Below are 144,179 nucleotides of genomic sequence, written 5' to 3'. Positions count from 1 at the left end.
GATGAAATTTGATTTTTAACATTTTTTCACTGGATATGGTAATACCAAAAAGTCAAAAATATAGTTTTTCTCAAAATTTTAAGTCTTTTTTATTTATAGTGCAAAAAATAAAAAACGTATAGGCAATCTGTTTCCTGGTACAGGACTACATCTCCCATCATGCAATGTGATCTCCCATCCAGAGGTGAACTGGTGACCTTCTTCCTCTGATCCCAGGTACTGATTCTGCTCCATGATCCTGACACACCAATCAGGATGGAAGACAAGTTCTCCTTCTCAGGTTCTATAGTATGGAGTATTAATGGAGTGGATACTTGAACAACCCTGGCATTTGTTCATTGAGTGAGCTAATTCTGGAGGAACTCCCACTATACACCAGATGAAGCCCCCTTCTTTACTCTGTATAATAAAGGCAAAATTAGTGAGTGCACACCCGAGTGGGGGGCACACTGTGAGCACTGGGTATGGTTGTTAACTCCATATGATTTTCGGGACTTTTTTCATCACTGGACGGACTTTATTTATTTATTTATTTTTGTACCACTGGACTTTATTTTGTGTTATCACTGTCTTTGTTTTGTCCACTATAGTGGGTTAATTTGAGCACTTATTTTTTGGTCACTGTTATATACTATTATACAGGAATTTCATATGTATTTTATATACTATTATACAGGAATTTCATATGTATTTTGAGGATATATAATGAATTAGTGGGGATAGGAGATTAATATATATTTCAATATTTATATATATACAATTTTTTAGTATTTAGTTTAGGCACTGTGGAGTCCATGTGCCACTTTTTTCACTAGTTGACTGTGAATTACATTTATTTAGGCAATCAAATACCACCAAAAAAAAGCTCCAATTGTGGGAAAAATTACATACATTTCATTTGGGTGCAGCGTTGCATGACTGCGCAATTGTTCAGTTAAAGTAACGCAGTGCCTTATTGCAAAAAAGGCCTGGTCAGGAAGGGGGGTAAATCCTCTAGAGGGCAAGTGCTTAAATACTAGTGGTTCCTGAATGACAATCTAGGCATACATTTTTACAATATGAAGCTCAGTTCTTGATAAGTCACAGGTTCTGATTCAATGCAATCAACCTATCAACTACCCTGTAAGTGGCCACTGTTCTTTTTAGCTGGTGTAGTTTGTCAATGCTTGCCATACTCTCTGTTTTAAGGTTGTTTTATGGATATACATGCTATTTGAACACCAATGACTTTGTCTTTGCAGGACTATGTTAATTGAGTAATGACGGTTTAATAAATCACATTCTGAAGTCCAAATTGACAAATCCTTTTTTATAGCTATAGCATGTATCTAATTGGCCACCAACCTAATATGACTCTTCTTTACCGTGGTGCCTGTATTTGTACTTTTGCTATTACTAAGTCAAAATATGTACAGTTTATTTTGTTCACCCCATATCTATCTATCTATCTATCTATCTATCTATCTATCTATCCACTAAAAGTCCAAAATATACAAAAAAAGATTAACCTTCGTCTTGTGTTAGGGTCGGCACCGACCCGTTTGTAGGTTTTAAATGCATAAAATAACCATATACATTTTTTTATTGCATCAAGGCTTTATGACTTTGTCAGGAACCTGTATTTCAACAAAATAAAAAATTAAAAATAATTTTCACTAAATTATAAAATGCTCAAGTTGAAATTATGACCTTTGTGTTGTTTGGGTCGGTTTCGACCCAGTTATAAAAATAAGATTATAAAGCAATAATTAGAGCCAAAACTGAAATCATAAGTTCACTGTCAACCAGCACACTGACAGCCAGCTCCTCTCCCAATCATGTGAGCTTTAGGGGATTCTCATTTTGCCTTGTTTTCCAGTATACCTGCACAAAAACAAAACAAACAAAGACGGGATGTCCAGATATGTGAGGCCAATTCAGTATAGAATTGGTGACTTGCAGAGTGCACATCTCCAATTTGTAGCATGCAAAAATGAGAAGATTTTCATTGAGACAAGTTCTGGATAATATTTTTGGTGAAAATGAGGGAGAGGACACAGAGGAGCATAGTGATTTGGATGAGCAGGTTTCTGAGGAGGAAGACAATGTGGAGTATCATCCAGAAGACACAGACACATCTGATTTGGAGGCCACCGGTGCTGAAGCTGCTCTTGCTGAAATATTCAAGTCCAAAAATGGTAAGATCTGTTGGAGCTCAGTACCTCCAGATGTACATGGCAGGGCAGCTGCTGCAAATGTCATCAAAATGACCCCTGGAATCACAAGGTTTGCTGTGATGAGAGTCGGTGACATCAATACATGTTTTGAGCTATTTATGCCATTGTCTCTAAAAAGAGTCATCATTGCTATGACAAACCTTGAAGGAAAAAAAGTCCATGGCAGCATGTGGAAAGACATTGATGAGGAATACCTGGATGCCTATATTGGGGTTCTTCTTCTTGCTAGAGTGTACAGATCCTGCAATGAGGCCACTGATAATCTGTGGGACGCATCGACAGGCAGAAAAATTTTCCGGGCAACAATGTCACTTCAGACCTTTCAAATGATATCAAGAGTCCTCAGCTTTGACAACAGAGATACCAGAGCAAGATCTGACAAGCTTGCTCCCATCAGGGATGTCTGGGAGAGATGGGTGCAGCTCCTTCCACTGATGTTCAACCCTGGGCCAGAGGTGACAGTGGATGAACGTCTTGTTCCTTTCCGAGGAAAATGCCCCTTCCGGCAATACATACCCAGTAAGCCAGGGAAGTACGGCATAAAAATCAGAGATGTGTTCTAAATCCCCTCAGTAATAGTCAGGTGACATAACAACCTTTTATTTATTTATATGATTCTCTTGAGGTTCATTTTACATTGTTATTTAATTGAAATCGAGGGGTATACTGACAAAAAAAAGGCCCAGTGGCCCACACCAAAAATATTAAAACCAATATTTTAATGGAAAAGGAAGCCTAACAAGGTAACCAAGAGATGAGAAACAAATTGGATGATAGATAATTGTTTTTAGTGTATTTTACAGCTGATTTAAGACATGGGTCAAAACCGACCCGTTAACATAAGAGATGGTAACAGGAAACTAACACAAGAGGAAGGTTAAACCAGCTACAGCCTAGCTATAAACAGTTTCTGACATCTAGATGAAAAACTGCAGTGTTTGTTGCATATATTCTTTATGTGAAGCCACATCAAGGCATATTCATAAAGAGTGGTTCTCCTCTAATTTATATGAGCATCCAAACTGGGAAATTCATACCCTCTGTAATCGGCCGATTTCATTAAAAAAAGTATGCAGAGCATTAGGCACCATGTGCTCCAAGAATTTTGTAAAAAAATGACTATATATGAAACAGAAGAAATGACTGATTCACCCCAGAATTAAATATAAACTATATTCTTTAGGTAAAGAGAACTTGCCACAAGTTGCATTATTTTTATATAGGTTGTTCATGTGTTTAACCTCTGCAAAATAAAAAATACATTCTGTTTCCCCAAAGAGAACATGGTGAACTATTAAAAAAAATATGTTTGGGGCATATGCAATATACAGAAATTTTTTTTAAATACATTACACATAATAACTAAATTAATACTATTGCTTAACTATTAATATTCTATATTATAGACACTATTAAATTTGCATAGTAAATACTCACTGAGCTTTGTAAATAAGCCATGTTCATTTTAAACATCCAATTATGTGCAGGAAAAAAAATGTTTTTCTAGATATGTTGAATAAAGCTGAAAACAATTTGAGATAGCTTACCAAGTAAGAAAAAAAAATAAATTTTTGAATAATATTTTTTGTACTTGGTAAGTGCAGTTTTGATCCTTTCTTCTTCAGAAAGTCAAACACAAATCATACACAAACTGACAAAAATATGCACTGACATACATAATACTGAACAGCTAAATTGCATTGTTTCCAGTTATTGGCTGTTTTGATGAAAGTTTAAGTCTAGATCTATTCTTAGTGAAACAATTAAATGTAAATGTCTTTCTACTAGTCATCAATTATTTCCACTCTGTTTATTAATAACAATACCACCTACCCTATAGTACTGCATTCCATTAGGATTTTTACAACAAACACTATATTCAGTTACTTGAAATAATGGACATAAAATAGGAAAAAAAGGTTGACATGATTTAAACAACTGACTTTAGACAAGTACCATTTGTATTCTTTTCAAGTTTACAAGTGTGAGGTCACAGGTTTTAATTATTCATTTGAGTAATGTACACTGTAAAATCTGTTAAAAATTTCTTCTCCAATTTTTCTTTAAATTTTTTTTAATTGTTGTTATTGTATTAAAATTGAATTAACTCAATACATGTAAAAAAAATAATACATTGCTTCACATAAAACATTTGTTAAAACTACATTAAAAGTCTACAAAAGTTATTTTATGAAGAGTATCTGTAAATTTTACAGTTATAACCCTGAAACCTTTTTGACACATCTGCACTATTCTAAATACAGAATATTGTATTGATTCGGGGATTATTTGCAGTTAAGGTAGACTCAAATGTTAGCATCAGACACACACAGATTAAAACATTATCCACTTTGAATGTACTTGAGATTGTCATGCCCAATAAATATGCAAGTGAAAGAACAGTTAAGAAGTGTAAGCAGGACAAGAAGGAATTATGCTTCCATGGAGTTACTTATATAACTTTGTCTCTATTCGGTCTCTGTTTGAAATGAAAACACACAAGCCTAACAGTGCATACTATAAGCATCTTGAATACCTCAAAGGAGGATAAACTACACTTGGCAAGTTCTTAAAATAAATACTTGGTTGTCAGCTAATCCCTGTAACTGAGTTTGGAAAATTTATTGTAAACCTTGAATCGCTTTAGCCTCGATTTCTGCTATGGACTATTTTTTACATAAGGATTTTACAAGGTAAAAAAAAATATGTACATTTTTTACATTACTGACACGGCATTGTTATCAGTGTTTTGGCTTTGAAATTAAGACACATTTATATTCTTTTATAGTGGGTGGTCTCGCTGCCTTGTGTCATAGTAGACATAAAGATAAAGAAATGTATGCTGCTTAAACCCATAAAGGACATCTATGTAAAAAAAAGTGGATTTTTAAGTACATTTTATTTGGTTACATTTAAAAGAAAAAATGTATTTACATTTTAAGATTTTTTACTGTTATGAAAATTATTTGCTGGTATTTTGTATTACCAACAGCCAACGGTGGATGGTACTGTTCATCAGAAAGATGTCTGTGCATTCACAAAGCACAGCTCAGATCTTCTCCTGCCTTCACACACTGACTGACCTGGCTATCTTTTATCAGTGCTAGCAGTGACAAGCGTACAGGCACTGCTGCACTCTATGTATAGAAAGTACAAGCTCAGTAATGGAGGCCTGCTGTGTGACTTTTTTAATAGATAAAAACAAATTAAGAACTACTTATAACATGGGAAAAGCAAATAGATCTGAAAGAGAAAATGTTACCCAATGTAACTATTAGAATTCCTGGTTTTCTTTTCCCAGAGAGTAAAGGAATTTGATTGGCCACTACAAGATCATTTTAATCTGTTTCAACACATTACTGACTAAGAGAACAACTCGAATATGAGTTAAAGAGATGGACAGCACAGTGACTCAGTCAGCACAGTGGTTAAGTGGTTAGCACTTCCACCTAGCAGTACTGGAGTTCTTTGGTTTGAATCCCTGCACTACCTATGTAGAGATTGCATGTCCACCCTGTGTCTGTGTGGGCTTCCTCCAACACTCCAAAGACATGATGGTAGGTTAATTGGATCCTGTCTGAATTGGCCATAGTATGTGAACTGTATGTATGAATGTGAGTTAGGGACCTTAGACTGTAAGCTCCTTGAAGGCAGGGACTGATGTGAATATACAATATATACAGTATGTGTAAAGCACTGTGTAAACTGACAGTGCTATATACTGTAAGCACCTGTAATAAATGAAATAAACAAAGGGGTATGCATTCAAAATAAAAGACTGAAAATTGAGTAGTTCCACAATGACAAACCAGTTGTTGTTCACAAACAAAGATGGAGTAATTCCAGTACAAACTGTTTCACTGGCCAACTTAAATTGACTCCAAAAACATTTTTAACCATGTGATCAGGAAACTTTATTGCATTACTATGTATTTTGTGCTGTAGTTTCTTACTGCAGCATGCTCTGGGGGTGAGGGCAAACTCAGAAGACACCCTAGCTAATTTTGTCAATAGCAAAGTTAGTGTAAGGTTTCCTAATGTCAATGGGGCTTTAACTCTTCAAACCCTGTATTCAATAAGCCTGACTAGGCAAAACTACCTGTTCATTAGCTAGTAGTTCATTAGCTAGTAGTAGTTAGTCATATCCAACTATAGTTGTTCTGTCATGTTGAAGACATTTTGCAGCTCATTCATTGCCCAATTTGTTGCCTAATGCAAGTATGCTACTGCAATTTCCTGTTCAGCATATTATGAGATGAAAAAAGTAGAAAAAATAAACGTTAACAGGTAGTACTTCTCATGGCAGTGAAGTCTAAACTATAATTATGTAGTGTACAGTATATCATAAAACCCACAGTGCAAAATAGTCATTATGTTGACCAAAGTCACTGAATTGTGGTAAGATGCCAGAAGGGAATCCAGCATTAAAAGATCTTCTACCTGGCTGTTTAATCACATAAATATATTTCTACATTTTTAACATGCATACTTGTACACTCATTCTGATGCTTTAAAGCTATTATGTATAGCTATTTGAATGTATTTTAGAATTGCCATTTGATTTCTCAAAATCACCACCTTTTTCTCCTACTGCTACAATTGTATTTGTGTCCTTAATATTCAATAAATGTTATATCATAATAAATTAGCAACATGTAAAGTCTAAAGTTGAATTTTGTTCAGCTATTAAATGTATTTGCATCTAAACAATATGGTTCTTGAACAGAATAGCAGGCAGCAGTTTGAGCAATCCCCTCTTGTCTTTCATGCATTGCTATTGACCCATTGATGTTATAGGCAGCATGATGACTTCAAAGCAAGTCTCAGAAGATGGGTGGGGGCTCAAACCTTCCACTTTGGGCTGAAGTAAATACTGTATGTGTATAGTAGAGTGACTCCAGATTTGGGGCTCCCAGGGCAATCTGAAATGTAGCTCACCTTGCCAGAAGATGCCTGCTATTCCATTCAGGAGTTTTTTTTTTAAAGTAAATCAATCAGAGTTTACTTTAAGCGATATTGTAAACAATATACTGTACATATACTGTAGAAATATATACAGGACTGCAGAGAAAATATATTTACAATGATGTTGTGAATCTTGGAAATATGTGCATGTATGAATGTAAGTTAGGAAATTTAGATTGTACGCTCCTTGAAGGTTATGGACTGATGTAAATGTACAATATATATGTAAATTGCTGCGTAAATAAATAAATTATTTTTTATGTAATAAATAAAAAATAAAAGGTGGAATGGTGACTTGGTAACAACGTTTTCAAGCCAGGCATGCAACTCATGTTGATGACCTATGGTCATCTGTTGTAATAATTACATAGATTTTAACATTTTGAGAAGAAAAAAATGTTTTCACTACTAAAAAAATATTGAATATCGAGAGTTGCATTTAAGGAGATTTGTGGCTTCAATAAACATTTCCTATGTGTTTGTGCTATTCTACTCCCACTTTTTTTGAGAAACTACAGTTTACCCTGACTTAGGGTGGATCACTTACTGTCCCTGTAATGTCAAATTACAAAGATTTTATCTTTGAGGCACTTAAAAGGAATGCAGATTTTCTAAATTTTGACTCTGTTCTGAGGGTTTGGAAGGACATAGGTTAAAAGAAAATTATAATTTTTTTAATACTACCATGAGTATTTGAAGAAAATAAATACAAGAGTTTAACTTTCCCTATTAGTAAATCAGCTGTTATATTGTATTGATGTTACAGTATATGTACACTTCAAATATATTCAAATTTAAGTTAAACCTCAAAGTTAAACTCCAGACAATGAAGTAAATGCATAATTAAAATACATTTACATAAACTGTTTTACTTGGCAAAAGATGTGCTAATGTTTTTACCCTAGTAAGGTAGGTGACCAATATTTCATTTAGTGCAGTTAAGCTGCACAGTTTAGTTCTCAATCAACTCCAATGCATGACTGGGCAAAAAAGCAGAAGCAGGAGGCTGTTAAGGTCATCACTCTGCTCTCCCCTTCTATAAGCATAGTGTGAATGTTAACTGACAGCAAGGTCAAAGCAATAGAGCTTTGGTTAGCTATAAAGGTTGACACTCTCTACCCCATTCGGAGCACTGCTATATAGGGGGTTGCAGGAGGCTAATATCAGGTCAAATTTAAGTGTATAGGCTATTTCTGTGTAAAATGCATTTCATGGTTTTTTCTGTTGTTTTTTTTTAATGAACCCATTTTTGGATTAAGTGGGAATTTTAATAGTAATTCATATAGTCCCACTTTATTTATAAAAATAGTTGTGTGTGTTACACGTGTTTATTTCAAGAATTGTCTTATTTTAGCTCTCTTCCATACTGATTCTAAAACTAATGACTGTCTTTGTTACCCCAGATTTCATCTTCTCTTGTCATATCCATTATTTTAACATTGTAAATATTACCTTTTTGTATTACATCACCATAAATCCCCTCACTAATCTTCTAATAGAACAATAAACATCCTTGCAGTGAATGTCGTGTTTTTCAGCCCTTCACAGATCAGTTTCATCCCTGTGGCTTTGTCACTTTAAATCCCTCTGTTCACCAGCTCCTTGTCTGCAAGTGATTTCCAACTCTATCGTAAAAGTGGAACAGACAGACTTAATTTAAGTCCCAGACTTGAGGAAACTCATCTTAAATATTAGCATAATTTCACAGAAGACAGAGGAAATTGCTAAAATATGTGATTTAGTGAGTGTCTGTATTCCAATCGTACATAGCCAGCTCTTGTCTGCCACCCAGTGATTGACTCAATATTCCAAACAGGTTTAAATATGATGCACAACAATCGGGAATTTTGTCAACATTTGCATTTCCAGGCTGCAAATCGTCATTTTGAGAAATTGATTTAAATAATAAGCCAAGGGTAAAGAATGGTATTACATTTGTGCACAATCACAAAATACACTACTAAAGATACTATGAGCTGGATTCTTCCAAAGACACATTCAAGAAGTTCACATTAACCAGAAGCAAAGTTTATGCAAATGTGTTTACTGCATTAGGTACAACTGCCAGGACATATGTATTTCCCCAAGGGTCAGTTGGTAGTGGAAGATGGCAATAATACTTTAACCGTGTACTGAACACATATACTTCTCCATTCAAAGATGCCCAATTTTTTATTCAATAGCTTGCCCAACTCTTTAAAAAATTAATTTGCAGCTTTTACTGCTATACTTCCCTTGTCTCCAACACTGTCCCCCACTGAAACCAGCTACATCATAGAATTATTCTGTGCAGTGTTCAAGATGTCCACCACTGCCATGAAGAGAAGAGAAAAAGGACCCCAGGATGTCATGTAGCCAGGGGTGTATTTACCACAAGGCAAACAAGGCATTTGCCTAGGGTGGCATTTTTCAGGGGGGCAGCACTGCCCCTTGGAAGAAGGAGCGGAAGAAGGGACACACGTGGCATGGGGACCTGGTGGGTTCTGAGAGATGCTGTGGGTTTCATGATGGTGTATTCACAGCCCGACTCTCGTTCCTGGGGATGTCCAGAGCTGTGAAGGTGAGTGTCTTTCTCTCTCTTGCCATGGGGGATGGTGGCTGTTGTATGGGGGGCAGTGGTAGTGGAAGGCTTAGGTGGAGGGCAGGGGTGCTCTTGGTCAATGTCAGGCTTTTTCTGGGGGGGGGGCACCAATTTTTGTGTTGCCTAGGGCAGCACAAAACCTAAATACACCACTGCATGTAGCTGCAAGAAGACCCCAGGAAAAAAGGTATGTATAGAGGGAATTAAAAAAAAAACAGGTGCAAAAATACAGAGAGGAGGGAGCAGGGTGGGATCAATGATTGGGTAGAATGTGGGGGACATTTTGGTTTTAATAAATCATGAGTAATTCACTTGGCAATAGTGACTTAAAGCAGGTTTCCAGTGAAAATGTAAAAAAATAAAAGTCAGCAGCTACAAAAAACCGTAGCTGCTGACTTTTAAAAAACAACCACTCACCTGTCCTCAATCCCATGGTGTCCTCCCGTTTCACTGGCCACCCTGTGTTCCTGGTGCCGGCATCTTCAGTGTGGACACCTGGTTGTGACAGCTTGTGGCTGCACAGCTGGGTGACCACTGCGCATGTGCAAGTAGCGCTGTGCTTTGTGAATGGCCCTGTAGTCTTCTGGGACCTTTCATGTATCACAGAAGAGTGGGATGGACAAGTTCCGTTTCCGATTGTCTAGGCGATCACAACGGAAGTGGGAGCGGGTAGTTGTCAATTTCAGGTACCCACTCCCCCCTGCTCCCCAAAGGTGCCAATTCTTAATGGAGAGCGGGGGACCAGTCTTTAAAGTGGAACTTCCCCTTTTGGGTGGAGCTACGCTTTAAGCACAATTAATATTTCTAGATCTTCCCTGCGACATAGACAATCTTAACTTTTTGAGTTCTGGCCCAATTTAAGTATGGGCTGGGTCATAAAGACTAAAGGAAATAGAACGAAAACCTAATTAGCAAAAATATGAGTGGATTCTATGTGGCAGGAAGAGTGTTGTTCTGCTTATATACATATCTTTTTGTTCATTTGTAGAAATGCCCACTGGTGCGTGAGATTCCATTTTCCCATGTGCACATGGAGATTCAAAAGATAAATACCCATACATATGCTGAATCTTTTGCTACAACAGCATAGTGTAATTTTTTTAATTAAATAACACATTTCATCCCTTTGAGAACAAGCATTGTGCATGTCTTATTGCAATACTTTTTTATTTATGTTTTTGTTTATGTTTTTGTTAATGTTTTTGTTTATGTTTTTGCTGACAAAAACACTACTGCACTTCAGGGAGCACAAAGCTAGTATTATTGATGTTTTGATGCACCCTACATTGCAAACATTAACTCTTTTATTATGTTCAGGTACACCCCAAAATGCATTCAAACCCATGATTTAAGTGTACCAGTAGTTTATCTCTATTTGGTTCCTTTTTATTTAGTAAATCAGGCCGTCTGGGTCAGCCAATTCAATGAAAATAATGCAATTCCCATTTAGATAATATTTTATCTCAATAGCTGTTAAGCAGTGATAAACATTGATTGTAATTCCAAAGGAACCCTACATCTGGTGGCTAATCCTGAAATGTTTACTAACACAGTAACAAAAATATGTAAGTGCAAGCATATAGAATGTAAAAGTCACATCAAAAATGACTTAATGGTAAACAATGCAAAAAAATCACTAATGCTAAAACTGTTTTCTTCCCTATGTATTTTATTTCTGATCAGTTACAGACAACAATTTGAATCCAATTTGCTCACATTCATTGTTAACTTTGAACTGGTTAAAGGAATTTTGTTATTAAACATATTCCAAATCATGGAAAATTATAAGGAACAGTATTACATTTGATAAGATATTAATCTTACCAATAATTTATATTGAAATGCATTTGTTGGAGTTCAACCATTGTGGTGGTGGTCCCTACCCACTGCAGCAGTTAAACATGGAGTTGAGGTGAAATCTAGTTCAGCCAAGTTACTGGGATCTGGTAATGAAATATCTTCACTGGAATTGAGGGGTGGGTTTGAGTTATATCCACTCTGCGGTAAAAGAACCATGTACAATTAATAAATGCTTTTCAATGGGAGTCTTTTTCATCTGAGAGTCAAGTGGTTTTCTACTGTTATAGGATTCATAGGTGGCTTTCATATTTTTCATGTTCAGACTACACAGAATGAAGCATGAAGCCAAACATCAATGGTTTATCCAATTTATTGAAGCAGCAATAGCACAATTCCAAGTGCTTTATCTGTCAGCTTTCTTCTGGTATATAACTAGTCTAATAAAGTGCAACAGCCCTGGAGCACGGTCATATTTTCTTGCATGTACTACCTAAGGGTGGAATAATATCTTTTATATGAAGCTTCTGGTGTTCTGCTACATTATGTTCAAGAGATAATAAAGTAACGATAAGATTTGCAAAACATTTGACCATCTACAGAGATACAATAATTGTAACCAGGGATGTTCATACATAAGACAAAGACATGATTAATAAGGGACATGCAAAAAAACCATACACACACTATAAGTTTTTCCAACTGAATGATATGCAGTTAGTGGTTAACCATGTTTTTTTTCCTATAAAACTCTTTTTTACGTCTTGGTGCTGCTGATCTCATCCAACCTCCTACAGCTACTTTCTATCTACATTAACTAGCTTTAGTGTCAGCTCCAAATCATTGCTTTGAACCGGCTTCCTGGGCCCATTCACACCTGAGAGTTTTGTAGCTTGTAGCTCAAAGCTTAAAAACGCACTACAAGCAAAAACTCATTGTATTCAATAGTCCCTGTTCACATCTGAGCATCCTGTCACTTGTACCTAAACGCCTGTTGCTCCAAAAAGTACATGAGCTACTTTTTAAACAGAGCTGATTGCTTTTGGCTCCTCAGACTTTAATGAGAACACCTGAAAATGCTTGATTCAAGAGTTTTTCCTGGTGTTTTTAAGTCTATATTAATTGATCTCCCACCCCCTAGTGATTCCTACTGACTGAAACAAAAAGCCTGAAGCACATGTAAATGCCTGCAATACATTTCTAAAAATTATTGGATACACCTACAAAAACACTCAAAAAAGCTCAAATAAAAACTCCTGATAATCGCTCTGCTCAGGTGTGAATGCATCCTAATAGTGGCTGTGGTGGACTATACCTGTGCAATGTCAGAACTCTCACCTGTAGTCTCCATTAGAGGCACATATTATAGGGTGAGCACAGTTGGGAGACAGTTGTCAACATATAACAGAAAATGCTTGTACAGGGACTTTAATGATAGAATCACCAAGTATTATTTCAATAAAAGCTGCAATTTTAAAATTAAAACACGTTAAAGCTTATATGAGCTTTTATTGATTCTTTAAGTTTTAATATAGCTTTATATTGTGAATATATTGTATCTTGCTGTTGCCTTGATGTTACTTGTCTGACATGGGGTCTTTAATTTGAAAAGCCAACCTGAGCCTGAGAAAAGTCCAATTCCCACCTCCAAATATCAGCAGCTATTTCTCTCAGCTGTCAGTAAACTGGTTATTTGTCTATTTCCATGTGGTTTAATCACAAAGCATCTTACTGACTGCTCCCAGAGATAATATCAGGCACACAAATGGGGCTTCTTTTGATCTACGTGGTCCTTTAAAGGTCATAAGCCTGTCTTTTCCTGTAGGTAATTCCTAATGACTCATGTCATTGACAGTGAAAGGAAGATTTTTCAGACAAAAGAAAGACAAATACCAGCATTCAGCGTTACTTTCTTGATCATTTTTTACTTTACTTCTTTGTAAAATTGAGATGTTTTCCTTTTACATTAGCATACTTATTATTTTAAAATAACTCCTATTTCAGTGAGAAAAAGTATCCATAATCATGTTTTCACTGCTTTTGATATAGTTTCTATTTGAGTCTATCTATCCTATCCTATGTGGTTTCATTGTCTTGATGTTTCTGTTGCAGATAGCAATGTTTATCAGGACATTTATAACTGAATAATATATATGTAGATGTGGCAGCTGCTGTAGATCTACAGTACTTGCAGCAACAATCATTGATTAAAGCATAGTGTTAGCTTTGTTAGTATTCCTGAATACTCAAAAATGAATGCCAGGATACGGTCCACCATAGTGCACTATCTCTGACTGGGGATGGTTTCAGCTGTGGGTCAATAAAAAGATGCCAGATTAGCACTGTGAATCCTTGATAAATGTTTACCTTTTTGAAGAAAATAATATATTAATATATTTTTGCAGGAAAAAATGTACAAGTATTATTATTTTCACAGGAGCCTGCAGAGCATTGGATCACAAGTGCAATGTCAGGCTCCTGCACACACTGCCTAAAGCTCTGTTGCCCATACCTCTGTACGGCCTTTCAGTTACAAAGATGTAGACAGTGTGAATGGATGATAAGCATGCTGATCAGTATGCTTGTTGTCCATTGCAGTTCATTTAGTCTCAGACTGCTGTAAATGAATTACACATATGTGTGGGCAGAGCCCCTCACAGCCACGCTATTTTCAAATGTGATCGCGGGGAGAGGAAACTTCACCCACTGTTACAGGGAGGGGGGCTCTAGCGAAGGGAGACAGGTGAATAGGAGCATGTTACACCCTGCATAGCGGTGTAACATGTAAACATTCTCCTAAAGGCGAACTTAGCTTTTGAAAAGGATACTTATGGCTTTGGGTAAAATGCATCTATTTATTTATTTTTACGTTATTCTGTATGATTACCATGATTATTTTACAAATAAACATTTAATACATAATATAGGATCCCCAGAGCGCTATGGATTTTCTAAATAGATAGCACAGATTAATTCCTTTCATACGCAGCTGTATCCAGCTTTGGTATGCTTCAATAGTACAAGATAACCTTGGAGATATATAAGCATATCTGATACATAACTGTATCTCTGAAGCAGAAGTGAAAATGGAGGGATAGAAAGAAATGTGCCCATAACAACCACATAGGAGAAAAATAGATGCATGTATTAATAAATGTATACATGTAGTCGTAATAAAGTGAAGCATCCTATTCAAAATTAAGACCAGATGACATTTTTGTTTGTAATATAAGAAAAGTCAAAACACCAAGAAGGCCAAAGAACCAAACAGACTTGTCTTTAATATAAAAACAAATCCAAATTCTGCATAATCTAGAGAGCACTCTGACACCAGATGGTATCTTATCTATCTACTGATGTATTAGAATTAAATATATTCATACAATGCTTCACTACATTTGTATCTTTACCTTTATTAACATCACACAGATCGCCAGCTAATTTATCTCTTAAAACCTACAAAGCTTTCAATAAAAACTATTTGATGAAAAAAAAATCTATCCTTTAAAGCCTAACTTAAAAAAGATCCCACAGCAGGTTTTTAAACAAAAAAGCAGCCATGGTTGTAATACTCACCTCCTCTCTGATGCTGCTCTGCCATTAAATGTTCTTGGCTCAGCATTGTTTATCCCAGAAAACTGAGCACATCCTGTGAGTGCAGAGTGTCCTAGACCTACCATCACTACAGATCCAAAATACCCTGGAGAAGGTATGTAGGCAGGTGCATACCGGGGTGTTATATAAAAATAAAGTTCACTTCATTTTTTGCACTTTTGTTCACTGCTGATTATGTGAACTGTGATAAAGTTCTATCTTACTCTGCTTTGTAGTACAATGTATAGCGAGTCAGCAGGCTGCCCAGGGGTTTAGTCTGCCCACTCCCAGGTGTTCATGGCTCTGTCCCCTCTTGGTGAGCCATAAATACAAGGGGAGGGCTCAGAGCCTCTCTCTCTTTCAGATAGGAACACAGAGGAAGGACTGCTGCACCATGTAGTCTTGCTGGAGCACATGGTTCCCTATTGGGTCACTCTTTTGGGATTCTACCTGGAAAAGGACTATTACTAAAGGTAATGGGTCTATGCTGAAAGGACTCTGATTTTCTGGAAGGTATGATATGGGCAGCCTGAGTTAGCTAGTGTTAGGACAATGTATGAAGAATTTATATAAAAGAGTATGCAGCGCTACTAATAATAATAATATCAAATGAAAAAAACCAAATACATAAGTTGCACAATAGCATATGTAAAGATAGCTCAGTCCATATTACGTGGTGAGATAAAGTGATTATGTGCAATAGTCCAAACAATCCATGATCAGGGATAACCGTGAGTCTTGTGTTCTTGTGAATGTACAAATAATGCACTAACCAGATAGCGCATAAACTGCGCGTGGAGCAATTAAGACCCGCTCCTGGTGCTCTGGACTTGTGATACCAGGAAGATGTCATCTGCAGGTTAGCCACTAGATGTCATCAATCCAGGTGTATTCCTAAGCCATCCACCAGGAAAATCATCAGCGGGGGAGGGGGGAGTCACACATCACTCCAAACCAACAGGAACCTTCAAAAGCAGGCTCCCATGGAAATGATGAGCCCCAAAAAATGCTACTGATAGTGTAGTATTTCTTTAATTAGCAAAATTTCAGCATGTACAGAAAAGGGATAAAACTTACATCCGGATAAGATCTGGCCACCAGGGTGTCAGTCAGGATAGCCTTGTGGTATAAGTACACAGGTCAGGGGCACCTCCCTAACGCATTTCGTGTAAATAACACTTCCTCAGAGGCATGAAGAATTGTGAGTGGCTGTTCTGTATTAACTTGTACTGGCAAAGAAGCTTCAGTAAAGTTCTGTTAACCGTTAGATGCCTGGTCTGAAGTTTTTTCAATGTGGTCCTAAAGAACAGGACTGTAACACACAAGGGATGAAAAGTTAGAGAGCCACCATGAAGAGGTTGACCACACAGCGGAGTTGGAAGGAAGTCATGTCTAACACGTGGTTGCTATGGGTAACCAGGACTGGTGGGAAGGTTATAGGATTCAGCCAGCAGGAGAGTGGTACAAAGTATGGGTGATGGTGTCCTGTGGTTAGCAAGGGGGTTGGGGCCCTTAGAACATTTGGGACCAAATCTGCAGCGCAATAAACCTAAAGACCTAGCTGGAGGTAGAGGTCTGCACTACGTACATGGTGGGAGTGAGGTGGCAATTAAAGCTGAGCTGGTGGAGTCGGACACAGGCTTCACGGTGTCCTCTTCTAAATACTGCATTGAGGAAGACAAGGTGTACAGTGTCATGGGAAAGAATATCTCACAGAAACAGAGCCTCAAGTCTAATGTGGTCGGAGTGCCACCTTAATGCTGATTCTTGCATGACCGTGGCATTAAGGAGTGTGTTCATGAAAGGACCCCAACTCTTCTACTCGGCAAGTAGGCCCTGCCAACAGCCACCCCATGAATCCCATAAACAGCCTGAAGACATTAAAAAAATAAGCATAAAAAGCAACAATTGCATTCATAGAAGGGGTTCCCAGGGTGTTGGAAGGAGGAGCCCATAATTTAACTTTAACCTTCTAGTTGTACTTCCAACATATTTTAAAAGAACGCTATTTTTGATAACGCACTCTTTCACAGAACAATTTGCGCAACTTCTGTATGGCTGAATCTTGTTCTTTCTGTAATACATCTGTCAGCCCAATGCTTCCCTATCCCAATCTTATTTTCCCTGTCTCCAACCATATTGTCCACCCCTTCCTCTCCAATATTATTATGTAGTGGTGGATGGTGGTCCCAGGGCGGCTATTAAAAACCATGGGGCCCCATACAGCCAACCTGACAAGCCCCCCCCCCCCCCAAGAGTTTACTATGCTTCAGTTATAAATGAATGCAGTGAGTGATCAGTACTGAGCACTCCTTGTATTCATCTAGGAAAGAAAGGGACTGGTAAAATGTGACATATTTACTGGACCCTTCAACCACTTACCATTCTGAAGGATCCTATTGTGTGCTTGTAGCTGCTGGTAGGAAGAAGGGGAGGAGAGCTGGCAGCACTGCAGGGGTGGAGGACACACAGGGGGCCTGAGCAGCATGGGGAAACATATGGTGCACAGGGAGGGTGATAAGTTGCGACAAGGGGGCAATTACTGGAACCAATCCCCTATATGGCTCTCTCTGCAGCAGCTGAAAGTCAATGGGAGGGAACAAGCCAGCTTACAGCTGCTGCAGAGAGAGATATTCAGGGGATCGGTTACAGTAGTTGCACTCCCACCATGCCAATCACAGTCCCTTCCCACATCCGATTCACCCAGCTGCCTGGGCCCCCTTGCTGGCCTGGGCCCCATACAGAAGGATTGGTGATACCCCCTTATCCAAGGACCTGGGTGGTCCACTACCATCTAATGTGTCCTCTTCCCCTTCCTGATACCTTCCCTTAGCCTTTGCTCTTTTCTACCCCTAACTACCTTCCTGTAGGCACCCTCCTTCCCACTAAAAAGAAAAATTCCCCCTCTCTAGTCCCTACTTTATGATCGCACTTTACAGAGGAGCCTTGATGAGACAGTGTGGCTTCCAAATATACTAGCAAATGTGTGTGACTAAAACCTCTGATATTAATGCAAATTGTTAGGCAGTGCTAGTTTTTTTTACGGCTCACAGGATACTTGTGTTTAGCAATCTTCCTTCTAGATTATTTTTCTATATCACAGTTTTGTCGCACTCATCTACCTAATATAAGTTGTATGGTATTTATGCTTGGTCACTATGCTAATGTTGCAAAGTACCTTGGTTTCTGATATTCTTTGTATTGGAAAGGAAATTGACCAAAAGATGATAAATAAACAATGCATACATAAAGAACACCAACTACACGTACTGCAATATCGCTGTGCCTCTCAATGTGTCTTACTATATGATAATAAATTCACTACACAGTTAAATAAGAATGTGCTATATAAATATGATTAAAAAGTATTACGGTAAAATTATATCAAACAAAACATGTCACACTATTGCATATATGAATCCCGGCAGCACTTCCTGGTTTGTGCAGTGATGTGTCAACCAGGAAGTGTTTCTGGGATTGCTACTACTAGGTAATGCTGAGGTTTAGCCTTAGTTCCAGTCATTGTTGTGTTTATTAAAATTTAGAAGCTACAAAAATTGTAGCTGCTGACTTTTAACCACTTCCAGACCGGACACTTTTACCCCCTTCCTGACCAGGGCAATTTTCAGCTTTCAGCGCTATCACACTTTGAATGAGAATTGCGCAGTCATGCAACACTGTACCCAAATTAATTTTTTACCATTTTTTTGAGACAGATAAAGCTTTATTTTGGTGGTATTTATTCACTGCTGGGATTTTTATTTTTTTTGCTATGTAAATGAAAAAGTCCAAAAATTTTGAACAAAAGTGTTTTTTTAATAAAATTTTGCAAATAAATAATATTTCATCATAAATCTTTGCCAAAATGTATTTCGTTATCTTTTTAGTAAAAAAAAAACCAAAAACAAATTAGTTTATAACCAAAAAATATAATTTTTAAACATTTTTTTTTACATTTTTATTTTATTTTTTTATAGTATTATTTTTTATTTTTTTTATTTTTTTTTACATACTGTCACCCTAGCAGTACAGTGTCACCATGGTGACACTTTACTACTTGTGGAGGGGATAGACTAAAACATTTAATGTGAAAATGGCTTAATGTAGCTTAACGTGCAATAAACTGTCTAAATCTTAATCAATTGACTTGAAACTTTGCACAGCCCAAGTTCTTAATGTCCCAAACAGGTCCTAGAAGTTTCATAGATTTCAGCCTTCCACAAAGAAAATGGGGGACATTAAGCTTGTTTTTTGGGGAGCTTAATGTAGCTTAACGTACAAAAAAGAGCTTAGATGTTGACCAATCTCCCCCAAACTTCACACATTAGAAGACTCTATCTATGTCAACATATTCTGAAAATTGCAGGTCATTTGGTAAATCACACCAAAAGTTATTCACATTAAGCTATATTTTACAGTGCTAAAACATTTAATGTGAAGAGCTTAATGTAAAAAGAGCTTAATGTACCATAATGTGCCTGAACCTCAGTCAATTGACTTAAAACTTTGCACAGCCCAAGTTCTCAATGTCCCAAACATGTCCTAGAAGTGTCATAGATTTCAGCCTTCCAGAAAGAAAATGGGGGACATTAAGCTTGTTTTTTGGGGAGCTTAATGTAGCTTAACATACAAAAAAGAGCTTAGATGTTGATCAATCTCCCCCCAAACTTCACACATTAGAAGACCCTATCTATGGCAACATATTCTGAAAATTTCAGGTCATTTGGTAAATCACACCAAAAGTTATTCACATTAAGCTATATTTTACAGTGCTAAAACGTTTAATGTGAAGAGCTTAATGTAAAAAGAGCTTAACGTACCATAATGTGCCTAAACCTCAATCAATTGACTTAAAACTTTGCACAGCCCAAGTTCTCAGCGTCCCAAACATGTCCTAGAAGTTTCATAGATTTCTGCCTTCCACAAAGAAAATGGGGGACATTAAGCTTGTTTTTTGGGGAGCTTAATGTAGCTTAACATACAAAAAACAGCTTAGATGTTTACCAATCTCCCCCAAACTTTACACAGTAGAAGACTCTATCTATGGCAACATATTCTGAAAATTTCAGATCATTTGGTAAATCACTCCAAACGTTATTCACATTAAGCTATATTTTACAGTGCTAAAACATTTAATGTGAACAGCTTAATGTAAAAAGAGCTTAACGTGTAATAAACTGTCTAAATCTTAATCAATTGACTTGAAACTTTGCACAGCCCAAGTTCTCAACGTTCCAAACATGTCCTAGAAGTGTCATAGATTTCAGCCTTCCACAAAGAAAATGGGGGACATTAAGCTTGTTTTTTGGGGAGCCTAATGTAGCTTAACGTACAAAAAAGAGCTTAGATGTTGACCAATCTCCCCCAAACTTCACACATTGGAAGACCCTCTCTATGGCAACATATTCTGAAAATTTCAGGTCATTTGGTAAATCACACCAAAAGTTATTCACATTAAGCTATATTTTACAGTGCTAAAACGTTTAATGTGAAGAGCTTAATGTAAAAAGAGCTTAACGTACCATAATGTGCCTGAACCTCAGTCAATTGACTTAAAACTTTGCACAGCCCAAGTTCTCAGCGTCCCAAACAGGTCCTAGAAGTTTCATAGATTTTGGACTTCCACAAAGAAAATGGGGGACATTAAGCTTGTTTTTTGGGGGGCTTAATGTGGCTTAACGTCCAACAAAGAGCTTAGATGTTTACCAATCTCCCCCAAACTTTACAAAATACAAGAATCTACATCATGGGTACTGAATTAAAATTCATGGAGGTCCAGTTTTTAATCCTTTTTTTCTGCAGAGTTCCGAATCTCATTTTTATTCTATGACTCAGGTCATTAACGTCACAGCCCCTTTTCAATTAATTGCCTCAGTCCCCCTTTTCCAATCACACCCCTCTATATATCACAACTCCCTTTCACATCAGAGCCCCCAACATTACAGCCACACTTACATCACATCCCCTTGCAATCATAGACCCCTCCCTCACATCACAGTCACCTTTGCAATCACAACCCCCCACATAACAGCTCACCCCCTCTTGACATCACAGCCCTCCTCCTCACATCACAAACCCTTCATATCACAGCCCCCCTTTCACATTACAGCCACCCACATCACATCACAGCCCACCCATAATACAGCTCCCCCATCTTACATCACAGCCCGGCTTATCACAGCTCCCCCTCCCACATCACAGCTTCCCCTTCTCACATCACAGCCCCCCATACCACAGCTTCTCCCTCTCACATTATTGCCCCACTCTCACAAAACTTTATATTACAGCACTCCCCCCATTCTCATCACAGCCCCTTATATCACAGCTCCCCATTCTCACATCACAGTCCCCTATATAACATCACAGCCCCCATATCACAGATTCTCCTTATCACATCACAGCTCCCCAAGTATTACAATTCCCCTCTCTCACAGCCACTCATATCAGAGCTCACCCCTCACAGCTTCCTCCTCTCACTTCCCAGCCCCCCATATCACAGACCCCCCCCCCATAATCTCCCCCTAGCTTAACTCAGTGTTGTGGAGGGCTGGGAGAGTGGCAAGTTAGACTCCTCTTCTGGGTGCGCACACCTGCTCCTGCCACTAGGCTCCATGCCTCCTGCCCTCCTCCTTACTGTGGGTTCAGTGGTGGATGAGTGCATTGGGGGGAAGAGGTTGGGCATACTCCTGTAGACCTTACTTTCCTCCAACCCACTCTGCTGTGACTTTAACAGAGGTGGCAGGTGAGTGAATGTGGGGGGAGGGGATTCAGGTTCTCCTTGCTGTGGGTTTAGTGGCGACAAGTGTATTCAGGGGGAGGGGTCGGGCAACTGCTGCTCCCCCTGTAGACCTTCCATTCCTCCCACCCGCTCTGCTGCGGTGGGCGGGTGCATGGGGGGTCCAGGTCCCCGTCCACCTTGCCATTTCTCCCACCCTCTGCAGGACAGTAATCCTTAACATCTGCAGTGGTGGGAGTAAATGAGTCCGCTCAGGCTGCTGGGTGGTACAGCTGAGGTCCAGACTGAACTATCACTTTTGAAACCTGCTCTACATGTACCAACAAATTGTGAAAATTTCAGGTTGTTTCATAAAACATGCCAAAAGTTATTCATAGAGGGAGGAAGAGGGAGAGGGAGAGAGAAAGGCTACCAGAACCAGAAAGCTGGTCTTCCGAAAGCTGGTCTTTGGATGGTACAGCAAACAGAGGATTTTGAGCCAGCTGTGATGCTGCCCCAATGTGCAGGCAGCATGGGTTACAGACTCCTTTGGATGCAGCCTTCAGAGCAGCCCAGGGGGGCTGTCATTCCTAGGACACCACCTCCATGGACGGTACATACCGGCGGTCTGTGTATCCTGGTCCGCCCACTGCAATAAGCAGGGATGGAAATACATCCCTGCTTGCTGGAGAACAGAACTACAGATGGGATGTACCAAGACCGGTGTCTGTGGGAATAGGTGGCATAGCAGTGATCGGTCTTACTAGAACAACTACTCAGATAACAAGAATATGGATTACATATTCAGGGAAGGCAGGAGATAAGCAACAAGAACATGTAAAAAAAGATTTTGCCCAGGTTCTCCTTTAAGTGTTAATAATCTTTAGTCTGTTTTACCAAACAACCTGAGATTTTTATAATATGTTGGCATAGATAGAGTCTTCTATTGTATACATTTTGAGGAAATTGGATAACATCCAAGCTCTCTTTTGTACTTTAAGCCACAATTAGTTCCCCTAAAAATAAGTACAGCACCCCCCTGACCCCCAGAGGCGTAGCGTGGACCCTCAAAGGCAGGGAAGGAGGACATCTTGTTTTCGTGCAGATCCTAGGCCTGTGAAGGGATGTGCAATCAAAGAAAAGTTAGGCGCCAGTCAGTTTAAGTACATCTTTGAATTCTTTATTGGGGAACTCCATAACTGGGAGAGAGGACATAGGGTTTAGAACATTCTTGTCAAAACTATATTAGAAAAGAACTTCAGACTCACCAGACCCTTTCAGTATTTCACAGTGCAGAATCAATAGGAGCACAAGCCGGCACTGGTTATTAGAGGAACAGCTAAATATGGATAGTCATGTGATCTTCAATAGGTCAGACAGACTTGCTTCTTAGGTACATTCTAGTACCAGGTACCTCCAGTAGCCATCCAACTTCTCTCATTCTCCTCCTCAATCAGCATGTGAGGCCCCTTCTAGGCTTGAGGCCTAGTCAAACCTTTCCCGCACATAAGCATTACCTCCCCAGGCCAAGCCTGGAGGTAGACTGTACTAGGATTGAGCACATAGCAATTCTCATGAATATATACAGTGGATATAAAAAGTCGACATACCACTATTAAAAAAAGAATTTCAGAAAAATTTCTACCTTTAATGTGACCTATAAACTGTACAACTCAGTTGAAAAACATATTGAAATCTTTTTGGAGGAGGGAAGTAAAAATAAAAGACTAAAATAATATGGTTGCATAAGTGTGCACCCCCTTAAACTAATACTTTGTTGAAGCACCTTTTCATGTTATTACATCACTCTGTCTTTTTGGGTATGAGTCTATCAGCATGACACATCTTGACTTTGCAATATTTGTCCGCTCTTCCTTGCAAAAACTCTTAAACTCTGTCAGATTGTGAAGGCATCTCCTGTGCACAGCCCTCTTCAGATCACCCCACAGATTTTCAATCAGATTCAGGTCTGGGCTCTGGCTGGGCCATTCTAAAACTTTAATCATCTTCTGGTGAAGCCATTCATTTGTTGATTTGGATGTATGCTTGGGTCGTTGTCATGCTGAAAGATGAAGTTCCTCTTCATGTTCAGCTTTCTAGCAGAAGCCTAAAGGTTTTGTGCCAATATTGACTGGTATTTGGAACTTGGAAGAATGCACTTCCCAAGCATGCACCACAAGCCAGAAATCCCCAGTGATTGGCTGGTGAGCTACATACACACACTCATAATATTCCCCCATTGGCTGTCCCACGCTACGGCCACTACACAAGGTGGTAGGGTCTACACAAGTTTAATGTCACTCACTTGCTTTGTGGAAGTTCAAAATCTATGAAACTTCTATGAAAAGTTTGGGAAGTTGAGAACTTGGGATGTGCAAAGTTTCAAGTCAATTGATTGAGGTCAATTTTCAGAATTTGTTGCCATAGATAGGGTCTTCTAATGTGTGAAGTTTGGGGGGAGATTGATCAACATCTAAGCTCTTTTTTGTATGTTAAGCTACATTAAGCTCCCCAAAAAACAAGCTTAATGTCCCCCATTTTCTTTCTGGAAGGCTGAAATCTATGACACTTCTAGGACATGTTTGGGACATTGAGAACTTGGGCTGTGCTAAGTGTCAAGTCAATTGATTGAGGTTCAGGCACATTATGGTACGTTAAGCTCTTTTTACATTAAGCGGTTCACATTAAATGTTTTAGCCCTGTAAAATATAGCTTAATGTGAATAACTTTTGGTGTGATTTACCAAATGACCTGCCATTTTCAGAATATGTTGACATAGATAGAGTCTTGTATTGTTGGAAGTTTGGGGGAAATTGGTCAACATCTAAGCTCTTTTTTGTACGTTAAGCTACATTAAGCTCCCAAAAAAACAAGCTTAATGTCCCCCATTTTCTTTGTGGAAGTCCAAAATCTATGACACTTCTAGGACCTGTTTGGGATGTTGAGAACTTGGGCTGTGCAAAGTTTCAAGTCAATTGACTGAGGTTCAGGCACATCATGGTACGTTAAGCTCTTTTTACATTAAGCTCTTCACTAGAGATGAGCGAATTTCTCAAAAATTCGATTCGGCTGATTCGGCGAATTCCAGTGTGAAATTCGATTCGATGCGAATTTCTTCGCTACGAAGATGACTTATAAAAAGGGTTTCTAGGCTTCAGAGAGCCTTTAAATTAGTGCAGAACACTGTACCTTTAATTTAAATGCCCTTGGAGATGAGGAAAGAGAAGGAGAAGGAGAAGGAGAAGGATGAGAAGAAGGAGAAGGAGAAGGATGAGAAGAAGGAGAAGGAGAAGGATGAGAAGAAGGAGAAAGAGAAGGATGAGAAGAAGGAGAAGGAGAAGGATGAGAAGAAGGAGAAGGAGAAGGATGAGGAGAAGGAGAAGGATGAGAAGAAGGAGAAGGATGAGAAGAAGGAGAAGGAGAAGGATGAGGAGAAGGAGAAGGATGAGAAGAAGGAGAAGGATGAGAAGAAGGAGAAGGAGAAGGATGAGAAGAAGAAGAAGGATGAGAAGAAGGAGAAGGATGAGAAGATGGAGAAGGAGAAGGATGAGGAGAAGGAGAAGGATGAGAAGAAGGAGAAGGATGAGAAGAAGGAGAAGGAGAAGGATGAGAAGAAGGAGAAGGAGAAGGATGAGAAGAAGGAGAAGGAGAAGGATGAGAAGAAGGAGAAGGAGAAGGATGAGAAGAAGGAGTAGGATGAGGAGAAGGAGAAGGATGAGAAGAAGGAGAAGGATGAGAAGAAGGAGAAGGATGAGAAGAAGGAGAAGGAGAAGGATGAGAAGAAGGAGAAGGAGAAGGATGAGAAGAAGGAGAAGGAGAAGGATGAGAAGAAGGAGAAGGAGAAGGATGAGGAGAAGGAGAAGGATGAGAAGAAGGAGAAGGATGAGAAGAAGGAGAAGGAGAAGGATGAGGAGAAGGAGAAGGATGAGAAGAAGGAGAAGGATGAGAAGAAGGAGAAGGAGAAGGATGAGAAGAAGGAGAAGGATGAGAAGAAGGAGAAGGATGAGAAGATGGAGAAGGAGAAGGATGAGAAGAAGGAGAAGGATGAGAAGAAGGAGAAGGAGAAGGATGAGAAGAAGGAGAAGGAGAAGGATGAGAAGAAGGAGAAGGAGAAGGATGAGAAGAAGGAGAAGGAGAAGGATGAGAAGAAGGAGTAGGATGAGGAGAAGGAGAAGGATGAGAAGAAGGAGAAGGATGAGAAGAAGGAGAAGGATGAGAAGAAGGAGAAGGAGAAGGATGAGAAGAAGAAGGATGAGAAGAAGGAGAAGGAGAAGCAGAAGGAGAAGGATGAGAAGATGGAGAAGGAGAAGGATGAGAAGATGGAGAAGGAGAAGGATGAGAAGAAGGAGAAGGATAAGGATGAGAAGGAGAAGGAGAAGGATGAGAAGATGGAGAAGGAGAAGGATGAGAAGAAGGAGAAGGATGAGAAGAAGGAGAAGGAGAAGTATGAGAAGAAGGAGAAGGATGAGAAGAAGGAGAAGGATGAAAAGAAGGAGAAGGATGAGAAGAAGGATGAGAAGAAGGAGAAGGATGAGAAGAAGGAGAAGGAGAAGGATGAGAAGAAGGAGAAGGATGAGAAGAAGGAGAAGGATGAGAAGAAGGATGAGAAGAAGGAGAAGGATGAGAAGGACAGTTCTGTGACAGTTTCTGTCTATTTCTGACAGTTCTGGGACATTCACTCCATACAGCTGTTTCAACCGCTGTATGGAGGGAATGTCATGGAACTGTCAGAAATAGACTATTAATGACAGTTCTGGGACTGTTCTTCCATGCAGCGGTTGAAACATTGTATGTATTTGTTTCCATAAATGGATCCATTTATGGAAACAAATACATACAATGTTTCAACCGCTGTATGGAAGGACAGTCCCAGAACTGTCATTAATAGTCTATTTCTGACAGTTCTATGACATTCCCTCCATACAGCGGTTGAAACAGCTGTATGGAGTGAATGTCCCAGAACTGTCAGAAATAGACTATTTATGACAGTTCTGGGACTGTCCTTCCATACAGCGGTTGAAACATTGTATCTATTTTTTTCCATAAATGACATTCTGCAAATACACTTAGAGGAGCGCTGCAGATACACTTTTTGCCGGCTTGGAATTAATCTTATTTTCATCCTACTTCTTCTTCTTCATCCTCATCCTCATAAGAAGAAAAAGAAAAAGTAGGATGAAAATAAGAATAATTCCAAGCCGGCAAAAAGTGTATCTGCAGCGCTCCTCTAAGTGTATCTGCAGAATGTCATTTATGGAAAAAAATAGATACAATGTTTCAACCGCTGTATGGAGTGAATGTCCCAGAACTGTCATAAATAGTCTATTTCTGACAGTTCTGGGACATTCACTCCATACAGCTGTTTCAACCGCTGTATGGAGGGAATGTCATAGAACTGTCAGAAATAGACTATTAATGACAGTTCTGGGACTGTCCTTCCATACAGCGGTTGAAACATTGTATCTATTTGTTTCCATAAATGGATCCATTTATGGAAACAAATAGATACAATGTTTCAACCGCTGTATGGAAGGACAGTCCCAGAACTGTCATTAATAGTCTATTTCTGACAGTTCTATGACATTCCCTCCATACAGCGGTTGAAACAGCTGTATGGAGTGAATGTCCCAGAACTGTCAGAAATAGACTATTTATGACAGTTCTGGGACTGTCCTTCCATACAGCGGTTGAAACATTGTATCTATTTTTTTCCATAAATGACATTCTGCAAATACACTTAGAGGAGCGCTGCAGATACACTTTTTGCCGGCTTGTAATTAATCTTATTTTCATCCTACTTCTTCTTCTTCATCCTCATCCTCATAAGAAGAAAAAGAAGAAGTAGGATGAAAATAAGAATAATTCCAAGCCGGCAAAAAGTGTATCTGCAGCGCTCCTCTAAGTGTATCTGCAGAATGTCATTTATGGAAAAAAATAGATACAATGTTTCAACCGCTGTATGGAGTGAATGTCCCAGAACTGTCATAAATAGTCTATTTCTGACAGTTCTGGGACATTCACTCCATACAGCTGTTTCAACCGCTGTATGGAGGGAATGTCATAGAACTGTCAGAAATAGACTATTAATGACAGTTCTGGGACTGTCCTTCCATACAGCGGTTGAAACATTGTATCTATTTGTTTCCATAAATGACATTCTGCAAATACACTTAGAGGAGCGCTGCAGATACACTTTTTGCCGGCTTGTAATTAATCTTATTTTCATCCTACTTCTTCTTCTTCATCCTCATCCTCATAAGAAGAAAAAGAAGAAGTAGGATGAAAATAAGAATAATTCCAAGCCGGCAAAAAGTGTATCTGCAGCGCTCCTCTAAGTGTATCTGCAGAATGTCATTTATGGAAAAAAATAGATACAATGTTTCAACCGCTGTATGGAGTGAATGTCCCAGAACTGTCATAAATAGTCTATTTCTGACAGTTCTGGGACATTCACTCCATACAGCTGTTTCAACCGCTGTATGGAGGGAATGTCATAGAACTGTCAGAAATAGACTATTAATGACAGTTCTGGGACTGTCCTTCCATACAGCGGTTGAAACATTGTATCTATTTGTTTCCATAAATGGATCCATTTATGGAAACAAATAGATACAATGTTTCAACCGCTGTATGGAAGGACAGTCCCAGAACTGTCATTAATAGTCTATTTCTGACAGTTCTATGACATTCCCTCCATACAGCGGTTGAAACAGCTGTATGGAGTGAATGTCCCAGAACTATCAGAAATAGACTATTTATGACAGTTCTGGGACTGTCCTTCCATACAGCGGTTGAAACATTGTATCTATTTTTTTCCATAAATGACATTCTGCAAATACACTTAGAGGAGCGCTGCAGATACACTTTTTGCCGGCTTGGAATTAATCTTATTTTCATCCTACTTCTTCTTCTTCATCCTCATCCTCATAAGAAGAAAAAGAAGAAGTAGGATGAAAATAAGAATAATTCCAAGCCGGCAAAAAGTGTATCTGCAGCGCTCCTCTAAGTGTATCTGCAGAATGTCATTTATGGAAAAAAATAGATACAATGTTTCAACCGCTGTATGGAGTGAATGTCCCAGAACTGTCATAAATAGTCTATTTCTGACAGTTCTGGGACATTCACTCCATACAGCTGTTTCAACCGCTGTATGGAGGGAATGTCATAGAACTGTCAGAAATAGACTATTAATGACAGTTCTGGGACTGTCCTTCCATACAGCGGTTGAAACATTGTATCTATTTGTTTCCATAAATGGATCCATTTATGGAAACAAATAGATACAATGTTTCAACCGCTGTATGGAAGGACAGTCCCAGAACTGTCATTAATAGTCTATTTCTGACAGTTCTATGACATTCCCTCCATACAGCGGTTGAAACAGCTGTATGGAGTGAATGTCCCAGAACTGTCAGAAATAGACTATTTATGACAGTTCTGGGACATTCCCTCCATACAGCGGTTTCCGGCAAAAAGTGTATGTGCAGAGTTCCTCTATTCTGCAGATACACTTAGAGGAGCTCTGCAGATACACTTAGAGGAGCTCTGCACATACACTTTTTGCCGGCTTGGAATTATTCTTATTTTCATCCTACTTCTTCTTCTTCTTCTTCTTCATCCTCATCCTCATCCTCTTCTTCTTCTTCTGAGGATGAGGATGAAGAAGAAGAAGAAGAAGTAGGATGAAAATAAGATTAATTCCAAGCCGGCAAAAAGTGTATGTGCAGAGCTCCTCTAAGTGTATCTGCAGAGCTCCTCTAAGTGTATCTGCAGAATAGAGGAACTCTGCACATACACTTTTTGCCGGCTTGCAATTATTCTTATTTTCATCCTACTTCTTCTTCTTCTTCTTCATCCTCTTCTTCTTCTTCTGAGGATGAGGATAAAGAAGAAGAAGAAGAAGAAGAAGTAGGATGAAAATAAGATTAATTCCAAACAGGCAAAAAGTGTATGTGCAGAGCTCCTCTAAGTGTATCTGCAGAATAGAGGAACTCTGCACATACACTTTTTGCCGGCTTGGAATTATTCTTATTTTCATCCTACTGCTTCTTCTTCTTCTTCATCCTCATCCTCATCCTCAGAAGAAGAGGATGAGGATGAGGATGAAGAAGAAGAAGAAGAAGAAGTAGGATGAAAAGAAGAATAATTCCAAGCCGGCAAAAAGTGTATGTGCAGAGTTCCTCTATTTCTGACAGTTCTCTCACAGCTTCTTCACATGAACAGTGGTTGAAACATCTGTATCCTAAATGTAAACTAATAGATACAGTTGTGTCCAAAATTATTCAACCCCCACTGAAATTGAGTGTTTTGGCCAGTTTGACATTGCTTTTGATCATTCAGTCATCTTGCTTACATTTACATTAAAGAGGCACTTGTAGGTCAGACAAATATAACATAACAGTTATAATGAAATAACCACAAATGTCTTTTCTGTGCTCACAGCATTATCAGTTTTATTCAACCCCCAAGTGACATTCAATCTTAGTACTTAGTACAGCATCCTTTTACAGTTATAACAGCTTTTAAACGTGAAGCATAGCTTGACACAAGTGTCTTGCAGCGATCTACGGGTATCTTCGCCCATTCTTCATGGGCAAAGGCCTCCAGTTCAGTCACATTCTTAGGCTTGCGCACTGCAACTGCTTTCTTTAAGTCCCACCAGAGGTTCTCAATCGGATTTAAGTCTGGTGACTGCGATGGCCACTCCAAAATGTTCCAGCCTTTCCTCTGCAACCATGCTCTAGTGGACTTGGAGGTATGCTTGGGATCATTGTCCTGTTGAAAGGTCCAACGTCTCCCAAGCCTCAGGTGTGTGACGGACTGCATCACGTTTCCATCCAATATCTCCTGGTACTGAAGAGAATTCATGGTACCTTGCACACGCTGAAGCTTCCCTGTACCTGCAGAAGCAAAACAGCCCCAAAGCATGATTGACCCTCCACCATGCTTCACAGTAGGCAAGGTGTTCTTTTCATCATAGGCCTTGTTCTTCCTCCTCCAAACATAGCGTTGATCCATGGGCCCAAACAGTTCTAATTTTGTTTCATCAGTCCACAGAACACTATCCCACAACTTTTGTGGTTTGTCCACATGGCTTTTGGCATACTGCAGTCGACTCTTCTTATTCTTTGGAGACAGCAAGGGGGTACGCCTGGGAGTTCTGGCACGGAGGCCTTCATTACGCAGTGTGCGTCTTATTGTCTGGGCTGAAACTTCTGTACCCACATCTGACAAATCTTTTCTCAGTTCCTCAGCAGTCACACGGGGACTTCTCTCCACTCTACGCTTCAGGTAGCGCACAGCAGTCGAAGTCAGCATCTTCTTTCTGCCACGACCAGGTAGCGTTTCAACAGTGCCCTTTGCCTTGAATTTGCGAATGATGCTTCCTAAGGTGTCTCTTGGTATGTTTAACATCTTTGCAATCTTCTTATAGCCATTGCCCTTCCTGTGAAGAGAAATCACCTCTTCTCTTGTCTTCCTGGACCATTCTCTTGCCTTCACCATGTTTGTAACCACACCAGTAAATGTCTAGAAGGAGCTGAGTATCACAGTCATTTTAAAGCTGCCTAATTGGTGCTTATTATGCTTGATTGCTGCTCGGTGACATCCACAGGTGTTTTCAATACCTGATGGAAAGCACCTGTATGAACCTCTGTTCTTCAGAGTGGTAGTCTTTAAGGGGTTGAATAATTGTGGCAATGAAGAAACCACATAAGAACCATTTACTACTGTATTACATAAACAATTGATGTCATTTTAGTTGCATTTGGGTAGTTACAACGTCCTTGTAGGATTTGATTCTGAATACAATTCCAAATGTACACTATAGTCCCTAAACCCCTTTACAGCATTGGGGGTTGAATAATTTTGGACACAACTGTACAATGTTTCAACCGCTAAACATGTGTTCCTTCTGTCAGAGAACTGTCAGAAATAGCGGAGCTCACTGCAGGGACACTTTTGCCGGCTGATCGGGAAATGTTCGATTCGCGCACCTGAAGTAGGCAAAATTTCGGTTTCGCCGCGAATCGAATATTTCCTGAAATTCGACTCGAATTCCGGTTCGCCTGGTTCGATTCGCTCATCTCTACTCTTCACATTAAATGTTTTAGCACTGTAGAATATAGCTTAATGTGAATAACTTTTGGTGTGATTTACCAAATGACCTGCAATTTTCAGAATATGTTGCCATAGATAGGGTCTTCTAATGTGTGAAGTTTGGGGGAGATTGGTCAACATCTAAGCTCTTTTTTGTACATTAAGCTACATTAAGCTCCCCAAAAAACAAGCTTAATGTCCCCCATTTTCTTTGTGGAAGGCTGAAATCTATGAAACTTCTAGGACATGTTTGGGACGTTGAGAACTTGGGCTGTGCAAATTTTCAAGTCAATTGATTAAGATTTAGACAGTTTATTGCACATTAAGCTACATTAAGCCATTTTCACATTAAATGTTTTAGTCTGTCCCCTTGTGGAGGGAGATGAAGATTTTTTTTTTTTTTTTTTTACAATGATTGCTTTTACACCCATATAGGATGTAAAAGCAATCATTTCTCTTTCTCTCTGTGTGCATTCCTGCACTCACTGAGAAATACAGAGTGAGCTGTGATTGGTCACAGCTTGTCACATGGTACAAGGCTGTTGTGAATAGCCTTGTACCATGTGACCTCTGTGATCATTCACAGATTTCACACGTAGTAAGCAATGATGTCACAAGTGACATCTTGCTTACTACTTTGCATGTGATCACTGATTGGCCAATCAGTGATCACATGATCGGGACCTCGTACAGAGGTCCCGTCCGATGATTGGTGTTTCACTGTGTCCGGAGGACACAGCGGGCACCGGATCGCGGTGCTGCGCGCTCCCAGGGAGCGCGCACAAGCAGGGTGTGGGGAGGCCGTTCATAAACGGCCACCCGACCCTGTACTGCCACCGTCCGGCCGTTTATATGCAACGGCCGGTCGGGAAGTGGTTAATAAACACACACTCACCTGTTCCAGGATCCCACGCCATCCCTTCTCTCCCTCTTCTCTCCCCAGTGGCGGCATCTCAACTGTGGGCACCAGGCTGTGACAGATTGCGGCTTTGCAGCCCATTGCTCACTGCGCATGTGTGAGTTTCACTGCACATCCTGATTGGTCCTGTGGCAGCACCCAAATATTGTAGAGTTCCCCTTAAAGAGGAGTTCCAATCAACCTATCAAAAAATAAAAGTCAGCAGCTACAAAAACTGTAGCTGCTGACTTTTAAAAAACAGCCACTTACCTGTCCCTCGGTCCCTTGGTGTGTCCCCCGCAGCTCGTTTCACCAGCCGTCCTGTATTCCAGGAGGCCGGCATCTTCAGTGTGGGCACCTGGTTGTGATAGCTTGCGGCTTCACAGCCGGGTACCCACTGCACATGTGCGAGTAGTGCTGCGCTTCGTGAATGGTCCTGTAGTTTTCTGGGACCTGTCACGTGTTCCAAAAGACTACAGGGAGGAAGGGAGGGAGGACACCTTTCGTTTCTGATCGCCGTGGCGATTGGACCGGAAGTGGGAGCAGGTACCTGTCAAATTCGGGTACTCACTCCCACCCCGCTCCACAAAGGTGCCAATCCTTAATGGGGAGCGGGGGAACAGTCCTTAAAGCAAAACTTCCTCTTTTGAGTGGTGCTCCGCTTTAAGTTTTAACATTTCTAACAGCATCTGTTTGCAAGCAAGGTCACTCAGTTCACTTCCCCCTCCCTTATTTTCTGTGGAATAATGTGTTCCAGTCTGTAGCTGGCACCCTTATTTTCAGCTGAAGATATTTTATCTAGCAAGGCCATATCCTGCACTGCTTAGAAAGTCTTTTAAATGTACAGAAAGTGAAAGAGGAAATCTATGCATTGTGAAGTAATTGCTGATATGTATACCCTGTGAGATGCTTTTGAAGGCACTTAGTTTTCAGACACGTGTCCTTGCTAAGTCAACCAGCGCTGGTAAATAAAAGGTTTGTTTTCCTCAAGTTCGTGTCCGGAGTTTTGCCTGGAATTCCTAAATTTGCCATTATAGTCCGGCAGTCTTCTGGGACCTGTGAAGTGTCCCAGAAGACTGTGGGAGGAAGGAGAGGGCCGAACTTCTGGCTCACTTCACTTCATTTGAGCCAGAAATGGGAGCAGGTATCTGTCAAGACCAGGTATCCACTCCCCCCAAAAAAGCACCAAATATGGCAGTGGAGGGGGGAGGCAAACAAGTGGGGCTTCCACTTTTGGGTGGAACTCTGCTTTAACGGGACACCATACCAAGATATCCTGGAAAGCTTTTAAAGTGGTGCACTACTGTTTTGAGTGCACTTATTGTGGGAGCGTCCATTTTTATTACTTCTAATAAAGGGATTTGTGTTATTCAGTAAAACACCATGCCAGTTCTTGTTTTTTGAGTTGAAGAGTTAGTGGAGATTGGCATTGGTGGTGATTCATACAGAAACCACTGTTGAGATGTCCAGGAGGGAGAAGATCCCTGGAAGTAGATCCCTTAAAGAGGAAGCTGCAGTTGACCTATTGTTTGCAGTAATAGGTCCATATGTTGATGTGGAGTGCACATTATGATGGGTTGTGGGACTCACTTGTGAACTGATTTATGCGAAAGACTAAAGAAGACATTTTTTGGAGAAGGCACTTTTGAAGTGATCCAACTGACGGACATTTTTGCATGATTTATACTCACTGATGTGGTGTTATGGACAATACCTTTTCTTTGTGGTTTATAATTATTTGAGAGTGCACGATACTAGCATTTCATATATGCAATAGTGTGGTATGTTTTATTTGATATCATTTTGCAGTAATAATTTATAATGAAATAGGGAGAACAACAGTGAGCGCTAGTCCTGAAAGCGGCTAAGCACTCTAAGCAACCAATATGTACTTACAATAGAATAACATAAAAATAGTGCAGCGCTAAAGGTAGTGATAGTAAGACAGGTATGAGTCCACTAAAAGTCTTGGTCATAAGAACGTGTCCAGTGACAAGTGAGGATTCAAAATTGGTGATCCGTGTGGAAACGGCTGAAAAACGCACTCACCAGAAGCAAGACACATAAACGCAGTGTGCATCTAGAGCTCATGGATCCTCAATCCAGAAGGGGATAAAGCTGGTCCAGTTACAGGAATGGTTGATCCCTCCTCTGTGGATGCAGCAACAGATCCTCCTCTTCCCAATTAGGTGTAGGATTCCAAGATCAGGATTCTGAAACCAGCAGGATTGGTACACCAGCGGCCCACCCTGGGAATGACGCAGGCTCAATAATCTGATTATGATCTCTGTTTCATAAAAGGACACCTAAATGCACAATTCCAGATCCAATGCAGCTGTGGACAAAACATCTAGGGGGCAGCAAACTCACACATGTGATTTAGAGTTTGCAGGTATGGAAATCTAAATTATTCAGATGCTCACTGATAATCATCCATCGCCACCTCCAAAATTAATGACATTTTGCATCCATGTGTGCTTTAATTGCTGACAGTTTCTCCTATAATCCCAAGCATCCCGTTTGCCCCAGCAAATAGCAATAAACAAACATTAAATGGGAATCCCACCATATAATTGGCTCAATAAGCAAGAGTGGATTTCATTGCTAAGAATTGGATAGCATAGTGACTTCTGTTAAGTTTAGCACCAGAATCACGTGAGAAAACACATTGGTGGTATCCTGTAGTAATATCTGACACTTTCAGGCCACACGGAAAAAAACCCTCAAAAGCGTCTTTTTTTACTTGGTTGCAAAAGTCACAGATGCTAAATTTTGCCATTTTTTTGTAAGCCAGCAGTGAAGTACAGATCTAAAGCAATAATTAATGGTGGTAAAGAGCCAAACAAACAGCATTATTTTTTAAGATAGCTGAGTGACGATAACATCTGAAAATTGAACAATGTGCGCAGTGCCATTTGTTTGTAAAATTATAAATCATTGGGATGATCCTGATGACTCTCTTTGAAAGTGTGTACTTCAAGCACACCTGCACAGCACCTTAGCTCTGGGCTATTTGAATTCAGACAGATAGATCACAGACAGGAATGACAGCTATCTGTGAAGTCAGTGCATCAATAATGCAAGCTGAGTGGACTGATGAAGCTGCTGCCCTAAAATGACCTATTCAACTTTACCTTGAAGAACTTTTGACAATTTCAGCACCATGACCTAATGACAATAAAAAAATGTATGGCTGCAACAAAGACAAAATGTATAGTTCACAAAGTCTACCCTAAAAGAGAGGAGGTTTAAAAAATAAAGAACTCGGTAAAAATAGGAAACAATTGCTTTTCAGATATCTACATCTAAGATTTTAAGATAAAACAAAATCTAGACCCTATACTCAACTTTTGTAACTTTTTGTAAATCAGGAGTTATCTTATGAAGATGGCACATGGCAAACATTTACATTTAAGCATTAACTAGTTAAACAGTCAAGTACAACCTAATAAGCAACTGAGGAAGTCTAAAACATACTGGAAATGAACATCAATGACAAAGCATAAACTGCCTTTACCCCATTCATTTTTTTTCTTCTTTTACTTTTAACCTTTTTCTTAATGAGGTCAGGTATGCAGGCTACACCATATAGGTTCTCTGACCCCTTTTTGTTCAGCCTCCATTCTTAACTACCTGAATGAAGACAGATTATTCAGTCCATATTAACCACAGATTGGATGTGATTTAGACTGTGACACCAATACATTTACACATTGATGCATAATTGTGATAGACCATAAGAGTCTACTGGAAAACATCCATGTTTATCATTAGGTCTTATTGTAGCCAACTCAGTGACCTTTGCTATGCTACCTGTTGTGTAGGTGTGTAGCAGAACTGGTTCATTTTGCAAAATAGTTTAATGTCACTAGAGGGCACCCTGTTACTAACAGCTTACCAGCAACAAATTTCAGACTATCCCAAAATGGCTGCTGCACTTTATCTTTATGGGATGGCTACTAAGATGAGAGACACATGTGCCAGCCTTTATAAAATGTGACAACAAAGGGTGGGGTGTTCTGCAACACTGGGAAGAACAAGATCAGGGAATTATAATTTGGAAAGAAGGTAGCTGAGAGAGGCATCTTGTGGAACCTTTAGCCAGACTTCTATTTGTTCTATACCTAGAAGGCAGTGCAGGAAATCTAGATTGGGTTCTGTGTGTTTCTTCTGTCTGCCAATAGAGGTCTGGGAATTGCTGACTGATGCAGTGTAAGTGTCTTCACAAGCTTGTTTCTTGTATTACAGTGACCATACTACGTTGCTGCCATTACAGTACTGCCATATCTTTAGCTACCTATTCATCTCTTCACGACATAGAGTGATATTCAAGAAAAGCCTGCTCAGCTACAGAGAGCTGTTGAACAGCACACTACAGTAGCATAATGGTTAACACCTCTGCCTAGTAGCAGTTTGAATCCCAACCGTTACTACTTGCATGGAGTTTGCACGTTCTGCCTGTGCCTAAATGGGTTTCCTCCCACACACAAAAGACATGCTGGTTAGGGACCTTAGATTGTAACTCCTTGAGGGTAGGTACTGATGTGAATGTACAATATGTAACTTGTTGGTTCTGTATCTCTAAAAAAATAAGTATAAACAGTTTCTTTTTAGTAATGTTTGTTGGATAAATTGTCTGGGAAGAGACTTTTTTTTCAAGGTGGATCATCACATTTGTATTTTTCAGAGTGTAGTATTCTGTGAAAGGTGATCAGATTTTCAACCAACCATGCCCACTTTTAACCACATCCAAAAAACACATGCCTTCATTTGTAGCCACGCCCACAAAATTACAACACCATTTTTAACACTTCATCAAACAATTGGTTTCAGACTTTTAGAACAAGGTTTATAAAAAAAATGAACAGGTTTCAAATAAAAGGCACCAAGATATACATACATAGTTAGGAGATGTGCCTTGAAGGTATCAAGAAGAAAACCATTGAACATACGGAGGCATGGTTAACAGTGGGTGGCTTTTAGTGTGTGAGTAAAATAACCTTGCATTGTTTTTACAGACTGCAACACATTCTGTAAGTGGTTGTTTGCTTTAGCCATTTCTCCAAATAATAGCATGTCGCAGCCGCTGAATAAAGTTGCCTAAAAACTAAAGTCATGAACAAATATGAAAAATATCGCAGCTTACTGGTCCTTAGATTTGGTGGCTACAATTGTTCTTTTTCTAGCTATGTAAATTTTCTGGAAGTACAAAAAATGTTCTGTTTATTCCCAGAATCCCAATGCCCATGTAATATCTCAAACAATGTTATCAGCTTTCCCATTTACTGCATGTTCTCTGAACTTTAAAACACTTTGTCCTTAGGTGATGGAAATGAAGAGAGGAGGAGGTGTTTGTAGCTCAAATGAGGAGAACAGCCTAGGGCAGCAATGGGCAAACTACGGCCCGGCGGACCTTTTAATCCGGCCCGCGGAGCTAGGCTCCCGCTAGGCTCCTCTCACAGTCCGCCCTGAAGACCGGTGTAGCATGAAAATCTGTCTCCTATGAGGATCTGTCCCCCTCGACGTATCTGCGCATGTACCGGAGATCGCCGATCGGCTGCTAATGCCTGAAACTGGCACATGCGCAGATACGTCGAGGGGGACAGATCCTCATAGGAGACAGATTTTCATGCTACACCGGAACGGCGCGGGAACACGGCGAGAGGAACGCGCAGAGCAAAGGTAAGTGAATTGACACAGGGGGGACTTGGGGGCTTAATATGGGGGATGAATTAATATGGGGAATGAATTACTATAGGGGGGATAAATTACTATATGGGGGATGAATTACTATGGGGGATGAATTACTATAGGGGGGATGAATTACTATATGGGGGATGAATTACTATATGGGGGATGCATTACTATATGGGGGATGAATTACTATATGGGGGATGAATTACTATATGGGGGATGAATTACTATATGGGGGATGCATTACTATATGGGGGATGAATTACTATAGGGGGGATGAATTACTATATGGGGGATGAATTACTATATGGGGGATGCATTACTATATGGGGGATGAATTACTATATGGGGGATGAATTACTATGGGGGATGAATTACTATATGGGGGATGAATTACTATGAGGGATGAATTACTATATGAGGGATTAATTACTATGCTTACTATGGGGGAATATTACTATACTTACTATGGATGACACATACACATCTACTCTTGGTCCGGCCCCCGGGTCCAATATATGAACCCACTGCGGCCCTCAAGTCAAAAAGTTTGCCCACCCCTGGCCTAGGGTGACAACACTGTTTCTTCATAGATATAGTAAAGGGTGTGAGCAGTCTCACTCTAGGACAGGAAGTGCATTACTGGCAGGATCAACGGGCAAATTAACCCCTATTAACCTATGTCTGTTGTACCAGAGTTAATTATTTAGGATGGTGGGATGTCAGCAATAAGTTAGCATGGTAGAAGCCTGGTAGTCAAGGCAAAAATGAACTAGATATGCAACTTTAGTAACAAAGACGGGATGCAGTTGTCAAAAAAGTTAAGTTACATGAAGTCTGATTTTCAGTAGTTCAGGTATAGCACTTGCCAAAAAAAAATATTTTTTTTGTGTTACATGAAATATCTGCTTTTAATGCTAAGAGCACAGTATTATTTCATGGCATGCTTTCTTTAGAACTAAATTCATTATGGAAGTAGGGATTTGGGCTATGGTAACCACTCACCTATCTTCTTGGCAATCATTTCCTAAAATATCATTTTGATTGAAACTTCTGGATACCGTCAAATATATTTTTAGATGAAAAATATTCCTAAAATGTCCTCTGATGGGGTGTATAAATCAGGAATTAATACAACCTTAAAGAGAGTGGCTGTGCCAGCATTCTGCTTCATATTAGTGGTTAGTTATCAATACTGGCCATCTCTACAACAGATTAATGCTGACTTTCAAAATATCATAATATCCAACATGCAGATTAATGTATATGATGTGGTTGAAGCTCTCAGAAATAGCTTATCCATATGGGAAACTTGACTCTTGTGATATAAAGGATGTAGAAACTCTGTCTTGGTTGGCCAAGTATGATGTGCAAATGGGAAAGGCAGTAACAGATATATATATATATATATATATATATATATATATATATATAATTAAAAATGTATGTGCATTGTTCAATAAGAATCATCATTTCGGAATGAGAATTGTTAAACTGTTAATCAACATTGTCAATGTCACCACTGCTGCATCACTGCTGTAATCTACCAAAAGTAATCTGCTTTCTTTACACAGGCAATTACATGCATACACTAGATTCCAGCAGCAAGAATCAGTGGTTTAATGGGGCAGACGAGCAACCCTTAAGGCAGAGAGTTGTGTCCAGGCTCAGGCATTTGTCCCTAATCACAGGCTTGTCAATCAGCAGTGACTATTCTGATAGCCACACCCCCTGCAACATTTTTTCATCTCATTGTAGTGCAAGCAGACACAGCCCACATGAGATTGGCAACTCTGCTTTATTGCTCATGAATTCAGAGCAGTGTTCCACACCATCACAGAAAGCTGCATTAAGTGGTCTACACTGGTAGGATCAACAGGTATTTGTTCAACTTTGCAAAGACAGTAAGAGACAACATAAGTTCAGATGCACTTATAATTAGTTGCTGCTGCATATATATATGTTGACCAATGTGGCAGTCCAGAATCATATTGGGTCAATAGTAATTGGGGAGGGAGCATGAGGGAGTGCTCCAGCTATGACACTACCTAGAAGTACAGAATGGATAGCATTGCAGAAGAGGTGAATGAAACAACTTGAGTTACTTTGTACCTCCAGGCAAGAGATTGGGTCTTAGAATCAAGACTAATTATCTAAATTCTTCAGTATGTAGAATAATTTCAATGTAGCACACTTGCTCTTAGATTGAGCCACCAGAACTCCCAGCAAGGCCCTCTGGGCATAATGTCTACTTAGCTTTCCAGAACACACTTCAGCAGCAAAACCTTCACCCCTGGTGCTCCAATTCAGAAACTTTCTACACCTCTTGGATACAACCCCTGGATACAACATCCAGCAGAACAGTAGAAATTTCAGACCCCAGGCTTTGAGCCTATCTATAGTACAGTGTACTTCCTCCCAGGCAGCAGGCCTGAAAGGCTAGAGAGCAGTCATACATACATCCTCACCAGGCAGAGTCAGGGAGGGAAGAAGAACTATCTAAGTTCACTTCCAAAAATGTATATTCTCTTCCAGTTTGCACAAATGGCAATAAATCTCCTATTGGTCAGCCAGAGAAATGTAAATATTCATAACTCAGGTTATTGGATCTTCTTACACCATTGTCAGCGACATTCCAACAGCAGGCAGAAGCAAACAATACCACTAAGCTTAGGGAAGAACTGAGGGAAACAGAGCTAGCAATTAAAGCACAAGCTGACTACAGTCTAGCAAAACCTATTTTAAAATATGGGCACGCGTGTTTAGGGTAAGATCCCTACAACTGTTAGTAGTTGTCTTTTGTTTAAAGTGATGCATAGCTTAATGGTTCATTTTGAGGGGTTAGGTTAGGGTTCAGTGAAAAGAGAAGTTAGTTGTTAGGGGAAAATAAGTGCTAGAGATAAATAATTCCTGAGGTCATTGGCCTCTAGTGTGAAATTTTCTTTTGTTGTTGCCAATGAAGCAACCTCCAATGTCTTCCTTTGGCCTCATGGTACTAAATGTTTGCATCTCTTTATAATAGTGCAGAGGGTCAGACAAATTATTTCTTGGCTTTCAACATTAAATCCAATCATAGATTTAGATACCACAAAATTATACATATATTTATTTTATTCACTCATTAAGCTCTTCTGTGATTTCTAAGATTCACTTTGAGATGAAAATATATCTTATCCTAAGATAAATATTTGCAGTTTTATCCTGTTCCTCCCCCTTAATATGGTCCTTATTACCACTATTATCAGCAATTACTTGCTGTCAAAATGAAAGCTAGGTGTTTGTTGAATATAGTATACACACCTATGCTCTATGGTCAACAACTAATACCCAGCTGCTGCCTATAGATGTCCACCCTAATACATCCAACTATAAAAATTATTTCATAAAAGTGCAGCACTCACTAATGAATAGAACTACAAATCCTCAACAATACTACCTAAAGTCACCTTTTGCATAAAAGCATATGAATATAAACATACAGTATATGACACTTAATCTAATAAATACAAAGATCAAATATGTGATAAGGTGCCTTAAAGTGATTGTAAAGGTTCTTTTTTGTTTTTATTGTTAAAAATTACAAACATGTCATACTTACCTGTTCTGTGCAATGGAGAGCAGCCTCAATCCTCCTCTTCTCTGGTCCCCCACTGGTGCTCCAGAACCCCCCCTGCTGAGTTCCCCCAGTGGAAGCTGCTTGCTCTAGGAGCACTTGTGCCTGCTCGCTCTGGACTGCCTCTGTGTGCCTATGAGACACACAGAGCACGGCTCGTCTCCACCCCCCCACCCCCTCCTCACTAGCTGTGATTGACAACAGTGGGAGCCAATGGTTCCTGCTGCTGTGCCTCAGCCAATGAGGAGGCAGAGATCCAGGAGAGCTTCTGCTCTTGTTCACATCACTGGACCAGGATCAGGCTCAGGTGAGTATAGGGGTGGGGGAGCTGAAGGGGAAGCTGCACACTGAAGGTTTTTTACTTTCATGCATAGAATGCATGAAGGTAAAAAAACCCTGCAGGCTTTAGAACCACTTTAACCGCTTCCTGACCGCCCTAAATAGAAATATTGCTACAGGGCAGCATGGGTGCACAAAATCAAGTTTATACACGTAATTTTGCATTTCCAGGTAAGGCCCCCACCCTGTAATTACCCACCAGCACCCAGTGATTACTGAGCATCTCCAACAGGGAGGAAGACTATTTTGTTTACAAACAGTCTTCCTCCCTATCAGCTCGGGCACACTGCTCGGGATGGCTGTGCACAGCACAGCCATCCTGATCAGTGTGCTTACAGTGAAGCACACACCCCCCGCCCCCTAGTAAAACACTCCCTACATATAGTTAACCCTTTTAACCCCTTCCTGCCCAGTGTCATTAGTACAGTGTCAGTGCTTTTTTTAGCACTGATCACTGTATTGGTGTCACTGGTGATGTCATTGATACCAAGTTAGTTCCCGCCCCAGTGTCAAAATGTCTGCCACAGTCCCGCTAAAAGGTGCTGATTGCCACCATTACTAGTAAAAAAATCCCAGTATCTATGCAGCCATTTGTAAATGCTATAACTTTCACCAAACCAAATTAAACCAATTAATTTACAGGTATTGGGATTTTTTTTTTTAGCAGACATGTAGCAGAATACATTTTGGCCTAAAATGTATGATGAAATTTGATTTTTTTTACTGGACATGTTTTTTCTCAAAATTGCTGGTGTTTTTTTTTTATAGCGCAAAAAAAAAAATTGTACAGGTGATCAAATACCACTGAAAGAAAGCTCAATTTGTGGGGAAAAAAGGATGCAAATTTCATTTTGGTGCAGCGTTGCATGATTGCGCAATTGTCAGTTAAAGTAACGCAGCGCGTTGGCCTGGTCAGGAAGGGGGGGAAATCCTCAGGGTAAGTGGTTAATAAAAAACATTGATCAAAATATATTTTGGTCCCTATTTTATATTAAATCCAGGACTTGCAATGTTTCACTGGCTGTCCAAATGCAGCTGTTTCTATGTAAAATAACATCTGCAGATAGTTTGCAAATGTCATTGAGTAATACAGTGTGATAATGTATTGTTACATTGTATATAATATGCCGATCAAAATAAAATGTATTTCTACTTTACCCCTTAGCAACTCTTAGTTAACCCAAATCAGTCCTAATTTACTCCTTCATCCCCATCCATATGCAGCAATAAAATCTAAGAATTGGTAAACTGCAAAATAATAAAAGTTGCTTTTGGGTTTAATACTGCTTTAAGTTATGACAAAGTTAGCAAGGAAAACACAGACTGATTTCAGAGATGTCAAAATTGATTATGTAAGTGGCATGTGCAGGTATTTACTGTGTTTAATACCTAGTTATGCACTACTTGAAGCTGAAAATTTAAAGAATTAATTGTACTGGCCACAAGGCATGGAGACCACAAGTGGTGTCAGGGATATTGGCCGCTCGTGGTTGTGCACGTGCGCAGATCGCCGACGCGCACTGGGACTTAGGCGATGTCACCAATGAGAGCACAGGGCGCCCTATTTAAACCAGCCCTGTGCATCTCCAAATCATCTTATGGTCTTGTTCCTGATTGCCTGTACTTCTGACTGCCTTGTTGCCGACCCAACCTGATCCTGATACTGTTGTCCTCTCCTGCTCTGACCCTTGGCTCGTCCTGACCATTCTCTGCCTGATCCTATTGCCTGACCTCCTGTTGTTGAACCCGGCCTTTGACCTGATTATTCTTTGCCTGCCGCTCTGTACTGTCTGCTCCGCTGTTACCAACCCGGCCTGTCTGACCACGTTATACCTCTTCACATCTGGCTCTTACCTGCTTTACGCCATTGGCGGCTGCCTTTACCACAGCTGGTGTTACTCAGGAGTCGCAACCTGGTCTCAGGTTGCTTCAAGTCCATCCCCACCATCAGGGGCTCTGGTGAACCAGCAGACTGAGGCTTAGACTCCGCGCCCTGAGGGACTCCAGCCTGTGGGTCACTAGAGGCTACCGTCAGTCGGCTCGTGACAGAACCATAAGGCCATGACTGAGCCAGGAAGAGGCCCCTCACCGCTGGACGAGATATGCCAACACCTGGCGGCACTTACCCAGGCGGTGAAAACACTTCAAGAGGGGTACACACATCTGGAGGGGCGTATTCAGACCCTAACCGCACCAACAGCCACCCTGGCCCGGGACTCCGCAGAACCCTCCTCCGGAGTGGTGCTCACTATTCCTCCACCGGAACCTCGGGTACCAACACCCAAGCGTTTTAATGGGGATCGGAAGAAGTTTAGGGCCTTCCAGAAGTCCTGCCTGCTATATTTTGACCTCCAACCCCGAACCTTTTCTTCGGAATATGTACGAGTGGGGTTCATTATATCTTTATTGCAGGGGGAACCTCAAGGCTGGGCTCATCGTTTGATGGAGGATCATCATTCAAATTTAGACTCTGTGTCGTCTTTCTTAAAAGCGATGGCACAACTTTATGACGACCCGCAGTGAGCCGCTTCGGCCGAGGCGACTCTGCATATCCTGCAACAAGGCCGCTGGGCAGCGGAAGATTATGTGACCGAATTCAGGCACTGGAGTGGGGGGACACAGTGGAACGATACAGCTCTGCGTCACCATTTCGCTTGGGCCTGTCTGACCCACTTAAGGACGAGCTGGCCAGAGTAGGCATCCCCGACACACTGGAGGATTTGATTCGCGTGGCCATTCTAATCAACCGCAGGCTGCGGGAACGCCGACAAGAAAGGGACAATCTGAGTTCCAGGCCAACATGGGTGTTGCCCCAGGTGCCGCTCCAATCTACTCACCCAATTGGGAATCAAGGTCAGGAAGTGGCTGAGGGGCCTGAACCGATGCAGATCGGATTGATGCGGCCCTCTCTGACTTTTAAAGAATGCCAGAGGCACCGGCTGAATAATTTATGTCTGTATTGCAGAGCAGCTGGCCATATAGTCCATACTTGTCCTGAGAAGATGAGTAAGTGTGCATCTGTTGCGTCTGCTGTATCTCCTACCTGCCTAAACAACGTAACTCACCTAGCGATGCCTATTTCGTTCCAGCTCCCCGGAAGAATCGTACCAGTGACGGCCATTATTGATTCGGGAACCTGTAGCTGCTTTATCGACCTTGGCTTTGCAGCTCATCAGCAGATTCCATTGCAGACCAAAGAGCGGGGCCTTAATATATTTTTGGCGGATGGGTCTCAGATAAAGTCCGGGTTGGTAGATCGAGAGACCCCCCGGATCCACACTACGATAGCTGGACACCATCAGGAGTTCCTCCGCTTGGACGCCATCGCGTCTCCCCTGTTTCCAGTGATCCTGGGACTTCCTTGGCTACGAGCCCATGACCCTCACATTGACTGGAAAACAGGCGCAATTCAGTTTATGTCTCCTTATTGCCAAGAACACTGTTGCCTCAAGACACCCGGAGCCACTCAGTCCCTGTGCTGTGTGACCACGGATGAAGAATTAGTCCAAGCTATTCCTTCAGCCTACCACTCCTATCTTGATGTTTTTAGCCCACGGGGAGCAGACATCCTTCCCCTGCATTGGGCATATGATTGCCCAATAGATCTTCTTCCAGGGTCGGAGATTCCTTTTGGCTGAATTTTCCCCCTATCAGAGCGGGAGTTGGGGCATTGAAAGAGTACATCGAGGAGAGCCTCAAGAAAGGATTTATCTGCCCGTCCACATCACCAGCGGGTGCCGGAATCTTTTTTGTAGAAAAGAAAGATCAGTCGCTGAGACCCTGTGTGGACTACCGGGAATTGAATAAAATTTCAGTGAAGAATCTCTCCCCTCTCCCCTTAGTCCCCGAATTATTCCAGAGACTAAAGGCGGCTTCTATCTTTACCAAGCTGGATCTCAGGGGTGCCTATAACTTGGTCCGTATCGGTGAAGGGGATGAGTGGAAGACAGCTTTCGCACCTGATTTGGGCACTTTGAGTACCGGGTTATGCCATTCGGGTTGTGCAATGCCCCAGCCACCTTTCATTACTTTGTAAATTATATCTTCAAGGATTATTTGGATATCTTCATGATAGTTTATCTTGATGATATTCCAATTTTTTCCCCATCCTTGGAAGCACATCGAGGTCACGTCAAGAGCGTGCTGGAGCCACTCCGCCAGCACGGACTATATGCCAAGGCGGAGAAATGCAGCTTTGAGCAAGACAGTATCCAGTTTCTGGGGTTAATCATCTCCACCTCGGGAATTGCCATGGATCCGCAGAAGATCTCCGCAATTCTGGAGTGGCCAGTTCCCACAGATAAAAGAGGTGCTAAGCGGTTTATTGCCTTCGCAAATTTTTACAGAAAATTCATTAAGAATTTCTCAGGCCTGGTCTCTCCTATCACCCAACTTACTAAATCGGGGATACGCTTTCATTGGACACCAGAAGCGCAGGTGGCCTTCGGGACCCTGAAAAAGTTATTCACGGCAGCTCCCATCTTAAGTCACCCGGATGCATCCCTGCCATACATTCTGGAGGTAGACAAATCCGAAAATGCAGTGGGAGCTATCCTGTCGCAAAGAAGAGGCGTAAAAGAACTCATGCATCCAGTAGCCTTCTTCTCCAGGAATCTCACTCTGGCAGAAAGAAACTACGACATTGGGGATTGGGAACTCCTGGCAATCAACGCCGCGCTAGAAGAGTGGACATACTTATTGAAAGGAGCCCTGCACCCAGTCTTGGTCTACACAGACCACAAAAACTTGGAGTACTTAAGGACGGCCAAGTGCCTTAGACCACGGCAAGCCAGATGGGCGCTGTTTTTCTTGAGGTTCTCCTTCCACATAACCTACCGGCCTGGCTCCAAGAACACAAAACCCGACGCCCTGTCACAAATGTTCGAAGACCCCAAAGAAATTACTAAACCCGATACCATTTTGCCAGCGGGTAACTTCCTGCTATTACAGTCAGAGCTCCTGTCCAAGTTACAAGCTGCATCTATGGGGGCTCCCAATCCATCCAGAGTCTCAGTGCAAAACAGAGAAGGATTGTTATGGAAGGGGGAACAGATTGTGGTTCCTGAGGAAGCTCGAACCCTGGTCTTGGGCTACTGTCACGACCATCCATTGGCAGGGCACTTTGGAATAGGCAAAACGTTAAAGCTGACCCAAAACACATTTTGGTGGCCAAGTATGGCCAAGGACTGTGAAATTTATGTCAAAACCTGTGCCATTTGTAACAGGAATAAGCTTACATGGAGTAAAGCCTGGGGGCTACTACGACCCTTACCGGTACAGAGCAGACCATGGAGTATAGTGTCTATAGATTTTATTGTGGAATTTCCACCTACTCAAAGCCACCTCGCAATATTCGTGGTGGTTGACCGCTTATCCAAGATGGCTCACTTTCTGCTGCTCAGGAACACACCCTCTGTTCCCGAGACCACTCAGCTCTTCATCAAAGAGGTAGTAAGGCTTCATGGAGTTCCTAGAAACATAGTATGAGATTGGGGAGTTCAATTTACTTTGAAATTCTGGAGAGCCCTGTGTGAAATGCTAGAGATCAAGCTGTCATTCTCCTCGGCATACCACCCGCAGACGGAGCAGACCAACCAGACGTTGGAGCAGTACCTCAGGTGCTATACCTCTTTCCTTCAGGACGATTGGTTGGCACTCCTGCCTCTAGCTGAATTTGCCTATAATAATGCAAACCACTCTGCCACCAAGCAGTCGCCATTCTACGCCAACAATGGGTTCCACCCCACTTTCCTTCCGGTTCTGATTCCAGAAAACTCAGTACGGGCAGCTCAAGATACCGCAAACGTTTTCACATCTAACAACAAATTACTACAGGAAGCAGTAACAAAGGCCCAGGAGGATAACAAGAAAGCATTTGATAAAAGGAGAAAGGGGAAATTGGTCATACACCCAGGAGATCAGGTTTGGTTAGCAACGACCAATCTGAAGATGGCTTGCCCATCAAAGAAGTTGGCACCCAAGTTCATAGGCCCTTTTCCGGTAAAACGACAGATCAACAAAGTAGCTTTTGAATTGGCACTGCCTGAATCTTTCCGGATACATCCAGTGTTCCACGTATCCCTGTTGAAACCTGTAACTCCAGATCCTTTCCCAAATCGCAGATCAAGACCTCTGGTAGCTTTGGACATTGATGGAGAAGAGGAGTTAGAGGTGGAGGCAATCTTGGATTGCAGGAGGAGAGGAGGTCGGGTACAATACCTAATTAAATGGAAAGGCTATGGCCCGGAGGAAAATTCAAGGGAACCAGCCCAAAACGTCCACGCTCCCAGATTGATCCGAGAGTTTCATCGCAACCATCCACAAAGGAGAGGTCAGTTGGGCATCCGGAGGCTGCCCGTAGGGGGAGGCAATGTCAGGGATCTCGGCCGCTCGTGGGTGCGCGCATGCACAGATCGCCGACACGCACTAGCCGGCGGCAATGGTGGCAGCTGTGCATGCGCACTCGTGTTCGTGGACGCACACCTGTCACCAATGAGAGCACAGGGCGCCCTATTTAAACCAGCCCTGTGCATTTCCAAATCGCCTTTTGTTCTTGTTCCTGTGTTCCTGATTGCCCTGTACTTCTGACTGCCTTGTTGCCGACCCAGCCTGATCCTGATACTGTTGTCCTCTCCTGCTCTGACTCTTGGCTCGTCCTGACCATTCTCTGCCTGATCCTATTACCTGACCTCCTGTTTCTCAACCCGGCCTGTGACCTGATTATTCTTTGCTTGCCGTTCTGTACTGTCTGCTCCGCTGTTACTAACCCGGCCTGTCTGACTACGTTATACCTCTTCACATCTGGCTCTTACCTGCTTTATGCCATTGGCGGCTGCCTTTACCACAGCTGGTGTTACTCAGGGGTCGTGACCTGGTCTCAGGCTGCTTCAAGTCTATCCCCACCATCAGGGGCTCTGGTGAACCAGCAGACTGAGGCTTAGACTCCGCACCCTGAGGGACTCTGGCCTGTGGGTCGCTAGAGGCTACCGTCAGTCGGCTCGTGACAAGTGGTCATTTTTTGCATATTATGTAGACAAACCCACATGCAACCATTGCTAGAAAAATGCGAATAGTAGACAGGAATTGGCTGCCAAGAGGCTTCGGGAGATCAGCAACAATGAGATACAACAAAGGATAAAAAGAGGTAAAAACAGTAGTTAGGGTTTATACCTACTTTAAATCTACTCTACAACACTGTCATTTGGCTTCACTTTGACAAATTTACTTTAATCTGTTCTTTTTTTTTTGTGTTCTGACTACTACATAAACATAAACAAAACAACAGTAAAGAAATGGCAAGAGTGGAATTTCTAGCTGAATATATAGCATATGCTTGTGGTTAGATTATTATACTTTCTGTGATTTAACTGAGGGATGAATTTGTCACAATGACAAAGTTTCAATACGTATATGGAACTGATACCTAAAATGTTCAGTCTTGCTGAGCCACTAATGGAAATCCCAGATTTAGTGAATTATTAAATGCCTCTGGGACCAACCTCTATTGATCCTGAGAACAGAATATAGTACACTTGTTGCTAGCCAGGAAAATAGGGCTGTTATTGGGAAAAGGACACAGAAGGATAATTATCTATGTGCCTGTGCATTTAGTTATTTCCTTTGATGTTTTTTTCTGCAAGTTCCTAATACCCCTTGATTTTTTTTTAACAAGTTTATTAATTTTAATTTAATTTTAGTTTTTTTAATAAGATCATTTTATTGGTCATTTATTAAGGACTAATAGTTTAATGCTATTTAAATCTGATTGAGTAAAAGAAAATTAATTACTCTTAACATAACTTTGATGTGTTTGTTACAAAATATATTTATTTTAAAGGTTAAAAGATTCTACAATTATATTTGGGATATAAATAATTTTAAGCTACAGTACACTAAAATCTGTGTTGGTACAGAGAAAATTCCCCTCCACTGAATTATCCTAAAATAGTACAGCTTAACCCTTTCAGGCCTTGACACAGCAGGATGCAAGTGTTTTCTACCTTAAAAAATGTATAGGGGTTAATTTAGGCCCCGTTCACACTTGAGTGCTTTGTAGCATGAAGCTCAAAAATGTCCAGCAACCAAAAACCTTTTGTTTTCATAAGCCCTTGTTCACATCTGAGCATTTTGTTGCTTGTAGCAAAACACCTGTCACTCAAAAAAGTACATGAGCTACTTTTCAGGCAGAATTGAACATTTTGGGCACCATAGACTTCAAGGGGGAATGCCTGCAAACACATAATTGGGTGTTTTTTTAGGCATTGTTTAGCCTATATTAACTGATCTCCTCCCCCTAGTGATTTCCATTGGCTAAACAAAAAACCTGAAGCTTGAATACACATGTAACACACCTGTAATACTCTTCTAAAAACACCCGTATACACTGGCAGAAATGCTCAAAAAAGCTCATATAGATAAACTCCTGAAAATCATTTTGCTTAGTTGTGAATGCAGCCTTACTAAAACTGGAAATTGCTAAATCTAATGGAGCTGGGCATAGAAATCAATCAACTTAAAATTTATTTATGTCAAAGCTTATTCGAACAAGCTGAAGTTAGAAGCTGATGGCTGCCATGCACAGCTGCACCAGATTTTGCACTCTCCAGTTTTAGTAAATCTTCATAGTCTTTTAAAAATATTTTAGGTACAGTACATAATCAGCTTAAAAACAATCTCCATTCAAAAACATTTACCTTCTGGGCAGTGTAAGTTAGAACCACATGGCTCGCCTTGTAGTTGAGAAACAAAGAACCTAAAAAAGAAACAAAACAAAATAAAAAAATGCATTATAAGTTTTTCCCATGCTGCCATAAAAATGCTACATTAGCTCTAAATGCTGCAAGTTTTGGGCTTTGCATTTTGTGCGCCTAGAACACAAGTACATTTCATAATTCACCTAGGTGTTCATATTTTGCCCTGACACTAAAGCATCCTCTAACACTTAATCACCCCTCACCGCCTTCTGCCTCAACATTTAATTTTACCTGTAATAAATCACTTAGCTCTTAGCCATAAAAAGTAACCCTCACTCTATCCTAACACCTTGCAAGAGCCCTAAATGCTTCAAATTTATGTAACAGAAATCAGTAAAATCCAGCATAAGCTTTACCATGTTAACGTTATTTCAAAAGTGATGTTTAATATATATATATATATATTTAAATCTGTACTTTTCTGTAAATTAAAAGCTGGTTATTTTACCATTAACATTTTTTAACCCTTTTGCTGCCAGGTGCATGTAGTGTACTCACCTACAGCACTGCATCCAGCTGGCCAGGTCTGTACGCTGTATCTGACCATGAATGCATATCAGAAATCAGAACTGTTCAGAAGACTCTGCTGAACAAACCAATAGCTCTGATTAGTGGCTAACAAGCTGCTGATCAGAGCTATTATCCTAACATGTGACCCCCACCTGCTGCTCCTCTCAATCTCTGCAATTACCGGCTTCCCTGCTCTGCCTCTCCTGCCAAAAATTGCAGATCCTCCTTGCCACTGTGACCCCTGCCCCCTTCCTGCACCCCCCCAACACCGATCCCCCTCAGTACAGGCTAATTACCCACCCCGCCCCCTACCAGCACCAATCCCCTGTGGCTCTGCAATTACCAGCTTCCCTCTTCTGCCTCTCCCACTGGTAATTGCTGAGCCTACCTGTCACTGTGACCCGCCCCGCACCCTTCCTGCACTCCCCAGCACCAATCCCCCCCCCAGTACCAGCTGATTACCCCCCTGCCCCCGAATTAAAAACTGATCCAGACTCATTCACCTTTCCAATCGCTCCGTTTCCGCCACCCCCCCTCTGCCAATCCCTCCACTGGCTTCCGATTGCGCAACGGATCAAATTCAAAATCCTAACATTGACGTACAACGCCATCCACCATACTTCCCCGAACTACATCACTGACCTAATATCCAAGTACCGCCCAGCACGCACACTCCGCTCCTCACAAGACCTCCTTCTCTCTAGTTCCCTGGTCTTCTCCTCCCATGCCCGCCACCAGGACTTCTCCAGGATGTCACCCATCCTCTGGAACTCCCTGCCCCAACCCATCAGATTATCACCTACTCTCCTCTCCTTTAGGCGCACCCTGAAAACCCATTTCTTCAGGGAAGCCTACCCTAACCCCTGCTAACTTGACCGACCTCCTCCACTCTTTCTACCACTCCATCCCCCACAGCTATCTCCTCCTGTACCACTATCCCCTCCCTCCTAGATTGTAAGCTCCAAAGAGCAGGGCCCTCAATCCCCTCATGTTTTGCATTGTATTGGTATTGTTTTGTCACGTTTTGTCCCCCTTTGTAATGTACAGCGCTGAGCGAACTATTGGCGCTTTATAAATACTGTATAATAATAATAATAATCCCCTGTGGCTATGCAATTACTGGCTTTCCTCCTTATCCTCTCCTACCAACAATTGCATAGCCTTAAGTGTTCCTGCATCTGTGAACCCCCTTTGGTGCTTCCCCCCCCATGATCCTCTGTGGCCCTCCAATGCAGTGCTGCTGCCCAGCATTCCCTCCACCCTCTCCCACCAGCGGAAGCTGCTGCTAGAGTGGCGTGTGGCATGTCAGAATGGAGGGGACTAGTAAACCTGTGCTTACCAGACCCTTTTCTTTTCTGAATGAACAAAGTGATTCATCATTGACACATAGTAGACTGTGTTTACTATGTTTCAGTTTGTGAATGAATAGTAGTCTATACAGAATCCTATATCCGCTTTCGGAATACTTTCCAGAGGTTACTGAGGTGAGGAAGAAAATCGATGCCTCCTCATCACCTGTTTTAACACAAATGTGCTGCAACTGCTTGCAGAGTGTTTGAGGTGCTCCCCCCTCCAAAAATTTTTAAAAAATAATAAAAGTAAAAATGTACCTGTAAAAATGTAATTTAAAAAAATATAAAAACAAATAAAAATAAAAATCCTAGTAAGGGTAAAATTAGACGTGTCTAAATCACCCTTGCCTCTGAATCCCGGTCCACATTTGGATCATTCTCAATTGGCTACTGACAGATGGTGAGGAAGTGATTTGACGCCTCCTCACTGCCAGTTGTAACCCCATTTGTGCTGACAAATGCTCTGCAACCACAAGCATTGTACGCATTTGCAAGGCATCTGTGGCACTTCCCCATCGACCTGAATGTATAGAATTCGGAAGGCTGCATCACTACAAGTTGGGTCAACTTTGCCATGGGCGCAAATGTTAACAACTCTATCCGCTGCCTATTGCAGCTTAAGAGGGGCAGTTGGCAGATGGCAGAAATGCAGTTCAACTGCAAATTTTTTCTGCCCCCTCAACCGCACGTGTAAACAATGCCTAAGGCCTCATTCACATAGGGCATACTACAGGGAGGCCGAGTTTAGCACAGGGATTCACAGGTGTTCCATGTATTCCCATGCAGACAGTCCAATTGATATAAATTGGGACACAGCAGTTGCATGGGAATGCACAGATGTTCTGTGCATTCCTGTGCAGGCAGTCCCATTCATGTGTGCATGGATACAGCCACTGCTTCAAACTTGACATCCATATGGGTGCATGCCTCTGAACTCACACTGTCAGTGTTTGGGACCATTCACCTACACCTGCACCGATGTCAGATCTGTCCTTGCAGCCACTGCATCCCAACTGACATGAATAAGATTGCCTGCACAGGCATGCTCAGAACACCTGTGCATCCCCATGCGGGTAAACATGTCCCTCTATATGGCCTTCCATGGGTGTATGCTTTAGTACACCCCATGTGAATAAGGCCTTTGTAAGGAATTTAGCATGAATTTTGTAAGTTATGCAAATAAGGATTTTAGTGTTTTTGTGAAAATAGTGATTTGATAAACATTTGCTCAAATATCGCGGGACCTTAAAAATAAATAGCACCTTATTAGTATTCTATTGGTCCTATAGTTTCAGAACATATGGTTTGGGGGATCTTTTATAAACTCTGAAAGTTGTAAGTAAAAAATAAAAACCTCCAGATTTTTTGAGAAATTTGATTATTTTAAGTTTTGCGTATGGTCAATTTTCACCATTTCATAAAAAAGTTAAAATGTACAAATATTTTTTTGTATTTATTAACTCAATATAGGTTAAGCTTTTATATTTAGTTGGAATTTAGCAGAAATTTTACAAAGTATGCTGTATTTGTATCTGCTAAGAATTTTAGTGAATTTTACCTAAAATATTATTTAGGTTTGCACAAGTATCATGGGGCCCTAATGAATAACTCAATAGCACCTTTTTTTTTTATTCTACTGGTCATGTGCTTTTAGAAAATGTATGGTTTTGGGGATCTTTTATAAACTCTGAAAGATGTAAGGGAAAAATAAAAAAGCAATGGAAAAATTGTGAAAATGGTCCGGCCACCTGAGTTTAAAAGTGGAGCATAGAGCCTAGCAGCGAAAGGATTAAAGAATCATATTATAATGCAACATTTCAGAGCCACGCAGGACCCCTTCATTGAACATGAAGCTAAAGTTCTGTCTAAACTTGTAAAAGTACACTACAGTTTCATTAATTCCTCTTACCATCTTGTGCGTATGCAATCCTAAATTGAGAACACAGGAGTGCATACATAGATATGAATTTAAGTGTTTACAGAATTGCATATACCGTATATACTCGAGTATAAGCCGAGTTTTTCAGCACATTTTTTGTGCTGAAAAACGGCCCCCTCGGCCTCCTCACCGGTGATTGGCCGCCAGAACTGTAGCTCAGGAAAGGTACACAGGCGGCCAATCACAGGCGAGGAGGCAGAGCTGAGCGGACCCGCGAAAATCGAGTGAGGGAAAAGCCGGTAAGTGTGCAGTGCAGAGGTGCTGCTGCAACCACATATGCTGGCTGCAGCAGCACCATACTGCAACAGGGGTCAGCAAGTGTCATTGGTGTCAGTGGGAGGAATAGTGCCGCATCATTGGTTTCACTGATACTAATGATGGGGCATTATTCCTCCCACTGACACCAACGATGGGGCACTATTCCTCCCACTGGCACCAATGATGGGGCACTATTCCTCCCACTGATACTAATGATGGGGCATTATTCCTCCCACTGACACCAACGATGGGGCACTATTCCTCCCAGTGATACCAATGATGGGGCACTATTCCTCCCACTGACACCAATGATGGGGCACTATTCCTCCCACTGACACCAATGATGGGGCACTATTCCTCCCACTGATACCAATGATGGGGCACTATTCCTCCCACTGACACCAATGATGGGGCACTATTCCTCCCACTGATACCCTCGGCTTATACTCGAGTCAATAGTTTTTCCCAGTTTTTTGTGGTAAAATTAGGTACCTCGGCTTATATTCAGGTCGGCTTATACTCGAGTATATACGGTACTTCAGATGTCAGTGAAGATTGAAGTCACTGCTGAGTGTCTGCAAACCAAAACAGTGTCTACTACTCATTGGTCACTGTTAGTGAATAGTAATCAACTGACAAAGTAAAGTTCACCAACATATTTGGAGACTTCTCATCCTGACAAGAAAATGAACTGAATCATTTTAACCACTTCAATACTGGGCACTTTCACCTCACTTTTTCCAGTATAATTGCTGTTCCCCAATCTGTGTCAGAAGTGGTTCCCTTTTTTGGGGGGTATTTCTGAATTTTTTTTTAATATACTCTTATTTTTTTTGCTGCAGCAGCAAAAATAATTTGGGCATAATTACTGTTCCCCCTTATGAATCGCAGGTGTTTCTGAATCACAGGGTCTGGTATGGATTGGGGGGGGGGGACCCCAGGCTGTTTTTTTAAATATTTATTTTTATAAAAATGTAATTTACAAACAAAAATGTCAGTTTCTATACATTGTACAGATGTGCAACTTTTCAGGTAGTTTAAGGGGACCCCCAAGGCATGATATTTAAAGGAATTTTTCATATATTTTTTTGCTTTAAGCAATGAAAAATTACTGCCCTTTTAAAAATGGTACTGTTTGAAAAAAAAATTCACTGACTCAGGGCGGTGCCTGAGTCCCCATACCCCTTTTATGGCCAATAACTTGCATATTAGCCTTCAAAATGGGCACTTTTTCATTTACAAGTTCGAGTCCCATAGACTTGCATTAAGTTCAAAGTTTATGATCGCGCGTTCATTAGGTTCGAAACGTTTGACCACGAACTGAATATGGGTGTTCGCTCTTCACTATTGGGGAAGTGATCAGGATTTTTTTTTACAAGCTATGATTGTTTATACCAGTAAATTTCACTGGTATAAGCAACCATGTTTACTGAATGAAATCCATTCAATCAGTATTTATTATTGTTGTTAGCTGTGATTGGCCACAGCTAATCACATGGTACAGATAGGCTGTGATTAGCCCTGACTCTAACAAGTGATCACTGTGACCAATCACAGACTTCATCACAATAGTACTCAATGGATGGCATGAAAGAATGTCATCAATTGTGTACAATTGTCATGTGATCTGCTGCAATTGGTCATAGTGATCACATGGTACTGGCAATAGCCATTACACTGATCTGTCTTCTGCTGTGTCCGGTCCACCTAGAACAAAAAGTGTCCCACCTGGCCATCATTTGACAATAGGCCAGGCGGGAACTGGTTAATCTTAACTTCTATTCAAAAACTGAACAGAGATTGTTCACTTTGTAAAACAAAAAATAAACAAAAAAAAAGATTAAACTGGCTTCACCTTCGATGACCAATTGTGTGCAAAGATAAAAATGCAGGATTTTTGCTTTGTGCTTGGAATTATTGGGATGAAAACAATGCTGTAAGGTGGTTTTATCTTCATTTTTATTTTAATTCTATTAAGGGAAGCGAATAATCCCTATGTTAGTAAATCAACCCTGCAGAGTGAGACCCACAGCATGTCTCAAAAAAGAAGTAAAAGTTACTGTAGGCATCCCTTTGTTCACATGGTTTGCAGTTTTTGTAAACGTTTTAGATGAACCAAGCCCTTCTTTCATGTAACTAAAGGTTTTATTTTGTCAAAATGTCATACATCAAACACAAACATGTCGTCAGTTCCAGAATCAATGTAAACCGTGTTATGAAAATAATGTAGCTCTCTGCTAGATACGAGAGTTGGTGTTATATTAAGAATCCAGCCATGTCTAAAATAGTTACAAGTCTGCAGAGTATTGCAGATGGGGAAATGTTGAGTGCTTATAACAGGAAACAATCAACATATTTGGCAGAATAAAACAAATAATACAAATGTACCAGCAGCTAATGATGTCAAGGTTAGAATTTCAAGTGGCTATGGCTGGAAAATCCTTACCATTACACAAAGTTTTGAAGAAATGTCTTCCAGCTATTTAATATTTTGAAGGGAAAAGTATGGAAAGGTGTCCATAGGCCTAAATCTAAACTCCAGACAAATACAACGAAACAGAAATGAATGCAGTTATAAATGAATTTATAAAAATAAATATGAAATGCTTTTGTGCTACTATTGTAAGTACTGTATGTCTTGATAAAAACCTTTAAAAATTTAAGATGAGCTAAAGAGATAGTTTTTATGACTGAGTTATCAAATGGGGGCAAGGTAGGAGTCTATAGTACTTTGTAAGTTAAACATGTAATAAAGGACTCCTAGAGCACTTTGGAGATCTGCCCCAGTGCACTGTGCTCTCTTCCCCCTATCTGCCTTCACCTTAGTAACAAATAGAGATCATAAGAAAGCAGGGGAACAGAGCTAAGGAAGACGTAGCCCCTAATAAAATGGGATTAGTTTATATTAGAGAAACAACCATATGGACCAACTCAGTGTAGCACAAATAATCTATTGAAACCGAGATGACACTCACTTCTTATGTTGGTTCTCAGAATTGCAATCTGAATTAATCTGCCTACAATTGGTCATGCATGGGGCAAGACTGACTGTTCAAGCAAATCTTCCCATAGCCAGATGTTTAATTTTCCATAGTCAGATATTTAACAACGGGCATTTGAGTGAAAATGTTTTATTTTACATTCAAACTGTTCAACTATAATCGCTAACATGGGGTCCTGAAGATGGTACAGATCAACCAAAAATCCTGGATCTTTTAGACAGCAAAATAATAAAAAAATCCTCAGAGCTTGTCAATCTTGGATAGTAAGTAATTTTAAAGTGACTTTACACCACTCCAGGCTGCTGTTCACCTGCTGTGTTGATCACTGCAAAAACTGATCCACAAGGTGCATACCTGACTCACCAGGTGCTACTAGGACCATAAATTCCAGTTGGTTGCACTCAGCCACCAAGGAAGCCACAAAGCCTTCACATGCTTTATTGATAAAATGTATAGCATGGACATCACACTACAGTGGGGGACAGGAGAGGATTGACGTGTTTCATGCACCGTTGTGTGATGTCCATTCTGTAAATTTTAACAATAAAGCTTATGAATCGTGCAGTCATCCGGAATTTGTTTGTTGTCCTAGTAAGGAACTTTAGCAGACGGTGCATGCAAAAAAAGGCCAAGAGAGCATCACAAGAAAAAGAGACTGCTGAGCACTACATAAGACAAAGTCCACCCACTATAAGGGCTGACATACCATTATACACTGCTCAAAAAAATTAAAGGAACACTCTGAAAACCCATCAGATCTCAATGGGGAAAAATATCATTCTGGATAGCTATACTGATATGGACTGGGTAATGTGTTAGGAATGTAAGGATGCCCCATCGTTTGATGGAAATGAATTATCAACTTACGGAGGACTGAATTCAAAAACATCCTGAAAATCAAAGTGAAAAAATGATGCAGCAGGCTAGTCCATGAAATGAAATTTCATTGCAGCAACTCAAAATGGTACTCAGTAGTTTGTATGGCCCCCATGTGCTTGTATGCATGCCTGACAATGTCAGGGCATGCTTCTAATGAGTTAACGGATGGTGTGCTGGGGTATTTCCTCCCAGATCTAGACCAGGGCATCACTGAGCCCCTGGACAGTCTGAGATGCACCCTGGCAACATCAGATGGACTGAAACATGATATCCCAGAGGTGTTCTATTGGATTTAGATCAGGCGAGTGTGGAGGCCATTCAATGGTATCAATTCCTTAATCCTCCAGGAACTGCCTGCATACTCTCAGCACATGAAGCCTGGCATTGTCGAGCACCTGAATCAACCCAGGACCCACTGCACCAGCGTAGGATCTGACAATGGGTCCAAGCATCTCATCCCGATACTCAATAACAGTAAGGGTGCCATTGTCTAGCCTGTAGAGGTTTGTGCATCCCTCCATGGATATGCCTCCCCAGACCATCACTGGTATAAAGTTCTCCACAGCTTCTCCAGACTCTTTCACATTTGTCACATGTGCTCAGGGTGAACCTGCTCTCATCTGTGAAAAGCACAGGGCACCAGTGGTGGACCTGCCAATTCTGGTGCTCAATGGCAAATGCCAATTGAGTTCTGTGGTGCTGGGCATTGAGCACAGGGCCCACTAGAGGATTTTGGGCCCTTAGGCCACCCTCATGAAGTCTGTTTCTGATTGTTTGGTCAGAGACATTCACACCAGTGGTCTAATGGAGGTAATTTTGTAGGGCTCTGGCAGTGCTCATCTTGTTCCTCTTTGCACAAAGAAGCCTATACCGGTCCTGCTGAAGGGTTAAGGACCTTCTACAGCCCTGTCCAGCTCTCCTAGAGTAACTGCCTTGAGACTGTGCTGGAAGACACAGCAAACCTTCTGGCAATGGCATGTATTGATGTGCCATCCTGGAGGAGTTGGACTGCCTGTGCAACCTCTGTAGGGTCCAGGTATCGCGTCATGCTACCAGTAGTGACACTGACCCTAGCTAAATGCAAAACTAGTGAAAAACAGTCATAAAAAATGAGTAGGGAAAAAAATGTCAGGCAATGCTCAACAGCTAAAACTCAGCAAAACCATCAAAGCCCCCAGTGAACTTTCATTCAGGGATAGCAGTAACACCCACTCAGTGACAGATGGGAAATAAAGTCACTTACAGCTCACAACCAGAAGGAAAACCACTTATCCACAAGTTTCAGAGTTGACATGCTACTGGACATCAGAATCACTAGTCTCCATCTCTGTAAGCTGTGTCAGCACAGCACTGCCCCCCATACCATACCCTGCCTGATATATATATATATATATATATATATAATATATATATATCATAACATTATATATATATATATATATATATATACAGTTGTGTTCAAAATAATAGCAGTCAGACATCGCTAACCTGATCAATCACTGTTTTTGGTAGAAATTATATTTCTACATGGCAAATAATTTACTAGCAGGTGTAGTAGAGTAATAGAAATCCAACAGACCCAACAGTCATGACATGCATGCTGCTGATTCTGTGTAATTGAATCACTAATTGAAAGGGACATGTTCAAAATAATAGCAGTGTGGAGTTCTATTAGTGAGGTCATTCATTCTTTGAAAAACAGGTGGCAATTATTGCCCTTATTTAAGGAAGGAAGGCAGCAAATGTTGTACATGCTGGTTACAGTGCATTTCTCTCTGAAATTCTAAGGAAAATGGGTAGTTCCAGACATTGTTCAGAAGAACAGCGTACCTTGATTAAAAAAGTTGATTGTAGAGGGGAAAACATATAAAGAAGTAAAGAAAATGATAGGCTGCTCAGCTAAAATGATCGCAAATGCTTTAAAATGGCAACCAAAACCTGAAAGACGTGGAAGAAAGCGAAAAACTACCATTCGAATGGATAGAAGAATAGCCAAAATGGCAAGGACTCAGCCAACAATCAGCTCCAGGAAGATCAAAGAAGGTCTAAAGTTACCTGTGAGTACTGTTACAAATAGAAGACGCCTATGTGAAGCCAAGCTATCTACAAGAAGCCCCCGCAAAGTCCCACTGTTGAAAAAAAGACATGTGCTGAAGAGGTTACAATTTGCCAAAGAGCACATTGACTGGCCTAAAGAGAAATGGCGCAACATTTTGTGGACTGATTGAAAGTAAGATCGTTCTTTTTGGGTCTAGTGGCCGGAGACAGTTTATCAGACGACCCCCAAACACTGAATTCAAGCCAAAGTACAATGTGAAGACAGTGAAGCATGGTTGGGCAAGCATCATGATATGGGGATGTTTCTCATACTACGGCGTTGGGCCTATTTATCGCATACCAGGGATCATGGATCAGTTTGAATACATCAGAATACTTGAAGAGGTCATGCTGCCATATGCTGAAGAGGAAATGCCCTTGAAATGGGTGTTCCAACAAGACAACGACCCCAAACACACCAGTAAACGTGCAACATCTTGGTTCCAGACCAACAAGATTGACGTTATGGAGTGGCCAGCCCAATCCCAATTCCAATAGAAAACTTGTGGGGTGACATCAAAAATGCCGTTTCTGAGGCAAAACCAAGAAATAGAGAAGAACTGTGGAATGTAGTCCAATCATCCTGGGCTGGAATACCTGTTCACAGGTGCCAGAAGTTGGTTGACTCCATGCAACACAGATGTACAGCAGTTCTCAGAAACAGTGCATATACAACTAAATATTCATTAAGTGATTCAAAGGAAAGCAAAATCTTCAAACATTTTTCAGTTTATATAGTGAATGTTTGAGTTTGTAAAGAAGAATACAAACACTGCTATATTTTTGAACAGTCTAATACTCACTTTTCTTCAATTTTTTTTAGAGGAACAACACAAATTTGACATATTTTTCTTCATGTTTTGATTTGGAATAGAATGTATAGTGTTCCCAATGCATTTATGTGTATGGAAATAAAAGCTATTAGAAGGATTTTGAGCTTTATTCACTTTTGTCAACACACTGCTATTACAACTGTATGTATATATACATACATATATATATATATATATATACAGTCATGGCCGAAATTGTTGGCACCCTTGATATTTCTCCAGGAAATCATGTATTTCTCACGAAACGTATTGCATTAACACATGTTTTGCTATACACATGTTTATTCCCTTTGTGTGTATTGGGACAAAACAAAAAAAGGGAGGAAAGAAAGCAAATTCGACATAATGTCACACAAACCTCCAAAAATGGGCTGGACAAAAGTATTGGCACCCTTTCACAACTGCGGATAAATAAGAATGTTACAAGCATGTGATGCTCCTGTAAACTCACCTGGGGCAAGTAACAGGTGTGGGCAATATAGAAATCACACCTGAAAGCAGATAAAAAGGAGAGACGTTCACTTAACCTTTGCATTGTGTGTCTGTCTGTGCCACACTAAGCATGGACAACAGAAAGAGGAGACGAGAACTGTCTGAGGACCTGAGAACCAAAATTGTGGCAAAATATCAACAATCTCAAGGTTACAAGTCCATCTCCAGAGAACTAGATTTGCCTTTGTCCACAGTGCGCAACATTATCAAGAAGTTTGCAACCCATGGCACTGTAGCTAATCTCCCTGGTCGTGGACGGATGAGGAAAATTGATGAAAGATTGCAACGCAGAATAGTCCGGATGGTGGATAAGCAGCCCCAAACATGTTCCAAAGACATTCAAGCTGTCCTGCAGGCTCAGGGAGCATCAGTGTCAGCGCGAACTATCCGTCGACATTTAAATGAAATGAAACGCTATGGCAGGAGACCCAGGAGGACCCCACTGCTGACACAGAGACATAAAAAAGCAAGACTACAGTTTGCCAAAATGTACTTGAGTAAGCCAAAAGCCTTCTGGGAAAACGTCTTGTGGACAGATGAGACCAAGATAGAGCTTTTCGGTAAAGCACATCATTCTACTGTTTACCGAAAACGGAATGAGGCCTACAAAGAACAAAACACAGTACCTACGGTAAAATATGGTGGAGGTTCAATGATGTTTTGGGGTTGTTTTGCTGCCTCTGGCACTGGGTGCCTTGACTGTGTGCAAGGCATCATGAAATCTGAGGATTACCAAAGGATTTTGGGTCGCACTGTAGGGCCCAGTGTCAGAAAGCTGGGTTTGCGTCCAAGATCCTGGGTCTTCCAGCAGGACAATGACCCCAAACATACGTCAAAAAGCACTCAGAAATGGATGGCAAAGAAGCGCTGGAGAGTTCTGAAGTGGCCAGCAATGAGCCCAGATCTAAATCCCATTGAACACCTGTGGAGAGATCTTAAAATTGCTGTTGGGAAAAGGTGTCCTTCCAATAAGAGAGACCTGGAGCTGTTTGCAAAGGAAGAGTGGTCCAAAATTCCGGGTGAGAGGTGTCAGAAGCTTATTGATGGTTATAGGAAGCGACTGATTTCAGTTATGTTTTCCAAAGGGCGTGCAACCAAATATTAAGTTAAGGGTGCCAATACTTTTGTCCAGCCCATTTTTGGGGTTTTGTGTGACATTATGTCATATTTGCTTTTCTGCCTCTGTTTTATATTTGTTCCAATACATACAAAGGGAATAAACATGTGTATAGCAAAACATGTGTTAATGCAATACCTTTTTTGTGTGAAATACTTGATTTTCAGGAAAAATATCAAGGGTGCCAACAATTTCGGCCATGACTGTATATGCAGTGGGTGATGGCTGTCAGCTGTGCACAGTGATTGGGATTATTGTTATTATTATTATACAGGATTTATATAGCGCCAACAGTTTGCTCAGCGCTTTACAGAATGAAGGTAGACATTACAGTTACAATACAATTTAGTACAGGTGGAAACAGAGGTCCCTGCTCATTAGAGCTTACAATCTCGGAGGAAGGGTCGAGAGATACAAAAGGTAATAACTGTGGGGGATGGGCTGATGGACAAAATACATGCACAGTTGTTAGGTGCTGGCAGGATAGGCCTCTCTGAAGAGATGAGTTTTCAGGGATCGTCTAAAAGTGGACAGAGATGGAGATATTTGGACACATTGGGGAAGGGAGTTCCAGAGGATGGGAGTGGCTTTGGATAAATCCGGGAGGTGAGCATGGGAGGAGGTGACGAGAGCTAGAGAGCAGGAGGTCTTGGGAGGAATGAAGAAAATGATTTGGTTGGTATTTTGAGACCAGGTTAATAATGTAACTAGGGCTAAGTGGTGGATGGCTTTATAAGTTGTTGTAAGTATCTTGAATTTTATTCATCGGGTAACTGGGAGCCAGTGGAGGGACTGGCAAAGAGGGTTGGCAGACACTGTATTGTTGGTAAGGTGGATGAGTCTGGAAGCAGCATTCATGATAGACTGGAGGGGGGACAGCCTATGCAAAGGTAAGCCAGTGAGGAGGGAGTTGCAGTAGTCATCTTCCAAAGTGGGAGATGACCAGGGAGTGAGTTAAAAGCTTTGTGGTATAATTGGTTGGGAAGGGGCATATCTTGGAAATGTTGCGGAGGTTGAGGCGGCAAGCTTTGGACAGCGATTGGATGTGGGGCCAAAAGGATAGTTCAGTGTCCAAGATTACATCTAGCACTCTGGCATGTGGGGACAGGTAGATGGTTGAGCCGTTGATTTTGACAGAAAAGTCAGTGGAAGGGGCACGTAGGGGAAAAAATATTAAGAGCCCAGTTTTGGATAGATTGATTTTCAGAAAGTGGTGTGACATCCAGGCTGATATGTCTGTTAGTAGATTAGTGATTCGTGAGGAGACTGATGGAGTCAGCTGAGGGGTAGAGAGATAGATTTGAGTGTCATCGGCATAGAAATGGTATTGAAAGCTATGGGAGGCAATCAACTGACCCAGAGAAGAGGTGTAGATTGAGAATAGGAGGGGTCCCAGAACAGAACCTTGGGGAACCCCAACGGAGAAAGGAAGAGGAGAAGAAGGAAGTAGAATTGTAAGTGACACTGAAGGTGCAGTGGGATAGGTAGGATGAGAACCAACGAAGAGCACAGTCACAGAGACCAAAGGAGTAGTGTTTTTTGAGGTGGAGGGAGTGGACCACTGTGTCAAAGGCAGCAGAGAGGTCCAGGAGTAGGATTACAGAATAGTATCCATTGGTTTTAGCCTTTCGTAGAAAATTTGTAAATTTGAGGAGAGCAGTTTCCGTGGAATGCTGAGAGTGAAATCCAGACTGCAGGGGATCAAGAAGGTTATTCTCAATGCAGCGGTTGCTCAGCTGGTTGTATACCAGGCGTTCAAGTAGTTTGGAGGAAAAAGGGAGAAAGGAGATGGGGGTGACTAGTGCATGTTTTAGAGAATTGGGGAAGATGCTGGAAGAGAGAGAGAGATTGAAGATGTGAGTTAGAGAATGTAGGATAGAACCGTAGCATTTTCGATGAAACATGGTCCAGGGGGCACATGGGATCAGCTGTAGCAAGCTCCCAGGCAGTGTGCATGGCAGAAGATCTCTCTCTACCTGGAATCAATGAGTTGAACTCCAGAGTTTTCAGTTCACCCCTGACTGCCCAATCGGACAAATCAGAGACAGCCTGGTGAGAAGCAGCACTCCACTCTGCTCCTCTCTACTAGAATGCATTCAGCGGGCCCTGCCCTTTGTTTACTCCAACTAGTGCTTCAACAGCATAATTTATACAGAATTGGAGCTAATAGACAGCCCCTAAAAATAAGGACACACCAGGGGCACATTTTCTGTGGGGACAGCTTCATAAAATGGGGAGTGTTCCCAGATATCAAGTACATCAGGTCAGTCTATCCTAGGACAAGAAGTGTGTTACTCAAATTATTCTAGGGTTCATCCTGTTCTGCGAAAATAGACATATGTGCAGTTTCACCTATAACAGTTGCCTTCTCCTTAGGGCTAATATACCTAACAGTACCTGAATGCCTCAGGATTTAAGGTGCAGAGCTTTATTCGCAGGACAGTAACCCCCACTAGAAACTCTCAAAGAGAGGGAGTGCACATAGTGTTAGATGGCTGCAAGAAGTGAGAATGGTACAGGGTAAGTACTCTATGCAGTAGTGACCAGGACTCAGGGCTGTCTTAATGAATGGGCTCCAGGTGCATTGGAGGCCCCATGACAATTTTGCATTACATCATACTACTCAACTGTTTCAGATTTCCTGGGACAGTCATGCTTTTAACTAAGCTGTCCTGGGATGGTCATGTCCTGGGCAGCATCCTAGAATCTGTACTGTGCCCTCCTGATACCCCTCCCCACCTCGTACTGTGCCCTTCTGCCTCCTCCCTGTACTGTGCCTTTTGTGTTGATTAGTTTCTGATTTATGGCATGTTTTCTTATTGTGTAAAATTGATTTAAATAAAAGTACTAAGTATACAGTATGTTTTAATTCTATCAACTATTTATACTTTAATTCTTGAGAGTAGGTGTGTAAATTGGGGCAGGCTGGTAGGGGCCCCAGTGCATTACTTTGCCCAGGGGCCCATGATGCTATTAAGATGGCCCTGCCAGGGCAGTGGTCAGAACCAGATGACAGAAGGCAGAGTCTATTATCCCAGAAAGAGTTTGGACAGGAGGCAGTTAGTGTTGTATCCATTATCCAAGGAAGGGTTAGGGCAGGAGGGAATCAGAAAGTAATCCATTATCCAAGTGAGGGTCAGGGCAAAGGAAAATCAAAGAGAGTAATCTGTTATCTGAGCTAAGGGGTCAGCAGCAGTAAAATCCAGAGATGAGAAGGAAAGCCTTACAGAAACAGGAACAGGGTACAGGAGCCAGGTAGTGAATGCTATCCCGAGCCAAACAGAGCACCACAGCACTGCAGCCAATCAGAAGGAGAGATGAAGGACAGGCAAACGTTAAAGCAGAGTTCCACCAAAAAGTGGAAGCTTTGCTTGTTTGCCTCCCCCCCTCCTTCCAAATTTGGCCCCTTTTGGGGGGGGGGGGGGAGAGTGGGTACCTGGTTTTGACAGGTACCCGCTCCCACTTCCAGCTCAGTTCGCTACGGTGAAGTGAGCCAGAAGTTCGGCCCCCTCCTTCCTTCCACAGTCTCCTGGGGACCTTCTCAGGTCCCAGAAGACTGCTACACCAATCAGGATGCGCAGCGCACCTTGCGCATTTGCAGTGAGCACTGGCTGTGAAGACACAAGTTGTCATAGACTGGTGCCCACAGTTGAGATGCCAGTGTCGTGGAGATAAGAAGAAGAGAAGAGACGGCATGGGTGAGTACATCACTGGATCTTGAGACGGGTAAGTGTGTGCTTATTAAAAGTCAGCAGCTACAGTTTTTGTAGCTGCCGACTTTTAATAAACACAAAAACTTCTGGAACTCCACATTAAGCAGTGAACAATATAGAAAAATATATTAAAGTGATTGTAAATCATCATATTTATTTTGTTTTAAATAAACATGTTATCCTTATCTGCTCTGTACTCAGGTTAGCTACAATGGGAGATACAGGTGATCCCATAATACAGCCATGTTTCTGTCTGTAGAAGATATTCTTGTATTTGAAATAGATGGTGTTGATAGAAAGATCCAGCAAGGAACATACTTGGCCTACATTGCATTCTGTTTATAGTATTTCTCTATCATGTCTTGTAGTATACATTTCTGTAAAAGGTGGAGTAGCTCTTTAAGTACTATGGAATATAAATGTGTTTTTCCATATAAGGACAATCACCAATGCTTTCATGTAAACAGCACACAACGACCTCTTCTGTTATTTTTGGATTTCATATTAATCTTTGTACTGCATCTGCCTTTGTTGGTCACCATTAAAGAACATCATGACCTTGGCATATACAAATTCAAAGCACCCTTTCCAAGAAGCCAATATCATCATTTTTATCATATTGCAATTAAACTAATGAAAAAATATTAACATGATAGTATGTGTTTTTTTTGTGAACACACAAGCTGATATGAGTAACGATTGCTTTTTTGCCAATTTATAATAAAACATCTAAAGATATCTAGTTTCTAGCTTCTTTGACTTACTTTTAAGTTGCCTGGTTTATACAAATATATAAGTAACATAGCATGATTTAGAAGTAATGTCAAATCTATGTATAAAACAAAAATGCACTTATTCAACATTGTAATTTCCACAACCTTCAGGAATGCAGTCAAATACAATGAAATCTAGAGCAATCCATTTTCTCTTAGTAGTTCACTTTGCTCCCCTTTCCAAGCCCTGACTTGGTAGTCTGTCATCCTTCTAATAACTGTAAAATTAAAGTAAGTGTACAGGAAGAGGGCAGAGACTTGACTTCAATTACCTCACAGCTTCTTTTGTGACCCTTGAGGATGAATTGCTCCACAGTGATTCTACATATGACAAAGCTTATTATGCATCAATGTAAATATTTTACTGTCTTTAGCCTTGTACCTGGTACCTAGTTCTACTTTAACTTAGGAAAATGGTACCTTGTCTCTCACCCACCAGCATCCAATTCCTTTGACTTAGTCCCCCTTCATATTGGGGGGCAAATAGCAAGGCATACCATGCTTTAAGGACCAAACTACACTAAGTGCAGCCCACCTGCTCTCTGTATACAGCCCATTATGTCCTGGGCTAGTTCTGCCACCAATTGCATACATCTTTGTGCCAGGTGCCAAAACTCTTTCTGCATTTGGACACATGATACTGAAATGAAGTCAGTACTGTCAGAGTGACCTCTGGCCAACAGTATAGACCCAGCATAAACGAAAGAGCTGCACTTTTGCTTTCTTTTAAATAAACTTTATTGCTCGCCAAGCAAATTCAGTCATTGCACATCACTCTCCACAAGATCCTCTCTCCTACTTCTGTAGCCCAGGCCTCATTGGGAAAAGAGAGAGAGCAACATGAAAGCATCTGATCAGGTAAGTAATGGGGGAGGGAACAAAAACACTACATTGACTACCATGGGTTAGAGAGGGGGGTAAAAAACAATGCTACTGACAAATAATGGGGGGTTAAAGTGCACTGCATCAACCACCGGTATTGTGGATTAATTGTATTGCTAATGAGACCAATGCTGGTTGGTTATTATTACAGTCACTGACACCAATGTTGGGAATTGTTATTGCAGTCACTGACACCAATGCTGGGGGTTTTTATTGCATCCACTAACACCAATGCTGGAGGTCATTAATGTGGTCACTGACACCGATGCTAAGAAGTCCTTATTGTGGTCGCTGAAACCAATGCTGGGGGCTTTTATTATGTCCATGGGCACCAATGATTGTGGTCTTTGACATAAATGAAGATTCCAACTTCCTCTTCAGTGTGTATTGTGGTCTGTTGCAGCAGGACTGAAATTGTCAGGTGTTAGAGCAAAATTCGAACAATGCACCTTGCACCTTGATGCATAAAAACTCATTGCTATTGTGTGGCCCTATGGAAATGATGGGACAAAAGTTGAGGACCTCTATAATTTGCAGTTCGACCACTACTGCCTTACACTATAAGTCCTCATGCACACTGGACATTTTTACAGCGGCTGTTTTTGGCTTTTGAAGTTTTTTTCTACAGCCAGTAAACCCCCCCAGCATGTTATCCTATGTGTTCATGCACACATAGACTGTAATCAACGTTTTTTGGCAGGGGTGTTTTTGGGCTGGAAAAAAAAAAACAGGACTAGGGGGTTTCTAGAGGAGTTATTTAGCTGTAAAAACGCTCTAATGCTGAAAAACCCGGTAAAAAGCTGCAAACCAGCGTTTTTGGACTTTTTTTACCCAAAATTTTTTTATTTAAACCGCTAAAAACCACAAATGTGGAAAAAGTACGGCAACATGCCACTAATTGCGGCAAAACGCCGCTAAACGCTAATGCAAAAACGCTAAAAGAAAGCTGAAAAACTCAAGTTTTTAACAAGACTTTACACAGCTAACGTTACTAGCATTATCAAAACGCCCCGTGTGCATGAGGGCTAATGCAGGAGGCATAATTGTAATGCAGGCCTAGCTCTGCACTGTATGCATGTAAATTCACTAAAGTCATACTTACATCATCGTGTTTGTAAATGGTTAGTGTACCAAGAGCAAAGAAAGGTTTTTAGGGTTGAATTTATCAAAACAGGTTTAGATAAGCCTCATTCAGTATGATGTGCTTTAAAGCACAAATCTAGTGCAAAAATATTTTTTCTTTTTGGAAATAGTGTTTTTTCTTGTCGTCTGTGTCCTGTTGGAGAGAGCAATACACACATTCTCCATCACACTTTCTAACTAGTACAAAAACAAAGATAAAATACCACTAAATGGAACTATTACAACATGTTCTTAAACCCATAAAATAAGTTCCGATTTACTAAATTGTATAATAAGGTGAAGTGGTTTTAGTTGCACATATTTGCATGTAAAGCCACATTACTGCCTCAAGGTACCCCTGTAAAGTGTGATCCCTAATTGAATACCAAGTTCTCAACGAAGGAAGATAGACAGGAATGCATACACTGAGAATATGATTACACTTCATGCTTAGAGGTATAGCAACACACCAAAAGCCCAGCTTTGTTCAAAGCCACTGATGACCCCTGATGTGTTTCTGTCGCTTGTATACAATTTAGGGTATTTTCTTTTTTCGGCTTGTCTGTGATTGTATTTCAGATATTTGTAATTTATTAAGTTGAAACAATATCACCTTTTTTTATTTAATGGATGTGCACTATAAATAATGTAAGTGTTCCACATGTGCCCTGTGTGTCTCTACAAAATACAAAAGGAGGGAAGTGCAACCTAGCACGAAAAAAACTTTTATTAAAACTGACAAAAAAACAAGTAAGCTACTCTCACATGATTCCAAAAAAGTATGCATCCACAACAGAATCCACAGTGAACCATATGATGTATGAAAGCCTATCTCCAAGCTGAAGCTTGCCATAGCCAACATTTTCTACTTTCTGTTAAAACAAAAAAATTTTTTTTTTTTACATAAAGTTGTCACTTAAAGCGGAGTTCCAGTCGCACTGGGAAAAAATACAAGTCAGCAGCTACAAAAACTGTAGCTGCTGACTTTTAAAAAACAGCCACTCACCTATCCCACAATCCCGCGGTGTCCTCCCTGCAGCCCATATTACCAGCCGTCTGGTAATTCCAGGCACTAAATTCTTCAGTATGGGCACCCGGCTATGACAGCCTGCGGCTTCACAGCCGGGTGCCCACTGTGTATGTGTGAGTAGCGCTGCGCTTCCTGAATGGCCCCGTAGTCTTCTGGGACCTGTCACATGTCCCGGAAGACTATGGGGAGGGAAGGTAGGAGGACAACATCCGCTCCCAATCGCCTAGGTGATCACAGCAGAAGTGGGAGCGGATATCTGTCAATTCCAGGTACCTGTACGCACCCCCCCTCCACTCCCCAAACATGCCAATCCTTAATGGGGAGAGGAGGACCAGTCTTTAAAGCGGAACTTCCCCATTTGGGTAGAGCTCCTCTTTAAATGCTATATTGCAAATGGTAAAAACTTATGCACTGCTATGTTCCAATTAAAGTGATAATATCAGGGAAGAAGATTGCTGCATTCACTACTATGGTGTATTCACACTCAAAATTAAATAAAAGAAACAAATGTGGTGCGCTATCTCCTCATAAATAAAACCATACATTTTGAGAACATAAAGCAACAGTCCAAAGAAATGTGTAACAGAATTATGATAATGACCTTCCAACACAGAGTTTATTGTGTTAACATCCAGCAATAATCAACACCTTGCTTGAATTGTGGCCCCACCCCCTGCTCACCTTGACCATTGACCTATAAGTTATAATAGACCAAAAACGCTTTATAAGGAAAATGTTTCTCCAAATTTTTGATCCGTGACATGTTCCTTCCATGTATTATGCCTCTTTAAACTCCAGATCCGTGCAAAATAGAACAAAAACATACCATAGTCCAACACCGTTTTGTATAACCAAAAATTAAACATGTTACAGTATCCACTCACATTAAACAAATTATATATTACTCCAAATTAAGGTGAACAATAATATATATTACTCCACCATGCCAACTATATTGTGGTGTTTCCCATCACCAGGTAAGTGCACCTTACACTCATCTTTTTTGCTGACCTAACAGATAGGTCATACACGCTTAGGAATGATACCAAATTCTGCTTATCTGCTGCCAGTCCTTAGTAGCTACATCATTAGTTCTGGCCCTTTAAGGGAACATACTCTTGGATATCCAGTGGGATTAAGGTGTATATGATCAAAGATAAAAGGAATAGATCATAGTGCAACCCCATAAAATGTAAACACTTTTATTCAAGTAAAAAAAATGCACTCACAAAGGTAATGAATCAAAAGCATATCGTAGCCATCAATCAAAATGGTTCCTCACATTACTCGTGCCGATTTGAGCATGACTGGAAGTGGCTTCAGTAGGCTCTGCCCGACGTGTTGCGTCTCAGGTCACTCAACTTCTTCTTCACGTGACCTGTAATGCAACGCGTCGGGCGGAGGAACCATATTGGGCACTGGTATAGTTCTGTTCTGGATCAGCAGATAGCAGACCCTGGCTGTTAGAGGTGCTAACTGACTGAACAAAATGGTCCCAAGGAAAGAAGATCCAGCTAGATCCTGTGTCTGTATTTACAAATACAGGCACAGCTCTGCTTCTTCATTCGCTGTTCGCTGTCGCTGTTCATTCGCTGTTGGAGAGCCAAAAATCGCTGGCCGAGACCTTCTGACAAACATATCCTGCAAGGAATGACTTCGGGGGGGGGGGGGGGGGGGGGTTGGTTTTGTAGCGCATGTGTGCTCCAAAACCAGAAATAAACAGCGACATATGGCTACATTTCTGGTCCTATAGCTGCCACTCATTTGCAGTACATTGTGGGTGGAAGGAAAGTGATTATATATGTGATAGTAAACAGTAAATCTCAGGGCAAGTGAGCACTTAAATTAGATTCTAAAATTGATAAATTAATAAATAAAAATGAAACAATAGCAGCTGAACACCAAAAAAGGTACCGTATAAACCTTCAAAATAATCAGAATGCATAAAAAGGGGAGGTGCAGCGCTAACTTAATAAATACACATTCATATAAACCAATGTTAAGGTGCTGATAAAGTGCAATAAAGTGCAATAAAAAGGTGACTATAGATGATGAGTATAGTCCATAACATGATCAAAACCCAAGAGAGTCTTCAAAGAACTCCAATGACTGGATTGCGCACTCACCAGGTTTTGCAATCCAAATGCGCATTCTGAACAGATAATCCTAGGGTCCTCATATGGATGCTACGTACGCTAACCCCCTATGACTACGTGCCTTTGCACGAAACGCGTCAGGCTACAGCGGTGTGATGTCACGCCGACCGGCGCCACGAGGGCCCCGGCGGCCATTTGCTAAACCTATGTATGGTCAGTATCTTTCCTGCCCCTGCTTGTATCGTGATTTTTTGGGAATAAATACCCCTTGCCATTAAGGTATCACACTATTTGGCCTCCTTTTGTTCTTTGGGCTCCGGTGGGAGCCTTTTACGTCTGCAGAGCGGCCTTTTTTCATCTATGTGTGGCAACACTATCAAGTGGCGAGGGGCTTTGTGACCAGATCTGACCAGATCCATATGAGGACCCTAGGATTATCTGTTCTGAATGCGCATTTGGATTGCGTATCTGGTGAGTGCGCAATCTTTATACCTTTATCACCTCATCCACGAATCCAGTCATTGGAGTTCTTTGAAGACTCTCTTGGGTTTTGATCACGTTATGGACTATACTCATCATCTATAGTCACCTTTTTATTGCACTTTATCAGCACCTTAACATTGGTTTATATGAATGTGTATTTATTAAGTTAGCGCTGCACCTCCCCTTTTTATGCATTCTGATTATATATGTGAGTTAAGACACGCTTGGGTTGGCTATCAGCTGACTAACTTGAACCATTTTCAAAGTTCTATGTAACAGGCAGTGCGTGTAATTTCTTCCACCATTGCTGTATAGTGTAATGAGTGTGCATTCCCAGGGCTTGCTCAACAACCAAAGCTGACAAGTATTTCACACATAAATGTATGCATATCTTAGCTATTATTGTTTTTAGAAATAAATTAGTGCTTTTGTTGATCTGCTCTAACACCTTCCCTGGGAGTCCATCAAACATCTGTGAGTTTTTCCACCAATGAATTTCTGTTTTTGATGTTCTGAAACTTTTTCTTATTAAAAAAAAAATGAAAATAATTAAACGTGTCCCTCACCAGATGCATGACCTGGTATCCCCATGAGTGGCAAGCACTGTGGTCCATTACTGTGCTGATACCAACCCATATACCCTTCAGCACCTCAAAGAAACGTTTCTGCCCCATCCCAGGTAAATTGAGTAAGAAGCTAGAAAAAAAATGTACACAAGATTTGAAATTTAATTTATTCTAAATAAACATTAAATGTTCCTATTTAACCCCTTATTACCCTTAGTTAACCTAAATTAGCTATAATCAACTCCTTTATGTTGTTCTGCACTCAATTGTTTGCTGTTTTTAAAATTTTTGTCTTATTCATATGTTTTTGTTGTCTAGTTTTGTTTAAAAAAACAAACCACACAAACATTTAAAAAGCCTTTGTTTCATTTATGTATAACTTAGCCACACTTTTTACCATAAATGTAAACTTTAGGTAAATATAAAATGGACAAATTACAAACTATAATTTGCACTTTCTAAATAATACTACAAATAACACTGGTCAAACTAGAAAAGATGTATTTTTGTTACTTTTTTGGATGCATTTTTTATTCTGCCTTTGTCCCATCACTCACTTGCAGCTGTCATAAGGACACTTTCCAGATAGAACAGAAATACAATTCAGTCAAAAGAGAAGCATAACAGTATATCAAGCAAGTGGAACATAATACAAAATCAAGAACCAGATCATAAGGTATAACATGAAAGTGGCCCCCTGAAAGAAATTATAGAGATGGCCCAGCTCTAATGCTGTTGGCATGTAAATAGAGTTAATGGAAATGGACAGCGCAGACTAGATTGAGAGACAAAGAATTCAGGGTACTCAGGCAAGTGGAAGACCAAGACTGAAATGAAAAATAAAATATCAAAGAAGCAATAGATCAGCCTTTTTCAACCTTTTCAATGCAGAGGAACCCTTGACATAATTTTCCGGTCTCAGGGAACCCCTGCTAAAAATGACTATATCTACAATTCCTGATACATTAGTGTGATAGTCAGAGGTAAGAATGCTCCTTACACTTGTGGTCATTCGGAAGAATTACCCAATGGGGAACTACCCAGTGGGAACTAACCTGAGAGGCAAACATTTCTCATTGCTCAAGGAACCCCTGGCAACCCCTGGAGGAACCCTGGTTGAGAAACCCTGCAGTATATGAACAAATCTGACCTCTCTTTTTAACAAATTATTTTCCCATTTTTAACCATTATTCTCAATAAACTATGAAGACTGTAGTATACAAAAACTATAAGAGGTCACCTGTTTCTGAGATGTATCCACTTCCACATCTGACATCAGCAGTTATTTAATGCTTAGGTCATGCTTTTTCTGTATCCTAATGTTTGTTGACCTTGCGTTGACCAATGCATTTAGTTGCAGCAATATATTTTACTATCAGGGTTAATAAGCAGGCATACCTAGATAGATAGATAGATAGATAGATAGATAGATAGATAGATAGATAGATAGATAGATAGATAGATAGATAGATAGATAGATAGATAGATAGATAGATAGAATCACTTTCAAATGTAATAATAACAATTTCCACTAGAGGTCAGAACTGTGTAATAGTTGAATATAAGTTCATTAGATTTGTAATAGTATAAATTGCCACAAGATGTCACTGTTGTCTATTTTTTGGGCTGCAGTTTCTTGGAAGACTTGCTAACAGTGATATTTTAGAAATAAAAAGTGTAATGTAGACCAGGAATTTTTTTTTTTTTGGGGGGGGGGGGGGGGGGGTCTACCTCCTTGCTTCCTAGTGCCTCTCAGACAGTTTTTAAAGATTCCTTGTATATTATAGACTCCAAAGACATGTTGGGTTAACTGAGTCCTGTCTAAATTTGCCCTAGTATGTGTGTGAAATAGACAGCGTAGATTGTAGAGCAGGGAGTGATGTGAATATACAATATACGTAAAGTACCATGTAGATTGATGGCACTATATAAAAATACCTGCACTACATAAACAGAATAATTTTAGATTTTATGAATAATTAAGAGGCCTGTACAATGTTCTCATCTCTCTCCTTATTTTAAATCTGACGTATATTGCATTTTCAGTTAGCCTATATTTTGAGTTTAAGTGTTACTAAACCCACAACAGTAAAATCAGTCTGTATATGCAGTAAAGCATGCTTGGTATACTCACTGTGAAACCTAAGGAGTTAATCCTCTGCATTGTGTAAAAACACTGTTTGATCCAGACTTCTCTGATCCCCCCCTTCTTCCAGTGTCCCCCCTCTTATCTCCTGGTAAGACATGTCATGTGGAGACACTCTTCACATGCTCAGTTTGGTGTGTATTGCTTTTTTTTGGGAGAGTGCATGTGATCAGCACAGTGCCAATCAGCACTGTCCAAACAGAGGGTCAGGGGTCCTGCATCCTCCTAGAGCAGAATAAAAACTCCTCCTACAAGCGTTAACATATGCTCTGCTGGACACTGATAGACGTTACAAAACTGCTGTGACTGCTGATGAAAAAGGGTATTTAGCAGATTATATATACTAAAATAATAGCATTTCTGTGTTCTGTGTTCTGTGTACTGTGGGAGACCAGATATAGTGAATACAGGGTCCTGGGTTTAGTAACACTTTAATATTGTAGTATATGCCTTAAAGTGGTTGTAAACCCTTACATATACCCAGTGAAGTGACTGGTCTCAGGTGATACACAGAGATGAAACAAATCCTCCTACATAAGTTGTACCTGTTTATCTACAGTGGTCTTTCCCTACATCCATTCAAAGTGCAGAATTTACACAGGATCTCTCAACTCTGACATGCAGGGGGCGGGGAGCTGAAGTTTCATCAGTGAGGAAAGCTCTGAGAGCTGACTGGAGGGAAAGAACACACCTCCCTTCACACATTTCACAGGAACAGAGACTGAGGCTATCAATCATAGGCTGTGCTCTTCCCCGTCACCATCTTTCTCTTGGTGTCATGAAAACTCATCAGAAGCGACTCATGCTTGTAGCAGAGGAACAAGGCAGAGGACAGAAATTACACTTAGTACTCTGGATTGAGACAAGCACACACTATAGAGGGATATGCTTTGTTCATATTTCATGTCTGAGGTTTACAACCAATTGTTCTAAAAGATATGGTCGACTTCTATACATTAGGTGCCCCCCTTTGCAAATCATTGCATTAACGTGAAACTAAACTCTCTCAACCAACATTAACTATTTTTTTCCTTATGCTACTAACATTAGTAAGTAGATAGGAAGGTAGCTTATATTTACTTGTTTTAAAGGTTTTTTTTTTAAAATTGCTTCAGTTGTTTCTTGGTTTCTAGCGGAGGAATGGGGGTTGCTGATGTAATAATTGCTTCTTTCATCTTAATTTATGCTTTAATGTAATTTTTGACATGGCATCTTTCAAGCTTTTCTACGGTAGCACAGTATATATTAGGGTTGTCACCTCATCCCTTTAAAACCCACACATATTAATTACACAGGTTCTGGGGATGGTAATTAAGCTCACCTAGTGCCATATCTGCATTAAATTAGCCTCAGAACTTGCGGAATTAATATGTGTTCAGTTTTAAAGGGATGAGGCGGCAACCATAGTATATATACACAGTATATTGCCAACAGTATGGGGACGCTTGTCAGGCTGTCCACAAGGTTTAGGAGTGTGTCTATGGGAATGTTTGACCATTCTTCCAGAAGCACATTTGTGAGGTCAGGCATTGATGTCCGATGAGAAGGTCTGGCTCGCAGTCTCTGATTTAACCCAAAGGTGTTCTATCGGGTTGAAGTCAGGACTCTGTGCAGACCAGTCAAGTTCTTCCACCCCAAACTCGCTCATCCATGTCTTTATGGACCTTGCTTTGTGCACTGGTATGCAATCATGTTGGAACAGGAAGGGGCCATCCCCAAACTGTTCCCACAAAGATTGGAGCATGAAATTGTCCTAAATGTCTTGGTATGCTGACAACCTAAGAGTTCCTTTCACTGGACCTAAGGGGCCAAGCCCAACCCCTGAAAAACAACCCCACACCATAATCCCCCCTCCACCAAACATTACACTTGGCACAATGTAGTCAGGCAAGTACCGTTCTCCTGGCAACCACCAAATCCAGACACATCCATCAGATTGCCAGATAGAGAACTGTGATTGATCACTCCAGAGAACACATCTCCACTGCTCTAGAGTCCAGTGACAGCGTGCTTTACACCACTGCATCCAACACTTTGCATTGCACTTGGTGATGTAAGACTTGGATGCAGCTGCTCAGCCATGGAAACCCATTCCATGAAGCTCTCTATGTACTGTTGTGTTAATCTGAAGGCCTCACGAAGTTTGGAGGTCTTTAGCTATTGACTCTGCAGACAGTTGGCGACGTCTGTGTACTATGTGCTTCAGCATGCGCTGACCCTTCTCTGTCATTTTATGTGGCCTACCTCTTCATGGCTGAGTAGCTGTTGTTCCCAGTTGCTTCAACTTTGTTATAATACCACTAACAGTTGAACGTGGAATATTTAGTAGCAAGGAAATATCACGGATGAACTTAATGCACAGGTGGCAACCTATCACGGTACCAGGTTTGTATTCATTGAGTCCCTGAAAGCGACCCATACAAAAATACAGATATTTGTAGAAGCAGTCTGCATGCCTAGGTGCTTGAGTTTATACACCTGTGGCCATGGAAGTGATTGGAATACCTGAATCCAATGATTTGGAGGGGTGTCCCAATACTTTTGGCAATATAGTGTATATATGCAGGGGATATAAAAAGTCTACACATCCCTGTTAAAATGTTAGGTTTCTGTGATGTAAAAAAAATGAGACAAAGATAAATCATTTCACAACTTTTTCCACCTTTAATGTAACCTATAAAACTGTACAACTCACTTGAACAACAAACTAAAATCTTTTAGGTGGCGGGAAGTAAAAATAAAAAAACTAAAATAATATGGTTGCATAAGTGTGCACACCCTTAAACTGATACTTTGTTGAAGCACCTTTTGATTTTATTACAGCACTCAGTCTTTCTGGGTATGAGTCTATCAGCATGGCACATCTTGATTTGGCAATTTTTGCCCACTCTTCCTTGCAAAAACACTCCAAATCTGTCAGATTGCATCTCCTGTGCACAGCCCTCTTACCGCACAGATTATCCATCGGATTCAGGTCTGGGCTCTGGTTGGTCCATTCCAAAACTTTCATCTTCTTCTGGTGAAGCCATTCCTTTGTTGATTTGGATGTATGCTTTGGGTTGTTGTCATGCTGAAAGATAAAGTTCCTTTTCATGTTCAGCTTTCCAGCAGAAGCCTGAAAGTTTTGTTCCAATTTTGACTGGTATTTCGAACCGTTCAAAATTCCCTCTACCTTGACTAAGTCTCCAGTTTCAGCTGAAGAAAAACAGCACCAAAGCATAAAGCTGCCACCACCATGCTTCACTGTGGGTATGGTGCTCTTTTGGTGAGACTTCAGATGTGTTTTTGCAAAATTTAGCCAGGCTGTTTTACTTCATAAGAAAAGGCTCCTGTCGGGAGCCGCCGCAGCATGTGGCTTGGCGCAGGCGCAGTGTGCTGGCACTAGGTCTTGGCCGGCCGCGGCAACGACGGAACTCGCGCATGCGCACTCGGGACCGCGGGTGTGCGCCTGGCACCAATGACAGTGCAGGGCGCGGTATTGAAATCCGCTCTGCACTGACACTGGTTGCCGTATGGTCTATTCTGTTATCCCTGCTCCTGTATCCATGCTGTTTTGATTGTTGCCGACCTGGATCGTTCCTGACTTCGCTGTGTTCTCCTGCTCTGACCCCTGGCTTGCCTGACCTCTCTTCTGAATGCCCCTCATTGGATCTGACCTTCTGTTACTGACCCGGCGAGTGACCCGACTATTCTCTGCCTGCCGCCTTGTTTATGCTGTCCCCACGATTACCGACCCGGCCTGTCTGACCTCGCTTCTGCTCAGCCAACCATCCCGCTCGGATCCATCCACCTCTTCACATCAGGCTCTCATCCTGCGGATACCTCTGGTGGATTCCTCTACCACGGGTGGGTGTACTCAGGGGCCGTGACCTGGTCTCTGTCTGCTCCACGTCCATCCCCACCATCAGGGGCCCTGGTGAACAAGCAGACTGGGACTTAGACTCTGCACTCTGGGGAATCCTATTCTGTGGGTTACTAGAGGCTCCGCCAGGTGGTTCCTTACAGCTCCCTTCTTGCCACTCTACCCCATAGCCCAGACATATGAAGAATATTGGAGATTGTTGTCACATGTACCACAAAGCCAATACTTGCCAGATATTCCTGCAGCTCCTTTGTTGTTGCTGTAGGCCTCTTGGCAGCCTCCCAGACCAGTTTTCTTCTCATCTATTCATCAATTTTGAAGGGACGTCCAGTTCTTGGTAATGTCACTGTTGCGCCATATATTCTTTATTTGATGATGACTGTTTTCACTGTGTTCCATGGTATATCTAATGCCTTGGAAATTCTTTTGTACCCTTCTCCTGACTGATACTTTTTAACAATGAGATCCCTCTGATGCTTTGGAAGCTGTCTGCGGGCCATGGCTTTTGCTGTAGGATGCGACTAAGAAAATGTCAGTAAAGACCTACTAGAACAGCTGAACTTTATTTGGGGTAATCAGAGGCACTTTAAATGATGGCAGGTGTGTACTGACTCCTATTTAACACGATTTTGAATGTGATTGCTTAATTCTGAACACAGCTACATCCCCAGTTATAAGAGGGTATGCACACTTATGCAACCACATTATTTTAGTTTTTTTATGTTTACTTCCCCCCCCTAAAATATTTCAGTATGTTTTTCAATTGAGTTGTACAGTTTATGGTCACATTTAGAGATGAGCGAATTATTCAAAAATTCGATTCGGCTGATTCGCCGAATTTGCGGAATAAATTTGATTCGATGCGAATTTATTTGCTGCGAATTTAACTTATTAAAAGGGTTTCTAGGCTTCAGAGAGCCTTTATATTAGTGCAGAACACTGTACCTTTAATTTAAATGCCCTTGGAGTCTGCTGGGGAAGAGAAATAATACTGTCAGTCAGTATGACATGCAGATGAGTGCCGTCGATCTTAGAATCACCGCACACTTCACTCATTTGGGCAGTCACGGGGCCAAAACCAGAGTGTGGAGCCACAGTGTGGCGGTGGAGGCAGCAGCAATGGGAGGCCATACAGCACCCTATGACAAAATGGAACCCACCAGCAGTGTGAGGAGACCTGAAAGTGGCACATGGCAGAGTGTGGCGATGGAGACAGCAGCAATGGGAGGCCGTACAGGGACCCATGACACACTCTGGACCTGGCAGCAGCATGAGGAGGCGGTACAGGGGCCCATGGCAGAGTGGCGAAGCGTAAGCAGCTTAAATTGAAGGCCATACAGAGGCCTATGTTAAAAAGTCCCCCCAGCAGCAGTGTGGGGAGACGACTATCAAGAGTCCAATGGCAGAGTGGCGGAGCAGAAGCAGCTTCAATTGAAGAAGAAGAGGATGAGGATGAAGAAGAAGAAGAAGAAGAAGAGGGTGAGGATGAAGAAGAAGAAGAAGATGAGGATGAAGAAGAAGAAGAAGAGGATGAGGATGAAGAAGAAGAAGAAGAAGATGAGGATGAGGATGAAGAAGAAGAAGAAGAAGAAGAAGAAGATGAGGAAGAAGAAGAAGAAGAAGAAGAAGAAGAGGATGAGGATGAAGAAGAAGAAGAAGAGGATGAGGAAGAAGAAGAAGAGGATGAGGAAGAAGAAGAAGAAGAAGAAGAAGAAGAAGAGGATGAGGATGAAGAAGAAGAAGAAGAAGAAGAGGATGAGGATGAAGAAGAAGAAGAAGAAGAAGAAGAGGATGAGGAAGAAGAAGAAGAAGAGGATGAGGATGAGGAAGAAGAAGAAGAGGATGAGGATGAAGAAGAAGATGAGGATGATGAAGAAGAAGAAGAAGAAGAGGATGAGGATGAAGAAGGAGAAGAAGAGGATGAGGATGAGGAAGAAGAAGAAGAGGATGAGGATGAAGAAGAAGAAGAAGAGGATGAGGATGAAGAAGAAGAAGAAGAAGAAGAGGATGAGGAAGAAGAAGAAGAGGATGAGGATGAAGAAGAAGAAGAAGAAGAAGAGGATGAGGATAAAGAAGAAGAAGAGGATGAGGATGAAGAAGAAGAAGAGGATGAGGATGAAGAAGAAGAAGAGGATGAGGATGATGAAGAAGAAGAAGAGGATGATGATGAAGAAGAGGATGAGGATGATGAATAAGAAGAGGATGAGGATGAGGAAGAAGAAGAAGAGGATGAGGATGAAGAAGAAGAAGAAGAAGAAGAAGAAGAAGATGAGGATGAAGAAGAAGAAGAAGAAGAAGAAGAAGAGGATGAGGATGAAGAAGAGGATGAGGATGAAGAAGAAGAAGAGGATGAGGATGAAGATGAAGAAGAAGAAGAAGAAGTAGGATGAAAATAAGAAGAATTCCATTCCAGCAAAAAGTGTATCTGCAGAGAGCTCCGCTATTTCTGACAGTTCTCTGACAGTTCCTTCACATTTACAGCGGTTGAAACATTGTATCTATTTGTTTCCGAATAAAAACATCTGTATCCTAAATGGAAACAAATAGATACAATGTTTCAACCGCTGTAAATGTGAAGGAACTGTCTGTCAGAAATAGCGGAGCTCTCTGCAGGGACACTTTTTGCCGGCTGTAGAAGGGATGAAAATCGGCCGATCGGGGAAAATTCGATTCGTGCATCCGAAGTTTGCTAATTTTCGGATTCGGCGCAAATCGAATTTTTCCTAATATTCAAAACGAATTCCACTTCGCCAAGTTCGATTCGCTCATCTCTAGTCACATTGAAGGTGGAAACAGTTCTGAAATGATTTATCTTTGTCTCATTTTTTTACATCACAGAAACCTGACATTGTAACCGGGGTGTGTAGACTTTTTATATATAATGGATTGTGTAAATGGACTGCTAAGTAAAGTGATTACCCTCTTTTACTGTTGGAATCCAATATCTGTACTTGAAATTGAGACTCTTATTTACATTTGTGCAGCTTATTGCTTTAACCTCTTTTTGCCCATGTAATGCATATGTATGGTGGCAAAGAAGGTGGGCTTTATTGCCAATACACCACACATATCCGCTCAATGGGAACAGCGGTTTCTCTGGTGAGAACAGACAGCTCAACGACAGTTCCCAATCTCTACCAATAAATGGGAACCAGCGGGATCAGCTCGTGATCAGCTGTGACAGGCAATCACAGTGGTCACACGATCAGGCAGACCTTGCTAGCCCAGTTAAAGGGATGCCAGGGCTGGATTGGAAGATGTTGTAGCAAACCTGCTCATCTGAGTTGGAGCCGAGTTCTCCTTCAACCTTCTGTATTTGAGGTCTTCCTTGAATCATTCCTCACATCCCCCCTGCATTCCTGTGAGGCAAACATTATCTCCTGGCAGATGGTGTGGAACAACCAGGAAGACATGAGCGTGGAGACAGGCCGTCTACTAAAGTGTAACTTTTGTCACCCAAAACGGCATAAGCCCACACATTATCAAACTGACCAAACTGTAATTGCACATTCCTCAGGTCAACCTTATGTTTCATGTCATGTATTATGAGGCTATAGTTAATACAGAGTTTCCCACTGACCACTCCCAAAACGTGTAGTCAGAGCCCCCCTTTGAGAGGGACTTTTAAGAAGAGACAAGTGAGTTAGAGCTTGACACTCAGACACACACAGAGATCTCCGAGGTAACATCGTAACAGAGGAGATCAAAGAACCTTTCTGCTCTACAACTTGGATCTGCAAACCCAGGCACATGGGCAAGTAACTTAACCCTGTAATCTTCTTCCTAATTATCTCTTTGCTGTGTCTTTATATATATATATTTTTGTGACATCTCTTTGTAAATATTGTATTGCACCTGTTTTGACCCTTTTAGTAATAAATCTTTCTTTCTGAAAGTGTTAAACTGTTTCTAAGCGCTTACTTCCTAATTCACAAATCCCTGCCTTTGAAGAGACGCTACTGTTTGTTATATCTCTGTATAGCAGGTCCACGGGCCGTGCTATATAGATCAATATTTCAATCATTATAGTGTATATTTGATAACGGGAGTTTCCCAGAATCTGACAAAAGTGGTGGTGGCAGTAGAGGGTTAGTTGCGTAATTAACCCGACCCAGTAACAAGCGCATTTAGGCTGCAGGCACCGATTGTAGTCCATTAGCTGGGCAATCGCTGTGCAGGGTGCAGCTGGGTGTGGCCTTGTTACGCGCGTCACACCGCGGTTTTAGAACAGCCGGTCCTTCGGTCACGAGTTTGGTGAGAAGGTCTGGGGTCTGACGTCGTGGGCGTGACGTATTACTGTTAGTCGTGCGATTGTCGCCTGTTGGTGGCGGCGATCGTGGATCCGTGACAGATGCTAGCTGAGTTGCCAATGTAATCAAACTATAAAACATCTGATAGTTTTCTATCAACTGGACGGGGATTCAGATGTGTATTGAGCAAGCCTATTCACCTTTTTTTTCTTTCTCAAATGTATTCTTCAATAACCACAAAGGACATAAATCCACTTTTTGTGGATGACCTGCCTTTGCAAACCCAGATATGGCCTTATAAAATTAGCAGTGACATCATCACTGTGTTACACATAGTCTGTGCAGAGAGCAGAGCAGTGGGAGGGACCCATCAGGCCCCACCCACTACAGACTGCCTGCAGAAAACTACATGGGCAGGGGGGGGGGGGGGGGGTCAGATACAAAACCAGTCACCCTGCACAAGAAGAGAGAGCAGCAGTGACCATTCTTTTTTTACAGGAAGTTCCTGTGCAGAGAAATTGTTTCACACTTTTTTACTTTGGAAGAAATATACATACAAAGCACACCAAGATTCAAGGAAGAATACATATGACTCTTCTATTTAGATAATAACTGCTCATTCTGGAGTCCAGCTTTAACCACTTGACAACCAGTGACGTACTGCTATGTCACTGAAATTGGAGGGGTGACATCTCATTTTTTTAGGGCCGGTGATTCCCTTGAATGTAAAAGTAATCCTAGTGGCTAAGAAGCCACTGGATTACTTTTACAGGAGGCTAAGCGATCGTTAAACCTGGTAAGGATGCACCGGCTTTCCCAAACACAAAGAGAAGAACTAATCTTGTTCCTCTTACTGTGTGATGTCAGAAACTGTAAGCAACAAGGATTTTGTCATGTCTGGTTTCAGTTCCTTTGTTTACAAGCCTTTGCCAGCTTGTGTAGCTGCAGATCAAACCGATCTCAGTTTTTTCTGCTGCTTTGGAGGGCAGAAGAGAAAAATGGGTCCTCATAGACCCCAGATCTCTCCATGAAGAGGACCTGTCTTGGCCCATGCTATCACAATTAAAGTGATTTCAAAAATGTAAAGGTACAGTGTAAAAACAAAACAAAACAAAAAAAATAATAAAAATAACGAAAGCCCCCTGTCCCCCCATGCTTGCCCACGAAGGCCTAAGCATGCCTTGTTCCCACACACATACATAAACAGCGATTGCATGTGAGTAAACCACAAACATCAGCATTAAAGTAATAATTCTAGCACCAAACCTCCTGTGTAAACCTAAACTGGTAACCTGCAAGGCTTTTAAAGTGTTGCCTGTGGATAATTTAATGTACCACTGTTACAAGGGCATACACAATTTTAAAGCTTTACGTGTTTGGTATCTATTTACTTGGTGTAACATCATCATATATTTTACAAAACAATTGGGCATCATATTGTGTTTGTGTGCACTAAAATTCATTAAAGTATATTTGGATTTGAAAAATCGCTGCACAAAGACCACGTGACATAAAAAATTGCAACACAAATACCGCATGATATAAAAAATTGCAGTACCCACCATTTTATTCTCTAGGACCTCTGCTTTAAAAAATATATATTATGTTGGGGGTTCTAAGTAACTGTACTGCAAAAACATGCAGATTTTTAAATGTAGGAGAGGTATGTTGGAATTGGTTTGGGGTTCTAATCTAAGTTTATATATTACTAAATATTTTTACATATATCACTTTTATTTTTATTTTTTATGTTATTTATGTTCAGTTTCCTTTAAAATAATGTATGCATATCATTTTTGTAGCACATGCATGCAGAAACTGCTCTTATTTTTATGTGCTAAATTCTTAAAGGGTATGTAAAGCCAAAATGGTTTTTTTTGTGAATTTTGGAGAGTGGAGAAGGATTAGAAGTCCTGTTGAGTTTTCACTTCTCCCTGGCCCCTGTTAGCCTAGGTTTACACAAACGTTTTCTGCAGCGTTTTGCATTTTGCAGAAACGCACTACAGTCCATTTAACATGATTTCCTATGGAACAGGTTCACATCTCTGCGTTTTCACCTGGTGCGTTTTTTTGAAAGGGTTAGGGACTTTTTTAAACGCAAAAAGGTGCGTCTTTGGTTCTATAGACTTCAATGGAAATGCTGCAGAAAAGCATGTAGTGCGTTTTTTATGCGTTTTTGCCGTTTTTTTTTATGTGTTTTGCATTTTAAATCTGCCTAGCAACAAGAAATGTTTTTAAAAAAAAAACACAAGATGCAAAAAAAGCGCATGTGCAAAAAAAAAACCGCAAAACGCACTGCAGAAATGGATCAAACACAAACTGCATAGGTGTGAACCTAGCCTTTTATTGAGATTTCATCTCACTTACTATCACAGTGACAATGACTTCACCAGATAAGAAGTGAGGGAGAATCTACAACACGGATATAGACAGCAGTGAAAATTACACAGTGGCTCTACCCTCCCTGTACTGTACTGTAAGTAAACAAAATACTTTGGTTGGAGATTTTCTCTTAAAATTGTATGAAAACCTCAGCGTGTTGACAGATGCAGATCAGGCTCCCCTCCGCTGTTCCAGCAGCTGTGGTGCAGAGGGAATAGAGGTTGAGAGGAGCATTTGTTCCTCTGAAGCCTTCATAGATACCATCGGGAGGGGGCAACCATCTGATTGGAAGCTGCTGCACTGAATGACTTCCACAACCATATTTAGTAAGGGCAATGCTAATAAATAGCTCTGCCCCACACATTTGCAAAGTGGATAGTGTAGGGACAGGATCCCCGCTGACTAGGGACAGTGCACTTAGCACTAGGGGGAGGTTCCTGTCGAGGAGGGATAGTGCAGGGATACAGCGCCTACCTCTGCCATCTGGAAACCCAAGAGAGGACCTTCTTACCTGGTCACTAGAGGCACCTGCACCGCTGTTCTGCCTATTAGCCACCCCCTTTCCTCAGATGCTGCTGGGATTTTTAATTTTTTTTTTTTCTAGTAATGGAATGAATAGATACTGGGAATTTTTTTTTCCTACTAGAAATGAAGGTGATCAGCGACTTTTAGTGGGACTGCGGCAGACATTCTGACACTGAGGGGAACTGACTTGGTGTCACTGACATCCCCAGTGACACCAATACAGTGATCAATGCTAAAAAAAGCACTTACACTGCACTAATGGCACTGGGGAGGAAGGGGTTAACATGAGGGGTGATCAAAGGGCTAACTTTGTGCTGGGAGTGTTTTACCAGGGGGCGGCATCAGTGTGCTTTACTGTACTCACACTGCTTTGGATGGTTGTGCTGTGCACAGCCATCCAAAACAGTGTGCCCGAGCTGACAGGAAGGAGAACTGTTCTCCTCCCCATTGGAGATCCTTGTAAATCACCGGGCGCTGGTGAGTAATCACCAACCAGGACCCAATGATTGACAGCAGCGGCTGCAAATGGCAGTGCGGGTAGGGCGCGCGTGGCTCACTAGTATATATACGTGATTTTGAAAACCCGTGCCGCCCTGTAGCAGTATTTCTGCTATAGAGCGGTCGGGGAGTGGTTAAGTACTACCAACATTGCTAAGAGCTGTTATACCCGGGTTGCCTGTAATATTGAGGCTCTGTTGCCATAATGCTTGGAACTATAAGTTCTTACCCCAGTGCATGCGGTTTACAACTTCCAAAGCTGGCTTCCCCCTCTCAGTGCTGCTTCTCTGAACATCCAGTTTTGACAGGAAAGAGTTTAAACTGGACAGTGCAATCTGTTAGTTGGAAAGGGGGGAGGGGTGGGAGGGAGTGCCAAGGCTATGGGGTTGTGTATTTCTATTGATGCACACTGTGTCACATTGTATGGAGACACAACTTTAGTCCCTGCAAGCAAGGGTGGCTTCATAGGATGCTGCAGAGAAAGCACCACCCTGAAAACGGAAACCCGGGGCAGTGGTCATTTCACCAGCTTAAGCTGGAACATAGCAAGGATTAAATCCTCAATGATGATTCAATCAGCTGTTGAAAGTGCTTAAGTTGTCTTCAATTATCTAGTCATGTTCAAATTAAATATGTAAACAGGAATCTGCTTTTCACATGATTGGAAAATTGAAGTGAATGTTCAGATAATTCATTTTCTGAAAACTCTCATTTTCTTTAGTAAATCGGCCTCAATCTCTCCAACAATTTCAGAGTGTAGTAAAAGCCTGACAGTTACTCTAACCCTTCCACCTATTCCATAAGTTAAAAAAAGATTTTGGCTTCGCATATATTTTAAAGCTAATAAGCTAATTTACTAAATCATTTGAGAATGTTCACACAATAAATTGTATTCAAATATCCAATCGTGTGAAAATAGAATCCCTGTATACTTATTTCATCTGCACATAATTGAATAACAGACTTGGGGTTGATTTACTAAAGGCAAATAGGCTGTTCACTTTAGGAGAGAAGTTGCATTATGCAAAGGAATTATCCCCAGAACTGGAATCATGCACAAGGAAAAAAAATAAAAAAATGTTTGCTTGCACATAAATGGATGATGGAGGTCAGCAGAGCTTTAGCTCATTCACCAAGCTATGGGTACAATTCCCTTGCAAAGTGAACAGTTTATGCACCTTTAGCAAATCAACCTCATTAATTGAACATTCTCAAATCTAAATCAGCCTCTTTAGTTGTGGTAACGCACAACAACTAATCTGAATCCATTGCATACTGGCCTGAGTGACTTCTGATTGTTTGCTTTTACTTACTGTTCTTAATAATGAGTAAGGTAAATAGTAAGAAAGATGGCATTTTTGTAGCAGTTACAGTATTGCCCGATTTTAGGTTTGCTCAACATTTAAGAGAAAAACAAAATGCAAATTGGAACAATTGAACTTTATGTGGAACAGAAATATATGATGGGGATGTACAGACCAAGCCTAGAATATACGTGATGATATATAATATATTTACAATACATGTTAGGGATTCAATAAATCCCTAACAACTCTTTTCTGATGCTACAGCCCTTTATAATGACCTGTGCCAGATCAAAAAATTCCTGCCACTGATTTTGATAGCTCTGCCGACACAAGTGGCAGATTCAGCTAACACTTAATAATATAATAATATTAAACTCTTGCCACCGCACCCCCCCCCCGTGTGCCCCCTGCGGCATGCACCTGGCACTCTCTGTGTTCACTGATCACAAAGCACAGTAGAGGGCCAATCACAGTGGCCCTTTACCACGTGAACAGCTGTTTCCAATCGCAGCTCATCACAATGTAAACACACTTGCAGGTTATCGACAGTAGTACTTTCCTTATGCTGTCAGAGTGTGAGGAAAATACTGCCGATAACCAGAAAGTGTGAAAGGGGACATCTACACTGCTAATTAGGGCATTGATTATCAGTGCTGTGATTATTAGTGCAGCCCCAACAGTGCCCATCAGTGCTGCCTATCAATGTCAGTCAGTGTCCATTAGTGCTACCAATCAGTGCCCATCAGTGCTGATAGTCAGTGCCCATAAGTGCTGCCAATCAGTGCCCATCAGTGCTTCCAGTCAATGCCCTTCAGTGCTGCCTGTTAGTGCCCTTCAGTGCTGCCTATTAGTGCCCATCAGTGCCGTTCAGTGCTGCCTATCAGTGCCGCTAATCAGTGCTGCCTCATTAGTGCCCATCAGTGTAGCTTATCAGTGCCAGTCAGTGCTGCCTATCAGTGCTCATCAGTGCTTCGACAGCGTGGAAAGCTGAAAATTTGCCTGGGCAGGAAGGGGGTAAAAGTGCCCAGCAGGCAAATGGTTAATAATAATATCAAGGCACCATATTAAAAAAAAAAATAACTCCAGTTTGAAGATAATCAACCTTCTATAATAGTGAATGATGCTACAGTGGGTGAAGCCTGATAGGAATGCTGAGACCCTAGTTCCCCATCAGATCCGTGGTTGCGTCGTGATTGAGAGCATGTAATGGGCATTTTCTTTAGCTAATAACAAGCTGTCTATTGGCTAAGGATCCAACCAGTGCTTGCTATCAATAACAAGAGGAGTGGAACTGATGGGGAACTGGTGTCCATGAATTACTATCTTGCTCCACCCAGCTTCAAAACTCCCCCGCCACCTTCCTGTCTGTGTGACAACTAGAGTGGCATGTCAAAGCTAAGTACAGTGAGGGCAGAGTGTCTGTATGGACACTCTGATCTTGGTGCTCCTCCACACGTTGTGCCTCCAGTTCATGTACCTGTACATGTGGAGACATGTTGGAATTCTATAGAGGTGTCTTAGACACTCTTTATGAATCCCCCCTAATTATTTTTAGACAATACAAATATGAGTAAGTGTAACATGGCAAAATATAGAGCTTTTACAATATCATGCTTTAAGTGTAGTAACCAATAGGAATCTTTTACATCACTATAAGGCACTTAAAGCATATTAACGCCTTTGCAGTCATATATGCGAAAACCCCCTAAATGTTTGTTATGTGTTCTCATCCGCACAGTATACCTCATTTTTTTTCTATTTCTTTCCTTTTAGATGGTTTCAAGAGGAGGTGTCATGGCTGGCTGCAAAGGTTATTTTTAACAATATTAGATTGAACATGTCCTAAGCCTGTCATTATCATACAATGCAAGAAGCCCAGCCTCTACACCTTTAACCATTTTTGATAGGACAAACAGTGTTGAAATCTATTTACCCTAGATAATGAAGATCAAGGAATGCATTAAGGTAAAAAATGTTTAGGTAAAAGTATTGCACGCCACACCATCCTCTGTCTCACCGCGACGAGCAGTAACCAGGGTTCATCAAACAGTATGGGCGTCAAAGATACTCCATAAAATGTTGGCCACATGTAGTGGCTAGATGTCCATGTGCTGTAGCCCCACTGGCGCGTTTCGTGCGATGCACGTTCTCAAAGGGCGCAGGCCCTGCGCCCTTTGAGAACGTGCATCACACGAAACGCATCAGTGGGGCTACAGCACATGGACATCTAGCCACTACATGTGGCCAACATTTTATGGAGTATCTTTGACGCCCATACTGTTTGATGAACCCTGGTTACTGCTCGTCGCGGTGAGACAGAGGATGGTGTGGAGTGCGATCTGACCAGAGCTTTGATGCCAGAGATATTCAGAAGAGTATACCTCTCTACATGCGTATTTTATACGCACTTCTGGTGAGTGCGCACTCTATTCGCTCCTAGGATTTTTTCACCCCTCCTATAACCATTGACTTGGGATGTGGACTGTGTGTGTGTTTTAACATTTCTGTTTTGGAGCACTGTTTACTATTGTACCTATTTTCTTGAGTATTTATATGCATATATACCTCTACAGAGCATTCTTTTTGCACTCTGATTCTAAGCGCTGCACCTCTCTTTCTCCCTTTATTTGATCATTGTAAGGTTTTTTGGTTACCTTTTTCGGTGTTCTAGCTGCTTATACTAACCTGCTTGTAGCGCTCGCTATACCTTTGTTACATCTTAGGTAAAAGTATTGCTTCCTTCACCCTCCTTATACTTACCTACGTTCTCACTCGATCCAGAGCTCTGCCCATTTGCACCAGCTCTCTTCCCTCACTTCCCAGTTTCACAGACTATGCTAAGGCAGTGGGAGCCATTGGTTCCCACTGCTGTCAGTCAAATCATGTGACAAGGGAGTGGGGGCAGGGCAGAGTCACGAAGTTTGTGTCTATGGACACAGGCAATGCTCCTTGGGATCGAGACTACACGTGTGCCATGATAGGAAGCAGCTACCTATGGTGACACAATGAGAAGTGGTGGAACAAGGCGCACTGGTGGGGGACCTGAGAAAAGTAGGATAAGGCCACTCTGTGCAATTCTATATGTTGCAGATATGTTTAAACCTGTTTGTTAAAAGAAAAAAAGGTTTACAATCACTTTAATTGTAACCCCTCATGTGCTGCTGTAGTGGGTGGAGATAGTGCCAGCTGTGGGTGGGACCCAGGGTAGAAGGGTATAGGAGCAAAACACTGATGACATAATTTCATTGCACATAGCAGGTAAGTATAACATGTCTGTTATTTTGTAAACAAACAGAGTTTACAATCACCTTAATTATGGGAAACGCAGTTGCCCAGCCCCCTCATGAACAAAGAACTGCTTAGCATTTTGCAGGAGGTCCTAAAACAGAGCATTAAATATTTTCTTTAGGCAATGCTATGTGAATGGAGGGACAAGTAACAAATATAAAGAAGGTGGTATTCCTATTTGGATCTAAAAGAGGAAATACACTTTGTGACAATAAAAGATCATTGCTGGTTTTTGGGTATTACTTTGTACATTTCACACATTTTCCTTTGTAAGTATGAATTGTAGTTGGCTTGCACATATGTTGTGAGCACTCATTGGGTAGAGAGGTTGAAAATGTTAATCTAGAGTATAGGAACAGGAAAAATCTGCAATACTGTGAAGACACATTCTGCTATCTAATCTCAGGAAAGAAACTTAAAGACTGTATAGCAAATGAGGAGAAAAAAAGCAGGTTTATCACTAACATAACATTCAATAGAATCTGCCATTACATCACTGCTTTCTAATCATTATTTGAATTCCAGTGCTAATCATATCTAGCGTTTCCAAACAAATATTTTCATTTCAGATTCTTTCTCTGTCACTCCATTGTGGAAAGTGCTTAAGATGTGAGCAAATAACCATTTTAATATCAGATGTGAAACCACAAGAAATGAAAAAAAAAGATCTGTTTTATAAACGATTATAGAAAAATAAAGTATTGATTTATTGTACAGTGACTTGTAATACTGCATGACCAACAAATGGTAAAAAGAATACTTTTTCAAACACCAATATTTCAAAATGAGTTAAATGATTAACATACAGTATGAATTTTATTCTCAACATACAGAAAAAACTGTAAACCGCAAGAATGCAATAAAAACAAACCAATTTTATTTAGTAAGGTGGCTGAAAAAAGCAATCAGGGACCAATCAGAAATTCAGGAATCCTCTCTTAGCTCAATTAAACAGTCCTGTAAAATCTGATTGGTTGCTTAGGATTACTGCATTCAGTGCACCCTTTCCCTCTGCATTATCTCTATGAATAATAATAACATGAATGTCTGGCTAATTTTGTTTTGTTTCGGATCGAGTTGGAACAAATTAGGATCCCTTGCAGCTTTTTAGTATTATCTGGGTTTCTTTTACAAAGAATTTCCCTTACTTGCTGTCCGGGTGTCACCAGACAGGAAGTGAGGGAAAAATGGGGACACACCGCCAACAGGTTCTAATCCTTTGCCACTCTATCCAAAACTAAAAAAAAAAAAAATTAAATGCCTTAAAATATTTATAAATAGGTGAATGTGACATTTACCAAACATTTGGTGCAGGTGAAATATTTTGTAATAGAAAACATATGCATCATGTAGATTCACCTGCATTAATTAATGTTTGAAAATTGTGACATTCACCACTTTAGAAATATACCTCTAGGTTTTTAATTCAGTAAAACAGTGGAAAGTGCAATACCTAAATGCAAAATGCATTTGATCACAGCACCCAATCAAATTTAATTTAGATTTTCAAAAAATGAGTTACTATGGGTTACTGCATTTGTTAAAATCCCATTAAACTTTACACTGCCTTACAAAAAAAATTCCCAGCCTAGCTAGTAAAGCTGTTTAATTTATTTCCTTTCCAAAGGAAATGGAAAGTCCTCTGTGTTTTATGCCATAACATAAGCAGCTGCTAATCTAAAGCAGTTTAGTTATAATAAGCACAAAAAAAGTTATAATTCTTAAAATGAACCTACTTTAAAGCTCCAGTTTTAAAATGATTATCTTTTTTTCAGACAAACCTAACATAAATGTCAGTAAACAGTCCTTGGTACGCTGTATTTGTTTCAGCGCCCTTTTTAAATCTGGCACTTTGCGATCACTCATTTTATTACAAAATATAACCTTTTCTTTGCTCTACAAATGTCTCTGCATTGCTCGGATTAAAGAACAACTCAAAGATAAAATGATGGAAGACATCACAGACATCATATTTAAAGTAATACATATTCACACAACCCCTAAAAAATATATTATAAATCTACTATCTTTGTCACGGTTATAACACTGCTTGGAGAAAGAATACTAATACTTAATTCATTACAGTGGTTATGTGTTAAGGCACTTGAATGGAGTGCAATTATAATCTAATCCAGTTTAATTAAAAAAATGGCTTATAAAGAAGTGCATTTTAGTGGAATATTAAACATTAAAAAGTCCAGTGCTGGTCCTGGGCACCTTTGTTGTCACAAATCAGTAATATCTCAAAGCAATACATAGATTGCAGCACAGGTGGTATCCTAAACTGTGGCCCCCAACAATCTATTGGATACAATAGCTTCTTTGGTATCACATTCCAGTCTTCCTGACACCACAAATGGCCACGTCTGTAATAAAAAAAATGACAGTATCAGATGGCTGTTAAACAACTTTCTTAAATATATACCTTATGAGGGCAATGTATAAGACCATAAAATCAGTAGCCATTGGGTGCAAACTGCAGTAACCGATAGCTAGCAATGTTCAAACGGTTTTAAAGTTTACAGAATTTAAAAAAATCAAAGATTATATTGGATTGATTTTTACATAGTACTGCATTTTTTTTGCATTTTTTAAAAACTAATATTAATAATTCTTTTCATGTGAATAAATGTCTTGCGCTGCATGTTTTGCCTTTATTAATAAGCTTGATTGGATACATAAAACAATAATACTACATAGAAGTCTGAATTTTCACATCGAACTAAATATTGGGTTTTGTTGTTTTTTGGTCTTACCATAGTTTAATATACACATTGAAATCTATGTTTTTACGTCTTACTTGCCAAATGTGTCATTTTTGGAAAGGATGTAGAAAGATGCCACAAATTAAAAAAAATACAAAATATATAAATAAAAAAAAAAAATATATATATATATATTTTTTTTTTTTTTTTTTTTTTTTTTTCCACCCAATATACACATTAGGGGAAATTTACTAAACCTGGAGCACTCTGAATCTGGTGCAGCTGTGCACGGTAGCCAATCAGCTTCTAACTTCAAATATGCTTTGACAATAAAACCTAGAAGCTGATTGGTCTCTATGCAGAGCTGCACCAGATTGTGCATGCTCAGGGTTTAGTAAATCTCCCTCATTGCTTCTCTCTCTCTTTTTTTTAAGCATATTTATCCATTCTTCTATATATCATTGTGCATCCCATATACAATTGCTAACATTTCAAGCAATATAATACATTTAATACAATTAGGTGGACACAGAAGCTTGTCTTGCGGCAGGAAATAATACATTGTACAGGTATAATCAGCACTAGGTTTTACCCTCCTGCACAGTGATCACAGTAATATCATACATATAAACACACAGCATTGTCAATTACCATGTGGCAGCTCGTGAAGCCGACTGGTGCTGACTGTATGGGAGCTTCATTCTTACCAGGTTGACAGGATGCACATAGCTATTGTCATATCTGTCTTCCTGCAGCAGCTGCCTTAGGTGTGCAATGTAACTGGAGGCCAGTCTCAGGGTGTCCAGCTTGGAGAGTTTGGTGTCAGGGGGCACCCAGGGCAAGCTGGTCTTTAGCCTGGAGAAAGCTTTGCTCAGCACTCTCATGCGGGCTCTTTCCCTGGCATTGGCTGCATTTCTCTGGGATTGCTTGCAATCTTTGGATGACCTGGGTGCTGACTTCTTGTCTGGAATCTGCTGACTGCGACAGGCCCTCTTCTTTTTATCAGTGGAAGTGTCTGCAACTCCATCTTCTTCTGAGTTGTCTGTGGAGTGGTCCAGCAGCAGATCACTGCATCCCGTCCTCTTGGATTTGGGATACTGAAGTTCCAGCACTCTCAGCTCCAGGAGGTCCTCATGGTCACTCAGGGATCCTGTGGACATTATGTGCAATGATCTCTCATAGGACCACATACAGTGACCTCACCTACACATAATGATCCTGACACCCTAAGCTATGCACAGCAGATCCTGTCTTGCACTCTGGATTTCTATGAATCTGAAGGCATTTCAGCAAGGCATCTATATAGTGGGGGGAGGGTGGGAGGGGGTCTGAGTAGGAGTGACATAAGGAGGTGGTGGGGATACTTCACTCTTTTCCATGCTGGTACAATGTTGTGATTAACCCTTCACATTTGGTACCTCTAGACATCTGTGTGCGGAGTCTGGGCAGAGATGATATTTTAAACCACATTAATTCCTCTGACACTCTGACTGCAGGTGCCTGCACAGCTTGGATCTTTGCTGTGTTACAGTGACTTTTTGTCTAGTTCCCAGAGGTTCCCAGAGGAGATTTTGTAATGGTCATGCTGTTGATGAAGTGGATTTTAATTCCTTTTACACATTAATGCATTAGCTGTGTTGGACAATTGTCAGTAAAGTAATGCCCCTTATTTGCTTTTGGAAGATCGCACTGCTGGATATTGATCTTTGTTGGTTAAACTAATTTTGACATATTATTAAAGAACAACACAAAGAGTTTTTTTTCTTAAAGTAGTTCTAAAGTTTAAGAGTTTTTTTTTATTTTAAAGTATAAGTTCACCTTTGGACAAAAAATATTACAAATGCACATTTTTTGCAGGTAAAAAAAATGTGCATTAATTTTTTTTTTTTTGTTGCAGAAAGCATATTATCGTTTTTGTTTTAGGAAAACAATGAGGTTTTACAATCACTTTAAAGCAGAACTTCACCATAAAAAGGGATGTTCCGCTTTAACACCTCCTCCCCCCTTCTCTCCCTTGTTTGGAGGTTTGCTTCTTTGAAGTGGACTGGGTACCTAGTTTTAGAAGGACCCGCTCCCACTTCTGCTCTGACCATCTAAATGATTGGAGCAAAAGTCCTTCCATCCACCCCCAACCTTCTGGGACATTTCACAGGTCCCAGGAGGATGCAGGACCATTCATACTGTGCAGCATGGATTGCGCATGTGCAGTGGAAATCTGGCTGTGAAGCCACAAGTAGTCACAGTCGGCTTCCCTTAGTAAACATGCTGGTGCAGGGGACCTGAAGACCAGGGAAGAACCGACCCAGGGTGAGGACAGTGCTGGATCCCTGGTCAGTTAAGTGTCCTTTTTTTAAAAGTCAGCATCTACATTATTTATAGCTGCTGACTTTTAATTTTCTTTTAATACTGAAGATCCTCTTTAAAGTTGTCCATATATTAGTAGTATTGTGTATGAAAATTTTTGTTTTAAGAATGTTCGTTCAATTTTCTAATGATTATTGGGGTCAAATCGATATTAGTTTTTGACCACAGTGACAAGAAAATTCTAAAGAGCAGGACGGAAATTTTTTCTTGAATGATCACATTTCTAACAGTGAATGTAATCTTCATTCAGGATAGTTAATTCACTCCAAAATCGAATGTTAAAAGAAAACTTTTTTTAAGTACTTTCGTATGGCATTTGTCAAGTCATTGAATGTGCAAATGAGAATTTTCATATGAATGTTCTAATAAACATTAGTTACAAAATGTGCTAGTGGATGACCAATTTAAAGCTGCAAAGCATAATGCTGTCACTTATTGTGGCAGCTGCTGCACAAATTAGTCACCTTACAGTCTCTTTGCAGCATGCTTTTGGTCCAAGGTATGTTTCTGATGTAATGCTACCCCTGTAGGAGCTGCTGATTAAGATGGGTTCTCCACCTCCATAAGAACTTCAGCCCCTCTGACACGCCAGAGTACACAAACACATAGCTTCACAGAAAGTCACTGACAGTAACACCAAGTGCCACCAACAATGCTATTTTCACAACCACAAGCAAAAAATCAATTATTAAAAGACAAATTTAATATATTTTTTAAAAACAAAGTTAGCAACAGGCATGCAGAGTTAAAAGGGTTAAATTAATGATAATGGAAATAATACACTTTACTATACAGGATACTGTAGAACAAGGTGTAGGAAGACACTTGCCATCCAGATTAGCATAAACATTAACAATGCAACCTAAAGTGCAGCAGTGAGCAGTAATAAGACCGGAACTATAAAACCACTGAAGCTATACTCCAGAGTGCACTGTTGTTGGCTATGCTAAGCCTAAAACCATCTGGTAAGCACTGTCAGAGCCTGGGAGGTCAAAAATGGTTGAAATAAAACAGAATAGAATTTGTGGGCAAGTTATATGACAGGGAAATCCTTAAGATGTTTCTTCTGCCAGCCGGCTATCGTTGGGGCCTCTTAAGAAGCATTGATGCACTTAATGACATTCTTTGTGAATTTGCATGTAGTTGAAGTATACTATAGAGGTGGTATAGTCTTTTAGTCTTTGCACAGATGCAATGTAGATGTGGGTCAAGTACTGGGTAAAGCTGCGTCAGATGTAGTGACAGTTTAGTATAAGCAGTGGTATTGTTAAGTAGACCTTTTCAATAAAGGACATCCATTAGAGTTGGTAGGGTGCAAAAAAGGTCTGGTATAAATGTGGTATGAGCTAGGTGTATTTGGCTCCCTGCTTTCAGCAACTCAGTCTCTGCTAGCAGTGTAATTATTGAGCCAACAGCCCTCTCACCAATCTCCAGGGCACAGCTGCAGCATCCACAGTGGAAGGGGTCCCCTAATTCTCTTCCCAGAAGCCTCCAGCAAACAGTGATGAGAGTAGGTGGTGGTTGAATGCTTCAATCCCCCTGAGGCAACTGTACAGGTGCTGCTGGTGTGACCAATGCTGCACTGCAACAAGTGTCCTCACTCTCAATCACAGGATCAGGTCCTGCTGGTCTGGCCTCTCCTGTCTGTCAGCATACAGCCAGTGGTTCTCTCTCTCAATGCCAAAATGGGGAAGTTCTTAGAGCAGTCTCCTACTGCACAGTGTCTATGGGATTTGTAATCTAAAGACTCAATAAGCTCCACAATAAGGCTTACTTCTTGAACATCAAATTCCAGCATCCTCGGCTAGGCTTTTCAGGCTATGCGATGATGTTCAGAAGCCCACCAGAAATTTAACTTCCTTTGGTTGGCTTGCTGAATCTCCCAGAAGTCAGCACTAAGACAGATGTCAGATTTTGGGCATACCCTGCAAGTGCATCAGCTGATTGATAATTTAAATCACTTCCAATCATATTTACTTTCCATATGAGCACAGACAAAAAGCTCTTTCTTCAGAATAACAAAAGGTAGAAATCTACTGCACAATTTGATAAAATCCTTGCAATGAAGACACTTTAAAAATAACAAAAGCTGCTTACAGGTACAAAGTGCAGGCACCCACTTACCAACTTTCAGTACCTCCTGCTCTGCCTGGATAGTGGGCTGCTCAGACAGGAAACACTCCAACAGTCATGAGTATTGTCCGAACTTGCCCAGTCTATCCCAAACCTCATACCAGGGGCGGACTGACAACTCATGGGGCCCCCGGGCAATAGGGGATCATGGGGCCCCTGTGTCCTTGCCCAACTCAAAAAAGCCTACGAAAAAGGTACCAGGGGCATCTCATGGGGCCCTCTACTGACCCCGGGCCCTCGGGCAGTGCCCGAGTTTCCAAATGGTCAGTCTGCCCCTGCCTCATACATTCCGATTGGCCCATCATTATAATAGGCTGCCTCACTGGCCAATAGGAATGTTCAGGAGGCAGAAAGGGGCAGGCACACTTGAACACTCTCAGGAAAACACTAAAGCTTTGCCTGTTAAACCTGCAAACAAAGCAGGAAATACTGTACTTAATGTAGTAATGTAGTACTAAAGCCCACACTTTTTTACTTTGGTGCTTTCTCTGCATTCAGCTCCAGTGCTGTCTCCAGTTCCAGCATGATTCCCCTTACTTCTTGCTTTCACAGGAAAAACCGAGGACAGCACAGCCAGGAGTTGATTTACTAAAGCCAAATAGACTATGCACATTTCTGCTTAGTCAATGAGGTGAAGCTCTGCTGACTTCCATCATCAAATCATCTGCAAGCAAATATTCTGTTTTTTTTCCTTGCATGTGATTGAGTATTCTTTGCAAACTGAATATTCACATAATTTACTAAGCTCTGGCGCAAATGCACTTGCTGAATGCAACTGCACTTGCAAAGTGCACACTCTATTTGCCTTTAGTAAATCAACCCCTTAGGCTCCTACTGCTGTCAGTCAAACTCCTGTGAGGAGGGAGTGAAGGCACGGCTTACTAATGCTGTATCTCTATAGACACACACAGCCTGGCACAGGACCCAAGGAGATCCCACATGCATGGGTGCCTCTTCAGCACCCCCTGGCTACAGGTGGCACCTGAAGGAAGGAAGAGCCAACAGTGCCAAAGAGTACTGCCATAAGAAGAGAAAAATAAGCATTGTGTGCAATATCATTGCAGGGAGCAAGCAGGGGTAGCGCTCACCCTCTTAGAAGACATTTGAGTCCCTAGGCTCTTTCCCAGTAATTACACCCGAAGCCAGGCTCACAGTCACTCTTTTGGCTCAATAATCAGTCTAGGGGTATGCTTTTCTGATGCTTTATTGGAGAACTTGATCTTAGGTAGGTATGGAAACTGTGGGATAAACCAGCAACTTTAAGCAGCAGCTGGAGGACACTAACTCACCTCCTTAGAATCTGAGCACAGTCCTTGCAGCAGCAGATATTGGGCTGAGCTTTACCAGGACACCATGAGCAATGTCCCCTTTGAGCAAGGCTAACTCGAGCATAAGAGGCATAGTAGCAGCACACTGTCTCTGGGATCTCTCACAATGATCTGTACTCACTAATGTTCTTGTATAAATGGATGCCTCCTTCCAATATCTTCCAGACACCTCTCTTGTGATCCCAGAGGAGAACCCTCTAGCTAGCTCAGCTAGGACCTCAATAAGAAAAAACACGTGGCAGGCCTGCCCAGAAGGGCAGCACCCCTTCAGGCTGGGATCTTCTCATCTATGACAAGAACCCTTCTGTTCTAAGCTTGGATCTCCTCCTCTAGGGCAAGAACCCTTCTGGTCTAAGCCCAAGGTTATTTACACTCCCTCCCAGCCAGCATCTGGGAACCTCTCCCCAGGAATTGGCCGGGGCTGAATAAATATTCAGTTGCTGATTTGACTCCCCCAGCCCACTATCTTCTAGAACTCTTCCAGACAGACAGGGGGAAGCAGTCAACCCTGCAGCCAGTGAAACACAGAATAGACCAAAATAATCACATGTAGCTCACCTGATTACAGTGAGCCAATAACTAAATTTGCCTAACCTAGCACCTATCTAGGAGGGTGCTACATTAGTATAACTTTTTTTTTTAATTAGCCTTTATTCTGACTTTAAACTATAAGTAAAGGCAAAACCTTTTTTTTTTTTTACATTTTAGATAGAGTGGAAAGGGATTAGAACTTCTATCATCTTTTATTTTGCTGTCTGTGGTCCTGTTAGGAAGATTCACCCCCTCTATTTTTCCTGTTTACTGTTATCATCAAAAGTGAAAGTAAAAGAAAATTCCAAATTTTAGCTTGTCCTTAGAATAGACAGAGGAAAAATCTTCCAATGGGGACATTAGTTCTGGTGATCATGGTGAAAACCAGGGCTTTCCTCTTGCTTCCTCTTTTGGCTGTGGGACAGGAAGTGAAGGGAAATCTCCCCAATGGGCCCCAGATTGCAAAAAACCTGACAGAGGTTATAACCCCCCCCCCCCCCCCTTACTCTCTCCAAATTGAACCTTTTCATGTGAGTTAAGATAGACGGTGTTAATAGTGCTAATCACAAATGCCTTGAACCAGTTACTAGGTAACTAGTGACTTGTGCTTCAAATATACTGTAGTTTGTGGTGAGTTCACTGAAGTGCACCATGACACAGCACAGTGTGACAAGAGGAGCAATATTGAGGAAGAGGTGATGTGAAAGCTGATGAAAGCGTACCTGTAAGGAGAGAGACATAGGAGCTGCAATTGCTGTCTTGTTTTTAAAATTACAGGTAAGGCTGCCATCCTGGAGGTCATCATTACACAGCGAGTCAATGATTTGGAATACTTTCACGACACAATATTGCAGACTTCTCAGACTTCCATTACTGCGTGCTTGTTCCTGGTCAGTAACTCTCTAGATATTGAGATCCGGATCAGGACAATGGCCTTAGAGCATACACAATGTCTGCTCTCACATTTATGTTATCTAATGTTCACTTTAAACTGACACTGCTCTGGACATTTTGGAGACAGAAAGTCTATGACTATGTCTGATCTGCATAATTTTTTATACATTTGCAACATCCATAGCACTACGTTTATAGTTTTTATTTTATTTTCAAGAGATGTTAAGCTAGGGGAATTGATTCATCAAGATTGACGTAAAAATAAAGGGAATCTGTTACTTTGCTGATACAGTGGACATGGATACAGGGTTCCTGCTCTCCTCGCCCAGCAGTGACTCAGAAGCCATTCAGCCATCTAATCCTTAATGTAAACACAGAGCAGTTACTCTGAGAGGGGGGACAAAGGATAGCTGAAATGTTGAGAGACTTTTTTGGGGATGAAATACTCCACAGCACATGCTGCTACAGGGGTCAGTGTAAGCTTTTTGTAAAACTCATTCATGCTTGTTAAGACTATAGAAACTTGATAGTCCATAGCTTGATTATAGACTCCCTCAGAAGTCCAATCCAGTGTATTATCCCCCCCCCCATTTATTTTTCAGAATTTTTCTTTATACCTGTAGGATATCGTAATTTTATATATATATATATATACACAGTGGGGATCGAACGTTTGGGCACCCCAGCTAAAAATATGTATTAATGTGCATAAAGAAGCCAAGGAAAGATGGAAAAATCTCCAAAAGGCATCAAATTACAGATTAGACATTCTTATAATATGTCAACAAAAGTTAGATTTTATTTCCATCATTTACACTTTCAAAATAACAGAAAACAAAAAAATGGCATCTGCAAAAGTTTGGGCACCCTGCAGAGTTAATATCTTGTACTGCCCCCTTTGGCAAGTATCACAGCTTGTAAATGCTTTTTGTAACCAGCCAAGAGTCTTTCAATTCTTGTTTGAGGTATCTTTGCCCATTCTTCCTTACAAAGGTCTTCCAGTTCTTTGAGATTTCTGGGCTGTCTGTCACGCACTGCTCTTTTAAGGTCTATCCATAGATTTTCAATTATGTTGAGGTCAGGAGATTGTGAAGGCCATGGCAAAACCTTCAGTTTACGCCTCTTGATGTAATCCCCGTGGATTTCGAGGTGTGTTTAGGATCATTATCCATTTGTAGAAGCCATCCTCTAACTTCAGCTTTTTCACAGATGGCATCAAGTTACCATCCAAAATGTGCTGAAATTTTATTGAATCCATTTTTCCTTCTACTCGTGAGATGTTCCCTGTGCCACTGGCTGCAACACAACCACAAAGCATGATTGATCCAACCCCATGCTTAACAGTTGGACAGAGGTTCTTTTCATTAAATTCTGTGCCCCTTCTTCTCCAAACGTACCTTTGCTCATTCCGGCCAAAAAGTTCAATTTTAACCTCATCGGTCCACAGAACTTGTTTCCAAAATGCATCAGGCTTGTCTATATGTTCATTTGCAAAGTTCAAACGATGATTTTTGTGGTGAGGACGTAGAAGAGGTTTTCTTCTGATGACTCTTCCATGAAGACCATATTTGTACAAGTATCTCTTTATAGTGGAATAGTGTACCACAACTCCAGTGTCTGCCAGATCTTTCTGGAGGGATCGTGCAGTCAAACATGGGTTTTGAATTGTTTTTCTCACAATCCTGCGAGCTGTTCTGTCTGATATTTTTCTTGGTCTTCCAGATCTTGCTTTAACTTCCACTGTTCCTGATGACATTCTCATCTATATTATGGATTCTATGTTGATTTTATCTATGTTGGGGTAATTATGCACTCTTTATATTGTGTGCAGTGGAGTTACTAACTGAATTAATACCCTGGAGATTTCACGATTGCTGTGACACTTTTGGTTTTGTTTTATTTGCATGTGACACGTGTGGCACTTTATTTTAATATTTGGGGTAATATACTATGTTGAGTTTTTTTCTTTTGAGGTATTTGAAGATTTTCTGGAGTATATCACCAATCTGATCCGGGGATAAAGACTAATTGAGAGATCACTTGTAAAGATTTTTTGGATATTTGAACTTTACTTTGGACTTTAGGTGTATGGGACTTTATATTTTTGGGTATTCACTTATTTTAAGTTTGCTTATTATTATTACTATGTTTGTACTTCAGGGGAAGGAATGTTAAGCAATCTATTGTGGTTTTGGTAGAGGAAGTGAGTGCTATATTTTGTATTCATTCTGCAGCATTCTCCTATGAGCCCAGTCTGGCAAGATGCTGTACCCCCCCAGGAGGTTGGTCTGTGAGACCCCTGGCTCATGGGAAATAGATTGAATAACACTGGGCCCTATTCAGCCTGAAAATGGAGTGGTGCTAGACTATGGAGCGATGAGACTGCAGAGTACAGCTTTATGGAGGAGGATGGTATTACAGCAAAAGCTGCTTTTTCATTTTGAAAATCGTGTGATGCCCAGCCATGGTGAGTGTTTAGTAAACTGGAATAGAGATGACACAGGACTCTTGAAGACCCAGTCTGAGAAACTTCAGGTGTTTTGTGAGCAGAGAAAATGGCATCTTAAGTTTTCTCTGGATTTGGTAGTTCCGGACCAGGCCTGGAGCTTGAAGGTTCTAAAGAGTCTGGGGTGGGAGAGAGCCTTCAGTCCTATGTCTTGGCTTTGCTAGATGCCTACAGTCTGTGTGAGTGCACATGTGTGAGAGTCTGGGAGGCCAAGAAAGCTGAAGTAGCTAGTGGGTCCAATGAAGTCTCTAGAGGAGTGAGCAAACCCAGGGAGCCTGAAGAACCGTATTTGAAAGCCAGGAGTGGGCCCATGCAGTGGGGTGTTGCAACCGAGGTTGAGTGAGCCTTAAGAGCCAGGTGGCTTCGTATGAACCCTGCGTGGGCAGTCCATCTGTGTTGGACTTTTACTTTGTTTTGCCTTTTTCAATAAAAGTAGGTTGCTGAGCCCTTAAATATTTCCTGTATAATTTGGACTCACTTTAAAGACACATCTGCCTTGAAAACTAAATATCTCCCATATCACAAAGTATTATTATTATGTAAAGGTATTTTTCCCTTTAGCCCTTTACACCAGCTTTAACTGGTGCTTTCAATTTGCAATGACGCCTGGTGCTAGGGATACTGAATTTGCTGCACTGTGATTGGCTGCACAGTGCTGACATCACCAGGAACCCCATCTACCAGCTTCCGACTGTTAATAGTGGACCACAAGCTGGTGAGAACAGCTTATCACAGTTTTGGGGGTGCTGATGGGGAGTACCCCAGAAAAATACAGTGCCACATTTATGCAGCAGCTGGGCCTTAAGGTTTATCTGTCATGCCACTGCATATATCCGTAATGCTGTCATAAAGGGGATAAACAGAAAAAACTGAAATTGTGTGTTATGGTTTTTGTTAGACCAACACAGTGATAACTAATAAAACTGCTGAGTTTGACTCAGCTCTTTGTTATTGTATTTTTTATTGAAAAATATCAGGTACAGAAGAACTGAACAAAAAAAACCCAGAACCCAATAGTAGCCAAACAGCAGCTACGGAGGGTTTAAGAGTCATGAAAATACAATATATTCCATTTATCTAACAGTGCTCAAACATGGAAATATCCTATTCATTTATCAATAGAACATATAAAATTACAAAATTTACTTCAGATAAAGATGATGAGCAATATCTTAGAGTGAAGGAGAAGGAAAAAGGAAACAAGAAAGAGAAGAAGAGAAAAAGAAGAGAAAAAGAAAGAAAAAGAAAAAACTTGAACTCCAAAATACACAAAAGATAAATAGCTAAGTTTTGTGAGGGGAATGGGTATCACATTTAGGTGCTCCAAAAATTGAAGTATCCCAAACATCCCATATTGTAGAACATGTGGTAGTATTATCACATGAAATAGCAGTGAGATATTCCATAAGTCTAATTTCCGCTACAGCCGAGATCAGTTAATTTTGCGTAGGAATCTCATTGGATTTCCAGTAATGAGAAATGTATCTTCTAGCAGCTGTTAATATATATAAACTAAGTTTTTTAGAGTGTTTAGGGATTACAGAGAAAGGTAACCCTAGGAGGTAATGTAAAGGATCTAACGGTAGAGGAACCTCTGAAACCAACTTTAGAACATTCTGCACTGAGGTCCAAAACTCTTTAATTTTGGGGCAAAACCCGAAAATATAAGCAACCGTTCCCTGTTCACCCATGCATCTCCAGCAAAACTATGAAATTGCCTTATTATAAGAGTGTAATATAACAGGGGTTTTATACCAATACATCATGATTTTATAAATGTTTTCTTTATGAATGATACAATGAGATGTTTTAGAAGATGCTTCGCAGATTTTATGCCAATAGATTAATGGGATAGGTCTTGGAAGGGCCTCAGCCCATTTTCTCATGTATGGGTGAGTTTCCTCACTCAGGGCAGAGGACTCATGCAGTATCTTATATATAGTAGTGATTAAATTTGTCTGAGCAGGTCCTAAGATACACGTATGTTCAAAACTAGTAGGTCTATCTAGGGAAAGTGAGGACCTTTGGGTAGATAAGAAGTGTCAAAATTGTATGTAGGTGTAGAAAACTCTGGAAGGTATGGTTTTGTGCCTGTTTCTGAATTCTTCAAAGGAAAGAAATTGGGTCACTGGGTTGATTAAATGGCGTATCTGAAATATACCAGCCTGAGCCCATGGGAGCATTTAATAGATTAAGCTATCAGGTAATGAAGGGTTGTATAGTATATTAGTCAGATGGGAGCACAAGGGAGAAAAGTCAAATTTTTTATGACAAGTGCGCCATATTTTTACCGTGAATGACTTGGCATTTAGAAGTGGAATGTATAAGGATGACTTAGGCATAGTATGTGAGGACCAGATAAGAGGATGGGTGTATAGGGAAGATATATGATATCTCAATTTCTGAACACTTATTACTAGGTGATCTTACTGACCAGGACAATATATGCCATAAGTAAGTTGCCCAGTTGTCTTTAATCAGGTCAGATGCTCCTAACCCCCCATGGGAGCGTGGGGCAAAAAGAACAGAACGTGAGATTCTGTGTGCCTTACTATGCCATATAAAATTGAGGAAAGCATTCTGGAGAGATCGGAGTTGTACTATTGGTATGTAGACTGGAAGTGTCTCAAATAGACATAATATCTTTAGCAATATGGACATCTTCAACATGTTTATTCTACCTAGGAAAGAGATAGCATAGGTGTCCCATTTTTCAATGAGTTCTGTATATCCCTAAACAAAGGCACAAAGTGTCACGATCTGGGTCAGGTTCAGAGACCAGTTGCTACAGCAGTTGTAAGGCTTACCTGAAACCAGCAGGATTGGTACACCAGCGGCCCACCCTGGGAATGACGCAGGCTCACCTGAGGTGCGGGGTCTAAGCATCCACCGGTCTTCCCCAGGGCTCCTAATGGTGGAGATGGATTTGGCTGCGTGTGAATGCCAGGTCGCAGATCTCAGGATCACCCCACCAGGGAATGAGTAGGCTGGAAACCAAAAGCGGATCAAACAGTTCAGGGATCAACCAGAAGCGGAGTCAGTCACAAGCCAAGGGTCGGTCACCAATGGTAGTAGATAGGATGAGGCAGAATCGTAGTCAGTAGCAAGCCAAAGGTCGGTAACGTAGATGTAGACAGCAGCAGGAACAGTAAGCGGGATATTGGCTGATAAGGCACAATAATCTGGCAACCAGGAAGTGCAGAGACATGGCTTTTATAGGAAGTTCATGGGAGGAGCAAGGAGTTCAAGGTTCAAGACAAAACAGGGAAAAGGCAGGATCATCCAAAGATTTGTCAAGGGAGCTGTCCAGCATTCCAGGTGGCTCAGCGAGAAGAAACACCGTCTCTCACCGCAGAAGGCCCAGGTTCGATTCCAGGCTCTGACACAAAGTTAGCTTCATATAGGGATGAATATGTTGGCTAATATGGATGCCAAGGTATTTTATTGAATCAGAACACCAATGGTAGTGGTAGTTACATTGGAGAAGGGCAAGGTGTTCAGGGGGAGGATTGAGGGGGGGGGCTTCAGTTCTGGAGGTATCAATTTTATAGCCCGATAGGTCACTAAAATCTTGACATAGTTTATGTATGTAGTATATGGAAATATGAGGGTCTGTAATGGTCAGCAAGATGTCGTCTGCAAACAAGGATAGTTTAAACTCCTTTTGTTTGACCTTGACCCCCCTAATATCAGGATGTAACCTAATTGCCGCGGCCAATGGTTCTAGACATAAAACAAAAGGGAGGGGGAATAGAGGACACCCCTGTCTGGTCCCAACCCATTGTACATTTGGAAGGAATCCGACATGGCACATGGAAGTTTGACTGTGCCGTGGGTGTGGAGTATAGAGTGGTAATAGCTTTAAAGAACGGACCACTCAGTCCAAGGTGGCTTAGGATCGCTAACATATAAGGCCAACTCAATCTATCGAATGACTTTTTGGCATCCAGACTTAAGAGTAAGACTGGTGTTTTAGTACTATAAACTATATTGACTAAGTCTATTGTCCTTCTCGTATTATTTTGGCTGCTTGTCTAGCCAAAATAAAGCCAACTTGATCCTTATGAATAAGTCTGGGCAGGATAGAGGCTAGTCTGTTCGCCAATATTTTAGTGAAGATTTTGTAATTCGAGTTGAGAAGAGCAATGGGTCTATAGTTGGCCGGTGATGCAGGGTTTTTCCCAGGTTTCGGGATGATGGTGATATATGAGTGTTGAAAATGGGAATGGGGAATTTCTCCAGAGTGTAGAGATTTATAAAGAGCTAACAATGAGGGGGCTAGGATAGGAAGAAATTGTTTATAATAAGATCAAGTAAACTTATAGGGTTTCCAACTCTTCATAAGTAATATCATTATTAAGAATGGTGAGATCAGCATGTTTAAGTTTGGGTAAGGGAAGGTGGGACATAAAGTTTTCAAAAACTTTTATATTGAATTGTGGGTGTAGTTCTGGAGAGAGACAATTATATAATTTACTATAGAAAAGGCTAAAAGATTTAGCCATGGTGTGAGGACAATAGGTAGGTGTACCATCCTATTGAAAGAGGAAGTCAGGGGTTGTTTGATGAAAATTGTCTCGTAGCTTATTCACCAGTAGTTTATAAGGTTTATTAGCAAATTCGTAAAACTTTTGTTTTGTCCAGAACAAGCTCTTTGCCAGTCCATCATTGACTCGGCTCTTTGAAAATTGCATTTTGTTGTCTTTCCTTGCACCCAACTTTGAAAATTTCCTTTGGTCAGAATATGTATCGGCTGTGTGAACATTTTCTGAATCTGTTCTTCACAGAAAGTGTAGCATGAGAAAGAATGTTTTTACAAATTGTCTGTATCATAGTAGAAGAGTTAACAGCTGAACAGTGTTCGGTCCCCAAGTAAAAATTACATATACCAACAGAATAACACCATGCGACTTTGGTGATGACATTACATAATATCTAATATGTGAAAATCTTGACAGTCTAGTAGTCTATGAATGTAGGTTCAGTCATTTCTAATATGTTGTAAAATAAGCATGGTAAAAATGAATATTTCCAGTGGAACCGTATCTGCATACAATTACTTTACTATTTTATCTGATCTCTGCAACAGGTGCAAGGAAGCTGGGGCTTGGGAATTGGTTCCCACTGTTTTTCTAAAAATGACCTCAGACAGAGCTAACACTTGAGGCACGCGTTTTTTTTCTGGGCTGTAATCTGCTTTTTGCTTCTGTGTGATCATTCCATTCTTTCAGCCAATTAATTGCAGCAATTTCCCTCATAGCATTGCATACCAGCGGAGCAGAGATTAATAGGAAGAGATGCATTTTCAATATGAACTGCTAAATGCTGACGGAGGTATCTAGGGTGTTGAAATTTACAGATGAAGTTGTCCTGCAACTGGATAGCTTGAACTTAGATTGACTCTGAAAATGCTCAGCATGTATAAACTTTTGTAAAACTTTTAGCTGTTAGTAGCTTAGGGTTCAAACTGAATGAATTTACTTTCTTTATTCAGAGGAAAGTTTAATATTTTTCCATCAATAGATAAAAGATGCAACAATTCATTCCAATAGATATTTCTTTTTATATTTTCCAACCTTTGTAATTTGCAGTTAATAGTAGAAGACCACATTTATTTCAGAGAACTAATTAAAAGGCAATTTTATAATTTTTAAATTCTGTGAAATATACCTACATATGGTTAATTTTATGGCATCTAAAAAAGGCTAATATATGCAGCTGTTTTTTTTTCATCTGTTCTCTTCTAGTAATATAAAGCAAGTGAAACAGGGTACAACTCAATAGTTATTTAGTAATGCCATATGTATGTTGGATGCACTTTTATGATTGTTTATATCAGGGGTCTCCAAACTTCGTAAACAAAGGGCCAGTTAATTGTCCTTCAGACTTTAGGAGGGCTGGACCGTGGGAGTAGAAAATGCCCAAGCATCAGTGGGAGTCCACAATGTCTCAGAGTTGATGGTCAGTGGGATTTAAAAAATGAGTGCATGTGGTCAGTAGAAGGGGTAATAGTGCCCCAATGTTGGTGTCAGTGGCAGGAATAGTGTTCCATCATTGGTGTCAGTGGGAAGGATGGTGCCCCATTTTTGGTTTCAGTGGGAGGAATAGTGCCCCATCATTGGTGTCAGTGGGACAAATAGTGCCTCAAGGGCCAGCAAGCAAAGAGTCACATTTGGCCCTCAGGCAACAGTTTGGAGACCTCTGGTCTCTATGTTCATATAATGGCTGTTCATGAGCAGGAGATGTACTTAAAGCAGAACTCCAGGAAACTTTTTTTTACCCATGCAGTGGGGCTGTGCCCACACTGCATGGTTTAGCTGCTCATTTTGTTCAGGGGCACAGAGAAAGGCTATACCTGATCTGTCAATCCTCCGAAAAACAATGCTCCCCCACGTTCGGCTGTGGACTGTTCCTGACATCCTCAGGTCCAGAGCTGGGCATCAGGAACAGTCCACCACACAAGAACGTTAGTGTGCAAGGGGAGCTGGAGAGACAGGGATGAGTCTTGGGCTTGGAGAATTGGCAAATTTGGTAAGTATATCTCCGCTCTCCTCACCCCTAGACAAAAACAAGCAATTAATCCATGAAATGTGGGCGCAGCCCTACTGCATAGGAAAGACATTTCCTGGAATTCTTCTTTAAAGTAAAATTTTACCTAAAAACTGTTTTTTCCTATATTGGATACAGTGTAGAAGGAATAAGACATGCATTAGATTTTCCTGAGGTTTGTGTCTACACTGGACATATTTCCCCTCACTTCCTGTTGGGAGAGGAAATATTTGGAAATGTCTCTAGTGGAGCCATAGGCTGCAACAACACATATTTGCCTTCCTGTCCAGTGACAACCGCTCCCTAAATTCAGTCACAGGGACAGGAAATTAGGTGAAATCTTCCCAACTCAACAACCAACAGCTTGACAACTTGACAGAAGTTCAGTTCAAAGGGGTTTTATTGAATCCTGTCTAAAATGAGTTTTATTGAATCCTGTCTAAAATTTATCAGTGAATTCTATTTAAGTCTGTGGGTGGTGAATCTCAATACTACATTTTGGCATTTTCAAGACTAGACAAGCTATTAAAAAAAAAAGGCATGGGGAGCTGTGCACTGCCATGGGAGACATTAACAAAGTAAAACTTTTTAAAAAATACTGTAAAATGAGGAGCAGGTTGCTTATTTTGTAACTTTGAAAGTTATATGGAAAATGCACAAATCCTTCAATTTACATGCTTGGGGGATATATTTAAGCTGGTGTTTTGGAACAGTAGGACCTTCATGAACTAGACTTAAATTCAGGAACAGCACCTCAATCTTTTCAACTTGAAAAAAGATTTTTCTTTTGGTATTTTTGGTTGTGACAACTGATTTTTTTTTTCATCAAGCAGGAACAGACCTGAATTGAATGGTGGTGGAAGCAGCAGTCACAACATTCATAAAAGGTATAGAAAAGTAAATAAAGCTAAAGCTCTCAACGTAGTAGAAGTTATCCAATGGTCTTTACCATATGTGATCAATGACGTCAATGATCATCTCCAGCCGGTGCTTGTTGACATTAAGCAACTGGCTGAAGCACTATCATTTGTGGCAGTAGCATGACTGGAGAGGATTACCATGTCTTTAGGTCATCAGGGCACTGCTCATTGTGATTGCTGATGGATCTACTATTCTGGATGATGTGATTGATGCAGGTGTTACATCAGAGGACAATTTTTAATAAAGGACTTTTACTATGGTGTCTGTGTGTTTATTTGCTATTACACTTTTTACTATTGACCCCTTCTTCATTCATATAGAGGGGAGGGCAGAATATCTTGGGTCCCCTTATCTTAAAGGGGGCTGCCAGATTTTGATAAGTTTACCCCCTTGAACTCCACATCCACCAGACCCGGAAAGCAAAGTTGAAACTCTTGTCCCCATCAATATCAGAACAAGGTGCCTTGCCTGGGGTGCCTCCTGGGAAACTACCCTCCCAATGTTGAGAGCATGTGGCCTGGTGTGGTTCAGGAAGGAAGGAGGCAGGCACTGGTTGCTTCTTCCTTTCATGACTCGCTAGACTGCATGCAAGTAAGGTCTGATACGGATTTACGGGAGATCCCACTCTTTTTTTGTTTTGTTTTTGGGCGGGGTCCTCTCTTAAAAATCCATACTAGCCCCCTTTCTATAAGGGTATGACATGGATTATGAGAGGGTCCACTCCTTTTTTTTTTGTTATAAAATACACACCAGACCATTATGCAAGTATCAACATGCTGCACATCTCCTGAAGAATGATGAGTTGTTGAAGCAGTGAAGAATCCCAGTTCCCTGTCCTCATACTATAATTGCACATGCACTCATTCATGGCATGCTGCTGCCAAAGCAGCCTCATCAGCATGGCCAACATTGATATTTAATACATGAGGATGTCACAGTTGAGGTGGTTGGCAGATATCCTTTGTTGGCGCTCTGTTTTTGCCAGACATACTGCTGCACCACCAGGTTGAGGACAGGTGCCAGGCAAGGGACATACTGTATGTAAATTTTCTAGGTGGAAGGTGGGCAGTACATTAGTACTGTTGTCACAAAGGACCTTGCCTGGCTAATGAGACTGTGGGATCACTCACCTCTTGGCATGGGGATGGAGAGCTGCCAGCAGTTCTGCCCCAGTGTGGCTCATGTCTCCCAGGCATAAGTGTTGCAAAACAGCATGGCAGCATTTAACCTAGGAAGTTACATATGCTCTGGGGTGCAAAGTTGAGGATGAGGCTAGTGAAGGGGAGGCCAGTAAGGAGAAGGGGATAAAAAAGACTGCACTGTCACCATCAAACAAGACATGTGGTGGCACCACCAGCTGAATTTTTGTGGCCTGTTCTGCACCCTTCTCAGACACCAGAAGTTTGACCCAGTGTGCTGTTAAGAATATGTGTAACTATACAACCCTTCAGGTTTTGTATAGAATTTGAAGTGCACCCCATGAAAAAAGTGTTTCAGCATGCAGCTTGGCTGGCCAGGACAAGGAAGATCAGCAAGCCTGAAGCCTCTTCCTGAACCTAACATGGCTATAAGCCCTCAATATTTGGAGGGTACCTGCCAGGGAGCAACCCCCGCTAAGGCACCTTATCTCCATGGGGACAAGGACTTCATCCCTGTACGCCTGATACAGTGGTTGTCAATGTAGTATGTGGTCAATGAAACCACCCAGGATGCCTACCTGCTTTTTTACTATTTCAAACAAGTCCAAGGGAAGTGAATAGCTGTACTTTAGTGGCAGTAGTATTACCACCACTAAATAAAGAACAACTGAAAACAGCCTGTGTTTGGATCAAAATCTTGGTTGATCCAAACTCAAAGCTCAACCTTACTGACAAGGAAGCTTTAAAGTGATCCTGCTGGTATACTTCAACTGATCAAAAATGTCCATGTAAAAGATGATAGTGAATATTCACCTTTCCTACAGTCTTTACCACCAAACTGTTCCATTGAAGAGAAATTCTATGCTGAAGATCGTGCAGAAATTTGCTAATTAATTCCCTAAAGGGATAAGCTGTCAGTTCGGACCGAACCTAGGTTTGGACTAAACATTTGCCTGTTAAACCCTCTGTTTTGCAGGAGCCATGCATCATATATAGCATCATATATAGAACAGATATTTTTATTGTATCTATATATGACAGCTTCCTGCTGTCACTGGTTTCTAAGGAAGCAGTGTTCTTGCAAACAAGCCATGTAAGAAAAAGGACAGTGTGAGGAGGGTAGGCAGGACAAAACACACAAGGCGGATAGCAAACAGACAAAGCTTTATTGAGGCAAAATGACAGTCACTCAATAGGGGGGGAGATGGCAAGGGATGTGACCTCGCCACTAGGGGAATAGTAAGGAGAGGGCAAAAAACACTTGCAGTCCAGCCCCAAGGGGCAAAGGTAAAGTCTCTGCAACAGATTGTAATCCAACAGAGTGGTAGGGGAACAGCTCAGGAACAGTTCAGGCAAAACAGGGGAAAGCATACACTCACGGATCCGACAGGGTGCCCGGTCTCCCAGGGATACGATAGTATGACACAGGTACCTGTTGGGGTCCAGAGTAGGCAGTTGGTCTCTCCCTCTGGCTGGGGCTCAGGCCAGCTGGCATGTGCGGTCTCCCCCTCTGGCTGGGGGTCTCAGGCAGGCTGGCGTTTGCAGTCTTCCCTCTCTGGCTGGGGGTCTCAGGCAGGCTGGCGTTTGTGGTATCCCCCCTCTGGCTGGGGGTCTCAGGCAGGCTGGCGTCTGTGGTCTCCCCCCTCTTTGGCTGGGGGTCTTAGGCGGGGTTAGCGTGTGCAGGGTCCCCCGTATCCTTGTGGTCTTTAGCAGAGTTAGCCACGAGGGTCCCGCCGCAGCTGGGCTCCCTCGATGGCTGCGCAGCGGAGAAGAATGACCAGGGATCCCGGCATCAGCCTTCTTAAGCTGATGCAGGACGCTCTCTGGTCGTCCTGGCAACTGTGTGCGGGCCGGGGCTCGTGAGCGCGACCTTTGTCCAGTGACATCTGCAAGCGCTGGAACTCCTCGTGCCAACACTGCGGATGCCGGGATCGTGCGGCATCAGCCTGATGCCGTGATCTGGAACATCTCTGCAGGAGGTTCGCACCTCTCCGCAGAGAGGTGTGAACCTCACTATTTTGTCCCCTCCGGATGAGGATAAGATAGTGGGGGAGGTGAGAGGGGCTGCGCCTCTCGTCCTGCGCGGCTCGGCTTCAAAGAGCCGCGACAGGAGGAGAGACAGCAGGGGGGGAAGGTCATCCTGACAGGGGGGAAGCAGCTGTAACAGACAGGAATAGCAGTGACATCACCATGATGTCACCAATGTCCCTCCCTCCCCTATATAGCTGATGACAGATCAGGGAGCTGTCATTCGGCTACTGGTATTGTTGGAATTCGGTTGTGTGCGTCAGGTCATCAAGATTGATGAATTTACAGTAAGGGACTTTTTGGGGATTTTTATGTTTTTAATAAAAGACTTGTCAAACATTTGGGTGTCTTTATTCCTGGGTGACATCTTTTTTAGTGAATGAGTAGGGTTACTGTGTGCCGCATATGCAGTCACCTGGGGGGGGCCCTTTCAATATTACAGGGCTTTCCCCTGCCCACATAATCCCATAATTATTGGCTAGGGTAGTAGGGAAGAGGTCCTTGTCCTCATGTCCCCACATGCTAAGGTCATATATGATTTAGGAGGGGGGTGTTTTTTTTTGCATCAGTTTCCCCCCTAAAATCTATACTTCAAAAGGTCTTTTTTTGTTCATTCTTGCTGTAGTATGTGCTACAGCAAAAGTGACATTTACAAAAGAAAAAAAACAGCACCCATACCTCTCCAAATGCCACCAAAAATACATAACAAACCCTCCGAGTGGTCTTTGTGTTGTTTTCTTTTTTTTTTTTAAAGCAAGCAATAAAAAGTCATTTGTTGGCAATTTTTTTTCTCTATAAATATCACTGCTCCTGGCCAAATGGAATGTTTAAAAATATTTTTGTGTTGGTACATGTTGCCTAGGGCGACACACACCTTCTTCCTCCCCCCACACTATTCTTGAAACTCCTTGCTTATTAGCTTAGAAAGTGTGCATTGCTATTTAACGGATTTTACTCCCATTGATTTTAATGGGGTTCAGGTTCGGCATCCTAACTTCTTTAAAGTTCCCTGAATACTACAGTGGATATAAAAAGTCTACACATTCCTGGTAAAATGTCAGGTTTCTGTGATGTAAAAAAAATGAGAGAGATAAATCATTTCAGAACTGTCTCCACCTTTAGTGTGACCTATAAACTGTACAACTCAATTGAAAAACAAACTGAAATCTTTTAGGGGGGAAGTAAACATAAAAAACTAAAGTAATAAGTGTGCACACCATCTTATAACTGGGGATGTAGCTGTGTTCAGAACAGGGGTGGACTGACAACTCATGGGGCCCCCGGGCAATAGGGGATCATGGGGCCCCTGTGTCCTTGCCCAAACTCAAAAAAGCCTATGAAAAGGTACCAGGGGCATCTCATGGGGCCCCCTACTGACCCCGGGCCCTCGGGCAGTGCCTGAGTTTCCAAATGATCAGTCCGCCCCTGGTTCAGAATTAAGCAATCACTTTCAAAATCATGTTAAATATTAGTCAGTACACACCTGCCATCATTTAAAGTGCCTCTGATTAACCCCAAATAAGTTCAGCTGTTCTAGTAGGTCTTTCCTGACATTTTCTTAGTCGCATCCTACAGCAAAAGCCATGGTCCGCAGAGAGCTTCCAAAGCATCAGAGGGATCTCATTGTTAAAAGGTATCAGTCAGGAGAAGGGTACAAAAGAAATTCCAAGGCATTAGATATACCATGGAACACAGTGAAGACAGTCATCATCAAGTGGAGAAAATATGGTGCGACAGTGACATTATCAAGAACTGGACGTCCCTCCAAAATTGATAAAAAGACAAGAAGAAAACTGGTCTGGAAGGCTGCCAAGTGGCCTACAGCAACATTAAAGCAGCTGCAGGAATATCTGGCAAGTAGTGGCTGTGTGGTATATGTGACAACAATCTCCCATATTCTTCATATGTCTGGGCTATGGGGTAGAGTGGCAAGATGGAAGTCTTTTCTTACGAAGAAAAACACCCAAGCCTGGCTAAATTTTATAAAAACACATCTGAAGTCTTCCAAAAGCATATGGGAAATGTGTTATGGTCTGATGAAACCAAGGTTGAACTTTTTGGCCATAATTCCAAAAGATACAGTACTTGAACTGAACCCAGGGTAATTTGGCTCATCCCTAGTCCAACATTTTTTTCGTGTGAAACACATTGACCACCCAGGATGCAATGCATCAAGTGGGATGTGTCTGTGATGTTGCCACCCTATTCGGAGCTCTCAGAGCCTACTGATCTCAGGCCGCTCAGGGGGATCAGGAAAGGCAACTGGTCTGGAGATTGAGGATTTGTTTCTATTTATGCTGATCTGAAGTGTTTGCATATGAGTGTTTTGATTACTTGGAGAGAAATGGAGAGCACTATGGAGTCATTTTTGTGTTTTTGAGAATCTAAATGTATCCTTTGAGGATGAACGCTGGTGGGATCCTGGTGTACAGGATACCATGTGTATGCTCTTGTGATCTCCCTATGACATAAGGATCTAACTATGAAGCTTGTGGTTCCATTCAGAGCATTTGTTGGTGAATGTGGACACAGAGAAGAGTGTTTTTACACAAGGAGCGTGAAGTGGACACTTATCTCTGTGTGATCACTGTGGGGAGAGTGTGTTTATATTGATTTATTTGAAGCATTTCACTGTTCATTGCAAACTTGTTTATATACTTATGTATGTCACTATATATTTTAGGTCGAGTCGCATAAGCTATTTAGCACTGTTTATATTCTGGTGGAGCAATGCACTAGTTTTATTTATAATTTGCTTGGTGTTTGAATCACATTTAGAGCTGGCAGTTCACTGCACAAATTTATTAATATTGCCAGCGCAGGGTGGTTACCATTTTGGTAATTCTGGGGATCTCTCTAAATACCATTATGTAGAGGTTGTAAACGAAATAGATACAATACTTAAATATAAAATATGTTGGCTAGACGTGAAAGTAGAAGTAGAAAATCCGCATTTGTTGTAAGCTATGGTGATTTTTATTTGTTGTTTATAGTTTCGTAGAACCATACTTGCATGTTTTATAGTGTAATATTTCCTCTATATTGCTTCAAACTCTCCAAAATCTCTTATAGTTTGAAAAACAGTGATTATAAAAAAATCTGCACCTTTTCTAATATCCAGGTTGAATTTCAAATGCTATTTTGGTGTTTATGGTAAGCTGTAAGAAAACACATATTTTTGTGATTTATGAAACATCTTGTAATGAGTTTGGAGTAGGTAGGGCGGACGTATCTCCCTTTTGATCTTGTGTTCTGAAAACATTAAAAGATTAAGAGCTCATGAAATGGGAACAAAAAGTCAAAACATTATTGGTGTTAAAACTCTATCTAAGTGCAAAACCATTAAATCTCAAAGAGGTGTGCAGGGCATATTTTCTGTCACTGCTTTATAAATAAGTATCAAATTATGCATATAAGGCTGGCCTTACCATGTGGAGTGTTAAGATCTGTTTCATGCTTTTCAAATTTGAAAAAAACCTAAAGTGCAAAGCTAGGAAAAAAAACAATACAAGCAGTGACAATGCCCAACTATATATTTTTTATCTATATCCTTTCCAGTGGTGTATTTTGGCTTTGAGCTATCCTAGGCAAGACTAAAACCAGGTGCCCCCCATCTAAATTTGTCCTACCCCTTCCTGTTTAAAATCCCCAATCCACACTGTGACGGAACTGCCTGGCACCCAAGACCTGAGTGCTTCCATCAGAGAACTGCTTCCTCACCGATGGGACACAGAACCAAAATATTATAGCTGGGCATCGTACCCAAGACTAGGTGACACTAGCTTAGGTGCAAAAACTAAAACTCTTTATTGAATATAAATATAGGTTTTTATACCCTTCAGAAATATGTGCAGTCCCTCATGAACAATAAAAACAAATATTAAAAATTGGGATAAACCTCCCACACTGTTTAGGTAAGAGCTTGATCACATTATCCTAAACAGTGCAAACAGTAAACAGTACAGCCAACAGCTAACAGGGATCTAATTAGCAGTAAGATAATCAACAGCTAGGCACCCAGAGAAGCCAGGGAGCCCACCCCAGACAACCTGGCAGCTCCAACCCTAAATACACAAAGTCCATTACACATTTTTCTGATGTTTGCTGTCACTTGTATAATCTGTCCATCAAAAGACAAAACACATACAATATTCTAACAGTCTGAAAAAGTGGAATTAATTTATCTTCATAAATGTCTTGAGGGAGATTGTTGATAAATATTTCTGTCCCAAGTTGAAGAGTTTCTCCAACCCAGTCTGCAAGAGGGCCCCATATTTCCTCTGACCATTAACCTGTACAAGGTTAATATCATACCTTTCCATCCATTCCAGAAGGGAAGCTGTATTGTCTTTATTTAGATAATTAATCCAAGCCTTGCTCTCAGGTTTTATTACATTGTTGTTATCCATTATCACAGACTGATCCACTCTCTCCATGTGATCAGAGGCTGAATTGAGGTCATTTCCATGCTGTGACTGGGAGAAGCAGACAAAATCCTCTGTCTCCTCTAACGGCCACAATCACTGGGTAGAAGGCTAGCCACCCCTAGTCTCCTTCAAAAGCCCCAGTTGGGTCTGTCATACACATCTTCATCTGTAAACTCCACACCTTCCTCTTTAGGCTCCACCTCTTCCTATTACGGCTCCACCTCTTCAGGGAAGGGGGTTATTGTTTATGGTGGCCAGCAGAGGGAACACTGTATTCAGGGGACATTTAACCCCTGTCACAGCTGTAGCACCTGACAGTGTCATCCATAGGTGCAGTGTATGTCAGAGGCCAGTGTTCAGTGAACATCCTGCACCCATGGATGATACGCCACTGGCCTGGGGGTCACGACGCCCCACTTAAAAATGCCGCCCAAGGCAAAAGAATTGTTTGCCTCACAATAGATACGCCCCTGATCCTTTCCGAAGAGTAAAGCTGGCCATAGATGGAGAGATTTTCATTCCTGCAACCATGGGTGTCAGTGTTCATAAAGGAATCCCTCCCCCCATAAGCCTTTATGTTCTCCCGGCAGGGGGCAGGAGGAGCCGTCCCTGCTGGGAGAACACAGTGATTACTGCTAGTGGCTATTTTAGCCTCTAACAATAATTGCTTGTAACATTTGACAGGTTGGTTGTACCCAAGTTGATCCATCGATCAACTTGCGTACATTCAGCCTGCCCATACATGGTTCCAATCTCAGCCAATCCCTGCTGAACCATGTTCTGAGTCTGCACTTATTTAAGTGTGATTATTAGCCCACCTCATCACACCTATCCAAAATCTGTCTGCTGCATTAATACTTGACTTATATCTAGTAGAACTTCTCTTAGCACTACCCTCTGCAGTAGTTATATTTCACCAGAAGATATTCTCAGTCTTTCAGGTTGAATAACACCCAGCATCATTCAAGCAGCAAGATGGAGGACATCTTATAGGTGCCAGACATCAGGGATCCACAACCTAAGAAGGATGTCACCATGTCAGAGTGTAAAAAGAGAGAGAGTGGAGCTGATCCTATATATATATATATATATATATATAATGACAAGATTGTGTGGATAGGCACCAGCATCCCTAGGGTCAATAGATATAAACACAATTTATTCTAGGTATGGGACTTTAAAGGTGCCAAAAATGTATCAAAATATGTTCTACTGTTAAAGTTCAATGTTTATTTATAAAATAGATGAAACAACTGTGATTTGAACTTAGCACCATACATTTTACAGGTATATTACATAATATAGATACATAGAACTTATTTCCATTTTTTTTCACAGTCAGTCACTATGTACTCTCCTCCATTCAACAATGAGGCTCCCAGATGGAAATTAGGGCCCACTTAGGGGAAACAATGTAATAATCATGACACGTTTCATGGGTATCCACCCCCACTTCCTCAGGTTCTCTGAAGTTATAAGATACAGTCAGAATTTATTTTAACTAATGAGCAGCAAGACTGAGGGCATCCTATGTGTTCAAGACATCAGTAATCCACCACCTAAGAAGGAAGTCACCATGGCATCCTTCATTCAGAGAGTAACAATGAAGAGAGTGGAGCTGATGCCATCAAGTCAGCGCCACTGTCCGCATCATTGAGGGCTGCTCAGTGCCAGAGGGGAAGACAGCCACATGTGTGAGATGACTGACCTGACGACAGCTGGAAAAGATAAGCATAAAATACAAAACATAAAATTCACATGGGCAGCTTTGAGAGGGGGTGGTGGATGAATGGGGAAAGGGATTTTGCATAGATATAACCCACTTGTTTTTAAAACTAGAAATGGGCTTTAAATTACTGTATATACAGCATGTTATATCCGCTATTTGTTCTCCTTTATGAAAATATTTTGCTGCAAGCTGTTTTTTTTTAAAGTGCAGACCTTCAATCTGTACTATATGATTTTACTAACTGGAATTAAGAGACTCTAGGATCTAATTCTTTCAGAGTGAAAAGTCGAAGCCAAGTAATTAGTAGTTTTCACAAAAATAGCTCATTTTGTGTGTCCTTGACTCCATGTCTTTTATTCCCAGCAGACAATCTTAAAAACTTTCACAAAATTCCTCCTGGTGGCAGAACAAAGCTTTCATGTAATCGATATGTAGGTGATGCAGCCAGCCAGATGTGAACAAAAGCAAGTAATTTATTTAAAGCAAAATACAAGAAGGATAAAAAATATTTGCCAAGCTAAATATACTTAAACGTCTCTATTCCTAAGAAATTTGTTGTTCTAAGAGTACATTTCAAAGTATACTGCTAACAATGATATGATGACACCAGTGACTTTCCTTTTAGTAACAGTGACTCCAACAACTGTTTGCTGAACTAATTTAGAAGATAATAATGTGCTTTAAATATGTTGTGCATATTTATTTAATGATTGGTGAAATATTGACCATGGAGAAGTTTGAAATTAAACAAATCCATACTTACATCACCCTTTCATTAATCTGTAAAAAAAAAACTTGTAAAATTATTCTTCAGTTTAGTGTAATTAATATTTAGCTTAAACCTTTATTTACAGTGTATTGTTACACACCAGCTGAAAAGTGAAACCATGCTTGTAGTGAAAATGGTTCTTAGATGGGATAATAAAAAGGAGTGCAACAGTGTAGTAATGATCATTAGTAGTGCAGAGAGCAAGCCTGTAGCAGAGAATTTGGAAAGCCGTGCTTTAAATATTTCATTGTATGCAGCTGTCTAGTTCAGCAGGGTTGAGTAAGCCACAAACTCCACAACCCTAAAACCTTATCCAAAGATAATGTATTATAATTTTGTTTAGACAGTATTAAAGAAACACTGGGGGAGATTTACTAAAACTGGAACACTCAGAATCCATAATCTGCTTCTACCTTCAGCCTGTTCAATTAAGCTTCGGCAATAAAACCTGGAAGCGGATTGGTTTCTATGCAGAACTGCACCAGATTTTACATGCTCCAGTTTTAGTAAATAACCCCATATCTGCTGTAGTTACTGCCAGCCATGGCCGCTTCATGCTGGGAGACATACTGGTAGAAGGAACCTCGGTGGTTCTGGTGGCTTCCAGCACTTCCTGGATGATACAGAAGCTCTGTGGGCCTCTTGCGTGATGTCAGCATGTGAGGTACGTAGTAGTGGGCCACGCCCACTGCTATGTACCTGACATGCTGACATCACACCCGGTGACCACAGAGCCTCTGGATCATCCAGGAAGTGCTGGAAGCCACGAGCACCACTGAGGATCCTTCTACCAATGTGTCTCCCAGTGTGAAGCGGCCATTGCCGGTGGTACCTACAGCAGATAGCGGCTTTCTTAGATGAGCGCCTGTTTTTAATTCTTATTTTTTCTAATTTGTTGCCTGTCAGAAATAAATCCATTGTGCTACACTCAGATCGGCGCTGCTTCTCTCCTTACGCTTGTTTGCGGTGTCTCTTCTAACTCTATACAGCAGCAGCCTCTGGATTATACCCCTTGAATACCCATATAGAGATTCCCTTCTGCTTATATTATTGTGGACTGTCTGTTTCCCCTGCTGAGTGCCAGATTTCCTTACATTGTATTATTAGTAAATAAACCCAACTGTCTATTTGCTCATTCAGATGAAAGTTACATTGCCTCCTCATAGGCCACCCAGCATGTTATACCCTCCTATCTGCACTCCTCCTCAGTGGTTTAATGGAGGCCTTACTCTCCCATCTGATGGTGTCTGGACCTAAGTGACCAATCACTAGAGGAGTACACTTTTATATGGGGGAAGTGACATCATTGGAGGCCTTACTCTCCCATCTGATGGTGTCTGGACCTAAGTGACCAATCACTAGAGGAGTACACTTTTATATAGGGGAAGTGAAATCATTGGAGGCCTTACACTCCCATCTGATGGTGCCTGGACCTAAGTGACCAATCACTAGAGACAATTTTAGATGGGGAAGTAACATCACCTTGCGCTTCCGTGCGGTGGTGTCTGGACTTAAGTGAACACTTTTAGGTGGGAAAAGTGACATCTTCCACCTGGAAAAGCCTCAACACCATCCAACAGCAATGATTATCCAGGGTAGACTCTTGCAGACGCTGCTGTTTTTCCTTTAATGGACAGGTGACAGTGTCTGTTTTAGGTAAACATGTGCTTTGCCCATTCAGGACAAAGCATCAGGTTTGCTTTATTCTAGGTTCACACTGCTGCAATTCGATTTTTATCTGACTTTCCGTGCAATTATGCATTGAAGCTTGGAAGCAACTTGGATGCTACTTTTGTGGGACAAAATTGTGCTGGAATTGCATCAAAGTTGTACAGGAACCTTTTACAAAATTGCACCATGTTGAGTTGTGTTGATGTGAATGAGCTCATGGACTGTTCACTGACTGTGAATGAAAGTGTGGAAAATGCGTGTTGCCTCTCTGCGCAGAGCTTAGAGGTACCTAGAAACACAGCGGCCCTCACAAAGGTAGCTCTACGGACATAGGTCCATCTAGTTCAACCTGAGTGTGTGCGTGTAGACAGCAGCATTGGCAGCCTGGGGGGGAGTTATAGATGTACTAGCAAATATAGTTACCTGTCCTTTTGGAATAAATAATTATACATTTACAGTCAGGTCCATAAATATTGGGACATCGACACAATTCTAACATTTTTGGCTCTATACACCACAACAATGGATTTGAAATGAAACGAACAAGATGTGCTTTACCTGCAGACTGTCAGCTTTAATTTGAAGGTATTTACATCCAAATCAGGTGAATGGTGTAGGAATTACAACAGTTTGCATATGTACCTCCCACTTGTTAAGGGACCAAAAGTAATGGGACAGAATAATAATCATAAATCAAACTTTCACTTTTTAATACTTGGTTGCAAATCCTTTGCAGTCAATTACAGCCTGAAGTCTGGAACGCATAGACATCACCAGACGCTGGGTTTCATCCCTGGTGTTGCTCTGCCAGGCCTCTACTGCAACTGTCTTCAGTTCCTGCTTGTTCTTGGGGCATTATCCCTTCAGTTTTGTCTTCAGCAAGTGAAATGCATGCTCAATCGGATTCAGGTCAGTTGATTGACTTGGCCATTGCATAACATTCCACTTTTTTCCCTTAAAAAACTCTTTGGTTGCTTTTGCAGTCTGCTTTGGGTCATTGTCCATCTGCACTGTGAAGCTGCGTCCAATGAGTTGTGAAGCATTTGGCTGAATATGAGCAGATAATATTGCTGGAAACACTTCAGAATTCATCCTGCTGCTTTTGTCAGCAGTCACATCATCAATAAATACAAGAGAAGCAGTTCCATTGGCAGCCATACATGCCCACGCCATGACACTACCACCACCATGCTTCACTGATGAGGTGGTATGCTTAGGATCATGAGCAGTTCCTTTCCTTCTCCATACTCTTCTCTTCCCATCACTCTGGTACAAGTTGATCTTGGTCTCATCTGTCCATAGGATGTTGTTCCAGAACTGTGAAGGCTTTTTTAGATGTCGTTCGGCAAACTCTAATCTGGCCTTCCTGTTTTTGAGGCTCACCAATGGTTTATATCTTGTGGTGAACCCTCTGTATTCACTCTGGTGAAGACTTCTCTTGATTGTTGACTTTGACACACATGCACCTACCTCCTGGAGAGTGTTCTTGGTCTGGCCAACTGTTGTGAAGGGTGTTTTCTTCAACAGGGAAAGAATTCTTCGGTCATCCACCACAGTTGTTTTCCGTGGTCTTCCAGGTCTTTTGGTGTTGCTGAGCTCACCGGTGCGTTCCTTCTTTTTAAGAATGTTCCAAACAGTTGTTTTGGCCACGCCTAATGTTTTTGCTATCTCTCTGATGGGTTTGTTTTGTTTTTTCAGAATAATGATGGCTTGCTTCACTGATAGTGACTAGAGATGAGCGAATTATTCAAAAATTTGATTCGGCTGATTCGCCGAATTTGCGGGAGAAATTCGATTCGATGCGAATTTATTCGCCGCAAATTTAACTTATTAAAAGGGTTTCTAGGCTTCAGAGAGCCTTTATATTAGTGCAGAACACTGTACCTTTAATTTAAATGCCCTTGGAGTCTGCTGGGGAAGAGAAATAATACTGTCAGTCAGTATGACATGCAGATGAGTGCCGTCGATCTTAGAATCACCGCACACTTCACTCATTTGGGCAGTCACGGGGCACGACGAAGAAGAAGAATGAAAAGAAGAAGAAGAAGAATGAAAAGAAGAAGAATGAAAAGAAGAATGAAAAGAAGAAGAAGAAGAATGAAAAGAAGAAGAATGAAAAGAAGAAGAAGAAGAATGAAAAGAAGAATGAGAAGAAGAATGAAAAGAAGAATGAAAAGAAGAATGAGAAGAATGAAAAGAAGAATGAAAAGAAGAAGAATGAAAAGAAGAATGAGAAGAAGAATGAAAAAAAGAATGAAAAGAAGAATGAGAAGAATGAAAAGAAGAAGAAGAAGAATGAAAAGAAGAAGAAGAAGAATGAAAAGAAGAATGAAAAGAAGAAGAATGAAAAGAAGAAGAAGAAGAATGAAAAGAAGAATGAAAAGAAGAAGAATGAAAAGAAGAAGAAGAAGAATGAAAAGAAGAAGAAGAAGAATGAAAAGAATAAGAAGAATGAAAAGAAGAATGAGAAGAATGAAAAGAAGAATGAAAAGAAGAAGAAGAATGAGAAGAAGAATGAGAAGAAGATTGAAAAGAAGAATGAAAAGAAGAATGAGAAGAAGAATGAAAAGAAGAAGAAGAATGAAAAGAAGAAGAAGAAGAATGAAAAGAAGAATGAAAAGAAGAAGAAGAAGAATGAAAAGAAGAATGAAAAGAAGAAGAATGAAAAGAAGAATGAAAAGAAGAAGAAGAAGAATGAAAAGAAAACGAAGAAGAATGAAAAGAAGAAGAAGAAGAATGAAAAGAAGAATGAAAAGAAGAAGAAGAAGAATGAAAAGAAGAATGAAAAGAAGAAGAAGAAGAATGAAAAGAAGAAGAAGAATGAAAAGAAGAAGAAGAAGAATGAAAAGAAGAAGAAGAAGAATGAAAAGAAGAATGAGAAGAAGAATGAAAAGAAGAATGAAAAGAATGAAAAGAAGAAGAAGAAGAATGAAAAGAAGAATGAAAAGAAGAAGAAGAATGAAAAGAAGAAGAAGAATGAAAAGAAGAAGAATGAAAAGAAGAAGAAGAAGAATGAAAAGAAGAATGAAAAGAAGAAGAATGAAAAGAAGAAGAAGAAGAATGAAAAGAAGAATGAAAAGAAGAAGAAGAAAAATGAAAAGAAGGGGAAGAATGAAAAGAAGAAGAAGAAGAATGAAAAGAAGAAGAAGAAGAATGAAAAGAAGAATGAGAAGAAGAATGAAAAGAAGAATGAGAAGAATGAAAAGAAGAATGAAAAGAAGAAGAAGAATGAAAAGAAGAATGAAAAGAAGAAGAAGAATGAAAAGAAGAAGAAGAAGAAGAATGAAAAGAAGAATGAAAAGAAGAATGAAAAGAAGAAGAAGAAGAAGAAGAATGAAAAGAAGAATGAAAAGAAGAAGAAGAATGAAAAGAAGAAGAAGAAGAATGAAAAGAAGAATGAAAAGAAGAAGAAGAATGAAAAGAAGAAGAAGAATGAAAAGAAGAAGAAGAAGAATGAAAAGAAGAATGAAAAGAAGAAGAAGAAGAATGAAAAGAAAAAGAAGAAGAATGAAAAGAAGAAGAATGAAAAGAAGAATGAAAAGAAGAAGAAGGAGAATGAAAAGAAGAAGAAGAATGAAAAGAAGAAGAAGAAGAATGAAAAGAAGAATGAAAAGAAGAAGAATGAAAGGAAGAAGAAGAATGAAAAGAAGAAGAAGAAGAATGAAAAGAAGAAGAATGAAAAGAAGAATGAGAAGAAGAATGAAAAGAAGAATTAAAAGAAGAATGAGAAGAATGAAAAGAAGAATGAAAAGAAGAAGAAGAAGAATGAAAAGAAGAAGAAGAAGAATGAAAAGAAGATGAAGAAGAATGAAAAGAAGAATGAAAAGAAGAATGAAAAGAAGAAGAAGAAGAATGAAAAGAAGAATGAGAAGAATGAAAAGAAGAATGAAAAGAAGAAGAAGAAGAATGAAAAGAAGAAGAAGAAGAAGAATGAAAAGAAGAATGAAAAGAAGAAGAAGAAGAATGAAAAGAAGAAGAAGAAGAATGAAAAGAAGAATGAGAAGAAGAATGAAAAGAAGCATGAAAAGAAGAATGAAAAGAAGAATGAAAAGAAGAAGAAGAAGAAGAATGAAAAGAAGAATGAAAAGAAGAAGAAGAAGAATGAAAAGAAGAAGAAGAAGAATGAAAAGAAGAATGAAAAGAAGAAGAAGAATGAAAAGAAGAAGAAGAAGAATGAAAAGAAGAATGAAAAGAAGAAGAAGAAGAATGAAAAGAAAAAGAAGAAGAATGAAAAGAAGAATGAAAAGAAGAAGAAGAAGAATGAAAGGAAGAAGAAGAATGAAAAGAAGAAGAAGAAGAATGAAAAGAAGAAGAAGAAGAATGAAAAGAAGAATGAGAAGAAGAATGAAAAGAAGAATTAAAAGAAGAATGAGAAGAATGAAAAGAAGAATGAAAAGAAGAAGAAGAATGAAAAGAAGAAGAAGAAGAATGAAAAGAAGAATGAAAAGAAGAAGAATGAAAAGAAGAAGAAGAAGAATGAAAAGAAGAATGAAAAGAAGAAGAAGAAGAATGAAAAGAAGAAGAAGAATGAAAAGAAGAATGAAAAGAAGAAGAAGAAGAAGAATGAAAAGAAGAAGAAGAATGAAAAGAAGAAGAAGAATGAAAAGAAGAAGAATTCCAGTACAGCAAAAAGTGTATCTGCAGAGAGCTCCGCTATTTCTGACAGTTCTCTGACAGTTCCTTCACATTTACAGCGGTTGAAACATTGTATCTATTTATTTCCGAATAAAAACATCTGTATCCTAAATGGAAACAAATAGATACAATGTTTCAACCGCTGTAAATGAACTGTCAGAACTGTCAGAGAACTGTCAGAAATAGCGGAGCTCTCTGCAGTGACACTTTTGCCGGCTGATCGGGAAAAATTCTATTCGTGCATCCGAAGTTTGCTAAAATTCGGATTCGATGCGAATCAAATTTTTCCTAATATTCTAAACGAATTCCACTTCGCCAAGTTCGATTCGCTCATCTCTAATAGTGACAGCTCTTTGGATCTCATCTTGAGAGTTGAAAGCAACAGATTCCAAATGCAAATAGCACACTTGAAATGAACTCTGGACCTTTTATCTGCTCATTGTAATTGGGATAATGAGGGAATAACACACACCTGGCCATGGAACAGCTGAGAAGCCAATTGTCCCATTACTTTTGGTCCCTTAACAAGTGGGAGGCACATATGCAAACTGTTGTAATTCCTACACCGTTCACCTGATTTGGATGTAAATACCCTCAAATTAAAGCTGACAGTCTGCAGTTAAAGCACATCTTGTTTGTTTCATTTCAAATCCATTGTGGTGGTGTATAAAGCCAAAAATGTTAGAATTGTGTCGATGTCCCAAAATTTTGAACCTGACTGTATGTGTGTGATTACTGTTTACCATATCCCTGTGTATATTCTATATCAATATCACTGTGTTTGCTAAGGAACACATCTAAACGTTTTTTTTTAACTCATCTACACTCCTTGCCAACACCATCAACTGTAAAAGAGAGTTCCAAATCCTTATCGCCCTAACCACAGTTTAATATTGAACTGTTTCTTGTCAAGCTTCATTATGTTGCCACATGTCATTTTCAAAGACCTAAGATTAAAAAGATTAATCACCATTCAAGGATTTCTATATCACTATCATTTCCCCACTTAAGTGTCTCTTCTCCAGGAAGAATAAGTTTAATGTTTGTAGTCATTCTTCATAACTGAGATCCTACAGACCCTTTATTAGCTTTGTTGCCCATCTCTGGACTCTTACCAGTTGAAGCACATCATTCCTGAGGATTGGTGACCAAAACTGGAAGGCATGCTCAAGTTGTGGCCAAATCAGAGTTTTGTAAAATGGTAGTATTATAATTTTTTTGTTAATTATTTGGTTTTCATTTTAGTTATCAGCTTTATGGAGTTTATTTTAAGATGTTGCCATTTATAGTCTTCCTCAGGAACAGCAAAATGGCTTTCTGCAGTTTTAGCATTGAAATGAAGCAAGGATTGCAAGAAGGTCTGTGTGCACGGATATGTCCTTTACCTACTTACTTTGTGCTAAAATATGTCCCTCTCTTAGCCCATAAAGTTGGGTTGAATGCTTTTATTTTTAGTCTTACACACACTCATAGCCTGCTTTCTATACATGTGTATCGTCAGCCTGATATTCTTTAAAAATGTAACATGGACATCTCATGTCAATAAATATGATCAAGGCCTTGTGTTTTGTACATCTATTTTCTACAGTAATCTTCCACCTACAATGTGGATTTACATACTTCCCCTCCTGACAAGATATTGCCTCCACTAAAGACTGTAGAGGATGTGACCACCACGGCACTCATCTATCTAGAGGGCCATAGTATTTCAATACTTGCTATATCTTGCAAACCCCTGATCATTAAATTAACAATCATGCTTGCCTTGAAGATTAACATTATCCTTTAGATGCCCCAAATAGCCATGATGATCATAAGCCTATAGATACCATTCAACTGTAATCAGCCAGGTCTACTGATGTAGGGTAAAAAAGTCACTTCGATATCACCGGCTGGTTGCCATCTTATCATTACATAATGATGGCAAAAAGGACACAAAGGCAGTAGCTACACATGCATATTTATGCAGCTGTTCTTTTAAAGAATGACACTTTGGTGGCTGAATTATCAGATCATCACAATAGGTCTTTAACTTCTTCAATACCGGGCACTTTTACTCCCTTCCTAGCCCAGGCCAATTTTCTGCTTTCAGCGCTGTCGCACTTTGAATGAGAATTGTGCGGTCATGCAATACTGTACCCATATGAAATTTTTATCTTTTTTTCACACAAACAGAGCTTTCTTTTGGTGGCAGTTAATCACCACTGGGTTTTTTTATCTTTTGCGAAATAAATGAAAAAAGACCAAAAAACTTGAAAAAAATGTGTTTCTTCATTCCTTTTCTAAAATTTTGCAAATAAATAATTTTTCTATAGAAATGTAGGCCAAAATGTATTCTGCTACATTACTTTGGAGAAAATAACCCAAATCAGTGTTTATTATTTAGTCTGTAGGAAAGTTATAGACAGAGCTTTTTTCAGCGGGAACGTGGGGGAACACAGTTCCAGCACCTCCAGCACCGAATATATGTAATGGCAAGGTATGCTGGGGTATGCGGGAGGATCTATTGTTGCTGGGGGTCTTTTGTCACTGAAGGGGATCTTATTTTGTGTGGTGGTCTATTGTTGCTGGAAAAGATCTACTGTTGAGGAAGGGGTCTATTGTCTATTGTTGCTGGCTGCTGGAGAGTCCATTGATGCTGGTTGCTGGGAGTTGTGTTTCAGCAGCTGGGGGTCTATTGTTGCTGCACTGGTAATTTGTTTTGGGGGTACATTGTTGCTGTAGGAATCTATTGTTGCTGGGGGAGCGGGTCTAATGCTGCTGACTGCAGGAGATCAATTTTACTGCTTTCCTTGTTATTATTATTAAATTGCATACAAATTATTTAACACCACAAAATGATACTTGGTTCTGTAGTGTCTAAAAGGCGTGGTACTGGGACGTGGGTAGGGGGTGGAATCAAGTGACGGTGCTCAGAGGTGTGCAGGGGGTGGAGACAAGAAGTGACTCAGAAGGGGGGAGTTTCTACACCTATTTTTTGTTTAAATAATCCCTGGTTATAGAGTCTACAAACTATAGTATATACAGTGTCTAAAGATTGATCAATTCTGATGTACTGACGGCCTACCTAATTTTTTGAGGTCCAAAAATGTCAGGACAGTACAAATATCCCCCAAATTACTCCTTTGTGGAAAATATGCGGTTCAAGGTACTGTATTTAGTAAGAGCTATGGCATTTTTTTTAAGGTGAATTTTTGTCATAATTCTTTGGAAAATGAAGACATTGTTTACAAAAAAAAAAGAAGGTTACCATTTTTTACATACTGTCACCAGTGCAGTACAGCTTCATCATATAACTGGTGTGGCAGTGATCAGGGACACTAACTGGTGATTTTAAATGTTTTTTTTTTTTTTTTTATGATTTTATTTTAACACACTGTGATCAGAGCAATATAATGTTACCATAGTAACATAGCAATACTCTGGGGAAGTGATCGGGAACGTTTTTTTTACACTTCACTGCTATAAGCAAGCATTTTACTGAATTGAATCTTTCAGTTTGTTTTGTTGTAATTAGCTGTGATTTGTCACAGCTAATCACATGGTACAGATGGGCTGTGATTGGCCCTTTCTGCACTGTGTGATCATTGTGATCACTATGATCAATCACAGCTGACAGCACAATTGTAACAATGAGTGATATGAATTAAAGCCAAATAATGTTTACAACTGTCATGTGATCTGCTGTTATTGGCCACAGTGATCACATGGTACCAGCAACGGGCCAGTACTCTGATCCGTCATCAGCTGCGTCCACCAGATAGACCATGCTAGCAGAGTGGCCACACAGCCTGGTTGCGGGAAGATATCATATTATGTCCACCCGGAACAATGAAAGTCCCGCCGGACTGTCAATTTGCAATGGGCTGGGCGAGAAGTTGTTAAGCAACTTTAGATAATGTTCATGATCATGTTGGTCTTCTCTCTGTTAGGTTTCAAAAGTTTGATAATTCAAGGTAATATGTTGTCATATTAATTTGCAGGAAGAAAAAGACACAGGAAAAAAGGAAGAAAAAAACACAAATAAAGAGCTGATATGCATGACTAAAGAGGAGAAATTCATAAACATTGCAGCAAAGCTATATGTATTCAGTATTATTCCAATGCATGTGTGCTGGAATTTAGTATGTTAATGTGGTTTAATTAAAAATGCATGGACAAAGTATTAGGCCATTTAGCATTCAAAGTGGAGCATTTTGTGCTGCCAAGTTGCTACAAAAGAAAGAGTCTACCTCAAAAGTAAAATATGCAAGGTAGGGATTTTTTTTTAGCAAATTTGCAAGAGTAGAAGGGTCATTTAAGGGAACAAAATAAAAACACAAGACATGAATGTATAAAATACTATGGTTTCATTAAATTCAACTATTTGATAGGAGTTTGTGCCATGGTTATTCACTTTCACTAAATAATCCAAGCATAACATTGAAAAGACTGTCAATGGAGGAGTCCATAAGTCTTCCAGTAGTATCTATGATAAATTGTAAAGATGGAAATATTGTTAGAGGAACACTGGACAGGATGATGTTGCAGAAGTTCAGGCAAGAAATGATGAGGGCACACACTAGAACTAAGATGATCTATGAGTAAGAAAGGGGTCATTTTGGAAAAGGCAAACAAGAAAACAAAAAGAACATTGGGGAACTGGAGAAAGTACCGAGAAGGGCAACCAAACCGATGAGAGGCATGGAGGAGCTTAGCTATGAGGAAAGATTAGAGGAACTGAATTTGTTCTCTTTTGAGAGGAAGAGATTAAGGGGGGATATGATCTCCATGTATAAATACATCAGTGGTTCATATAGTGAACTCGGTGTAGAGTTATTCACCCTGAGGTCATCACAGAGGACAAGGGGGCACTCTTTATGTCTGGAGGAAAAGAAATTTAATCTCCAAACACGGAAAGGTTTCTTCACAGTGAGAGCTGTGAAAATGTGGAATAGACTCCCTCAAGAGTGGGTTCTGGCCAGCTCAGTGGATTGCTTCAAAAACGGCCTGTATTCTTTCTTGGATACACAGAATATAACTGGATACTAACATTTATAGGCAAAGTTGGTCCAGGGAATATCCGATTGCCTCTCGGGGGATCAGGAAGGATTTTTTTTCCCAGCAGCAGCAAATTGGATCAACTGCGAGTATAGGATTATAACTTTTTTTTTCTATGGTTGAACTGGATGGACTTTTGTCTTTTTTCAGCCAGACTAACTATGTAACTATGTATGTCCTCTCGCTTTAGTAGTAGCTTATTTGGAACCCGAAATTTTGAAGGTCCGGAGTGACAATTGGGTGGGAAAAGAAACTGTACTTTTGACTACAGGGACTCTGGGCACTACAGGGTCAAGCAGCCTTCAAGAAGCGGCACATAAGGCAGGAAGTTTCCAGTACTAAGGGGTGAGGCGTAGGAGTTTGAGAGAGAGAGAGAGAGAGAGAGAGAGAGAGAGAGAGAGACCTGTGTGAGTGCTGCACATGTGCTGGAAGCTTTAAAACAACCACAGTTGGACTGTGCTAACCTTGGGGTAAATTCCATATATGAACTTTATGTTTCCTTATGTTTCCTTTATGATACTTATACTGAAGATAAGAGGACTTTTGTGTTAAAGTGTTACTAAACCCACAACAGTAAACTGAGTCTGTATATGTAGTAAAGCATGCTTGCTATACTCACTGTAAAACCTAAGGGGTTAATCCTCTGCATTGTGTAAAAAGGCTGTTTGATCCTGACTTCTCTGATCCTCCCCTTCTTCCAGTGTCCCCCTCTTATCTCCTGATAAGACATATCAAGTGGAGTTACTCTGCACATACTCAGCTTGGTTGTGTATTGCTAGAGAGGTTTTTTTTTCTTGGAAGAATGCATGTGATCAGCACAGGGCCAATCAGCACTGTCCACACAGAGGTCAGGGGTTCTGCAAAATGAAAACTCCTCCTACAAGCTTTAACATGTGCTCTACTGGACACTGATAGACGTCACAAGACTGCTGTAACTGCTGATGAGAAAAGGTATTTAGCAGTTTATATTTACTAAAATAATTTCACTTCCATGTTCTGTGTACTGTGGGAGACCAGATATAGTGAATGCAGGGTCCTGGGTTTAGTAAAACTTTAAGTTTTCTGGAATTAAGTCATCTTTGCGTTGCACTGCTTGGTTTCTTTTGAAAGAAAAAAAACAAAATAACACCTTTATGTTTAAGACAAATGGCTTTGCACATGGTCCCAAAGAGCTATATCCCTGAACTTTACAATGCAAACCCAGCTTAACATATATCCATTGAAGTGACAAGCCTCAGGTGATACACAGAGAGGAAACAAATCCTCCTACCTAAGATGTACCTGTTTATCTGTAGCCCTCTCTCCTGTACATCAGTTCAAAGTCCAGAATTTGCACAGCATTTCTAAGCTCCAGAGGCAGGGGGCAGGAATCTGACTTTACACACTGCACATCTCAGAGAAAAGAGCTGAGTGTAATCTGAGACCTGAGTCTTATAATGAACACATACCACTCTACACATTCTAATAGAGAAACATGCACAGCTGAAGCTGTCAATCATAGGCTGTGTGCTGGAGCTCCCCGCCCCCTTAATCCCTTGGAGTCATCACAACCCATCAGAAGTGACTCATGCGGATAGCAGAGGAATAATACAGCACACAGAAATCACACTCTGTGCTTTGGATTGAGGCAGGTGCACACTATATGAAGGATATGCTAATTTTTTCCTGTCAGAGTTGAATAAAAAAATCAACCTTGGGTGATCAATGTACAGTGCAGGATTTTATCTAATGTTACAACAGATTCCTACCTTTTGTGGTTGTGAATAAATAGCTGTTTGTTTCACTAAACTGACTGCATACTCATTCTTAAAGGCAGAGCTTGGTTTATTATTAATCAGCTGTTGTACTTTCTGTGTTCTATTTAGGAATTATGTAGTGTCTGCATCTCTTTTGAATTGTTTAACCCTTGGAAAGTTTCTCAGCAAAATGTACATTTTTATTGCAGGGGGTGCCTAAAATTTGACTTATATATTAGTGATTTATGAAAATCAGTGAGCCAATGACATTTTTGGAGGTGTTCTGTACACCAATTTTGGACAGAATGCCTCCAGATTGAATTTTACTGAAAACTACAATGCTGCAGATTAAACAGGATAATTAATTTTTATTAACATTAATTTACAACGTGATGTACGTAATGAATGGATATGCTATGATTTTTTTTACTTGCTACATTTTTTTCGACGAAAGTCCCTATAAAATACTGAAAATATGCAGTATATTTTTTTTCCCATTTTAAACAGTGTACATTCCACCTGCCATCTGCTTGTACATTCTGCATATGGTTTACTCCTAGAACAAGCGCGTCCACATTAAGCAGTCAGGTAAATAACCCTCTATCTGTCCTTGACAAACTAAATAGACCCACTGCAATGCTGAATCATCAGACTGTCAAACTGTCTAGAATCAGACATTAAATCTTCCTGTTTTTTGGAAAGAGAAACATATCTCATGTTCATTTCAATGCACTATAAACGTGGGATAAATGAAAATGTTAAAGATATAAAAATGGAAACAAGTGTGGATGTACTGACATGTTAGTGTCAAATTTAACATAAGGTTAATGTTCCTGTTTGCAGATGTAAAAGCCATCTAAAGGCTGGGAAGCATGTAGCCATATTGAAATGATTAAAGCAAGCAAAGAGCTGAGAAATCCCCAGTATTTTATGGATAAAATGGCTTGCATTAAACTGCACTTGACCATAGCCTAATTCATCACGTTTGCTTATCATATCATGTTGAACAGCAACTTTATATCTGAAAACCATCTGCCTGAGAAAGTTGATTCACATTCTTCTGCTCTATATTTCATGATTTTAAAACTGGAGGGAGTCACTGACTTCTAACTGGCAGGGGGTATCAATCCTGTCTTGCTTCAAGTCACAGATATTTACGAATATTTTCCATAAATTTATTACATAGACTTATAATAACGGAGGACATTCAGATTCGCCATAGAAGGGTAGTCTCTTACTGAGATCCACTAGACATCATCCCATCTTCAAATGACTCAAGAACAACCAGAACCTAGCACCCCTAAGATTGGGAATAGACAGACATAACACTCAAATCTTTCAGATTGCTTTCTTTAATGTGGCCACACCCTGTTGAAGGAAACTTTCCATTGCTGGTCTAACCAGTGGAAAGACCTTTAAGTGTGCCTGCAATTATTATGATTAGCACTTCTACCTACGTCATTTTAATCTGGATCAAACCTACCAAGAAGCTCTGTCACTACAAGCATTCATAGCTGTTTGTTATTTTCTGGCACTATGCAGCTTAACCAAATAAATGGATTGATTTGTGCTGGACAAAATTCAGCTGCTAGTAGTGGTATCCTTGGTCTTGCTTGGCAGCTGAGCTTTAACCAGCTGATCACCAGGAGTACAAACAGTTCTACTCCCATTTATCATAACTGTAGCCACAATTATTGTGTTCTTTACCAACTGAAGGTAGAAAACCTTTCTTAACATTCATGAATTATTTTCTTCCAATCTGTTTTAGGTGATGTTAATTATAAACCATTTTTTTAAGTCTTGTGTTTCACAAGGGTGTCTTAGTTCCAACATAAAGTTTGTCCAAAAGGAGGAAAGTGCCAGATTTATTTTTGATTTATACAATATATTTATCACAGGAAAGGTTCACAGTAGTCAACTCATTTTGTTTTTTAAGGCTGGTACACACGGGCCGAATATTGGCTGTATCGGCGAGTTCAACAGAAACCATTTCATTTTTATTATTCATTTACAATTACAAGAAAATTATTTTTATCGCTCTCTTTTTTTAGTTACATAAATATAAATATACTCACACAGTGAAGACACACAAGGGAAGACAAACCTAAACCATTGATACTGGACAGAATGGGTTACAAGGATATACTGTGCCCATCTTCTGACCTTCACAAAGTAGAGGTCAAGATTTATCAGACTATGCAAGAATATTCCACAATTTTGTTCTGTTAGTGTGGCCTTATGCCTACCTTTTATTATTTTATTATTCTGGAACCAGCAATCTTTCCATCTTTAATTGCTTAGTTCAAAAAGACCATGTCTAGCTGCTTTTAAGTATCAACTTTTTATGTTAAAACCTAAAAAATTTCAAATAGAAAATATACAAAAACATAACAAAAAGTCAATCAGTGGAACTTAGGGTATGGTTGCCATCATCCCTGTTTCCATACAGAGAGAATTTTTACCTTACATTTTGTGGGATTTTTAAGGCAACCTTGAAGTATATAGTTGGGGCAGCACAGTGGCTAAATGGTTAGCACTTCCGCCTGGCAGTACTAGGGTCATTGGTTTGAATCCCAGCCACGGCACCACCTGCCTGGAGTTTGCATGTTCTCCCTGTGCCTGCGTGGGTTTCCTCCAGGTACTCCGGTTTCCTCCCACACTCCAAAGACATGCCAGTAGGTTAATTGGCTCCTGTCTAAATTGTCCCTAGTATGTGTATGCATGAATGTGAGTTAGGGACCTTAGATTGTACACCCCTTGAGGGTTAGGGACTGATGTGAATGTACAATACATATATGTATAAAGCACTGCGTAAATTGACAGCACTATATAAGTACCTGTAATAAATAATAAAATAAATATACAAAGAAACCAATTATTAAAAATATAAACATTTTATTTAAACAAATTTCTTTTATCTGACACATTGATATATATCAGGTAAGCAATACATACTGACCAATACAAAGAGCAACAATTTTTAACAAAACATTCACTACACAGATATGTGGTTTTTACAATATGTATCCAGTGGTATCCCTCAAGAGCTGATTTTCATCTTGCAACCTCAAGTTTGACTGCAGATATATTCAGCCTGGGATCCAATGCGTTTCGAATACATTAATACAAATTCTTCCTCAGGGAAAGGATACCACTCTGTAACAATAATTTCTTATCAATAATCAATTATCAGTACATCTCCTTACAATTCAATAGCAATAAATTAGCCATATGGGATACACGACTTACATAGCCACCAAAAATAGTCAAAAGAAAAATGCTTCACTGAGTTTAGAAGGTGAATTTCTTCCATAGCTGAGGTCATCAACTGATGTGCAAGGACCACAGGTGCCACATCACAAGCGCTGTCATAACAAAATATATATGTATAATACTATATGTAATAATATCTTAAAGATACAACAGGGCATCAAATATATGTTTGTGGGATTATAAGGATCATGGTAATGTGTGTCCGTTCAATGAACACAGGGGTTTATTTACTAAAGCTGGAGAGTGCAAAATCAGGTGCACTTCTGTAAAGAAACCAATCAGCTTCCAGGTTTTATTGTCATAGCTTAACTGAACAAGCTGAGGTTAGAAGCTGATTGGCTACCATGCACAGCTACACCAGATTCTGAGTGAACCAGATTTAGTAAATCTCCCCCATAGTGTTAAAGGGAAAAATCAAGGTAAATTACATATTTCACCATAATGAATATTATATAATCTAAAACAATAGAATATATTGAATATATGAGCTATGTAGTTTAAAATCTATTTTTGAAATACATATCAAAAGTAATTGCTGACATTTAACTCACCATAAACTACATAGCAATGTAACAGTGTTCAAGTTGAATATTCTAAGCTTAGTCTTGTTGTTCAGACCACAATCAGGGGATCAGCACCGGGCACAATATATGTGATTCTCCCCAGGATAAAGCTAGATACTGAAAGCTGTGTTTGATAATGCCAATAGTGGCCTTTTGTAGGTTCCAAAGTGGGTGTGATGTATGTATTTCCTCCCATGTGCGGAGCATGTACGCTAGAGAGGAATATGGCACCCATCACGTGGTCCCCGGTGTTCATCTCAACTGCGCTGGCGTGAAGGCGCCATGCACATTAACATCACATCCGACTCCAGAATGACACACTTCCGGAGACCAGACAGACTGCACATAAGTGCATGAGAACGAGGGGGAAGAGAAAACTTACCGCACTGCTCTCTATGGCCACAAATACAGATCCCCCATCGTAATAGGGGATCCTTTCCGTGCCGGACATGCCAATATAAGACTGCCCCATCAGGAAGAAAAGAACCAACCTTCACAATGAAAGCATATACTAAAAGTTTATAGCAAAGATTTAAAAAGTTACTATATAATCTAGCCAACAAAACATAGATTAATCAAGGGAAAGAAAAATACAACAAATGAATAACATTAACAAAGGAATCCCTGCAGCACAAATAGAAGGAAAAAATACCCTGTTATGGAGAAATTGAGCATTTAATGGAAAAACATATTAAGAACATTATCAATCTTTTTTACAAGAAGCAAAGCCCTCTAAAAAGGGTCTATAGCTTTCAGATTCATTTAAACCCGGGATGGCGAGTGGCATCCAGGCACCTAACATACAAAAACATTAGAAAACCAAGGCATTTATGAATTTTTGTTGTTGTTGCTTTTGTCCTTTTTATTTTCTTATTGCTCCCCAGTACTGAGCATATCTTAAAGTGGCTTCAAATACCTCAAAAACCAACTTATATATTTTATTTTACTCTGTCCCTTCCGGATTTATTAGTATTATGTAATCTAAAGAGAATCTAGAGGGAGAATCGATATCCCACAGTTAGTATACGGTGAATCATGCACTCAATACCTGCCTCAGTCGCTGGTCTAGCTGCCCTGCTAGAGGGAATTTCCTTTAGTTTGAAGAAATTTGCTATCACTTCCTGTTGTGTCTACGGGACAGGAATCGTTATGTTGCTATGTTATTGTTAACCACTTCATATTTTCTATACAAATTACCCTCAGTCTTCTTGGCAACATTTTTTTTTTTTTTTTTTTTACTTTAAGGAGTCTAAAATACTGCCCAAATCAAAAGTTTAGCTATTCTTTTGCAGAAAACATTACATCTCATTTAAAAAGGAAAAGAAAAGTGAAAAACAAAGTAATTTTGTTTTCAATTTACATTTGTTATTTAACTTGATACTTTGTTGAATTTGTATACCAGTTTTATTTCAAAGTCCTATGAGTTTTATCCAAATCCTAAAATATTCTGTGTAGAGATACGTAACTTTGTCATTTGGATTTTAGTGAACTTATTGGACAAATTCAATAAGGTTGCACAAAGAGCAATAGTTATATTTTAGGTGATCCTGTGTTCACATGCCTGACAACTAGAGCTGCCTGCAAATATGATATTTAGATATAATATCCCTACTGCACACCTGACTGAAACTGATATTTTATTTGAATAGGGCGCTGCAGCAACTGTTGGTTAGCATCACGTGAACATAAGGGAAACACGTCACCTATGCAATCAAATATATTGTACAGTCCCTTGGTAGTCCTAGTGCCGGAGGAGCTCTAATATTCCAAGAATGGCTTCAGTTCCGAAAGTCATTGATAGGCCCACCCCCCTCTTGAACCACACTGTCATTGACTGTAAGTCAGAAGGATGGGCAATAGAAAGTCATGAACCATGGGAGGAGTAGGTTCAAGAGTGACTTTATGAATTAAAGTCACTATTTGCAAATTAAAGTTAGGCAAGTTTAAGTGAACACTTTAAACCCAACTTAACCAGAATGATTTTAGTTTTTGGTAAAATATGAAGGGATTAGAATGTCTGTCAGGTTTTATTACCATTAGTAAAGGTTTTAAAGTTGCTTGTCTTATCCAAAATGAAAAAATATTTTCCTGGTGTTTTGCTTCATTCACAACATACAGTGGGGATCGAAAGTTTGGGCACCCCAGCTAAAAATTTGTATTAATGTGCATAAAGAAGCCAAGGAAAGATGGAAAAATCTCCGAAAGGCATCAAATTACAGATTAGACATTCTTATAATATGTCAACAAAAGTTAGATTTTATTTCCATCATTTACACTTTCAAAATAACAGAAAACAAAAAAATGGCGTCTGCAAAAGTTTGGGCACCCTGCAGAGTTAATATCTTGTAGTGCCCCCTTTGGCAAGTATCACAGCTTGTAAACGCTTTTTGTAGCCAGCCAAGAGTCTTTCAATTCTTGTTTGAGGTATCTTTGCCCGTTCTTCCTTACAAAAGTCTTCCAGTTCTTTGAGATTTCTGGGCTGTCTGTTACGCACTGCTCTTTTAAGGTCTATCCATAGATTTTCAATGATGTTGAGGTCAGGAGATTGTGAAGGCCATGGCAAAACCTTCAGTTTACGCCTCTTGATGTAATTCCCCGTGGATTTCGAGGTGTGTTTAGGATCATAATCCATTTGTAGAAGCCATCCTTTCTTTAACTTCAGCTTTTTCACAGATGGCATCAAGTTACCATCCAAAATGTGCTGAAATTTTATTGAATCCATTTTTCCTTCTACTCGTGAGATGTTCCCTGTGCCACTGGCTGCAACACAACCCCAAAGCATGATTGATCCAACCCCATGCTTAACAGTTGGACAGAGGTTCTTTTCATTAAATTCTGTGCCCCTTCTTCTCCAAACGTACCTTTGCTCATTCCGGCCAAAAAGTTCAGGTTTAACCTCATCGGTCCACAGAACTTGTTTCCAAAATGCATCAGGCTTGTCTGTATGTTCATTTGCAAAGTTCAAACAATGATTTTTGGGGTGAGGACGTAGAAGGGGTTTTCTTCTGATGACTCTTCCATGAAGACCATATTTGTACAAGTATCTCTTTATAGTGGAATAGTGTACCACAACTCCAGTGTCTGCCAGATCTTTCTGGAGGGATCGTGCAGTCAAACGTGGGTTTTGAATTGTTTTTCTCACAATCCTGCGAGCTGTTCTGTCTGATATTTTTCTTGGTCTTCCAGATGTTGCTTTAACTTCCACTGTTCCTGATGACTGCCATTTCTTAATTACATTCCGAACAGAGGATATTGACATCTGAAAACTCTTTGCTATCTTCTTATAGCCTTCTCCAGCTTTGTGAGCGTCAACTATTTTCAGTTTCAGTTTTCTAGACAACTGCTTAGAAAAACCCATGGTGCTGATTGTTGGGGCAAGGTCAGATGAGTCTGGGCATTTAAAACCTTTGAGATTGACATCACCTGGTCTTCCCAGACGATGATTGAGAACAATCCATGACACTGGCAGGTCTCAGCTTGGCAAAGGGGGCAGTGCATGCTATAAATTCTGCAGGGTGCCCAAACTTTTGCAGATGCCATTTTTTGGTTTTCTGTCATTTTGAAAGTGTAAATGATGGAAATAAAATCTAACTTTTGTTGACATATTATAAGAATGTCTAATCTGTAATTTGATGCCTTTCGGAGATTTTTCCATCTTTCCTTGGCTTCTTTATGCACATTAATACAAATTTTTAGCTGGGGTGCCCAAACGTTCGATCCCCACTGTACATGCAGAAAGACTGATGGAAACTGACATGCAGATTTCACTTGCAGAGACATCAGTTTTCATGCACGCTTCAATGAGTATTAGACACGTTGCAGATTCTTGCACAGAAAAAAATCTGCATGTGATACTAGTGTTGTGGTGTGAACAGGGCACATAGAGAATACGTGATTCTGTAGTGCCCTTGCAGAACGTCTGCAGAAAAACTGACGTCTCAGCACCATGGTGTAAATGAGCCTTAAAAGTAGTAACCATCTTCCTGACTACTCTAAACCAAACCTTGGTAATGTGCTATGAATTTAATTCCCTTTACTAAATATTCCCAATGTTTTGCAAGAAGGAGTTTCAGTTTATTTTTTTTATTGGCTCCCATGGTACGAGGCCATCTTTGATGAACGTCTGTTGAATTTTTGTACTCTTCAGCTCCTACAAAAGGAAGTGACATCATTATTATTCTAAGATGGATCATTTCCAATTACATTACTCAGATATTCTTTCTATTCTAATCTCCTTTACCATGAAAATCAATTTTCAATATAACATAGTAAATAGTATTTTTATATGTTTTTATTTGTAGCAGGATATTTAGGTTGACATTTAAAAACATCTTTAAAGCTGAATGTTATCTAGAGGTGTTGCTTTCCCAGAAAGCCTTCTTTTTCCCATCTGATGCATGTTTTGGCTAACACAATTACATTATACTCCTCTAATCCCTTGTATAGAGCAGAATTTTTCCCATCATCTCCAAGAACAGCTGCAGTCACAACAAGTAGATCAGCACTCCCACCTGTGTTTCTGGAAAGATGAGCCAATGCCTTGCACAACAGCCCTCCATTCTCCAGCTCTTAT

At 40.6% G+C, this 144,179-nt stretch overlaps 1 protein-coding gene across 1 annotated transcript; it reads right to left on the bottom strand.

Annotated features, from left to right (window-relative positions):
* Positions 1–93,348: 93,348 nt before the first annotated feature.
* On the bottom strand, positions 93,349–96,627 carry MSC (musculin). The gene is made up of 2 exons (XM_089661046.1): positions 96,078–96,627; positions 93,349–95,031 (listed from the first exon to the last, which is right to left on the bottom strand). Exons 1-2 carry the CDS (start codon positions 96,558–96,560, stop codon positions 94,945–94,947), a joined length of 570 nt encoding a protein of 189 aa, XP_089517172.1. The 5' UTR covers positions 96,561–96,627; the 3' UTR covers positions 93,349–94,944.
* Positions 96,628–144,179: the final 47,552 nt, after the last annotated feature.

Source organism: Staurois parvus, unplaced genomic scaffold (assembly GCF_062004578.1).
Source record: "Staurois parvus isolate SC_StPar_1 unplaced genomic scaffold, SC_StPar_1.0 ptg001302l, whole genome shotgun sequence".
In the NCBI taxonomy this organism is placed as follows: Eukaryota; Metazoa; Chordata; class Amphibia; order Anura; family Ranidae; genus Staurois; species Staurois parvus.
This window is presented reverse-complemented; position numbering and strand designations above follow the sequence as displayed.

Bases quoted from the DNA above. Each gene is read 5' to 3' on its own strand.
- MSC (XM_089661046.1), bottom strand. From the start codon at position 96,560: ATGTGGTCCTATGAGAGATCATTGCACATAATGTCCACAGGATCCCTG. The intron at 95,032-96,077 runs GTAAGAATGAAG...TTTTTATTACAG, and splicing joins ATGTGCATCCTGTCAACCTG to ACGTGGCCATTTGTGGTGTC.